The 106,036-nt window shown below is 45.4% G+C and overlaps 1 protein-coding gene across 3 annotated transcripts; it reads right to left on the bottom strand.

The window, feature by feature from the left end:
- Positions 1–1,586: 1,586 nt before the first annotated feature.
- TP63 (tumor protein p63) lies at positions 1,587–83,421 on the bottom strand. Of its 3 annotated transcripts, none has more exons than XM_053952036.1 (12): positions 83,342–83,421; positions 50,868–51,122; positions 23,514–23,700; positions 21,691–21,806; positions 21,252–21,361; positions 20,869–21,005; positions 19,785–19,867; positions 18,705–18,841; positions 7,825–7,982; positions 6,790–6,934; positions 5,891–5,984; positions 1,587–4,644 (listed from the first exon to the last, which is right to left on the bottom strand). In XM_053952036.1, exons 1-12 carry the CDS (start codon positions 83,387–83,389, stop codon positions 4,348–4,350), a joined length of 1,767 nt encoding a protein of 588 aa, XP_053808011.1. In that variant the 5' UTR covers positions 83,390–83,421; the 3' UTR covers positions 1,587–4,347. The 3 variants fall into 3 exon arrangements, with proteins under 3 accessions (XP_053808011.1, XP_053808009.1, XP_053808008.1); XM_053952034.1 differs by having other exon boundaries at positions 20,881–21,005; positions 83,342–83,402; XM_053952033.1 differs by lacking the exon at positions 83,342–83,421 and adding an exon at positions 69,285–69,387.
- Positions 83,422–106,036: the final 22,615 nt, after the last annotated feature.

Raw genomic sequence — 106,036 nt, 5'->3', positions numbered from 1 at the left:
GCCATGGGAAGAGGCAGAGTGGGAGGCCAGGTCCCGCAATCCTTCCACCATGGCACAGGCTTTGCCATCAGGAAGGGGGTTTGCTAAGGCACACAGGACAGGAAGAACATGATGAGCAAGACACCCTCCACAGGCTCCACTCAAACACTTGCCAAGTTTTGTTGTTTCTGGGTAAGCTTCATTCCAGGGCACTGCTAGCTTCAGCACACTTAGGACTAGCAGCAGAGAAGGGCACGCACGTCTTCAGAGGTCCACCCAGCCTTGGCAAAGCACAGCTGGAAGCTCGTAATGGATCCCTGCCCTGAAAACTTCATGCTTGCCTACAAAGCATCCCAATATCCAAAGACAAAATTCCAGTGGGTATGGGTGGAGGGCAAAAGGTAGAGCAGCAGCTTGGGATTCCTCAGCACTGAAACCCTTGCTGTAACCTAAGCAATGTAGAGGTTCCCCACTTCAGCAGTGGATCACAGCAGTCAGAAATGACAACCATATTTGAAGCCTACCTGTTCAATGGAAACTGAAATCTTGTTTTAGATGATCCAATCCCCTCATCTAGAAGCAGAATCCATCAGCTGAAACAGCAAATTCTCACAGCTGTTCTAATAGCAATTCTCTTTTTTGAGACCAACATACTAATTTTTAATACCACATTCAGGCAGTTCCTGACTGCCAGAGTGCAACCAGGGTGCTGTTACCTCTGAATATTGGTATCTGGAGTCAACTGCTTCGCTAATAATTTGGGAAAAGGAAAAAGCAACAGCAATCAGAACCAAGGAAATCAGGCAGGCATTCCCTACCCCAATTAAACCAGCTCCCAAGGGAAGTTGGGGCAGCCTCTTCTTTTAAGACCTTTGTGGGATTTTCTTTCCACTCTCCCCCATTCCTAAGCATCCTCCCCCAACTGTAATCCATAAAAACTCTAAGCTGTGGGGCCCCTGTCAAAAATCACTGATGTTTGTTAAAACATCAAAAATTACTGTTGTTTGGGCTGTTAATGTGGTGGTCCATGGACAGAATGAAGCCCCAGCTGATGGAGGGGACTCCACTCCCATCCCCTTCAGGACAACCATCCCCACCAGTTCTGACCTGTTTCTTCAAATCCTTGGAATTAAAAATGAGATGCAAAGGAGAAGGAAATGGCTTTGCTAGGATGCTTAGGGTGATGGCCAAAGCCTTTGGTGCAAGGCTGTTTCCCAAGTGTGGACATCAAAGGACAGCACTGATCTTGCCTGCTCCAAGCACACACACCCTCCCTCCAGCAGGACATGGAATGTGGGGCACTAACTGGTGCCCTGCTCAGAAAAAAAAAAGTATGGAAATCTGATGAAAGGCCAAAAAAGAGCCAAGCCAAAGGCTGAAAACCTCACAGTTCAGCAAGAGGCTTACGGAGCTGACCTGCTGCATCTGTCAGAAGGGCAGCAGATGGATGTGTGATGGCACTTTGGACCACAGCCTCAAGACATAGATTCTGTGGGGACAGAAAACTGCACCCATGGGCAAAGGTGACACTAAGCCCCAGCTGCCCAGAGAAGGACATTTCCAAGAAGGCACACAGGGAGGAAAAGAAGTTGCTTGGGAATTCAGTGTCATTTTCAGTTCTGGCTTTTATTTTCATTCACTTCAACAACAAGGTGTCGAACACGCAGAGGCGCCTTGGTCCAGGTAACATGGTCATTGCTACAAGCATTGGCAGATTCTCAGCTCCATTAAGCCATAACACTTTGATGCATCAAAACAAAACAAAATCACAGCTCTACAAGGGAGGGCAAAAGCTACAGCAGTTCAAAGTCACTTGAAGATTCCAGTTATACAGAAGTGGGCTCCATAGTGGCATACAGTGGAAAGAAGGTTTTCACAGCATATATTTTAATCATTAGTGATGCAGCAGAAAAGCTCCATCTCACTGCTGAGTTGAAAAGCAGATACTGAAGTTCTTGTATTCATTCTGGGCACAGCATTAACTGCATTAACCTTTATATTCAGAAGCTCCCTAGATCCTAAAAGTGACAGTGTCTTTTGTATCAGTGTATGTACAATACTGAAGCAGCTCAGAAGGACTACACAATGGAGATGCAAAACCTTGGAGGTGAGAAGGGCACAGCCTAATTCACCTCCAGGGATTTGTAAAGTATCTGCTCTCTTTCCCCATGCTAACACTGCCCTGCTGAATTAATCATTGCATCAAGTCAAGAGCAGAACGACACTTGTGTTTTGTACCATATAGAAAAAAATAAAGAGCTATAGCAAGTTCTCACACTGAGCATGTTAAATACTTTGAAATCTAGGACACTGCTCTTTGAAGTGTTACAAAATAAAATGATACCACAGGCTTTCAGTAGGTGCTTGCTCCCCCTCAACTGCAAAGTAACACAGTAATCTCAGTATGAAAAATACAAATATATTTCTCCAGTGACTGGCTGTTTGTTACATGATTTGTAACTGCACACCTTCTGCATAAAAATAATAATTAAAAAACAGAAAAACAAACAACAACATTTAATTGTGGTTCTGTCAGACCCAGTCGCCCAAGAAGAAATAAAACTGATCATGTCGCACTGTAGGAAAACAAAAAATTACACATACAAAAAAATATTTATATACAAACTCGACAGTGTAACCATCTGGCATTAGCATTTATGGCTAACCAAAACAGGCTTGCAGAGCCACCAAAAGGCAGTCTTTGGATGCAACACAGATCTGGCACAACAGACAGATGGAGGGTACTAACCATATCGGACTTAAATGAAATATGTGACACAGAGCAGGGCCCACAAACAGCCACTGCATTGACACAGGAATATTCAGCTGTAGTAAGGTAGTATAACAAGTCATACAAGCTGCTTTTTTAATCCTTCCCCCACCAAAAAAAAAAAAAAAAGAAAAAAGGAAAAAAGAAAAAAAAAAGTCAAGCTTACTGTTAAAAAGAGCAAGCCAACTTGAAAGCAGCTGTGCAGAGCCTTGCTCCTCAGCCTAGGTTGTATACCTTAAGAGTCTCACTCAGTACTTTGGCTAATAAAAATGTGAAAACACACATTGTTCAGTTATTTGTCCACAGGACCACTGACAGTCAGAGGAAATGCCTCAGAGCATAACTATGGTAGAACGAGTAAAGAAAAAAAAACAGAGGAAAAAATCAGTTTCTCATGTAAACATGGCTTATTGCAGTAACAACACTCATAATTCCCAGAAATGCTCTTTGTTTTAAGGCAGCTTATGGTTATTCTTCTAGCTGCTTGTCACTTAACCTATAGCAACAAACACAACAGATTCCAACCCATTGCAGATATATCTAAAGACAAGTCTGGCTTCCTCCCAAGTAATCTAGCATGGTCCAAACAAAAGGCTTTCTGAATTTAGGAGAGCTGAAGTCCTACAAACCAGAGTGCAGCTCTCACTCCTCCATTTGACTGAGGCTAGGTGGACAGATCCTTATGCTAAACTAGCCAGGCTGCGTGTGGCAAAGCCTAATTCTATAGCTTAAATGTCAGTAGTATCACGGCATGGTTAAAGGTCAGGTGGGGACAGAATTCAAGAGTGAACAGTAGCTTTATTTACACTTCCAAGCCTGAAAGATGCCGACCAGGACATACATATGAATGTATACCCAAAACAAGGAGAGACAGCTGGCTTGGTTTTTCCAGAGAAGGCGAGGCAAAAGGAGGATGGATGCAGGTACTGTAAGCGCTGGCCTGCCCAGCAAAGTGCATGTGCTGTCTCCGCTGGAGAATATTACACATGAACAGAGCACTCAGCTCCATGGGAAGAGGCTGTTTAAGTGCAGCGTTCAGCAGACCGACTCCCATTTATTTTTCAGATAAACTGTCAGTTCAATGTTAGGTTGCTTTGGGTTTTTTGCATTTGGTTTTGTTGTTGCAGTGCATTTGGCTGCTTGGGTTTTTTTTTTTTTTCCCCCCAGAGTTTTGGGGTTTTTTGGGGCTTTTTAGAATTTTATTTCAACCTTCCTGCTTTACAAAGTGGGATAGCTGGGTGAGAGAAACATGTTTCAGGTCAGGGCACCCACAAGGTGTGTGAGGATTCAAAAGTGAAGAAAAGAAGCCCTCTCCCCAAAGGAAAACACAAAACAAGTTGGCCTTCTCAAGAAGGTCAATGGTAGTCAAAGAAATACCACCCACCTTCCCCCTTTGCTCAGCTCTTCCCTTGCAAGAGCTGGGGTGGAGGTTGCAGTCCAGGAGCACAACCTAGACAGCACCCAGGGCATGACCTAGCAGGAGTGAGCAAGGAGGCTCCCTCTGCCCTCTGTCCGGGATGCAGTACCAAGCAGAAGGAAGACAAATGAAGGGCTGAGCAGTTCGTGGCTGGGGCGGGGTGGAGGGGGGCCCGCGGGTCTCACTCCCCCTCCTCTTTGATGCGTTGCTGTTTGTTGCGCCGGGCATCCATGTCGAAGTTGAAGTCGTTCCACTCGTCGCGGGGCGGGAAGGAGATGGTTTGGCGCAGCGTGAAGCGCACGGCGTCGATGACCCGCTCCCCGCGCGTCTCGCTCGAGCCCACGCTCACCGTGGAGGCGCCGCTGGGGGTGCGCAGCAGGTGGGGAGGGGAGGAGAAGTCATGGAGCTGCCGGTGGTCCAGGATGCCCTTCCAGATGGCATGGCGGAACTGCTCCGGGATCTTGAGGCTCACCAGATCCTGCAAGGCAAAGTGCAGGGCTTAGCAGGGGAATCCCAGGGCAAGCTGGGCTCCAGGAGTGAACACAGCCTCTGGGCCACCAAGAGCCACCAAAGCTGCTAAAACCCAGGTGGCCACGATGAGCAGCAGAAGACAAACCACTACTCCTGGAAGTGGTGGTTCACTCCGGAGCAGGCATGTGTGGCCACGAGGTAGCAACAGCCTGTTTTGAAGGCACAAAGTTTAAGTCGCACAAAACACTTGTTCATGCATAAGATGTGGTGATCTAAAGCTAGAAGCCTAACTGGAACTGCAAGGCCTCCAAGACAACCTCGGGGAGATCTGCTGGCTGTCAGTGGTGGGGGATGCTGGGCTGCTGAAGGTCAATGGCCTTGAAAATTTCCATGTTAATTACAAAGACTGCGAAAGGATTTTAGAATCCAAGCCTGAGCTCTAGTATCCAGAGCTCTGGTTGTGACTCTACAGGAACTGTCTTAATTACTTTAACAAAACCAAATTTAGTAACAGACACATAGCCTTAGAAAACCTGTACTTTGGGGCCCCATAATTTCTGGTGCAAAACCTGAGGGTTGCATTACCTAAACTCTGGGATACACGGTATCAGCTTCTGAAAAAATTAGTGACCAACTTCAGTTAATTTGGGTCAGTTTTTCTAATTAGAGCAGCAGCAGAAGGAAGGCAGCCCATGCTAGGGAGAAAAAGCACCACAGTCTCCCAAAGTCTTGGGGGAAAAAAACAGGACAGCCAGCTCAGAAGAGAGCAATGGCCCTGGAAAGGAAGCAGCAGCCCTGCAGCAAAAGCCATGCAAGAGTAAAAAAGTGAAAACAACAAAGAGGGATGAGATGCCAGTGGCAAGGGAAGACGATTAAGGTAAGGCCAGAAAACAGAGGCAGGGAGGGAAAATTGCAGACCACTTCTGGAGAGCCTACTTGTCTGCAGGCGAGTGAGGTGTAAACTGAAACCGAGCCTTGCAGAATTAACAGGCGCGTGGGCTGGGGCCACTTCAGGGGCTCAGACAGACAGAGCTGGGCAAGGGGAAACACTCCTCCTCTGTGCCAGGCAAGGCAGTTACAGTGCTGGCCCCAAGTCCAGCCTCTCTTCACCTCACAACATCTCTACTCTATGCGCAACAGCCTTAAATCAAACTAATAATGTAAAAATAAAAGTATACTCAGTCTGGATTCCTGACCTGTTCCTAAAGCAGGGCCAAGAGCGCAAACAAAGGAAATGGTGAGGAGTTACTTACATCCATGGAGTAATGCTCAATCTGATAGATGGTGGTCAGCCCCTGGGTCGTGAAATAATCCACACAGGATGAGCAGCCCAACCTCGCTAAGAAGCTGCAGAGGAGGAAGGAAGGAAGGAGAGAGAAAATAGGATCACCCTGGCTGCAACAGCCCAAACCACAGAAAAACCAAACACTCAGCCAATCTGCAGCAACAGAAAACAAAGCTTTCACCCTTGGCTTGACCTCCTCCAAGACATCCCAGGCCAGCAAGCCACATCACTGCCACATCAAACAAACGAGGGAGTCCTTCAGCTCAGCACCCAGCAGACAGCCCTCATGGCAGCATCTTGCCTAAGTCAAGAGCCGGTGCTGCACAGCCTGGGTCTTGAGGCAGGAGGGCTCACACAGACCCTCCTGCCAGGTCACATCACCCAGAACGTGGCTGAGCCCACAGCAGCCTGGTGCATGCACAGAGGGCTTTAGCAAGGCATGGGGTCTAGGGCTCAGACACATCATGCACTGCCAATCAGCACATTCTTCCCTAAGGATTCCTCATTTATGGGCAGCATCTTTCAACTGGTTTGACCTCACAAAGGGCAGAGGGGCTTCTGACCCCAGCCATGGCTCGTCAAGGGGCCAGAGGGGAAAAAAAGAAAAACAGAAAAGAAAAAAAAAAAAAGAAAGACAGCCTGGCACCCTCAAACTCCACAAGTTCAACACATGCTGCATCCCTCAGCTTTCTAGGAGTCCTAACATCCCTGTTTCTCTCATCTGCTCAGAGGTGGGGATTTGAGGCTTGGTGCCCAGAGGGTGCCAGCCTCAGGACAGCCAAGAGCCCAGTGGGATCCAGTGCTCCAGACCCAAGGGCTCTGCTGCCTTCGTGTGGGCAGTGTGCTGGGCAGCCTGCTCCCGCTCACCTGACGATGCTGCAGTCTGAGGGGTATGGAGGAGGGGGGGTGCAGTGGGACGTTGAAGGCATGGAGAGGGGAGGAGGCAGCGCCTGCGTGGGGCTGAGGCCATTCATGTCACCGGTCATGGCCATGTGGGTGCCCATCATGGGAACTGGAGGAGAGAAGAAGGAGGAGCACATTGTTACCCAGGCATGCCCAGACCCTGGCTTTGCCCCCAGCATGGCACCCAAGGACAGCACCCACAGCTGAAGCAGCCTGAAATCCCCTGTAAAACCCTGCACAGGGCGAGCTGATGAGAAGTTTCAGGCAGGGCCAAGGACCAGATGACAGAGGGTCCTTCTGGAGCTCTCCCCTCACAGGAGAAAGTGCCACTGTCACGTCACCTTCCCTCCCAGACAGGCTGGATAGAAAGCCTGGCTTGCCCTGCCACAGGAGAGGAGCAGGACAGAGCCAGCAGAGTAACCTAATACAGCAGCCAAACAGCTTTGTTTTCAGAGACAGCAAGAGCACCAGAAGGGGCTCAGCAACAGGTGTGGGCAAGCGTCCAGCTGTTTTGAAATAAATTAAAAAACAAAACACCAACCAAAAAAGCCTCAACAAAACTCAGCCCCAAAACCATGTCTGTCATCCTGGATTTACAGGGCTGCTGAGCACACAGCAGCAGCCAAGAGGAACAGAACTGCGAGATGTTTCCTTTAAAATTAAGAACTGTCTTAATTGAACTGAGGGAAAAAAATGCTGCCAACGTTTGCATCTCCTCTGCTGGGAAAGGATGAAGAAACAAGTCTCGAAAGCCAGAGGACAGTGCAGCCAGCTAGATCTGCAGCAAGCAGCAGCTCTGATCACCCCGTGAGGCTCTGAGCAGGATGCTGAAGCCTTGCCCCGTGGCACACCAGCGAGCAATATTTATTTGGTAGGTTTACAGCGAATGACTCCAGGCTCTCCAGCTTAACACTAGCCATGTGGAGATGCCAAGTTTCCTTGTCCAGACTAGCAGGGAGCACGCAGGCAACAGGAGAAGAAGGAGTAAGAGTTTCTTACTGTTGGTTCCCATGCTGTCGGGGATGGTGGTTGGGGTCAGGGCGTTGCGCTGCTGGGGGTTGATGAGCTGGCTGACCGAGGGCAGCTTGTTCATGCTGTTCATTTTGCTGAGTGGTGGAGAGTTGGAGCCATAGGAGGACTGTGACTGCATGGAGGTCCTGCAAACCAAGGAGATGTTAGGACAGGGATCACAGCAGCTGGTTGTTGAGAGTGTGCACCCAAGGGGCTACCTGGCCAGTGAAATCACTGATACCATAGGATCATCACAGGTAAAGGTCCTTGGAGAATGAGTCAACAGGAAATAAGAGGTTTCCCAGATATTCTCAGCACTTTAAAAAAGTGAAATACCAAAATAAGGAAAGCTAATTTTTTTGTTGAAACTTTCTATTTAAGGAGAAGTGTCTATGCAAGTTTTTCAGTTGAAAAGAATATATGGAATGCCAGCAAACGTGCCAAGATTTGAAGAGTATTTTTAAGTTAAACTCTCCTTGTAGTCAAAAACTTTTTCATAGGAACAAGAATCGAGGAAACCATCTCAAACCATCCTAAACACCCCTGAAACCTGACTGCAGAAACAGTTTTCAGATTGGCTCATGCTTATCACCTTGTTTTCCCCAAAATTCCTAGTTATAACAGCCAGAGGCTCCTTGCTCAAGGCAGATTCCATGCACTTTAGGGACCACTACTGAGATGGTCAGCTGCCTGGGATGCCAACAGGCAGCTTCTGCTGGTGTTAAGGCAAACCTGGTATCCAAACCATGTAAGGCTGCTTGCAAAGATGATCAGGTTCCTGCTGCCACCTGACAACAGCACTAGCCTCCCCCAAACTCCATCCAGCATATTCATGGAGTGGGTCAGAGAGGCTTGCCAGAGGTCCCCGCTGCCCAGCCCTGAGGGTCCCAGCTGCAATCCTGCCACATAAGTGATCCAGACTGCCAAGACTGGGCTGCTTCTGAACAGCAGCCCAGCTCCCTGATCGAGTTACGGCTGTGGCATCCCATCTGGAGTGGGGTCTTATGTGGGACATGCAGAAAATTATCATTAAAGCTGGTCCAACAGCACAATTGGCATAGCACTGCCATGCCACAAGGGAGCAGGTTTATCTCTCTCTGACACCATGGGCATTTGTAGGACTGGGCAAAGGTTTGGGAAACATGCCTGCTTCCCAGGCACAAGTACCCTCATCAAGCTGTGGTCACCCTGCAGAGCAGAGGTCACCCAGCTCACCACAGAGCCCAGCACTCCTATCACACTGACCCCATGGTGAATGTCCAAGGGCACATTCCCATCTTATTTCCCATTGGGAAACTTGTTCCCATCTGGGTTTAACTGGTTACACCAATTCCTGGGAACTGGCTTTTCTTCTATGCAAATAAAATAATTATTACTCCAAATAAGCAAAGTGTAAAAGGAAAGAAAAGGCTTATTCCTAGACAATTTATTAAAACCTTCAGCATTCAAGGTCAAGTTCCATACAATTATATTGTCTCCAGCTTCCTGCACTTTCAAGACTTGCAGTGTTGGGTGGGGAAAACATCTATGCTAACAGGCTAGAGTATCTAAGGCCCTGAAGAAATGTTACCTAATTACACAATTACAGGAGGTACAGAAGGGTGTGAACTGTCCTTTGGCAGTGAAGATGCAGGACAAGATCCAGCAAACTTCACAGACTCAAGGAAGTGGAAAGCACAAGAAGCTTCACAAATTAATATTAACAATGGCAGCAGCTCCCAAGGGGAAGTGAAACCGAGCCATGAAGTTCAGACCTAACTTTTCAGAGTGAAGGGAAAGATTCAGATCTGACATTTCAATTCCCCAATTATGAAAGTTGAGGCCAGCCATGAAATTCAAGTCAAGTTGACACCGCCTTTAGCCTAAAACACTTCTGGATTTAGGACTAGTGAGTATTTCGTCTTCATGGGTTCAGGCACTTATCTTAACTAAGCTTCAGCTGAAATTAATACACACCTGAAGAGTCTCTTACAGCAAAATCTGCATTATCTGCAAGGTCATGAGGAGGTCAGTGAACACAGCAAAATTCCAAATCAAACCAACAAAGGCTTCCCAAAGGACAGAGTTGCACTGTTTGAGGTCAGCAGTGGGCCTATCTTTGCCCTCTCCACCACCAAAGCTAATTACGAGACTACAGAATACTTTGGGGGCAAAAGAAAAACAAAAAGCAATCAAACACAAGCCAGCCAAAAACTTCAGAAAACACTTTAGAAAACAAAGGCATACTTTAACATATAGCTTAGGGACTCTGTGCTTATCTCATTCATACTCCTAAGAGTCAAGGTTAACATCATCAAGTTCAAGGGAATAAAACAGAAAACAAAAGCATTTTTCTTTGTACCCACACTAGTTTCAACTAAGCAATTCCATCACATGAGCAGATGTTTAAAAGGCCTACAGAAAGCCATCTAGCCAAAGAGAAATATCAAGATAAACCAAGATGCAAAATTTTATTGAAAATTAATGTCACACATCAATATAGCAAGAGCCTTAGAAACACAAGAAAATGGTTTTGGTATTAAGCACAAGGACTACATGGTGTTTGAAGACCCATTTAAAATATATTGCTTTTTTTCCTCGATTTTTACAAACAGATATAAGAATGTCATGCACAGTGATTTTCATTAAAATTTTACTTACTAAGTCTCAAGAAAGATTAGAAGTCAGAGCATTAACATTTCTTTGATATCAATGCCAATGAAATGCATTTTAATATCAAGGTATAAGGACTTCAATTAAGAGACTATTATAATTCTTGGAACAGACTGATACAAAAGGCACTGAGTCACATTCTGCAACTGAGTTTTCTCTCTTCAAGAGGCTATGTAATTATTTAGCAAATAACATTTGTAGTTATGCAAGCTCATATGAGGGCAATCAGTCTCTCATGCTTCAAGGCATATACTGATCATCTCAAGAGGTCAGGAAGGAACTTTCTTGTCCCATATATGAACAAAGTTCAGTTCACAGTCTTGTACAACTCTACATTTTCCCAGCTCACTGGATACCAGCCCTTCACCAGAGGCAGCAAACTGCTGGGACAGACCAACTACCTGACTGAGCAGACCAGAGTCCTCGTTGGCTAGAGGAGCACACAGCCATGTAAGCAGCCTTAAATGACATCAAAGGTTCATTAAATGCAATTGGGCAGATCAGGCTCAGAGTTTAAGATTCCACCCAAACCCCTGTGCCCACAGTTTGCTCTCCCTGCAGACCCAGAGCCAGTCAGTGCAGAGACAGACAAGTAGAATCAGAGCTGTCCAGTTCTGTGTCTGCCCTTTCTTTCAGCAGCCACACCAAAGATCACATCCCAGGTTCACACAAGGCCAGTGTGCTCAGGGACAACAGTCTTTAAAGCAAGGTTTCCCACAGGGCTGTGTAGCACTAGGGTGTCACTGATGTAGTCCAATAATGGCACACGAGTGACACAGATGTGCTCAGTTTCATTCATCTGCTTTGAAGGGCCATGAAGCAGCAGGACACTGAAAAGCAGAGAGAAGCCCTTACTCCCCCCATCCCAAACTGCTTCTATGCTAAAGCAAACAACAGTGCATCTTTTCAATCACTCCAGTGGTTTGAAGGCTTGGTACCTCACTGGGAGCATGGAAAGGAGGAGCTCCAGTAGTTACTGGGCAGACAGGAGCTACAGCACAGGGCCAGGGCTGGCAATAATGACTCCCCTTAGATTTCAGGTACGGGAATTTCTCAAGGCAGGCCATGAATGCAATCTGCTCTTCAGGGAATGGAGCTGTAATACAGGGAGTGGATCTATATCAAGTAGCTGACACAGACTGATATAACCTGAGTACCTGATAAGGCTCAATTAGTCCACTTGGTTATTCCTTGAAAGGAAAAGACTTATTTTCCTGAAGACACACAGATGGCAAAGAAGCAACGAAAAGATAGCTGGGATAAAGTTTTCATTTTATCTGCAGAGGACAGACTACAAAGCAACTCAAATTGCTTTCAGCTCCAGGTATTTGATAAAAGAAAACAAGAATAGCACCTTCTAATATAACCACCTGGTAGTTGGAAAGCAAATCAAGTCACCACTAAGATCAGCATCACAATCATCACCCTCTTATAGCCAAGTGGGACAAATAAGAAAGGCATTCCAGAAAACAATAGGATCCAAATAATTTACATTCTTGTTTAGTGAAAGTCTGAGATGTTGTATTGCTCATTACAGTACAAGGCATTTCCTAGAGGCCACACCAAATGATGAACTGGAATCTTCCAGTGCAGGCTGTGGATGCCTCCTCAAACTTGCTGGTGAACAGGTCCAGGAGCAGTGCTCTAAATACAGATCAGTATTTTCCTGTCCCAGTACTTCCATATTGCCATCCAGAAGCAGAAAATGCAAAAATCTAGGAACAAACCTTCACTGGAAGAACAGAAAACAGTGCCAAACATAATCCTATGTCTGGGCTGCATTTACAGTTCAGGTTCCCACCTCTCACAGGGAAAGGTATCAATCATACTGCCTTTCTTTTCCCAAATAAAATGGCACAGAACAATAGTGACCTGCTTTGTGATCTCAAAGAACTTCCTGGAATTTCCAGGCAAGGTAACAAGGCACTTGATTTTGATTACCTTTACACAAGGAACGACTGTAGAGCTGCAACTGTATGAAATAGGCACTGCTAGTGCTTAATTAGCTGTTATTTATATATTTAACCCCAGTTTTGGGGGCTCTTTTCCATCAGCCCTCCTCCACTACTGCTATGGTAGAGCAAGTCTTGCTAAGACATTGGAGACAGTCAGAGATGGTATATGGCTCCCAAAGGGGATGTCAGTAGGAGTCATTACCTGCTGAGATCCCTGCTCTGCTGCCTAGAAGCAGATGATGTGATGGTCAGAGATAAGAGTCTTCTCCAACTGCATCAGGCTTTTTTTCCTTGGTGGGTGGCCAGGCGGCCTGCTCTGCCTTTGGGAGGCACCTTCTCTTCACACTGCCTAACCTCAAGTTTGTCAGAGCCATGTCTGCCCCAAATAAATCCAGCAGACTGCACTGCAGGGCACACAGGTCCCCAGCAGGATTTATACAGCCTCTTGAGTTTCTCCGGAGCTGCTGATCACTGGCGTTTGCAACCAAGCTCTGCTCCCCAGCCATTGTTCCTGGCGTACCTTCCTCACATTTCCATGTCTTGCTGCTGTGAAGACTGGAGGGCTCCTCAGAAGCAATGCCTAAGAGCATGGGTTGAAGAACCCTTCTCTCCCAGCATCAGGGGCTGCTCTTCATGTAAAGATGTTTGAGCACCTCTCAGTAAGCAAAATGCCCACCCTCAAATCCCTCCTCCCTCACTGGAACTATGCACATCCAGATTGTTCCTCTTTTGTGACAGTCTGGCTTGGCACAGACCCCTCCTAGCCAAGCCCCATACGAATGGCTTTTAGAGAAAGAGTTTGATAAAAGCAGTGTGAGAATTTACAAGTCCTTGCTGAGAAAAAGTCTTCTGTGCAGGGATTGCTAAACCCAGAAACACTTCAGGCACAATTAGCAAGACCCTCTGGTTGCAGGATTAATGGGCAAGGTGGACATGGCCTGAGGCCACTTGGCTGAGCCTACTGCAACATGTGATGACTCTGCTTTCCTTTGAACTATGAGGCTTGGAGAGATGGGGCAAAAGATAGTAGGGTTGATGGAAATGCTCAGGCAACATCTAAACTTCTGAACATCTGTAAGGAAAGCGGCTAGCTCCAGCCCCTTTTCACAGCTAGGGAGCTTTGGACACTTTACCCTTTATACCCTGGGCTGCAAAGGGACAGGGACACTGGGCACACATGGATATCATTACAACTCTACCACACATTCAACTTGTGCAGTTCAGCCCACCACTTGGATCGAGCCCACAGAGTCAGGAGGAACTCCCTAAGCTCAGTAAAGCTGGATCAATGTCAGCAGAGCTGGTGCAAAGTCAAAGTCACACAGCCTTCCTTACAATTTTGATGTACTTTACATCAGACCCTTTAAGGTTGGAAATAAGTGGAAACAACTCATGATGCCAAAGTCGAGGGCTTTTCTGCAGAAAAAAAAAAAAAGGTTTCTTAGCAGTGCCACTTCATATAATTATTACCTCTCCCTGCCCAGCAGTACAAATACACCAGCTACTTATACTAGTGCATGACCAGCACTGAAACAGGCCAAATTGACTATCACAGACCATTTAAACACATATCCTCTGCTTCCATCCCCCCAGTCCATGGACACATTTTTTAACTTAAACAAGACAAAAGCCATTTTAAAATTGAGACCTGCTCAGAGAAACTCTGCTGAGTTCCACAAATACAGAAGAAGAAAGAGTATTAACACATTACAAAAACAGGGGAACAAAAGTTACACCAAGACAGACAACATCATGGTTCCCGACCTCATAATGCTATTGGCTACAGCTAAGAGGTCTGTAGAAGTGTCTGTTGTTTTTGCAAAGTTTGAGTCCCTTCAGAAGTTTACTCTCACTAGTCACTCTGCTGCTACCAGGCTGTGTATTTGCCCCACTGTTCCTAGTCCTGCCAGCTGGGCAAAGTGGCCCTGCCAGCTCGGTTTATGGATAAACTGATGGGTTTGGGGGGCTGGAATGTTTTAGGATAGCATCAGTCTGTTTGGGAGGGTCTCTCCTTGAGTCCACGAGTTCACTCCTGAAGCAGGCCGAAAGGAGACTGTAAAGAAGGAACCAGAGAAAAGAAAAATATGAATGTACAGGACCCTTTGCTAGTCACCATGAGAGAAACAGTTACTTTCCACCTTCATGATCACAGTATGGGTTTTCAAAGAGGGAAAAAGCAGATGTCTTAGCACCTACAGTGAGGGTATGTAACAGGGAGATTTAGGAAGCTGGAAAGCCCCAGGCACAAGCAAGTGCTTGGCAAGGAAGGGAAAACAACCAGTTGATAGAGAAATCTGATGCTGTCCTAGTCTCATGGGTACAAATAAGGCCCTGATTATGTTTCCAGTGACAAATCCAGGAGGAAGAAAAGCACTCAAAGAGGAAAAGGAGTAGCAGCTTCCATTGAGTCTACTTCTAACTACAATCACTTCAAAACCAGAAGCTGGTGCTAGAGAGGGAGAACAGTGCCTCTTGGTCATACTGATTACAGCTCCATTATTCTCCTTTGGAAAGCTGAGGGGTCCCTGGGGCCACCAGCTGATGCAGAGGGCACTGTATCCTCAGAGCCCATAAAGCACTTCTACCTGGCTTTCATCTTGGCCATGCTGTAGTGAGAACACTATCCAGGTGCCTGGAGTTCACATGCAAGCACAGCACTACAAAACCAAGCAAAATCATGCAAGAATCCACTGTTAGCTTTCACACCAAAAGTGAGATTAATGAGGGGAAGATACAAAGAATGCCTTCCCCACCAGCCCCCTTCCCACAACAGCAAGCACTGGGATCATCGCAGCTCAGCTGGAGCACTCCAGGCATGGATAGCTCAGTTCTGTCACAGCTCATTAATGAGGTTAATTCCTTCTCATTTGGATAGTGAGTTGTGCTGCTCACTAGACTGAAGGGCAGCCAGTGGGCTCATAGCTGCAGCCCTGCTGATAGGAAAGAAATATTTGCTGGGGTACAAGATCCCACTTGGATGTAAGAGCCCCCTTCTTGGCAGCCATTGGAAGACTTTGTAAAAACCCTTCAGTCACAGGAGTTGGGCTTGGTGTTCCTTATGAACTTTACGTGTCTCTTCCAACTTGAAATATTCTGTGATTCTCTGCTGCAGGAAACTGAAATACATATAGTTTTGAAAACAGTGCTCAGCAGAGTGAAACCCACTACATGAAAAAGTGTTTTGTAGTGAAACCCTTAAAGACTATGCAGGTAGCTCTGTGGGAATATTGATGGCAAATATATTTCACAGCAGGACAATGAGGAAACATTCCCTCCCCAAAGCATGAGCCACCTCTGATATCTCTTGCAGCAGTAATCATCTGGCAAATCTGTTTTACACAAATGGTAGAAGACTATGAACTCTTCTAAATAAACATGTGTGCTGCAGTTCAAGTATGGGCCCCAGGATTTGACAGTGAAAAAGGAAGAATAGAAATGGAAAGAAAAAAACCCAACAACTTCCCACCTATGATCATGAAGGTATTTGGCATAACAGTAAATAGGAGAAAACCATGCACAAAGGAGCAAGCAGAGAGAGGAGATGAGACAGAGAAATATTGTGGTCTGGCACAATGTGAAGCATTGCAGTATTTTAGTCATCTAGTGAGACACAAGAATTCTGATTGTCACCAGATTTGTCCTTCCTATTCCAGAACAGTCAGACAGCTGCATGTGCTGGCCTGTCAAATGCAGTGCTGGTCTGTATGTGCACGAGAGCCATTACACAGTTGTTTTCCAAAATGGCAGATTTATATTTTTAAAACTACCTTTCACCATGATCATCTTAACCTTACTTTTCCTACTCTTCAAAAGAGATGAAGCTTTCCATGTTGTAGGAGTGACAGGGAAAACTCTTTCCACACACCTAGATAGCTTTTCTATGTTAACTACTGCCCCAAAAAGCAAACTGAAAAATCCACAGTTTCTGCACCAAGGTGTGACTCTAGAGCACATGTGGATGCTGCTCCATTTTGAGAAGGACGAACCGAAGGCAACTTTCAAACATTCCATTCCCACAGAGACCTGCTAGGACCCACAGCTTCCAATACATTCCACCTTGGTCACTGCATACACACTTTCCAGTTCCCACTTTTCACATGTGCATTGAACTAAAGGTAAACCGGGACCAAAATTTTAAAGTACATCCCTGCATACAAAGTGAAAGGCCAGAACAGACTCAAAAAGGAGTCTCTGTGCTCCTGAGTTTGGCCAGTCTGACAAGGAAGCAGTGGCAAGACATCTCCCAGCAACCTGCTCACATGCAAGGCTGCTCTTATCCAAACCATTCCCTACAAAGCAGCTGCTCTCCCTATTCTTACATTGAGACCTAATGTTCCTTTTTTGGGGTGCAATTGCATCTTAAGAGTCTTTTCAGCCTAAACATCTCTTTGCCCTGAACACATTCCTTCAGATATTAAGTCATACCATGGATTACTGAGGAAAAAGCACCAAAACCCAAAGTGCACCTAAGAAACTTGCCTGAATATGCATTTCAGCACAGAGGACAATGCTTGATGGCAGGCTGTGGACAGAGACAACTGCAGCAGCTCTGGACAAATACTGAAAGTTATTTTTCTCCATGCTCCTGGCACCCTTTAAAGCTCTTAATCTTTCTCCCCTGCATGAGCACACTCAGCAACTGAGAAAAATGAGTCTGTAACTGGACAAGTGCCAGGAGACATGCCAAAAGAAGTTCCATTAAATTAAATGGCTGAACTTCTACATGCTGGTCTTAAAGGTAACAAAAATACCAACCTCATTTGCCAGGAACCTATTCTACTGATATAGAAAGAATGAAAAAAGTAATTATGGCAAAGCCAACTGTCAGCACCAAGGGAAAGCTGTCATCTGTTGCTGTCCATTTCTGCTTCCAAAACCATTTCTCAGCTGAAAAGGCTGTGGTTCAGGTGAAGCTTTGAAGACAAGCAGTAAAGCACACAAATGCCACAGTGCCTAGGAGCTAGTAAATACAAGCTATAGTATATACAAACAGTGCAGATGACTGATAAAAGTAAATAACAATAATGAGATTTTTAAGAATCCAGAGCCCCTGGATGCTCCAGACATTTTGGCAGAAGGCTTTTCTCACACCTCCACAGGACTCCAGCTGACACTAAAAACACACAGGTCGAAATGTGAACACATGCAGAGATCTGGCAGAAAGCTGTGGTATTGCAGAAGTCCTGAGACAAGGCCAAGGCACTGAAATAAATCCCTACAGGCTCAAGTGGGACTTATGTGGTGCCTTGGCCCCATGCTAACCTCTGCAGAGGAATGAGTTATACCCACAGCCTCCAGGAATGCACGAGATCCCAAGCACTGCCACTGGCAGCCACCTACAGCCTGGGGGCTATTTTCTGTCACCCAAGACAGCAGGTGAAGCAATGCCCATGAATGACACTGCTTACTGCCTGTCTGGGAAGTCATTCTCTGCCCAAGCCTCTGACTGCAAAGCTTTGGGAACCAAGACACCTATTTGGCCTTTCTTTTCTCCATCCTCCTCACAGCATCCAGAGCAATCCCTGTTAGCTGAGTTCAGAAAGGATGGAAAATTTCTCATGAGCAATGTGAAGAGTCATCTGGCAAAGGACAGTTTTTGACAATACTTCAAAAGTGTGTATAGAATCTTTTTTTGAAGTGCCCAATAGCCGCAAAGGAATTTTTTTTTGTGTTTCAGCTTTGCTCTTGACTTTCAGCTGCCTGAACAACCTGAAGTGCTGTTGTACCACTGAAACACCAGCCCTCCAATGCACGAGAGATGCACTGCAGTGGGGTGCAAGCACTTGGCTGAGCTCGTGCTCACAGTCCCAGCTCTACACACTCTTAGCAAGGTGGTCAGATGGATACCCTGGAGAAGACACTGGAGATGGTTCCATGTCTGCTGCTATTTCCATGGAGTGATGGGACAGGAGTGCACCCAGGCTGTGCTGCCCAGCAGGGATGGGCACATGCAGCAGGTTTCTGACCACAGGCTGTCTGTCAATGGCTCTGCTGTGTCTTGGGCTCTGGCTGGAAGTCAAATGAGGCACTGAGCCCATCCTCATTCACCCTCTAAGGCCAAAAGTTGAAATATGTGGGATGAAAGAATAGAGAGGGACCTTGCCAGCAGTCAGGTCATGCGCTGGGGGAAGCAGGACCGCTTTGTCCCATTGCTCAGCCCTCAACTGAGCACCGTGTCCCTGTGAACACCTGTGCAGAAGCCTTCTGTGTCTCTCTCCTCTCTCCCCACTGCACTGACACTGCAAGCACGCTGGTACTCACTGCTTCTGGAGCAAGTGCTGGTGCTGCTGCTGCTGCTGCTGCCGGTAGGTCTCAATCGTGTGCTGGGGAAGGAACTGCATCAGCTCCAGGGACTCTTTGATCTTCAGTAGCATTTCGTATGTCTCCCGTCCCCTCACCTGGGTCACAGGAAAAGGACAGGGGGTTGGGGGGAAAGAAAAGCTTTAAAGGACGGCATTTATAGACCTTATTGATAGCCACCTTAGAAAGTCTTTGAGAATGTCAAGTAAACAACCAGAGCAGGATGCAAATAGTCTGTTTATACAGTATGCTCACACAAAAATGCTAGCTTTGTTCTAGAGGTGCAGCAAATACTGAAGAGTGATAATCTCACACTGCAGGCTGATGAACATCTTGGGGTTGTCATATGGCTCAGTGTGGATCTATGCCAGCCAAAAGCAACATCCTGATCCAACCTATTTAGACAGAAAATGTCTTTACTTGTCTCAGATGTAAGCAGATCTGGTGCTGAATATTACATGCCCTCAGAAAAGACAGCACATGAATTTGGGAGCTGGGTTTGGCTCTCCCTTCTTCTCCAAGCACACCATGATTTGTGATTTAAACAATTAAACATGGCTCATGGGAAGGAGCTAAATGGCCAATTAGAGATATTTCTTGCCCTTTCCAAGTCTGCACTTAATACTGCATATTTCAATTCTATCACTGCATTACAACTGCAATAAACATAAAAGCCACAGAAGCATCCACCTATCAGTAAGAAAACACCCAGCTTTCTAGAGAAATGTCATGTGCCACAGACCCAGAAAGGAAAGAGGAGGAAACCTTGTTAGATCTCAAAGACAGTGTTTCCACCAGGACAGAGAGATCCCTTGGGATATTCTCATATGCCTTGCATAAGCCATTCTTAGCACCTAGTGGGATTTTTAATATTTTTATTTGGAATATGTATTTAAAATTTGCAGTTCATGGAGTTAAAGAAAATAAAAATAATTCTTTCACACCCCAGCCCCATCCTCAGCTCTTTCTGAAGTCTAGGTGAGCCTTGAGTCACCATTAAAGATATTAAACATAGGGTAAATAAAAAGAGAGAGAACTCACTGGCAAGTACAAGAGCTCATCATCTGGGGAGCGTCTTTTTTTGATAGATGTCATCTGTATGCCATGAGTTCCTTGTCGAAAAGCTGGAAAAGAAACCCCAAAGGCATCCCATTAAAAAAAGAAAAGGGGGGAAGAGAGAGGGGAGGAGCACACAAAGAAGAAAAAGGCAAAAAGAGAGATACAAAAGAGATATGAAGTGCACGACCAGCTCAGATCTGTAGTGCTCTGAAGGGATCTCTGCCTGAGCCACTCCAGAACTGTCCTTGAAGCTCCTGGCTCCTTAAGGCAGACACGACTGCAGATGCTGGCTGGCCATGTCACTTGGGGAAACACGTCAGCCAAGGAGTGCTGGCAGAACCCTGGCAAGTCACACTCCAGACAAGCACTGGCTCTTTACAGGAAAGTTACAGAAAATTTTGGTATTATAAGGCTCACAAGCTGCTGGTGAAATCAGTGATCCATAAAGGTGAGACCATTGGCAGGGAGCAGAACTCACTGACAAAAAGTCCCTCTCTAGTCTGCCTCCTGTCATAACCTGCGCCCTGCTGTTCAGCCTGCTTCCTTCACTGAGTACAGGGGAAACCAAAGGTGGATTTCCACATCCTGCATGTCCAGTGAGGACTTGGCTCTCTTCAGAGCACAGAGAGGCTGCTTGCCAGGACGTCGGCGATGCACAGCAGGGTTTGTGTGCAGCCTCAGTCTAGATCCCTGTGGTTGGAAGACACCTGCCACAGCACAGAACACTGGCTAGATGAAGCAAAGAATAACAGCATGACCCCAAACAAGCAGCAAAGGTTCAAAAGGTTCAGAGTTCCAGACATACAATTGGAAGGTGGCAAATAAACACCCCCTCCAGTCACCACTGGCAGGGCTAATCTAACACCAGCAATGCTGCAAGGGAGCCCACACACCCAGACTGTCAAACACTGCTTTGTGAACACCAGCTCAATTTTTAGGCTGATTCACCCTAGGAGAATAGACATCTAATGCCCCCCTGCCTGCAAGCCCATGCACAGCACCACTCTGTCCCTGTGGCACAAGCACTCGGAGACAGCCCCATCTGCCCAGCTCTGCAGCTACTTACGGCGCTTCGTACCATCACCATTCTTTGTGCTGTCAGACACTTGCTGCTTGCGGATGCTGTCCTCGTCTGCCTTGCGGTCTCTGCCTGGGCAAGCACAAATACGGGCTTCGAAACATCGGCGGCCCAAGACTTGCCCACTGGGAAGAGAGGTGAGGAGAAACATCAGCTGGCATCTTGGACACAAGCCAGCAGCTCTCAGCTTCACACCACACTCTGCACCTTCCATTTCCCAGTCTAGATTTCTCAGGTGCTGGGCAACTCCCAGCTGCAAAGATCTAAAAAATATCCTATAGCCCCTTGAATTAAGCTGTTCCTAAGGATGTAGAATGCTACCCTAAGTGGAAGAGAAGCCAGAAGGGTTACACTCATGATGCACAACTTACTCTCTGGTTTCCAGGGTCACAATGATAAGGATTGGGCGGCGGTTCATCCCTCCAACGCAGCTGCTGTTGCACATGAAGTTGTACAAGACTGTGGTGAACTCAGTACCAACCTGGTTGAGACAAAGGTGGAGAGGAAGAGATCGTGGATGGAAAGCTCTGCTTTTCCCAAGCTCTCCTCTTGCATTTCCTAAGCTGGGCTGCAAATGGACCAGCATGAAATAGGCCCCCAATACAAAGCTTCCTTAAAAGAAATGAAGAATTCCTGCTCTCAAGGGATAAGGAGGGTGTTGGGTGTTTCACAGCTCATTTCTGACAGAAAGGAAGAAGGGATTCATTGTGATGAGGACAGGGAAAGCCCAAGACCCCATCTCCTTTGACCAGGGTTACAACCCCCAACCCTTGTGTGCCAGGATGACACCAGCTCGAGCTCACAGCATACCTGCGGTGGCTCGTAGGGGACCAGCACACTCTGCCTCCCAGTGATGGGGTCTTCTACATACTGGGCATGGCTGTTCCCTTCCACTCTGATCAGGTGGCTGGGAGGTGCAATCTGTCCTGCAAAGGCAAAGAGGAAAAAAAACAAGAGACTGTTTAGTGAAGTAAGGTCATGCACAGGGTGGCAAGATCTGCCATCAAGGGAGATGCACGTGGCCCCAGAGGTCCATCAGAGCACACAGAGGTGCCTCTCAGCCCTTGAAGCATCCCTTCCCAAGATCCCTGCTGCCAGGCACCAAAGGCAACACAGGCTTTCTCAAGCTCATTCTGGATGCCTGTGGCCAAATTTGAACAAGGGCTTCCCACGGTCCCAGAAGAAGTGAGCCAAAATGTGAACTGAATGGCAGCTCACAGCAGTTCTTCCAGCAGATAACTCCTGCTGGATTTTCACACCAGCTGAAAGTCTTTATTTTCCTCCCTCTAATGCATATACAAAGGAAATTCCTTCAAGTCTCAATTTCTACTCTTTTTTCCCATCAATTGCTAGCCCTCTTCTGCCTCCTTCCATCAGTCTTGATCCTTAAAAAAAAGATTCAAGAAGCAGTAGAACTATGCATTTAATTAATGGTCAGCTTGAAAAATCATGCTTGCTTACAGCAGCAGCAGAAGGGAACATGATCTTCTCGGTTCCTAGTCCACTTTCCAATAATTAAAAGCTTCCTGCCTACAAATTTTCTTCAGTGTTTCTACAACATATAACTAAATGCTGAGGAGAGGAGCCTGCTATGGATTCATCTCAAGAATTTGTTTTGTTTATTAACTGTTAATTACTTACTCAAAATACAGCCTATTTCTACAGAAATAATTATTTCAGAATAAGAATTTATAGTTTTTTCATTTCTTAAAACTCCATTACTGAATGGTGTCAAACCTCAATAAATCCAGTCCTCTCAGAAAAGCACTTTTTAATATAAAAAACTGTTTTGAGGAACTGTCTTGCTCCACTCTGATTTTACACTCCCAAGTCCTTGCTTATTTCTGGGGCTTGTCTAGCTGGCTGCACTGTAACCAGCAATGGGATCCAGACTCCTAAGACATTCTGCTAACTGACACCAACTGGGTTTTTTTACAGTAGGAGATAAATAATGTATGTAGAATAAAACAGATGCTCATCTGAACTTATGTGAACTTAAATGACCAAGGGAAAATGGAGCCCAGCCCATGAGCTTGCAGAAAACCAAAGGACATTTTAAAAACAGCTGCTACTTCACTAACATGAGGAGAAGCAAGTAAAAGATTAAAACATTAGTACTGAACTGAGAGTGTTACATGTAGAAGAACATTGCCTACAGTTGATGTTGGCACTTAGCATTACCCTGCCAGAGACAAACAGCCCCTCCGTCTTTGAGGCGTGGATTAGGGCTGGAGATGATATTGCATCCTGTTACTAGATCCCTGTCCCAGCCACATGGAAGCTCATTCCTGAGCAAAAGAACAGCTGCTTCTCATTGCAGGGGCAAAAGCAGAGCAGAGAAAGGCTAGCAGAGGGGCAGTGCCTGCCATGGGGACAGACATCCATCCGACCTGGGCAGGCACGAGGTTTATTTCAGTGCTTTCCTCCCAAGGACGAGCATGCACAGGGACAGCTAAAGCACTGATTGCATGATCCTTCCTGCCAAGCACAGGAAATAAAAAGCTGCACAAGGTGTCACAGGGAGGTCTGTTTCCAGAAGGCTTGCTCTGAAGCTGCTGTCACATCCCTCAGTGGCCGCTCATCAGCCAAGCAGCTCTGGAGAGGGACTGCCAGCACAGCACTGCCCTCCTTACCCTCGTTGAACTCCCGGCTCAGCTCGTGGTTCGGGCAGCGTTTGACCACTTCAGTGACGTGTTCAGCTTTCTTGTAGACTGGCATAGCCCTGATGACAGCTCCCTGAGGTGGTGGGGTCATCACTTTGATCTGGATGGGACACGTCTTGGCGATCTGGCAGTACAGCTTTTTCAGTTCGGTGGAATACTGAACGGGGAACAGACCAAAAGAGAGTCAGAAGTTCAGCTAGGGATAAAGGTAGACCAGGAACATGGAGATGGCTTTGTACATGTAATTGAAAGCACCAGCCACTGCACAGGCACTGCATTTGTTTGTACAACAGCCACACTTCCAGAAAAGTGACAAAACCCCTAGACCTTTACCCGCTGTAAAATAGCAGAGCATAAATCTACATCCTAACTTCCCCAAAGGCAAAAATCTTCAGATAAAGAGCACTTCATTTACTCGAACAAATAAAGCCTTTATTTCTCTTGGGCACACACTCCCTTCTTGCAAAGGACACCCACCACCCACCTAACAAAACAGATGCTATTCTTTTCACAGCATCCTGTAATCCTGGAAGCACTCAAAACCACAGACATAAAAGTGCTTCATCCTGTTTTCTAAGAAATCTTCCTACTCTTGCAGAGGGATTAAATCAAAACATCAACCTTGTAACTGAGCAGTACTTGAAAACAAGACCTTGATCAATTTGGGAGTTATACGAAATCTGACATTTCATCAATTTTTTTGAAATCATCTCCTACATCTACTGAACATCTCTGTAGCAGTCCCCTCACTTCTGAACTCAAATCATTACATCCAAAAATAAGGTAAATGGAATCCAGTATTTTATTTTTCAAAGGCCAGAAGAGTTGAAGAGCCCAAAGACCAGCCCACAGTGACCATAACCTAGAGCATAACCCAGCAGCTGGCTCCAAAAGGGAGGCTGTGACCATGCAATGAGCACTTGGAACAGAACAAGATGCTCTTATTCACTGTGCTAATTTGGAGCATATTAGATTTCTCTTAAGATGCTCCCCACTACAACAGTAAACTAACACAGCATTTCCACGGAGTGTGTTCACATCTGGAAACCTTAACTCAGCAAAATATCAAGGCTGAAGTTGGTGGTTTCTTTTCAAAATCCCTCACCAAAATAAAGGCATCTGCTTAGCAGGGAGGATGGCAAGGAAAGTCCCAAGTGGTTCAGTATTGTACAACCTAAACCCATTTTCCTGGATATCTTCCATGAAGGAGACTCTCCAGTCTCCCCTCCTGTGTAAGGCTGCTCCAAAACACAGCAGGTTTTTCAGAACCCTACACCAGAGGCATTCAGTTTTCTCCTGGTATTCCGACATTTATGACTGCAGAGCTCTCCCTATAACAACCTAACCCACAAGAACTGCTGGCATTTCCCCATCTCCTGTGTCCTCAGTTCTTGCAGATAAAGAGAAGTGAAAGCCCCAGGGTGTTTGTTTCCTCACAGGAAAAGGTCTCTAGCAGCCATGGGCCAACAGAGCCCCGTTCCCAGCTGTTCAAACACAGCAGTGACAGGTTCATACTGGTCAGGAGCACCCTGTGGCCATGTACCCCACTGGGACGGGGAGAGCCAGCGCGTGCAAGGGCGGGTGGCAGATGATGTGATGCAGCAGGAAAAGGATTAGCTAGTGATAGTCAGGGATTATTTGCATTCCAGAGTGTACACACTTCTAATATAGGAAAAATCAAACTTGCAAGAGACACTGGGTAGGAGAGAGGGATTAAACATAAGCCAAGCAAGTTCCTTCCCTCCTCACTCAACACCATCCTGCCATGTGGCAGAGAAGATGCTACACGTATTTAAGATACAAAAAAAGAGATTTCTTTAAAATGCAAAGGCCAAATTGTGCAATGTATTTTATGTGCCTTCAGGCTAGAGATTAAACCCACAAAGGATTTACCCAGCCCGCGGAAACGGGGAACATGCCAAACAATTACAAAAAAAAAAGTTGCGAAACACATCTAGATGGTGATTTGTATCATACATCTTTTAAGCCTGAAATTCCTTATTGTTTTTTAATTAAAAAGCAATTCCTTACTGAAGGTAAGAGTGAGCTCACCATGTTGTCTTTCCATCTCAAGAGGAAGAAAAATAATCACTTGTATTTAAAAAGGAAGAAAACCTGTAAAGCATTGTTTCCTTCAACACATCAGTTTGCTCATAGCACTGTGAAGGTTTCAAGGACAGAAAGCCTAAAAAAAAAATCTCAAAAAGCCAACTAATCACCTGGATGCCTTGACATCATTGAAGCATAAAGAATTGGGCACCCAAAGGTGATGGGCTGAAATGCAAGTATAAATATTGAAGAGCAGTGGTGCACAGAAGGCATGGCATATGTGTCCAGTGTCTGCAGGCATCCAGAGAATTGAACAAATGGAAGGAGATACACACCCTCAGTTACCGATCAGGACTCCTGGTGCTGACTGTAATTTTATGTATAGGATCTTCAAAGACAGAAAGCTGGGGTTACAAGAAAGCGGAAAACCAAAAATCACTGCTTTCAGAAGGACTGAGATGTACCCAAAACCAGCACGAATGCTGAGGCTCGTGATCGAAGAGCACAGCCCCTCAGTGAGCAGAGAAAGGGATCTGCTTTTCACCCACCCTTTAGGACCCCAACTGTTGGACCCCTTGGGCTACAACTAGCAAGGAAGGCATTAGACCTACACTCTAAATTCACAGAAAGCAAACAGCCAAGAGCTAATGAGTTATGATGAACAAGCCCATCCAACAAAGAAACACAGGGCAGACTCAAGAGCTGCAGGTTCCAGCCAACAACTTGAACTTGGCATGTCAGGAAAGGAGGGTAACCAGGAGCCCACCTCTGCCTTGGAGCACAGTTAGGACGTGAGAAAATTTAGTGACAGTGCCCAGCAGAGTCAAAAGAGGCAACAGGGGCTGAGCTGCCTTTTTGTCACCTGACTGCAAGAGGAGTTCAAGCCTCACAGGCATTGCACAGGCTTGGGGACATGGCACAGAGCCATGATTTCACATCTACCCCAGGCAGAGCCGCCTGTGAGTGTGTAATCACTGAAGGGACAGTCATTTAACACCGGTGTAAATCTGTCCATGGGCTACCTGCTGTCAGACAGAGACGGGCTTGAGTTTCCCACCCCGCCAACTTTGCTGCAACCAGGAGTAACCTGATGCACAGCCATTTACTGGCATAAATAGATGCCAACAACTAGGTCATAGTGACTTCGTCCTGGATCAGTGATAATCGCTATATCCACAGAGCAAGACAGGATATTGTATATAGATTTCAAAGCAAAGGCACTTCAGAAAGAAAACCCGAGGCAGAAGCTGTTTGTGCGCTCAGATAGTGCCTGAAAGCAAGGATCACCCTCTTGGCACAGGTGCTGCTCCTCAGTGGTCCCACACCACTGCACCCTGCAGGAGGTGACAGTCCCCCCACTCACCATTTTGCTGCGAACTGACACTTGCTGTAATGAGGGGTAAGATTGTGAGCAATTCCCAGAATTCCAAAGCATGACTATTAATCAACATACTTGAGCAGAAAAACTAAATTAATTAGGAGTACCAATATAAAAAATGAGTTTGACTAAACAAACAAGTCTATCAGTTAACAAGATGAGAACAACCATTATCTAGCAGTAGGAACAAAGGTTGTGCCAACAGCTTGAGGAATGCAACACCACTTCCACCAGAGTACAGACCTGAAAGCAAAAGAGCTGAGCCTGGAAATGTGTTATCTACTCAAGAGGGAGAGGAAAGAGCTTTGGCTAGGACTTTTCTTTGGAGTTCAACTGCTGCCTGTCAGGAATTTAGCTTTTTGCTTAATACATTTTAAAATGAAAGATACAAACGTTGCAGTGCCTGCAGCTCTGCTCTCCCCACCTGCCTGTGAAGACATACTGTATTACCCACTCTAGGCACCCTGGCTGGTAATTCAGTATCACAATACACACGCCAGCTACCATCAAGCAACACCTGTCTGATTTCTCAGTAAGCCCCTTCTACTGAAGGTGTGTCAACAAAGGGTTGAAAGGCAAAAACAAAACACTTCTTGACTCTCAAATGGAGAATTTTTGCTAGAAAGGACTGTTGTCTCCTGAAAGGAAGTGCTCAATGCAATACAAGCCACAATGGCTTTTTACAGAGTACTCAATTCCTCTGCAAAACTCTGATGCAGTGAAATCCCCCAAACACTACTTTTGAAATCTACCTCTAATATCTGTTTTACCATCTGATCCAGCAGAGGGATTATGGCTCCTAAATCTTTAAAAGGAGTGGGGTTCAGTCAGCTCTACAAATGCTGACGGATGTCAGCTTGAAGGTGATCCCAGAGGTTGGCTTAAGGCATTACAGCTCCCTGAGCCCCTCCTGCTCAGATCAACAGGTCTTTCAAATCTTTAGCAAGCTTCTTTCAAGCAGTCATGTTTTAGTTCAACTCAGTTAACTAGATTCATTTTACCTGATGTTTTCAAAGCTGTCAATCAGCTATGCTTTCTCCCCTACCAAACTAACTCCCTAAGAAGGGAAAAAAAAAAAAAAAACACATTAGAAGAGTGGGAATGCAATAGCAACCTGCAGCAAAGTATTCAAAGGTGAAAACAAGGAGAGTCACAAAGAAATAGAAAATAATTTGAACATGTTTTAATTATTTAGGAGAAAAAAAGGCAGTGTTTTGTTCTCCTAAAGAAAGGAGAAAGAAAGGAGAAAGAAAGGAAGAAAGGAAGCTACCAACTAAGAACAAAAAGTGAAATTTACACAACCACCTTAAACACTTTTGCTATGCTTGACCATGATTTAACTTTTAATTTACAAAACACTGCTGGGAGCGTGTGGGGGCACATCAGAAACACACATGTGCACATGCACACACACTCTAGGAACCAACTTGTATCCAGAGGACACTCAGTGAAGAGGAGCTGTACCAGGAGTGCTGCACACATGGACATCTCCTTCCAGATTTAACCTTCAGCTCAGCATAACCTTAACCACATGGCTTGTGAACTGACTTGTTGCAGCTTCTGTTTGAAGTCCTCTGTCCCACCAGGCTCCAGAAAAAAGGGGACAGCTTGCTGCTAGTGGACATAGCTGGCATTCAAACCATGGATGGGCACGGCCAATAGGTCCAGTGACACAGATCCACCAAGTGTGGCAACAACCCCCAGCCACACAGCCCCGGGCACCAGGGAGACAGGCATGCCTGTGAGCGTCCCCCATCGTGCGGTGCCCCGGAGCATGGGAGCAGGAGGGGATGCTGATGCAGCCCCACCAGTGCTTTGCAGGCATTTACCAAATTTCTCCACCCCGGGGCAAAGGAAAAACCATGCCACACTCTTTTCCCTCTCGAAGAAGAGCAATGAATCACCCAAGGGTGTTTGCCTTTGCAAAGACTTAAACTTCATTTTCCCCTGGGGCTCTTCTGCCCCCTCCCCGTCCCCACCGCCTCGCCAGACGCGCACGAACGGTGCCGATGAGTTATTAAAATCCTTCCTCCGAGCGCTTTTCCCCGGGAGCCGCAGCCAAAGGCCGCCTGTTGCCACCTGTCAGTCGCGGGGATTAATTACCTGCGCCGGGCGGGGAGCGGCACATTCCTGCTGGCCTCGCCCGCCGGGATGTTGACATCAGGCAGGTGGGCCCCGCGTCCCCCCGGCCGCCCGCGCCGAGGGGGGACGCGAGCCCCGGCGGCGGCGCGCACAGCGCAGGGCAGCGCTGCGGGGCAGCGGCACACGGGGCTCGAGCGCGGGGTGCCCCGCGGCGGGCGGCACTCCCCGCGCCGGCAGCTGCTGCGCCTTGCAAGCCTTAGCGAAAAAATAAATATATGGGTGCGTGCGTGTGTGCTGACCTGCTTAGGTAAACGGGGAAGGGGAGGGGTGGCAGGGAGGAGAGCGCAGAAACGTAGCCTGCGGACAGGGATTCAGGGCCCGGGCCCGCCGCGGAGCCGCTCCCCGGCCGCGGGCACCGCGGGGCGCGGCCCCCCGGGCTCCCCGCGCTGTGCCACCGCAGGGCAACGAGCGGGGGAACAGCAGCTCTGCCCCTCTGGCAGCGGCACAGCCGCCTCTCGCCTTGGCAGACGGACAGCTCCGCGCTCCCCCTCCCCGCAGGAGCGCCCTGCCCTGTGAGCAGCACTCCCGCCCCGGCCCCCACCGCCCGCAAACACACTGTGACTCGGAGGGCAGGATGAAAAGGGGACACGCACACCTGGCCATGGTATAGAAGACCCCCTGAAATTCCCAAAAAACACCAAATTGAGAGCATCTGCTAGATTCTTGCATCTTTAGGATAATAAAGATAATTCCTTCATATGACAATATTCAGCCTCTCACTGAGGGGTTTTATTTCCAAACTACCTCTACCTAACACTGTCAGCAAAGCCACGATAATAACAGAAGTAAAACTGATAATTTCCCATATTGCTTTTGCACTATGAAACCATTGTAACTGTGAAAACTTTACATATGTGGCCTTTTACATTTCAGTTTCATATCTACAGACTTACTTCATCAACGAACAAAAACCTCTTGAGGTTCAGCTTGGAAATCATTTTAAAAACAAACAACAACAACAAAGAATCAACTAAGTATCCTGTATCAAGAGAAAAAAACCCAAATGGAAAACTTCGGAGGCAAGCTTTACACATTTTTTGATACAAAGTGATGGGTGTAAAGGAAGGCTTTACTCTTTGGTTTTGTGAGTTCTCTTCCTCTGCTAGTCTATTACTTAAATATTTTTGAAATTAATTTATTTAAAAACCAAAATCATGAGACTTCTGCAGTAAAATGACCTTAGCTTGTGCAGCCAGCTCACACACTGCTTGTGTATTGTGTCCAGTTTCTCTGCCAGTTTCTAAACTTTAGCAGTAGCAAACAAGTTTCAGATGCTATCAATGTCGAGTAATTTATATTTCCAACAGATTGCTTTGCAGCAGAAATTTTGTGAGGTAGAAGTATGAAATGAGAGCAAATCTGGTAAAAGGCAAGCTGATCTGCTGCTGAACATCTTTCTCAACAATACATCTGCCAGCAACTGCTCCACTATGAGTGCACAACAAATAAGCAACCTATTTGCCTACCACAGAAAATACAACGTTAAGAAACATACATATTGGAGGTTCACTCTCATTCTACCCAAACTCACCTACACTCACCTATGTGTTAAATTCCAGCAGAATAGTGAGGGGTGATCAGCATTAGTCTAAATAATTACTTAAAACTGGATCTGGAAAACATTCATTTCAATTATTAATTAGTAAGCCAACAAAATTCAACAGCAAAATTTTTAATCCTTACAGTGATTGCCAAAGCAGCTTTGTGGATAACTCCACTGCATTTCTTCCCTCCTTCTACAGGCCTGCTACTCTCAAAGACACGTGGCTACTTCACATCCTCCTAGCATGAGGGTAACCCACTGCTAACAAAGCACTACACTGGACTAACAAATATTTGCATCTCTATAAAATACACACACCTGCTTGCAGGTAATGCAAGTGAGTGGACAGTACACATATGACCACGTTTGCCTACATGAAACTAAGTTGATTGTATGACCTCAAGCATCAGAGCAGCTGAACACTGCAACAATGACATAACCAGCAATAGTCCTTCCAGGCAATTCTACTCATTACACCAGAATGCATACTCCAATGCTGAAGGCAAAAACCTCCAGGACTTGATTTAGTAAAAAAATCTTCAGCATACGCTTAACTTTTGGTAGCACTGTTGACCAGTGCCTGCTCAAGTCAGTGTGCCTCTGTGTAAGGGAATTTGTGAGCTCAAACCTGAATTTAAGACCTGATTCAACCTGTATTTTACTGAAAATCTTATTTCTGTTAAAAAGGACTCCAGAAATGAACTGAAAAGAACATATTCAGGCTCCCAACAACAAACCCACCCCACCACATATTGCTCCTGACTCACGTGCCTTGGCCTCTGATACTGAGCACCAGAACCTGTTCTGCTCATGGACTACTTTAAGTAAAGTCCAGGTTGGCCATTTCAAACCTCCTCCTAGCTTGCTGTGGGGGATTCAACTTTCTTACAGTCATCTGTCCCAGGCTCAGCCAAAGAGGAAAGCTGTTGTGTGTTTCCTCTTAGCCTCCCAGATCTCATTTGTTTCAAGTTCTCATGTTGCAGCATGCTCCATCCTACCAGCCAAACTCCAAAAACTCTCATCAGCTAGAGGAAACATCATCTGGAGTAACCAGACACCAATTTTTAATGCATCTCCCTGTCACTTTTGTCCCCTGCTGAAAGTCAGAGGGTGATGAACTCAACCATGAGGGAAGAAGCATAGCAATACATAAAGGTTGCTCAATTAAGACAAAGTAAACAGCAAAGCAAAAATCCCAAAGCTCTCCAAAATTAGTCTGCTCCCACCAATTCTAACCTGGTTTCAAAAACATGAGTCAGCAGTGGAAGTCCCAGACAAGAAGGTCAGATCCTGCAGCCCCATAGAGGCTTTGGGTCCTCTGCAGTTTGTGACAGCCACAGATTCAGGTAGCTCCACACCAGCTAAAGATCAGGGGAAGAAGCAGAGTACAAGCAAATGCCCAATATAAGACATTAGTACAAAATTCCTTTTAGTTCCTTCATCTGCAAATAAGGCGATTTCATTAATAACTCAGAGGAAAGTGAATGAGTCACTCATACAGTATCTGTTACACCAGAGGGAAGCCAAGCTGGACAAGAGAACTCATAAAAAAAAAAAAAAAAAAAACAAACAAAAAAAAAACCAAAAAAAAAACAACAACAACAAAGTTGGTCTGGCAATATAGTCTTTTCAATCAGCAACATCCTAAGCCTGCACATTAGTGTCAGAGTCAGTCCCAGCACTATCAGGCACACTGCCACAGATTGCACCAGCCATTCAACACCCTGGAAAGCAGGACACTTTACTAGATGGTGACAGATTTCCACCCAAATTCTGGCTCATGCCAAAGGACTAGCCTACTTGTAAAATACCACAGTGTCAGCATGTTGTGAGGGTAAGAGTATTTACGTCAAATACTGGCCCATCTTCCTAGCTGGGACACGGACAGGGTCACAGGAGATGCAAACCAGTCTTTGCACATTCATTCTGGTACAGGAAAGAAAGTTCAAGCAATTCCAAGCTAAAAACAGGTTTAATGTCTTATGACCTCTCATACTAAACACCTTTGCCCAGATGCATTTTCTATCCTATTTGTTCTTTCTTGACTTAGGTTTCAGATTCAATGTACTTTACAAAAAGGGCAAATAATCCCTGAAGAACTTCACATACAAATAATTTGTATTTTTTTCCTTGCCTTCCTACAGTGCTACAGCTATTGTGCTGTGACCAAATTCAGGACTGCTCCCTGACTGTTTCTGGAGTGGGGAACTGGCCAATGCACCCCATGGAGCAGGACTGGTAGCTAACTGGGAGGCCAAGGGGCGACCAACCAAGTCAGTAAATGAGTGCTCTTCTGGATGTGCCCTCTCAACAAAGACCAAATGGCTCAGATGGACAAAGATGATCCCCTTTCTCCTACTCACTTTGCTTCCCCTCCTATTTATTCCACCTGAGGGAAGGTGTGGATACCTCTCCACTTCATCCTTCTAATAGACTATTAATCACACCGATGGGAGGTGATGGAAGGGAAGACAGAAAGTATTAAATCTGACAGGCTCTCAAAGTGGCAATGCCAGTGAAATGCATCATTAAGGTGAGTAATTTTCCTGTTTACTTCATAGGCTCTGAGCCCCCCCGCTCCTTCCTCCCTGCCTAGATGTGGGCAGGACCCATCAAGGCAAAGCTTTGGAAGCAAGCAGCAGCGTCCCCAGTTTCTACATAAATGCTGCAGGCCAAAGAGCAAAGGCAAGTTCCAACTGAGTCCTTGACAGTAATCAAGCACTGCGGCGCCTCTGGTCTTGTCTTGTGCATACCTTGCAAGTAGCATCATGTCTTCCCAGGGAGATTTCACTGGCACAGCACGCAAGCGCCTTGTTCCTTGGCTTCTATCTCAGAAAAAAAGTCCTGAAAACACACACACGCCCCTGCTTTTCTGCTCCAAGGGAGACCATTTCCCTCTAAATTGTCAGTGTACTGTTAGAAGCCCTTTCAGAACAAATTTATGAATTTGCCAGAAATCTCTTTTGTTCCTGTGCAGAAAGGATAGTGCCAGACCCTTGCCAAAATGGCATTGAGTCTTCTCTGTTAACGTCCAGGAAACTATCCTGAGTCAGATCTTATTACATTTTAAACTAAGTGCAAGTACCAGCAAGTCTCTTCCATGATAACAGCCAGGGCCTGTCCCATTTCCTGATCACATTACGCTCAACTTCCAGAATTACATCTATGCAAATATTGTTCTCCTGCTTGTTGAGCATTTCATTGATAATTAAACTGAAAAGCCAGCAAAGCTTTTCTGGCCAGGATGGTGAGCAAGGCAACAAACTCACACAGAGACACCAAGCAGGAACAAATGTTCTTCCTATGTATGAAGACCAGCAGAAAAGGGCCCTCTCCTTCTCCTAGACAATAGAGAATCCAGACTGAAGCAAACCATTTCTGCAAACATCCCTCTGTTTTCTGGAATTACTGACCCAATGAGGCCACACTCTAGATCTGAGTCACAGTGAAAACATAAGGATTAGGAAAGACAAAAATTACACCTAACTGAGCAAGTCATAGTTTTACTGAGAACATAAAGATGCAGTAACTCAGAACTTAGGTCAATAAAGCATGACAGCAGCTCCAGAATATTTAGGATGAATGGTGACTAAGTCAAACCTTTAAACCTTTTATTCATGCAATTAAGCTTTGGGGATAAATAGCAAGAAAGTCAACTATTACCCGCATTTGCAGAGTTCTGGGATCTGTATTTTACCCAGATCCTCCTCCTTCTCAGCCTTCTCCTTCCATCCTCAATGACCTAGCTAAGCACAGTCCTTGAGTCAACTCATGTGGTTTCTCCTCAGCCTACTTTCAAAGTCAAGACATGATTCAGCAAGGTGTTTAAGCAGATGCCTACCTTTAAGGTTGGGAGCAGCCTTGCTGACTCCAACAGAACCCAAGAGATTTCACTGGGAATATTCACGTGCTAGAGGTTATGCACTCACTCAAGTGCCTTACTGAACTGAGACCTTGATTTTCCTACATACCGTGGGAAACAATTCATCAAGTTCCATGCTGAGGAACACAGCAGAGCTGCTGCAGCAGCCATCAGGACATTCCCTGCTCAAAAACACAGCACCTTGCCTCCAAGCCAGCCAGTGAGGTCAATGCTGTGGCATCTTCTCTGCTAGGAAGATCAACAAGCCCATATCAGGTTTGGGGTACTCCTTCATTTTGCCTCATACTCCCTGGAGCTGTACAACTGCAGCAATGGGAAGAAAGCTGTTCCATAGAGCAGCATTTATAAAGGGAGGAGGGCTTGCAACAAGTTCAGGTAGTGTTAGCAGCAGTCCACCATACCCCTCAGAGAAATAACTAATCTTCAGTTTTTCATCTCCTGCCCCCTAAGAGTAGAATGTAAAACCACATCCCAGTGAGTATGCAAGCCAAAGGGAATTGTGCAGGAACATGCCACAGAAGAAATGGAAGGCTTGAACACAGCAAAGTCCAGATCTCTGATTTTTAGGCTGCTTTGAAATTTCAGCAAGAAAGCACAAGTGTATAAAGCGAGCTTGCATGGACCTGGATGCACTTCACAGGCAGATCTACAAAAGCCTGCTAGGTAAACTCCAAAGGAATGACTACCCAGATACGCCATGACATAGTAACAGATCTATAAATTATTGAAAGTAGATTACATCAAGTCTCTCAATACCTAGCAATTGATTTATTTCACTTGGTAGCAAAGATAATAATGCCATCTGCATGATCTAACTGGAAATATAACAGGAATTAATGTGGATTTTAGATGCAAATCCTTGCAACCACAACCTGAAGATAGCTTTCCAAGGAAAACACCAAACAGCCCTTTGTCCCTGCAGACCTCACTACTCTGCACTACTTCATTTGCAAACTGCAAGCTCTGAAGACCCCAAGCAACAGATGCTTTGTGAGAAGACCTAGCCCATTCAAAGCAAGACTGCTTTCCCAACCAAAAAGCAGTCTTTGTTACTGGATAACAATGAGAACAGGAATAGTTCCCTGGGAAACATAATTTTAAAGTCAGATTTCCCAACTAACCACACCCAATTAGTAAGTAATGCCATGTTTTTGAGTGATTGTGGAATCCCAGCAGATTTTTTTACCAGTTTCAATTTTGTGATTTTCTCTACTGCCACAACAACAACAAAAAAAAAGGAAATAAAACCCTCTCATGGTCTTATATAGGTGGCAGGTAACAAACAGCAAGCCCCTTCCTCACTAAAAAGGAGTCAAACAAAATGGAACAAAACAAGACAGAGTTGCAACATCAGAAGTTATTCACTCGCACTGTCTGGCACTCCCATTTTCCTTACAGCTCACATGTGGTGCAGAGAAAGGTGCAAAGTCTCCATGGGCAGAACAGGCTGTTGCCCTGTACCATGCTGTGCAGATGAATTCCTGCCCTAGCAGAAAGCAAGCTTTATTCTGAGATAGCTACCATGAATCTCATAAGCCTGCACTACTGCAAGTACTATCAAGGGTAACACGTCAAAGCATCCCTTTAGCAGCTCTGAATGTAATGCTGTCCAAATGAAAAGGCAAGAGAAGGGCTGGGACTAACACTAGCAAGCCATTTGCAAGTGTAGCCCATTGAAGACAATCAACTGGAATCAAAGAAGTCAAGGACTTGGAACCTGCACAAGTTCACTGCCTCTCTAGAATTTTACCAGCCACTATATAGAGGAAGACACCATTAAACAATCAAGTCTTTCTGTCCACCAGCTTTTCAACTGAACAACAGAAAAAAAGTCACAGTGGAGTAAACATTTAGCTCTCCAGGTGCAGACAGCGAAGCACCAGGATGCAGAAAGACCCTAAATAGGATCTGAGATACTACAAAACACACAACAAGCATGTGACCATGCTACTGCTATGACAGACACCAGTTCACTATTGTGTATTGCAAGGCTCCTTTGCACAAAAAGCACTGGGCTAGAAGAAAAAAAAAAAAAAAACAATTTTACAAAATGTAGAGACAACAGATTGAAACACTCCAGAGGGAGGCATGTGGGAAGAAGGAAGCTGGTTAGGGAGGAGAAGCCCTAGCCACAGCACACCATCTACCTGACCCTGAAGGACACCAAGGAACAGAGAGGCCCAGATAGACTGTAACTGTTGCCATGTATTTCTTATTTAAATGCAATTTGTTTAATCTCAAGTTGGATTCAACCATCAAAGGCTCTCTCCTGTAGCACACTGACAGTTCGCTCTAAATCTCTGCACCTTTAATCCTTTAATTAGCCAAGAAAAATGTGATCTCAACTCTTCTACCAACCTAAGCTAATTTTCTGCATGAAGCTTCCAACTCCTGTAGGTTACAGGTTTTAGCTGCTCTTGTAGCCAAGGGGAAAAATACTAAACAAAACACACACCCCCAACACCCCATTCCCACACAGGCTGATGTGTGCTTCTCCGAGGAGCAAGCTTCTTGAAAATTCCAACAAGAGGAACCCATTTTCCCATTGCAATAGTGGGCTGGGAGGCATAATTACATCACCCAACTCGGATAAGGAGCCAACAGAGGTTTCTGGGAACAAGGCAATGTTTGCACATGGCGGGGATAAAACTGGTGTGTTAAGCCAATGCTTGGCTAAGAGTGCCATTAGTGGCTTCAGTCAAACAGAACCCCAGACAGTCAATCACTTTGGAAACTCCCTCTAAAAGAGGATTTCTCCAGAGATGACCCCTGCTGTTTCTCAAAAGTGTCACAGCAACCCAGCTCTGAAGAAAGAGATGGAAGACTGCATAAGCCACCAGAGCATCAGGACAGAGACCCATTTGGGCCTTGAAATACATACCAGGCATTTCATGCAGCCCCAGCAAGAGCAAACTCATGGACAAGAGGGCTACCTAAATTCTTCTTGCCTGAAGCCCTAAACACACTGGAGTGAGGTATAATCTGCACCTGAACACAACCCTGACCGTCTCTCCAGGTCAGGATGAGTCTTGCAGGGCAAGGCAAAAGCAAGCAGTGTTCCTGCTCAAGGCATGGTCCTGGTGCAGCTACAGGGACTCATGGCTGGTCGCATGCTGACCCCCATGTGTGACATGCAGGAGAAGAAGTTCAGGCACAGCAAGCCATCCCTGCACAGCCCCTAAACCATCCTATTGGCTCTGGCACATTGCAGCTGGAATGACCCTGCCCATTGCTGCAGCACTACACAGACACAGCACATCTTTCTAGGCACAGCCTGCACGTCCACACAGCACTGCATGGAGCCCAAGGCTGTGCCTCCCATGTGTGTTTATCTGCCAAGTGTGGACAAGATGTAGGAGGCCTTCCTGGTAGCTGGCCAGGTAACACATCTAAACAGCAGCACCAAGAGTCAGCAGGGATTTGACAAGGGCATGAAGACTTGGGAGAAAGAATAACCTCCCTCTGAAGAGCCAGTGCAAAGTGGAAGAGCCCTATTGACATCAAAGGCAGAGGACAGGCATATGTGCATCTTGCTGTCCTTTAATTTGCTTCTGTGTTGAGGTCTTGTCAAGGATGACCAGGGCTGCCCCACTTACACAAGCACTTTTGGTGAAGTCACAGCAAGATTTGGTTTGACAAAAGGGGAGAAAAAACAAACCTCAACAGTGTGCTGGTTTTAAGCACTAGCAAAATACTACCCAGGTAGTACTACGACCCCGTCTCCACCTAGAAGAGACCACTTGAAATGCATGCCCCTTTCCTCTGAAAGGATTTCAGGACACTGTGTTCACACTGTCCACCTGAATCTGCCCAAATCAGTTCTCTCATCTCCTCAGCAAGAAATTCAGCCTATTAGACAAGCAAAAAGATCTGACTAACAATTGCTACATTCCACTGACAACAAATCCCAGTCACACACAGTCCGCACCTTCAACACCCACATGAGCTACACGTGCAAACCAGAAATACAGCTGCATGTACATCTCTGGGGTTGTCTTACAAAAAAAAAAAAAAAAAGACCAAAACAATGCAGAGTTCAATATGATGATGAGAACCATCAGTGCAATGATAAGAGAACCTCAGCATGAGAGCCTCTATTGCCAGCCTCACCACTCCAGCCACTCCTGAGTCATGTAACAGTTCTCCACTGCCACAGGCCTTCAGAGGCATTTCAAATGCACAATTAAAGGCAGGCAAATGAGCTCCGCAAGCTGCCGTTGCAAGATGCTCATGCTACATTCAGTTCTGACAGGACAAAGAGGATGGGAGTAGCTGGCAAGGAGCTTTGGACTGGGAAGCTGAATTCCAGGGTCCAGGCAGGCAGCCTGGTAACAATCTCTGCACTGTCTTTGATCAAATGTATTACAGAACATCCTTCCACCGACAGTCCTCAGGGTGAGTACAGAAAAGTAGCAGACAGTTAGCGGATTTGCTCCAGGTCACAAAGCAAGCTCATCTCACAGCACCAAGATGAGTAGAGATTTTTCTCTTTTAAGAAAGAAAGAAAAAAAAAAAAAAAGGAAAAACTGTTCCATGCAAGAAAGCAGCTAATCAGATTATTAAAGTGCTTTAAAAGTTTAATGAAGAAATCAAGGCTATTAAGCAAACATTCAGCTTGATGTCTCTTTTCCTTCCTACCCACCCTTCCTCAATGCATTCAAAACCTCTTTTTGCTATGGTATAACATGTTTGAACAGGTACTGAGATACAAACAAGTCTTGGCCCCATCTCATACAGAATGGATTGGTTGCAGATGTTCTCCTGCAAGCTACATCTTGCCTCCTGCAAGAGCATTCATCTCCAAAACACATCATTTCACCTAGTTTGCCTGAAGCCAAAACTCAAAGGTTATTTAATTTTTAATATTTTTTTTTATTAACTCTAACATACCTACAGCTGTGCAAGCAAAACCCCATCTGGTTTTTCAAGGCGCAAAGAGGCGAGCAACTAAGTTTAGATAAAAGTAACGAAGTTGGGGCAGTCATCTTTCTGCTCACCTCTGCAGGAGCCAACAGCAGTGTCAAGGGTGCAATAAAACAAAAAACCTGCTATATTTCAGAGAAGCCTGACATATTTCACTATCTTCATAGGACAAGTCAGACATGAGCTCATACGGTGGCAGGTGAGTCAGTGACGAGTCAGACGAGCTCCTTAATTAAGCTTTAGGGGCAGATGATCTCTTGAAGGTGTAATCAGATTGGTATGGCCAATGGAAAAAGGGGAAAAAATAAAAAGAAAAACATTTTAAAAGGCTGAGTAAACTGCTACACCCTTGCTGAGCCATGCTGGAAAGGCTGAAGGCAGCAAGCTGCCCCGAGACCCCAGCATGCAGGAAATACCTGGCCATCCTGCACCACCCCCTGGCAGCCAGCACCTGCCTGCGTGCTCAGTTCTGCTCCTCCAGGGAGCAGAGAAATGCCGACTTCCCCAGCAAGCAGGTCACTCTGGGGTCACACTGGACACAGTGCCGTCCCAGGGGGTCCAGTGTTAGGGGCACCCCAGGAGCTCCTTGTTCAGAGGCAAGGGTTGCCAACAGCTCTGACCCATGTGGTGGAGAGGGAAGAGGTCACAAGGCAGTCATTCCCAATCACTAACAGAATCAAACTTGGCCAGGTGATTCACCAACATTTAACATGCTACCCAAGCCATCTTCCTTAAGAGAAAGGTCCCCATGAATTCTGTGTTTCAGAAGCTTCTCTGAAATAAGCTGCAAAACACACATTGGAATATCAGTGCACTGAAACAAAATAGCGCCATTAAACAGATTGAGATCAGCAGGGTGACTAACAGCATCAGAGCATTTTTGTTTCTTGACACCAGACATGCAGCATGGAAATTGTTTTCTTCCAGCACGTGTCCCAGCAAATTCATCCTGGAACTTGTCTCACCTATGTAGCTGCTCTTCCTGTGCTGCAGCGCTCCTTCTGAATGCCAGCAGCATCAGCACAACCCAGCTCTCCCCATCTTTATCTTGCACAGATCAGTCTGCTGAAAAACAAGCCCAGAAAGACAGACTCCAACCTCAAGAGGCATGGCAAAGGAAATGGGCAAAAATGACTCATCAGAGAAGTCAGCACACAAAGGGAATGCCAAATAAAGGTCAAATTTATGAATTCCTTGTAGAAGCTGATTGCAAAGCAGTCAGTCCACATGCTTTGTCTTCGTCAAACCTTACAGAACTAATGATAACACTTCTGAAGATTTTCCTAGGGCCTCACCACTTTCTTTGTGAGTGCCAATACCATAAGAGGTTTTAGTAGGATATCTAGAAGCACACAGACTCCTTTTTGTTGAAGTCCTGCTTGCTCATATGCCTACAAGAACTCACCAAGTATGGGTCTAAAAAAATGACTAAGAATGAGTTGCATGAGAGGTTTGCAGGAGAAGAGATGGGAGACAAGGAACTCATTGCAAAACCAGCCACCACCCTGCTGATTAACGAAGAGGGATCATTCAGTGCTCAGACACTGGACAAACATCTCATGGGAAGAGTCTTTCTCTCCCACCCATGGCAATGCTGATGCTCAAATGCAGACAGAGCAGATGCACTGCCTGCCCTGCTGCTGGCTCTGCAAACACCCTTCAGGCTGGGCACCAAGCCCAGTGGCACCGCTCACATCCCTTCCCCATGGGAATCCCTTCCAGCCCTGCCTTCCAAGGGGGTGTCCAAGGAGCTCTAGGTGAAGGTCAGACAGTAAACCTGGGCTCATTTTCTCCCACTGTCAGGTCAGGAGGGAGGCAGCTCCCAGCCACAGCTCACACAGTTGAGCTAATGAGCCCCGACAAGTGGCAGGGCGAGTTTGTTAAGGCTCAGCACCACAGCTAACACAGCACTGGTACAGCCCTGTGCTCTGCCTACAGAATAGGAACAGGCTTTCCCTCTAGCCACAGCCCCCAAATGGCCTGTGTGTCAGGAATTCTCACACCTGGCAGGCCCAGTGCTGGTAAAGCTCAGTATCTCAAGCAGGGGAAGCAATAACCCAAGCAGTTTTAGCCTGAAGACACGTTTCAGTTGCCTCAAAAGTTAGTCTGTAGAAAGACTCTGATGTCCTGTAAACAAAGCAAAATAAGAGGCCTGAAAGCTAAAGCTAGTGATAAGGCACACACAGCAAGCAGCAGTGTCTAGTTGCCCCCCTTGGGCATCTCACATCAGGGGTCTAAGTGTTTTACAGCATGGGATCACAGTTCTGTATTTGAGGGTGGGTATGTGGAAAGGGGGAGGAGGGGGAATGACTTGCACGATGTTACCCAGATCACATCTAAATCACAGGGCAGGAGCAGCTCCTGACCTGGGCATCTCCTCTCCCAGGAGGAGAGCACGGTGCACCCCAGGGCACAAAACATGCAGGGAGGAGAGCCCCGGGGTAGCGTGGACATCGTGGCTAAGGGGGAAAACAACAGGGCCATAAAATGTAGACCCAAGTCCTGTCATTTGTTTAGGAAAGCCAGGTCAGCCTTCAGGTGCTGTTTTCCTGTTTCCTCTAGCACATTTTTCACCTTTCCACAAAGCTGAATTTAGATGGACTTTCAGCAGCTAACACATATCAGCAGACCATAAAACACTGCTTCCTATCAGACATGTAATATTTTGGTCTGTTAAGAAAACTCTCACAGAATACATTTAAAAAGAAATAAAACAAAATGAGGGAGAAATAGCACTCTCCTCCTGCAGCTCCACCAAGTTTTGTTCCAATGTTTAAGTGTTATCTCGAACAACTGGAAATGGTAACATTTGAATCAATACTCAGGTCTATTTGCAAGAGGATGTAAGCTCTTACTTGGGTAGCTATCCTGCTGTGTTTACAATAAGAAATCTGACACACCTGCACACAGCAAAACCTCATGAAAAGACTTCCATTGCATAATAAAGTTCATGCTCTTTCTATATAGAAGCCATTCCTACTCAGGACACTTCTTTTTAAAACAAAGTAGGAATTTCTTCACAGTATATGGCTTGCCAAGCACTGCAGCTAAACCCTCAGCACACAGAGCATCACCAATGCAACACAGAATTATTCTCCCTCCAGCACACCTCCAAACTGCTGTGTGCTCTGTATAGAGTTGGCAAGGACACAATATCTATGACAAATGCAGTATTTCAGCTGACCTAAAGAAAGGAATGACCATCTCCAAGGGCAGTCTTTGCTATATGGTGAGCAATACCTCTTGCATCAGCCTCCCTGAAAAAATTTACCCAAAAGCAACTTATTCAACAGCCACTCAAATAGTTTTTGCACAACTTTTTTTTTTTTTTTTTTTTTTTTGGTAGGGTTGAAATATCTTCTAACAGTGCTCAGTTAGAAGTTTAGAAGTTTAAGTTACAGAGATCAATGGTGTGGGGGAAACTGGCGACCTATTAGGAAACCCTCCTTGCCCTGGAGCTGCTGCCTCCCTTCTGGGCCAGCAGCCGTGACCTTTGGAAAGGTAAGGAGGCAACTGTGCTGATGCCTCTCGCAGCTCTGCCAGGCTGCTTTGCATGCCTAGCACTTGTGAAATCCAGGAGAGCTCAGCAGCTTTTACATACCAGCCCAGAGGCAGTCCCAGTGTTGAATGCTACAAAAAAACAAAACCTCAAAAAACCAACAACAAAAACAACAACAACAAAATCCCAAAAAAACAATCAAACAAAAGCAAAATACCAAAAAAACAAAGCATAAAAAAAATTCTACTCCAAAAGCTGCTGGTTTGGGAATTTTGGCACTTCTGGTGCATTGGTTTCCCTTCTCTAAAATGGCGACTCCACTCCTGATTTGCCTACCAAGCAAAGGTGTTTGCTGATTAGGGAAGTAATGTTTGTGCAGCACTTTGAAGATTTAAAGTACTACATTAATCCTACATGTTGTTCTCAGAACAAGCCAATTTTTAACTAAGAGGAGGGAAAAAAAAAAAAAGAAAAGCTGATTTAAATAGTGACCCTCCCCTACTTCAAGATACTCACTCATCTCCCAACATCAGCTATTCTTATCTGTAGATGTTTTTTTAACCCTTCCTTCTCACAGTTCTCAGAAACCACAGGTCTCATTCAGCTTTTATTTGAAAAATGGCTTCTTTCCAGGCTGTGGCTGTTTCTTGTAAAGTTAATTCCTTTGGTAATACTGCTGGAGGCACATTGGTATGTTTGGTGTGTGTATGTACACATATATATTTTCCCTCTTTTCACACGGTGTTGTTTTTATATATGTGTAGTGAAAGATACCTAATCCAGGATTATGATTCTCTTTATTCCTTTCTCATGAAAGTAGGTGGGGCTTTTTTTGTGCAAGTTGCACTGATGAAAATTATGTTTAATTATGCTTTTTCCTCTCCACATAGACAAAAAAAAGTCTCCTTAAAAACCAAAAAGTTTCTTGCAGCTAATTTTTCCCCTCTGAGTTTTCCTTCAAAAATAGCTAAAACCTTAAAACGAATTTTATGAAGATGAAAAGATTTATGATGCCAGTGAAACTAGAAATTGCTTGCACAAAACAGCAGAGGGATCTTCTGCCCCAGTGGGGGACACAACCCCTCCCCATCCTGTGTTCTAATGCCTCATGGTTTTTCACTTGCAGATCCCAGGAGTAGTGTAGTAGTAGTGAGCTCTAACTCATCTCCAGTTACAGTGGGAGGGAATCAGCCACAAACATTGCAACCAAGAAGCTAAATCCTAGTGGGGAGAGGAGGTCATTTACACCACCTGATGCTTTCTCCCAGCAGGACAGGCATGCTGGGTGCCCCACACTGACTGTGCTGTTTGAAGATCACGCTCAAACGCAGGAAACCCAAATTTTCAGTTCCCAGTGCTGACAAATACCAGTTCATACAGTAAGTAAATAACTTCCCTTCTCATCTTTCCTGGGCACCACTAGGTTGCACGGGGTACAGACCGTCCCTTACAGCATGGTCCTGCACCACAGTTCAGCTCTGTCACCATGGAGGACACTGGGCTCTCAGAGCATAGAGCAAAACTCCTGCTCACACACAGAGGCTATACTGCCTTAGTAGGATTTACAAAACAATCTGGGACATAAAAAAGTAGGAAAAAAAGCAAGATGGCTCACATCACAAGGCATTTTCTAGAAACTGCTCCACAGGTCTGTACAGCTGCTTGTAAAGAGTAACAGAAGATGGTAACTGGTAATAAAAACAAAATATACATGACAAAGATATTATGGGGAAAAAACACAATTACATTCTAATGGGAACCTAATGCACTGAGATCTCATTTTACTCAAGCATAAAAACCCAAACAGAAGCCAGCAGTCCCCTCCTGACTGGTTCTCACAGGTGAACTGGTTCTTCCCAGCTTTGTGAGCTTGAAAACACCTCTCTGCCGTGAGAAAGGCACCTCCTTCAAAGACAATAAGCCTGGCTCCTCTCTTTCCAGGTAGATGACCTAGGAAAAGTTACTTATGCCTGAACAGCTTTGGTGTTAGGTCCTGTAATGTCACACAGAGGGAAACACCTCAGAAGCTCCTCAAGCAAGAATACACAAACGCCACCTCTCCCTGCATGAGGGCGACGGTGGCAACTGACACCCGCCCTGTGCCAAGAGCCCACGCATGCTGCAAGCAGCCTCTTGAGGCAGGCACAGCTGCCAAGGGCTCAAGGAAGCCAAAACTGAGCCACTTTTCACCTGAGACAAATGGCCAAGTACTCACAGCACTTCATCAGCCTGTAGCACCTGCATCCCAAACTGCAACCCCATCATCTCCTCCACTGCCTTCTCCTTCCAGGTCGCTTCTCCCCCTTTGGATTGCACCATCTTTTCCCTTCCTCTCTGCCTTAACAAGTTTAGTTCATTATCACCAATGAACTAAACTTTGCTGGGGAACCGGCTGGGCTGAAGACATTTCCTCCCAGAGCAGCCCACAGGTGCCCAATTTGTCTGCTTGGGGAGGGCTGCAAACCCCCTGTATAAATGAGTTTCTCACAAGGACCCTTCTCAGCTGCCCTGTGCAAACACGCAAAGCCTACACCCCTGCTGACTAGGAGCCTCTGAGGAGAAGAAAACCCAAAATCCTGTAACAAGGCCACATTCAATCCCTCTCTCCTGACAGCTTTAAATGCAACATTAAAGGGTGAAACCAGAATGCTCAAATGACACAGACCAACACCACCATGGAACCACAAAGTGAAGATTCCACAGGAACACTCAGCACAACCTTCCACGTGTATGCACCAACAGGGTCACCAGCCTTTAAAAAAAGTTTTCACTTATGATACTGAGAGAGGGTCAGCAGTCAGGACTTACTGGACATGACCAGAGGTACTGAAATGATGCACTTTTTGAACAGATTATTTAAGAGAATACTGAACACATAATTAGGAACTGTTGAGTCAAGGCAATGTACACATCTAATTGCCTTCTCACTGCTTCACTGTGTTTATGCACAGTCCTCTAATTCATTTTATAGAGATTGGCAAAAAAATGTCCCAAATTTTCTATGTGGATCAGAACACAGAATGTATTTAAGATAAAAATGGAATGAGTCAATCTGAAACAGAAATACTGAGATAGCCCAGCCAAGGAATCTGTTCTCTCAACCACAAAAACCTGTTATTGCTTGTGTGGACTAATTTAAGTGCATTCTTTTCAGCTTCCTTAAAATGCAGCTTTTCCAAATTCACTAACCCCAGCCAGCACAATCCACTTAGTTGCTTTCATGCATGTCACACACACAATTATCCAGCTTTGCTAGCAAAGAGAGTCTGAAATCTGAGCATTTTCTGATGGCTGAAGGTACAGCTGAGTTTACTGAGAACAGGAAAACCAGTGAGCCTGCCTGGAACATGGATTGCAGCTTTGGAGAGCTCCATGTTTCATAACAAACCCTGAAAGGACCAACCCAGCTCAGCTCCAGCCTACTGCAGGGCATGAGAATAAACTGCTAAACTCAGGTATTGCCAACACCCAAATTATGCAAGTCTCACAGGGCTTGGTGTCTTTCTTCAGCAGAAACAAAAATTTGCAAATAAACTTCAGTTTTCATTTTAAAAAAACTTACTTAAAGCAATTTCTGCCTTCTTGTGATTATCAAGAAAAGTTTTAAAATATTTAGCAGATGCACCCTAAAGGCTCAAAAACCTGGGAGAGAATAAGAAGAACCTGTTTGTCTTTTAAAAAAGAGTCTCATGACTTTTAAGGTGGTATCTTGCTTTTGGGGATGGGCGGATCAGATTCATTTTTTGATAGCTTGCATTTGGCAGTAATGTTAACTTTTACTTACCTTGACATACAATTCTAATTTTTACTTCCCTACTGCAACCATGCTTTCCCCTATTTAACAGGTTCTGCTAGTGGCAGGTGATTGCCAAATATTTTTTAGGGGTAAAAGGGAGTGCAGCTGTTTATTTATTTATTTGAGCTCCAGGTGGCAAAGGCCAGCATGCAGCGTCCACAAAGAACAAAAAAATCTGAGGTGGCACACTTTTGAAATGCATTGTTTTCTTCTGCTGCAGAAACGGGAGAAGATACTGCGATGCATGGGCATATGGGAATTCTCCCACAATAAATGAGACGCTATTCTGCTCTAGTTCTTACTTCACCCAATTCAGAGGGCTTCTCCCTCAACCTCAACAACCTACTCTGTCTCATCATTACAAACAATAACTGCTTGTTCCTTTGCAGCATGGTTTTGAAGGAGGTTTTATTGTATGAGAGTACATGCGAGCAACTTTGTTCAACTTAGACTATAAAAGCTTTTGTTTTCAAACACTTCAATATTTTCAATTGTTAAAGATTTTCCTTCTGAAAAGGCTGATTAACCTGCTTATAGCCTTACTCATATTCTGAGGTCATTAATTAAAAAAATAATCAAGGATGCTTATAAAGTCCTCTGCAATCCAATCTCAATTTGTCATCATTAATTAGATCAACATTGCATACAAATGAGACCTAACCTGATTAGACAGCATGTTTTACTGGAATTCCAACTTACGGTCATGAAAGACTTCAGATAGAAAACCTGCGATATTTTCAAAGTGAACTGCTTATACATATGGAATCACCCTGTCACCTAGCATCAGCTAGTGTTTCTCTTTGTAATTTTGACCTTTTTTTCTTGCTCTGCCCACCTCCCCCCTTAATTAGAAGCCCATCTCAACCCTGAGCAGAGAAGCTGTCACACTCATCTCCCTCCCAGCCTATATTACACAAATACTGTTGATTTTGCAAAGGGTGTCCACTGTGCTAGGACAATAAACCTCCCCCTCTGCAGAATTTGGAGGAGAAAAAACAATACCAAAAAGTTTTAAGAAAAAAATGATTCCAGGTCTGTTTTCAGAAATATAGCATCTAAGTAACCAGCAAGTACGCTCTCTACTTTCCCCCACCTCCAACAGAAGTAACGTTGGGATCTAAATGCACAAAGTGGCTTAGAAACCTGAAGCACCTTCACAGATCTCCAATCACTCCAGGAAAGCAGCTCTTGCTTTTTGGAGAAATAATCCATTCCTCTTACCCAGCTCACTGCCTTCACTCCCATGACCTAATCTAACATGACTCAGCCCAGAAGATCAGAGGAGCTCTGGTGAAGCACATTGCTAGCCAGGACAGCAGATCCTCTGCCAGGCACCACCAACCCCTCCCCAGAAGGACAAGGTGGGTCAGACTGGCTCACCCCCTCCAGAAAGGGGGAAAGTGCAACACAATGGATTTCCTTACATAATATTGGTTTCTGGGGAACTGCAAGAGGAAAAGCAGTGAAAATAAATAGAAAACTAAACCAAACAAACTAAGAAACAAAGCTTTCAAGTTTTGGACTCTTAATAAGGGTGGGGCCATCAAGTAATTACACTTTTAATAGGTCACTGCAGTGGAAGAAACTCTTCCAGTTGGGTAAGTTCCTAATCCATCATTAAAAAAAGACGACAGGCATTAATCAAAGCGTATGAAGTCACATGGCGGGGAGGGGGGGAGCAACTCCAAGAACTTGCTCTTGCTGAGAGGATGGGGCAATCACTCCTGCTTTCATCAACATTTCATGCGTGTTTCCACACTTCTCAGGACGACAGTGGGAAGCAGAGCCTTCACGTCCTTCCCCACCCACCCCACTGATAAAGCTGTCGAACACAGATTACCAACTGCTCAAGAGCTCATGTGAAATGAGTTGGTGGATTAATTAGCAGAAGGGCAGAGCTCTGAAGATGGATAGATGCTCCACTTCGCAAGGCCTATTGATTGAAGGTCCCCAGCCAGCACCACAGGACTGTCATAATCCACTGGGAACGTACAGCACACTGCCAGCTCCTGCACGAGCAGCTAAATCTGGGTCACTTGGCTCAGTGCAGGGACACCTGGACCACACTCCCTCCTCCCTAATCAGACAGCTGTTTAAGAGCCCATTCTTTTAGTAAAATACATGGACTTAGACCTGAACAGACTTGCAACATGCATGGGGAATACACCTTCATCTGCTGGTCCACTTCAGGACAATGAAAAAGTAGGGAAGGCTAATTGAGCCTTTCCCCAGGCTGCACACATCTGATGACTGCAGTCACCAAACAGTAATTTTATTTCTTTTTCAAAATCAGCATGTAATCTGAGCTTTGACCACTACCTAGATCCACACTGAAATTCAGCCCTCACTTTTACCCCAAAAAGCCACTATCACTGAGGTGAAACATCTCATTTAAGCTTGCTAGTAGCTCTCTTGCCTTCATCTCTGCTGGAGCAACCTACTACATACGTTCTAACCACATTTCAAAAGACTGCTTTTCGTAGTTGAAAGGACAGCATCAAACACTCCAGCTCCTTGCAGCTGTGTTAGATAATTCTTTGTACCATACGTATCAAAAGAGAATGTCTTTTCATATCTCCTTCAAAGGACACTCTCCAGAACAGTTAGCAAAAATCCAAGCCAGCATTTTCTTGCCCTAAGAAATGCAAAGAAGAACTGACCAAGAGTTTCCTTACCTAAAGGGAATTGAAAATAAATATTGTGTGTAGTGTAAGAGAAGAAACAAGGACATAAAAACAAGTGCGAAGTACAGCAGAGCATCACTCCCCAGGCTGATGAGTAAAAAATGCAATTTCAACCTCCCTTAGAATACCTCACCCTTTTATGCATAAACAAATGGAAATCTGGTTGTGACTGGACCGATCACATTTTTATCCCACTTAACACAATTTTCTGAACAAAGTTATTAATGTCAGTTCTAGACAAATTTTACCAGAAAAGGCTTTTAAAATATAAGGGACATAACTTTATAGTGATCTGTGGTTATATGGCATCTTTTTCCAGATGAGAGCACAAGGGCTCTGTTGCTTTGCTGGCAGTAGTAGCTGGGAGATTTTTTTTTTTAGTTGCATTTGCAGCTAGATTTTATCTGAGATCAAAGCAGTTCCTCAGATTAAAAAGAAAAATAAAAAAAACCCACACTATTTTAATGCTCTTAGCTTTTGGTAAGAAGTATCTTTTTTTTTTTTGCTTAAAAAAAAATAAAATTAAGTCCTTGCTTTTCTTCGGGTAGCGTGGGGCAGGACATTATTCACTGCACCTACTCCAAGTGCCAGCAGGCAAGGAAGGCAAATATTGACCATCTTTAAGATAGCAATATTCATGGTAAACATCTCTACTCTAGAGCCCTAAACCACAACAGCTGGACTTGCAGCTCCAGCAGTGCTGTGTCCTGAGCTATGAAGTCTCTAGAGCTGGAAAAATTAAGCCAGTGCCACCAAGGATCAAGAGCTGGGCTTCAGGCTTCAAGCTTCTGCCTTTTTTTGCTAAGAAGTGTTCTGACAGCAAAGTGTTAAATAAAAAACCCAAAACACCAAACCAACAAAACTCTACACTAAAACAACCCCACACCCTTGAAGGAAACCCCAAACAACACACAGGGCTGACCCGAGCTGGTGACACGCTGGGCTTCCCACACCAGCTGCAAGAGAAGGACACAAAATGACAGGCTCACACTCCCTGGGTCTGAGCAAGGAGCACCATCTCCACCCCTGCTGGCACGGCCCTGCGTGCCAAACCTCATACAAACCCACAGATGTTGGGGAAAGCCAAGGGAAGCGCTGAGGCAGTGCTAATGCCCACCTCAGGTTTTACTCCAGTGCTCCTGCTAGGCCCAAAAAGAGAACCACTTGTTCATCATGCATGATCTCTACGTGACTGGTTTTTTGCAAGGCATTTTAGTCTCCTGGGATTTAGTGGTATTACTGAGGGTTAAATTCCCACCACACCCTCTCAGAGCAACCAAGATAAATGTCTCCCTTCTGTGTGACACATCACGCCCTGCAGAGGACTCGGGTCACTTTGCTCTTGCACAAGCCTGCATATGTATTACATGAATAAAGTCACTACAGGCAGGGGGACCAAAGGCAGTAAAGGGATGCTGTGTCCTTACCGTCCATGTTGCTGACTTTGCTGTGCTGGACTGTTGAAATGATACATCGAAGCTGTGAGGGCCTGGGTAGTCTGTGTTGGAAGGGATGGCTGGGGAGGGAGAGAGGGCGTCAAAAGTCGAGCTGGGCTGGGCGTAGGGCGAGGGGGCCGTGACGCTGTTCTGCGCGTGCTCCGTGTTGTAAGGGCTGGTGGAGGAAGAGCCATTCTGGATCTGCTGGTCCATGCTGTTCAGGAGCCCCAGGTTCGTGTACTGTGGCTGCAGGCAAAGAGATGCACAGGAGTGTTAGAGGAGCAGCATCAGCACAGGCTGGCCAGACGTGGCACAGCCTCCACCATAGAGGATGCACAGCATCATCTCAGCACCACTGTTCGTGTCACACCAGGAGGGAGATTTGCAAAGGATATCCCCCTCTTTACATTGGTGACTGAAACAGAAAGGAGTACAGCTTCTCAGTCACACACTGGACCAACAGCAGAGCTGGGAAAACAGCCTGTACATAACCAGGAGGTGATTTGCAAGGTAGAAAGCCACCACAGAGAGACAGGCTCGCTATGTCTAGCAACACACAGTCAGACCTTTTCAAAGGTACTGCTGAAACCTGATGGAAGTCAGCAAGTTCACTACAGTGCAACTGGCTCTAATTTGTACAAGGCTACACCATCTTCAACAGCCTGATGCTCTACACAAAGGCTATGGATCTGATCCCACTAGGCAAGATGACATCAGGACCTCTAACTCAGGTGGTAACTGTGCTGAAATATGACTCACCAGCCTATCTGCACCTTGCATTCGACTCCCCCTGACCAGTCACAGATGGTGGTGGAGAATTAAAGTTCTATCAAGCAGAATGGAAACAGACTGCATAGAAGGCTTCTTCTCTTAAGAAGTATCGGTTGTACAGTTAAGTGTAGTTAACTACTAGTAGTAAAGTGCTACTTAGCACTTTAAAAGCCTTCAAGTGCAAACAATATATGAAACAACTGGAAGACATCAAAACCACAAACCTCTTAGAATAGAGTACAGAAAGGGCAAAGGTTGGATTAAGGAGAGGTGAACAGAAAAAAATACATCTAATACCTAAATTCAATGTGTAGCCATGGTCCCCCACCTCAAAGAGAGGGGAACGCAGTTTACAGGGAGGTGACCAGAATAAGCAAATCCTTTTAATGCCCTCCTGTAATGTGACAGCCGATGACAACTTTTCAGCCTGGGAAAAAGACCATGAGAAGAAAGGTGCAACTCAGCATGACAGAAGGTGAAAAATTCCTAGATAACACGGAAAAAGAGCAAATACAAAATTAATTTTCATGTTCTCTTAAAAGAGGAGTTGGGGAATAAGCAAACATCTTGAGGAGAATTTTGGCTTAAACACACAGTTATTCTTCACAAAAGACTTGTACTTCACAAAACCCACAAATAAACATGGATTGTTTTTTGCCATAAAATGTCACAATACTAAAAGCCTAAGTTCAAAAAGGCAGGAGACAAGTTCTGCTTGAGAAAAATCCATCAAAACAAGTGTATCTGATTTTAATATTCTGAAGTACCAACACTTGGAAGCTGGGAAAGTATTCTGGAGAAAGTTACACAACTGCCACACGTTTTTAATCCTTTGAAGGACATGGCACTGGCCAGAGTAACAGGGCAGCAGGTGGGATTCAGTCAGGTACATTGGGTTCACAGCCTCATCCTTGTGTGTGTCCAAAGGGCACTAACTGTGCCCATCTCAGGGCAAGCAGCATCACAAAGGTTTGTGGTGCCCATTCCCAACAGCTCTGGGCTCAGCCAAGAACATGCAGCAATAAAGGCACCTGGTTCTGCCATCTCAGCAGAAGGGACTCAGGCTCTTTCTCTCATCCGAGGCTCCAAGCAGCTGATGTCCCTCAACATCCTGTAGCTCCAGTCCCACCCAGAGTGATCAAGCTCATCTGTCAGTATTTCAGCTACTCTGCTCACAACTTCCCTCATCTTTCCAACAGTTATTCCTCTTCTTATCAGCCATGAAGCAAAGGCTCCCTGAGTCAGAACACCAACCACAAGATCCATAACAAAAAGCTTTCTCAATACTGGGAATCCCAGTAGCCCTATTGAAGCTTCAAGTAGCACATCACTCCTCCAAAGACCTGAAAGGGAAGGACACAACCTAGCTGTTGAGCTCTCCTGGGAACTTTGGATTAGCCATTTAACACCCAGCTTTACCAGTCTCTTCAGCCACAGAGGAAAACAGGATGGTCCCTTTGCAAAGTTGAAGTGTCTTCCATGTGCCCAAAGACCTCACATTCTCAGCTGTACTTCCAGAATGGAAGTAGAGAAATTCAAACCACCCACTGCAGCTCTTCCTTAGGTTTCTGTTTCACTAGAAGAAGCTAATATTTTCTGGGGGTTTTATTAAACACTCAAGGTGAGGCTGGTGCTCTGGGATCTTCAGTGAGGCACATGGGACCATAGAGAGATGGATCAGCTTGCTACTAGGAGCTGTGCTGTGAAGGTGTGGGCACAGGGGAACAGCACAGAAAATTGCATTTTGGAAGCTGGGATAGGCTGCAGAGAGCAGGGAGAGTTGGTTCCCTCCCTGGCTCTGTCAGCGACTCGCTGTGTCCTTGGGCAAGGCAACTCTCCTCCCCCTCCACCCTACTGCAGGCAGCAAGGTCTGCAGGGCAGGGATTGCTCCTCACCCTGTAAAAAGCCCTGCACTTAATGGGCCTCCTTTGTCTCAGGCCTGCAGGCAGAAGAGTAATAAAAGCAATTACATATTGAGTCCTAATCCTGGGTGAACCAGTGACTCAGGTTAGTCATTTGCCCTCCTTGCCTCAGTTTCCTCCTCTGGAGCAGTGTGGATGTTATTAGTGCCCAGCACCCCTGTTAGATGGGAGATCTTGTATTTAATTGGACTCAAAGCTAAACAGTTGATGGGGGAAGAGAGTGATCCAGACTGGTTCTTCTTCTCCAAAAGGAGATTGCAGCTTTGGCAACACAGATGACAGTTATGTCTCATCTCCTGCAGGCTATTCACTCAACCAAGACCTATTTAACGGACTTTTGGTACACATCTTCCCTTGAGGCTAATTTCATATGGAAAGAGCCAGAATTCTGACATGCTGTACCAGGAAGAGTTTTTTACCTGATCAATAATTTTGCATTTCATCAAAAAACAACCCTCCTGCCCCAGAATACCCTAGTGAGACCTGAAGACTTCCCAAAAATGTAGAAGTACCATTCAATTGTTTCATTCCTCACAGAGATTATAATCAGACACACTCCCTAACCAGCAAATGATGAGAAGACAGCTGTGATGAAAACAGTCTCCTACACCAGCTCAGACACACAGACAGCAAAACAATAGTGTTTCAGCTTTCACTTAAAAACTATTTCTCTAATCCCAGGCCACTTAAGCTAATAGGGAAAGATGGCCAAACAAGCGGTCAGTGTTAACAAGACAGCGCAGCCTGGAAATGCTGAAGGTGCTGCCTGGGATCCAATTAAACAAAAATAATAAAATAAGTGCCCCATTAAAATGTAAGATATCCTTCAGATATTCCAAGATCCTTTTCATTCCTTTCAGTCCAGGGACCATCTGTCTAAATGTTATCGGCGGAGCAGCCATTCCAGTGCATTTATACACTCACATGCCACAGCCGAATGCCGTGTCCCCATTTGCTCTTTAAATAACTATTAATCTCCTTGCACTTATCCTCATGCTGACACAAGCAGCTGTTGGACTCCCCTTCTGCTGCTTCGAGTCCCGCCAGCCTTTCACCTTCCCTGGCCCCTGGGTCCCCTCCCCAGGCAGGTGCTCCATCCCTGTGACAAAGCCACCAGGTTTGCACACACCCCTGCACTAAGCCCGGTCTCCAAGCTATGCCCCAAGGCAGGCGCGGAGTTGTTTGTGCTCAAGGGGTCAACACCTGAACTGCTTGCAAGGTTTTGGAGGAATCTGATAAGGCTCGGGGAGGCACACGCCTTCTGACAACAGGACAATTAGAGGGGCAGCAGGCCCGGGGAAGGCACACGCAGGAATTCACCCCCTTGGCCCCTTGGATGGGGAGAACAAAGAGAGGCTGCAGACTGTCTGCAAGGTATTGCCCCTCAGGAGGGGCTGCAGGGCGTGCGTTTGCACACACACCGCTTCCTTTCACCATTCACAGAAAGGAATACAACAGCGTTTCTTCCAGAAGAAATTAATTCTTGGCAGGTTGGGAGCCCAGAATTTAACACATGCTCATATTTTGCTGTGGGGTTGTTTTAAATGACTGAAATGTAGCCCGACCACTGATTCCTGATATAAAGAGAAAGCTATTTGGTGGAAAGAAATGAATTGCATATAAAGCTGAAAGAACAGATTATCTATTTTTCAGTGCCTTTGTTTGCTATTTTGTTCCCTCCACCGAGTTTCTGAAACTATTAATATCATTGAACCATTATAAAAACCTTCAGGCAGTCGAACAGCAAATAATTAGAGAACTACAATTAGATCTTAGACTATGTATTTCAGAACATACTTTCAACAATGCATCTTGAACTATCAGTTTCGCTTCCTATATCCCATCAGCTTCACTTTCAGGTTCTCATGCTAACTCATGCTTGTGGGTCATGGCTCTGCTAGAGGGGTTGCTGAATTAAAACCAGACTGAAAACCGGCGATGGTTTAAGCACGGTTCTGCCACCGGGAGGGTGGATCTCCCCCGGGAACACGGGGGACAGGTACAGCAGAGCCTGTAGCCAGCGGCTCCGGGGCACTTGCCACCAGAGGGCAATGCAAATGCTCCGGCAGAGCCGGAGCAAGGGAAGATGCCCCAGCCCACCCAAACCTGGGCCCTTCTCACCCTGCCCTGCAGCAAGAACCCAACCCTGCCTCTCCGGCTTAAAGCCCATTGTGTAAATTAATAAGGTTATGAGAAAGACCTGCAAAAAGACCATCCGTTGGAAAGGAAGTAACTAATGCAAGTCATGAAAAGCTCTGAAGGGGACTTCCACACCAAAAAAATCCCCTAAAATACAGAGCTCCAGCTATTAACTGCCCAGTTAGCAGCATTTCAGAGAGTTTTGAGAATTTCTCCACTTGAGAAAATTGACCAAAGTTACCATCTTCAGGTCTAGAACACCTAGATGCCTCCACCCCTATCAACACCCTTCTCCCAATACCAAAAGAACAGGCATTACCATACACACCTACTGACTACATTTTAATTCTCACCACCAGGTCTACGCAGCTCAAGAGCAGTGTCCAACTACTCAAAAGCCTTGCAAAAACACGTGGTCCTTATTCTCCAAAGATATGAGAGGATGAAACTAATAAACTACCATAGTTATTAGCAACAAGACGATTTGCACAGCACTTTGGAAATCCTGTGCTTTGTCCTTAACTGCAGCACAATGATACACTAGGGCTAACTCTTGTAGGACTAGTAAACAACTTACAGCAATATTTCAGTGCTGGCCCAGGGAAACACTCAGATTCCTGTTGAAGAAAAGCTATCTTAAAAGCAGCAGGATAAATGCTTCCTATCCAAATCAGATGACAGACACCTCAAATATGCCCAGAAATATTTAAATCCACTTAAGTTTTCAAACCTTCCAAGCAAAGGATTTTAAGTAGGTGGAAATAAGTCCCTTAAGCTCAACAGAAGGGCTTCTATCACAATTATTAACCAAGATATTGCTGACTGCCAGTTCCTCTGATGGCAGCTGATACAATACCCCCTGTCAGCGCTCTGCTTGTGCCATGATAGAGCAGTGCCAAGAAATAAAGGGCTCCACCCATGGCCCTCAGCTAAGATCAGGGCTGAAGCATAGACAGCTCATTCACTGCAATGAAAGCTGTGATTTGGTTTGCCTCTCTAGTCTGTTTTCTCACATAAAAACCTCAAACAAAAAAAAAAAAAAAAAAAAAAAAAAACAAATTAAAAAAAAAAGGGAGAGAAAGCCTGAAAGATTTGTTTATGAGAAACAAACTCAGTTTGGACACTGCTCTGGTCCCCGTCAAGCTATGAGGGGAAGTGCACACAGCTCATTTCAACACCAGCTCAGCCACACTCCCTCCAGCTCCAGTTAATGGAAATAAATCCTGTGGGTCTGTTTTGCAGAGGCTTTTCCACAGAACTAGTGTGCAGCTGAATACACCAAGCACTTGGAAACCCTCAGATAAAATGATAATGTGCACCATATACTCAATGTGAAAAGCAAGGGAACAAGTAACTTTGGTTGAACCAAAGATACCAACAGTTATCAAGATTGATTTGTTCTAGTATAGTGCCTGGAAACCTATCTGATTTGAGTAATCCCTCTCTTGGGTCATTGCTTTTTCCAGGAAGAGAGGAGGCTATTTCTCATCCCAGTGGTATAACAGGTTCCCAGTGCCATGGAAGGCATTGGATCAAAAGAAGCCCTGGAGTCAGTCACTCCTGTTCTGGATATTAGACCTGCTGCAGCACAACCAAACAGCATCTCCTCAGCTCAATCCCACCTGTAAGCAGGGAGCACATATTTCTGCACATTTCCTCCTGTACTATTAAGAAGAGAATCTATTTGAGGTCTACAGGGCTGTATGTACAACCAACATAATTTTAAGAAACTAAATTCAAGACTAATGAAGAAAAAAAACATTGTTCCTCTAAGAAGAACAAAAACCAAAACCCCGTGAGTGACACAATCCTCCTGCACAGGTATTTCATGTTAAGTAGTTAGATAAACCCAGGAGTTGCCTGGACCACTTCCAGCACCACCTAAACACATAAGGAAAGCCTAAGGAAGACACTATTTCAATCAGCTAGGGAGGAGAAAAAAACCAAACCAAACCCCCACAACTACTCTCTTCCCCTCAAAAAACTCCACCATTAAATGACCTACTCAAATGACACCACTATGCTTCAAGCTTAAAAACTTGACTGCTCTGCCCACTTCACCAGAGCATCCCTTCCATCCCAAACAGCCCAATGGCCCATTTGGTGAACAGTACACCACAGAAGCTGAACAGGAGAAATCAGTGCACATCAGTAATCTGCAAACACACACAGGCTCACACTTGAAAAACAATCTGCCTTGTACACTGGAGGAGCCAGAGGAGTCTGTGCCATTTTCACTGGGATGAGCTATTCCAGCAGGCACGCAGTGCCACATCTACACCCTTTAGGTTCACAGAAGCAGCACAATTTTAAGAGCCATACCCTGTACAGCTGCAGGTCACATTTCACTGAGCCACAGCACTGTTGAACACAGCAGAACTTAAGCATGAAGTTAGAGACCACATATGCAAGTATTTGTGGGCTCAGAGAATGAGACAAATTAACAAAAAGCAACGTGAGGGCGAGCTCCTGTCCACCCACAAGGGCTGTAAGCTTTGGATTTGTCTTGTTCCCCCCCCAGCTGTAATAGTTTTTCTGTTTTAGCTAAACTTTGAGTTTTGCCCCTTGGTTAATTCATTTAACTCAGCAAGAAGTGTTTTTCAGCCAGGAGCAGCATGTCTTTTAAAACAAGTACAGCCCAAAGCAGGAATGCCTGTAATTCCTGACTCCTACCACCTGCCACAGGTTCACGTAAAAGACCTTGTCTAATTCAAGGATTATCAGAATGACAGTGCATCCCACTTCACAGAAGTATTAAGGCTGGACACCCTACACTGTGTAAGTACTTCTAAATATTTTCCAGTGCATATAAAAATAATACCCCTGATTTCCCTAGAGCAGCATTTTAGGCTCTTAAAAAAAATCTAAACTGGGCTCTTGAAAAAAGTTCTACTTGCGTAGAAAGCAACGATGTTTCTGAAAGTCAGATAATTTTAGAGTTTTTAGACTATAAAGCTTTCATAAAACAAAAATCCCTTTCCTAAACATAAACCACTTTCATTAGAGTATCTTGGCTATGCTCAGTTATTTTGAAAATTCAGACAGTTTAAAACAGGAAAGTCCAAGATGCTCCCCCACTGCACACAGTCATTTCTTGACCCTGTGCTTGTGCTCAGCAATTTATTTGACACATAATTTGAAAACATACAAAAAAAAAAAAAGGCAGCAAAAAAAAAGTAAATCATACAATATAATCTCTATGAAATGCATGAAATCACAAGACATTACAACTCCATGATCTTAAAAGAAATTGATTAATAACCCAAACACTCAGCTTCCTAAAACTGAAAGAGAAGCCAAGAGTTTCCTACGTTCTCCTATTACCAGCTGGACAACACAACATCAAAAATCTGAAGAGCTATAAAGCACAGACAAATAGGAAAAGCACCCCCTCACGATCCCAGGAGATGTAAACATAACTGAAGACAAAGACCTGCATCAGAAAAAACAGAAAAAGACTCCAAGATCTCAGCAAGGCTTTTTTTGCCTGATTTCAGTGGCTGAGAACAACTGTCAGCTCAGCCAGCTGCCCAGAAATTCTACGTGCTGAGTTTGTACAACAGTGCTGAAAAGTTGGATAAAAAAATAAAAATAGAACTTGAAACATTAAAAGGAACCAATTAAAATACAAATGGGGAGCTGGGGAGGAGAAACAGGGGCTAGAGAGGAAGACTCCAGTAGTTGATGAAAGCTGCCTTGTTTCTTAAACTCTTTACTGGACAGTAACCATTGATGTTATCAGTCATCTCAGACATGCAGCATTTTATTGTGTTGAGAGGGCAGCTTAGGCTGGACAGGATATCTGTGTGTCATCCATAGTGAAAGGCTGCAGGCACAGTAACCACCAAAGTATGGCCAAAGGGCACAAGGACAGTGAATAACCAGGGTCAGAATAGAACAGGAATTGAAGTTAGCTCATAAGTTCATCATTACGCTCAATAAAATCCAAATGCATCACCTCTTAGACATGAAAGTAAGGTACTCCAGCTAGGTAGCCTTTTAGTCAGAACAAGAAATTCAGATCATCTGCAAGTTAAATAAGTCAAGCAGTTAAACACACAGGAAGAAAAAAAAAGAGAAAAAGAAAAAGAAAAAAAAAAGCCACACACATAAACCCCCCACGCCCACTCTTTGAAGCATGGTGCAACTATGGAATATAAGAATTCATAAGAAGAGTTATAGGAGGGCAAAGGGCAGATTAAAACAAGTTAGAGCAAGCAGAGGAAAAGGGTTACACGGCAGCATTAGAGTCCTTATAGATTAAAAGGAAGATCTATTGGATTTTCTAATGTATTTAGCCATTCCTTCTGTCCAAATCAAGCAAGAAAACTCCTGGATGGTGTTCCCAAAAGCCTGGACACCAAACAGCAGACTGAAAAGCTTTCAAGGTTGAGGGGGAGTCAAGAGGACTGGATGCCAAATTCTGATTAGATCCCAACTGCAGAGAACAAAAGGAGGCAGGGCTTTGCCTTCCAACACTATTTTTTGTATGAAGGCAGCTCCTGGCCTGCACCAAGCTGGCATTGCCTGAGCCCAAGGATCTGTTGGGGTTCAGTATAGCAGGATACACACAGCCAGGGGACCTTTCTACCCACCCTGCCTCTGTACTTCACATCACAAACAGCTTCACTCCACTACTGCAGCCTACTCAGAGGTGAGCAGGAACTTTATGTGGTGTTTTCCAAAGATGCCAGGCTGTGCGTACACAAAACACAACAGCTGGTCTTTGAGAGAGGGGGGGTGTGAGTGTACACAGACACAGGATGCATGCAAAGGCACTGCTTCTTCCACAGTGACTTCACTCCATCAGCTTTACAAACATCAAGAATATTTTTCCCAACTATTTAAATCACTTTGCCACATATGTTGCACATACAGGATTTCCAGTGGGCTCTCTGGCATGGGGCTTCCAATGTCTAACAGCAAAACTAAACTCAGTTTTCAGTACTTCCCTCCCTGTCCAATACTACTGACTTCAGCAAACACCAGGACACATGGTCCGTAAGTGCCATGGTCACTTATGCAAGGCACAGCTTCAGAGATTTACATTTGAGTTAGTCAGCTGCACAGACCTTTCCCTGTGCAGACAGAAAGGTGTTCCAGATTTCTGAGTAACAATATACCAACTAATTTCCATCTGACACCACATTAAACTCCCTACCCCTCCAACTTGAACATTCACAATTCCTTTCAGACACAAAACGCAGTGGACTGACCAAGGCTCATCTCAACAACTTTCCAACTTTAGTATCAAGCAGTAGTTTCCTGTTTCCAAAGTATTGGTGACATCTAGCCAGGGCACATTCTAGTTTCCTTTCAAAGAACTTCTTGCATACTTTTCTGCTGCTGAAAGAAGGTGGAGGGAGATTTACTCATCTATTCAGTTCTAGTCAATCACCACCAGTACTCCTGAGGGAGCCAACTCTTCGACTACGGATGAAATACAGAATAAAACTGCAGCAGTGAGAAATCACAGTAGAGGCTTGCAGAGGCTACTGAGAATCTCACAGACATAACTTAAATCTGCAGGATCCAAATTTTACAGAGCACTTAGTCAGAAATTTTTTTCTGAGCTATCGCTCTCCAAAAAAGACTTTTGTGATTCCCAAAGACTCCATGACACTATCTAAAAAAGCCAAAACAAACAAGCAAAATTATTAAATACACTTTTCAGTCATTTCCCATAGAGCAGAAATCCAGTTGCTGACTCAACACTTCTGTTGGCATCCACCTATTCCTATTGTTCTGTTCCCCTTGGCTCCTGAGGCTCCAGCCCTGTGCATCATCCCCTGACACAGCTGGACCACAGCTCTGCAGCACAGGGATTTCTGCCTCAGCAGCACAGCCCAAAAGCCCAGCACCTCCTCCCCTCTCCCCAAAGTTGACAAGATTCTTTGTATTTACTTCCTAGATGTGGATTAAAACTGAAAGATTCATATCTACTGAGACACAATCCATCCCTTTCATTCCCAGACACTACCCCACCATAAAATATTTCCCCTTCCCTCCCTAAACTGGGCGTTTCCTCCCACTTTCTTGCCCTTGGTAAAAACATTCATCTTCTTGCCATCTTGAGGAAGTTGGACTCATCTCAAATTTCACCAGGTCCCCTTGTATACCACTTCCCAAAGTCCTTGGGGGGAAGTTTAATCCGGATCCAAACTCTGGAATCAATCCCAAGAGGCTGCTGGGCTCCAATCAATGCATTAATTTTCAAGCATGCTCAGCCTTGCCACTTGGGTCCACTTCCAAAGTGAGCGGATGACTGAGCACAAGCCCAGAAATACATCACACCTCAAGCCATCCACTCAAGATATTAACACACACGTCCTGGTTAAAACACTGCTCCTTTAGTTGCTCCACTAAGACCCCAGGTGAAACAGCAGTGGCAAGGGATTTGCAAAAATACAAGATATCACTGAACATTCTTGGATCAACTCCCAGGTGATTCAATTCTAGTACAAATCAAAAAATAAAACCCAACAGGCATAAAAAAAAAAAAAAAAGGCAATCATCAGAAAGCTCCCCCACCCATCTCCCATGTTTTTGTCTCTTGCTTGTGCGTGGAGCTGATAACAATGGTCAGTAATTTCAAATAAAACCACCAAATTGAGATTCAAGTTCCCAAAGAGTATCCAAGTTTACTTTGCCAATGCCAAAGACCTAAACCTTTCCTGCATCTTATCTGAGACTTCCTGAACAGCTGTTTCTTACGGGTTTGCTCCTTATATTAGCAGCCTTACAGAAGTAAAACCCCAATCACCTTAAATGTTATCCTGCTCTCTGTTCCTTGCTCAAGCAGCTAAGCTAACCCTGGACAGCCTCTCACAGGCTCTCCTTTAGCAGAGAGCCAAGACTTGCCCAGGACCCAGTGTGTTTATATGAAATAATGCAGAGAAGCATAGGGGTGAACCTTTCTGAATTCTTACTGACTTGTAAAGCCAAATCATCACTTGCAAAGCCTTGTATGGTCTGGGCTGCTATGAAAAAAAGTTTTATGCCATGATCTGCTCCTACTGAGAAGCAGCTCTTTAATCCATCTGACAATTACAGCCTCTTCTCCCAGCACAGCAAAGTTCTGATGGGAAACTCTGGGAGACTGAAAACTGGAAGATTTCTCAGGAATCATTTACTACTGTAACTGAAGAAGATAAAACAAAACAGGGAGATTTTTAAGAACAGCAAGTTTATTCATTGGAAAGACCCACCCACATGCCTGACCATGGCTGGGCTCATATGTCACTCTAAAGATCAAGCTGAAAGAGCTTGGAGAGCTGACATGGGACTGCAAGGATCATGGCACTGAAACAGCAGAGAATCCAGAAAACACGTGCAAGGGGAAAAAAAAGTCAAACCTTAACACCCTTAGTGAGAAATTATTTTCCTCTTAATTCTACTTGATACCAAAAGTGACTTAATACTAATCCAGGCCAAGTGGCACAAAGAGCTTTGAGCTCACTTCTCTGCTAGAGAGGATGGAGTGAGTGCTGCTCTTAGAGTACAAGAAGCTCCTCTCCTTTCTGATGATTTATGCAACCTAGCTTTAAAAGAGTTGCATTCATTTTATTGCCTACTCTGCACATTCTCAAGAGGCGTTGGAGGCAGTGCCAGAAAAATAACAGGGTTTAACAATGTCTAGCACAAATCCATCGGTGCAAGAGCTCCTTTCTGAAGCGTTTCCAGATTTTTTTTTTCAGTGGGAACATTTTGTAAATAGAATTTAAAATTTGCCTTGAGCCAGGCAACACCCGCTTTTATTCAACCCTTCACGATAATGAAATAAGTAGTTTCTCCACTAGTTACAACTAATGCCTTCCAGAGGAAAAAGTGCAAAGCAAATGGTTTACACCCTCTCACATCCCACATCCACAACTTTCCTGTTGCAGATGCCACGTCTTCTTCATAGATCTACTGAAGCTTCTGTCTCACAGTAAAAAGAGCTGCAACTGGAAATAAACCCTTCCACAGAGTTTATGCCTTCCACAAGGCATAACTTGACAAATGCAAACCAAAAGGTTGCCACCAGATGGGCTGAAACACAAGGTGGAAAAAGTTCCTTTCTGGTGTTCTCTATGCACAGGGAGAAAAAATGAAAGCAATTTCACTCAACTTAAAGCCATTAGTTTGTTATTTAAAACAAAGCAGGTAAAAAGAAATAAAAATAGCTCCTGAGGGAGCTAGGCAATAGCATAACTGGGCTCATGTTGGAAGAAATCAGAGAAATCGGGTGTTGGTGACACTGTTGAAGATTCAAATCAGACCGATAAAAATAACTATTCAAAACAGCAATTCTAGTCCCCAAGGAAAGAACATTACCAGACTATGGAGATATATACACACACACACACATATATATATATGGATAATTTAATCCTGTCTCAACCATGGTCAACTTACAGCAAACAAAATAGATCATCTGTTGCAACCACTTCAAGATGTAAAACATCCTGACCACACTTCAGTGGCAGCTCTTTTTCATGTCTCACACTGAAAAACTGTATTTTCATACTAGAAAATATTTAGTATTTTTTTTTTTTGGCAAATTAAACAAGAAACTGAGAAGATCATCTGTTCCTGATTTCATACTGCTTACTAACCTTTCTTTTGACCATGGAAAATTGTAAAACGGAGCTGCCATTTCCAATCTGATGTCAAGTGTAATTACATGACTGCACAAACCCCAGAGCATGTATGTAACTGAGCAGTGCCCACACTTCACACACAGCCAGACTGTCCTGATTTCTGCACAAGTACTGCACAGTTAAAGCAGTGCAGATGGTCAAATGTCAGCAGGTTTCATTTTTGTGTGATAAAGCATGCGTTTTATTCTTTCCATCCACATGCAGGTTGCAATCACTTTTTTCTGGGCTACGCTCATAGCCTTAGACTGCTGAGGTCCCATCCCTCCACCTAAACAAGGAGAGGATTTCTCCAGGCAAAATCCCCAATTCACTGCTCAACATGGGGGTCACATTACCTGTACAACCACAAAAAAATTTTGGTACCCTATGAAAGAATGAAAGGCCATCCATGGCATGACAAGCCCGCTGCAGTGAGGGGCTGGATCTTTACTGGAAGCATACTCAACTCTTGCCCTTCCCTGTGTTTCTCCTGCAGCAGGATCCCCTTGTTTCAGCCGGGAGGGAGGTGGGCACACGGCAAGAGGCAGGTCTCAGCTTCCCACTACCCATCTCTCTGGTCTACTTAACCCTCTTCCCTGGCAAACCCAAACAGGGCATTAGCATCCACTTAGTCTCTCCAAACAAAAGATCAACTTATTTCCAACCTTAGGCTTTTCTACCACAGATTAAACCTTTGCAACTGGAATGCAGTTTGAAAACCTCTTGGAAAAAAAAAAAAAGAACCTGGTTATATAGCACTTCTACAATCTTGCAGAAGACCTTTGCAGCTCAAGGATAAGACATATGCCTCTCAAGCCTGCACAGATGTCATCACATCACAAAAACTTTAATCCCGTAAGCGCAATTACAGCAAAATTGAAGGATGAATGCACAAGAAGCTGGAATTGCAGGGATACCACTAAGAAACACAACTTCCAATGCATCTCCCAACTTCTTGCTCCTAATAACAGGCTGTGCCCAAATATGTGGGGTGTTGATACCATTTAAATAAAGAGAGGCCACTGGAAGGCATGGAACTCGCATCTGAATCCTGCACAGCTCAGGAAGAGATTTCTTTCCCCAGGGATTGGGAATTGTTTGCCTGCTCAGAGCCAGCAGAATGCCAAGATAGCATCACAAATAGGAAAGCAGGAGAGAGGTTCAGGTTTAGCCAAAGCCTTCTTCGTTGAGAAAAAAAAAGTTAGGCTTTATACAGCATCTATCCAAGTGTTTTTATCTTGGGGTAGGACAAGATGTGGGGTTCAGAGGGTAATGCACAGATAATCCTTTCTTCCTGGTACTTCTGGGAAGGAAGCAGGTGGGCTGCTCTTCTGGGCAGTGACCAGGCAGCATCCCTCAGTTCTCTTCCTTTACCCCAGGTTTGGCTGAGGGCCACAGAGAAGGGGCCACAAGAGGGAAAGAGCCTTTGTCAAATGCAATCATAACTATGCCATGCGACAAAATCAGCCAAGGAAAGCACGGCTTTGTCCTCTGGTAGTTCTCAGCCAAATCCAAGCTGACAACAAGGATGATAAACCCTGGACACACAAAATGAACTGCACACAAAATGAAGCAGATGCTCAAAATATCAGTTATATCTCAACCCCCAGACTCTTTCACCTTAAGCTACGGTTTGCTGAACCAAGATCCCAGATAGGCACAAGAAATGTTTCTCTCACTGAGGAGGTCTGGCTCTCTCAGGACATCCTTCCAGGCCACCCCAGAGCCCCACACGCTGGCTCCTACAAAGAAAGGACTCACACCCAGGGCACTGTAGCTCAAACACACACATATGCATTATTACTTAAAATCTAAGAGGGAAAAGAAAAACAAAACCATAATGCACCCTTCTGAAGAGGTTATTCTAACCCTCAAAGATATTTGCAGTCATATGTATATAGCTCTTCTTAATTTTCAGCATGAAGGTATGCTGCCAAAAACCCATAAAGCAGTGCATAAGCTCTTTTAGTATAAAACTAGTTCCCCCCCACCCCTCCCAAAACCATGATAAAAATCTTAACGGAAAGCGATTCTTTAAGTTGTCTCCCACAAAGAGCAGGAAGATATTTGGGAAGGATGACAGATATAATCAAAAGTCATGGCACATATTTCTTATCGGTGTTTGAACAAGATTTGTTTATTCTTTTGGCAATGATTTAATTTGATTTTAGCAAGCACTCCAACCTCTGCATCATCACTAAGCCAAACTGCAGAGGAACTCAGAGTCCCTAAAGGGAATTTCTATTGCTCTCATCTCCCCTCACAAGGACACAGGAAACTTGGACAAGACCAGACAAACTTGCAGGTTCTCTCCTTCACACCCAATTTTGTGCATGCTTCCTCACAAACGTTGTACACAACACAACATTCCACATGTGGAGATGAGGCAGGAAGACACAATAACATTCAAAGGGTTCCTATTCATCAGTACCTCATCATCCTATTAATAACCACCCAAAGTCTCTCTCCTTTTCACATCTCCTACTCATAAGCTCACAAGAGCAGATCTCCAGGGTCATCAAGTCCAGTGCTCTACCAACAAAGAACTTAATTGTTCTTACAGCTGACCCAGATCAAATGCTGGGTTAGATTAAGCTGAAAAAGTGGTTCAAACAGGTTCCACCTCCAGCCTCTCAGGGCTGTGATTCACATTAACACCCATCTCCCCTCTCTCAGCTTTTCCCAAGCAGATTTGACCCATTTGGAAGGAACCCATCTGATCACAGGCACGGGCGGCCCAGGGCCATGGGCGATGGCACGAGCTCACCGCCCTGACCACACAGCCTGCACTGGGGCTTGTGCAATGGCCCGTTCCCAGGCTGGGAATACATTCCTGGGGCCGAAGGCACCACGCAGCCAACGTGTGAGGACGCCAGAGCTCAGCATCTGCCAGCACACAGCCAACATCTGGGGTGGCTGGGCACAGCACCCCAATAAATGGGCTTGGGATGAGAGGGGAATCCCTGCTCTTCATCTTGAAACTTGATTTTAATATGGGGGGAATTACTTTCTCCCCTTAAATAAGGTCCATTTCTAAACCCAGAAGCTAGTTGATACTAAGTTTTTCATGACTGCCTTGTGACCAACCCAGCAACAGCTCTAAAATCTAAACTGCAATTACCAGTGCCAACAAAGTGCTGCTTCTATTTGCACATTGAGAAATTTTTTTTCTTCTTTTCTAAGGAAATCATGCCAAAGTCTACTTCTTGTTTGTGAGCTTAAGATGGCTGAGGTTCATCATCACCAATATATTTTAATTGATCATTAACAAGTCTCCCTCTCTTTTGAGACAAGTCATTAGTGAGGCTGCTCTTCCTCAGAAACGAAGCCAAGTCAATGCTAATCGTGTTTTCCTTCCCCAAAGTACAATGCTTTGCTGGATGAACAAAGTCAGTGCACCTTGTTCAAATCCAAGGAGGTAAGAGGGAGAGTGAGGGGAGGGGGGGAAAGAAAAATAAAATCAGAGCTAAAGCCTTTTAAAAACCTCCCCTGACAGCAACAGTGATGAGTGGCATTTAAGCAGAGTGAGAACGCTCCTGAGCGCATCGCTTCTGACAGATGAGCCCAGCCAGTCAACCATAGGGACTCCACAGCCGCACCGCTGCTATTCAGCGAAAGTTGATCAGATAGCAGCAGACAAATAACACCAAGCAAACACCCCAAGAAGTGCTCTCTCCAGATTTAAGAGTTTATAATTAACCTAGGAAAAAACCAAAAGTCACCCGTTTGGGTCTCCTGCATGGAGGCAGCAGAGGAACCAGGCGCACACGGGGGTTTGGGCTCCCTGCAGACAGGGACGGGCAGAGCACACTGGTTTCAGTTTACCTCTCGCTCTCCCCGAGTCACAGACCTGCCATCCCAGGCGTGCAAGCCTCGAGTAAAACTTCTACAGACTTCTCCTCACCACCTGTCTCATCTCCTAGCTATGCTCTCAGCCTTTCAATCTCTATTTTGTTTTCTCTTCCAGGTGGCTGAGGTTCTGTCTGCTTTGGGGCTCGTACCCCGTGCCCTCCACTTGAAGCTTTTTATTCAGGAATACACACGCGCACACACACAGAGCTTTGGCTGCTTTGCCACTCTGGCAAGTGTCAACACAGCTGCTGTCTCCGCTGGAATGTAAACCAATATTGTCGTTAGATCTCCCTCAACCCCTGGTAACTTCCTCCAAGATTTGCACAGCGTGTGGCAATCCTCTCCACTACCACCTTACAAAGCATCGACCCAAGCTGGTTAAAAGCAATTCAATAAATAATTTTAAAAAAAATGAAATCAAAGCTGCACCTGAAGTTTGCGTCCCACTCATGCCCATGAAGTGCAAAGGGCTGTAGAAAGCAAAATGCATCTATTGTACATGCATTTATCCTAATATACTTCTACAAACACCCTGTGTAAAATACCTTGGTGCTGTAAGTTATGAGGCAAGGTATTAACGCACTGAGTAAAAGAGGTGTTGGTGTGGACGCTAATGCAGTATTTGCAGCAGAAAACCTTTGCATATTACTTTGCTTTAAAAAGTAACCTAAGAAGGGATTTATAACACGTTTTTAGTTATTTCCTAGATACCATCCACTTGAAACCACAAGCAGCAATTTTGGCAATAAAAGACTCATAAAAGAGTTATAATGCAGACAACACAGCTAGTATTCAGACTGCTACAGGAATGCAATCTGTGTGCATTGCCCACCATAAAAACTGCCTTGCTTCTCCAATGAAAGAAAATTATGTTGGCTGATCAAGCTTCCCAAAACAAATTTGCTGTCCCAAACGCAAAGATTTGAAGCTCACTCTCATTCAGGTACTTAGCCCAACAAACTCTGTTTCCCACTATAAAATGCAAAAGTCTCACAAAAACAAGTGTATATTCCACACCTAACTTCAGGGGTGAAGAAATTGCACGTATTCACTAAAAATAAAAATACATTAGAGATATCACAACTGAAACCTAGAGTCCTTACCTCGCTATACTGGGACTGGGCATTGTTTTCCAGGTACAACATGTTAGCAGTCAAATTGATCAACGCTGCTGTTCTTTCTTCTGGCTCCAGGATTTTGACAAACACCTCCCACCCCCTAGAAGACCCTAAAAATATGTGATGCTACTGTGGAGATAACAGGACTCGGAGTGTGCCTCTCTGCATAATTGAAGTTTCCTTTATATACCTAACTATAGGCAAGGAGGAGGAGGTGGGGCTCTCCTGCCTTACCTGTCCAATCTGTCAAAGTGCCACCTGGAGTCCTCCACTCCAATGGAGAGAGGCCTCTCCCAGCTCATTAAGTAGTTAGAATTCCTTATCACCAATCTCTAAAAAGCAAAGGGAAGGGGGGGGGGGTGGAAATGGCCAAAAAAAAAGAGAAAAGAAAAAAGAAAGAGACAGGCAGGGAAAAGAAAGGAAGAAAGGAAACAATAACTTTCCCTTGTCACTTTTTTGAGTTTGGGAACTCAAAAGAGAGCCATGAAATTGTGCTAAAAGAGCTGCTCCAAGAAACTTCTCCTATTTATTTTCTACAAAGATTCCAGGGCTGTTTTTTCACAGGCACTGGCTTTGCTGCTACCAAGAACCAAAACGTTCACAAAGGGATCGAGATGCAATGCTCGACACTAGTAATACAGTAATGCAGCCAAGTGTTTGGCTGCTGCTGTGTGCAGATCTGGGACAAAACCCCCAAGGAGCTTTCTGAGAATCAATCACTGCTTCCATGCACCACATAATCCAGCTACATTCTCCGTCACCTGTGTGCTCCCGTCCACACACACAGCCAAGAGGTCCTGTGTTTGCAGGGCATCACTCCAGCTATATTTTTCCCCCTCCTTTACAGTTGCTTCGAACTTGCATCATGATTAAAAATCAAGTAAAAAATCCCAACTCGTCCAAAGGGACTCACGATGTTGAGTTAATATATGGGAGAAGTTTTTGGGTGCCAGTCAGTAAAAGCCACCTGGACACGATGCCCACGGCAACCTTTTCAAAAGATAGAAAGAGCACTTAGCCGTGATCTGCAGGAGAGATCCCCACTGTGATTTTACTCTGGACAAGCCCCCTGTCCTGTCCTTGTGTCCCCCAAGGAGCCCCCGGAGCGTGCCGGGGGTGCGAGGTCAGCACTGCGCCGGCGGCAGCCCGAGCCCCCGGCGAGATCCGCCGGGCGAGCGGGATGCACGGCAGAACAAAAGGCAGCTGCTCCCGAAGGGCCACCGCGCCTGGAGAAACAGAACACCTTTCCAAAGGGCTGGGAAGGGGGGGAGAGAGGAAACCAAACATCCAGATCAGAGCGCGGCCCAGCCCGCGCAGCCTAATGACAGCGCTCCGAACTTTATTTGAGGACCCGTCCTCAAGCAGGGCTCTGCCGAAATGCAGAGCACGGACTGCCAGCGCTGCCAGGGAACACCGAGCCTCCCGCTGCGGGCGGCGAGCGACCGACCACAGGGGCCTTGCAGGGAAGGACAAGGGTCCTGGGCAGGGCTGCCACCCACACACAGCCTCAGCACCTCCCCGCTTCTGCCCCGGAGCGACTCCTGCTCCTGCCACGCCTGGCCCCGGGCATCATTTAACCCCAGCTTCTCCGGGCATGCAGGGAGGGACTCGGGCTCACGGGGAGATGGGAGCGAGCAGGCTGTGCTGCTCACGGGGCTGGCGGCTCCTGGGCTGCCTTCCCGGCATATGGATCAGCTCTGCAAATTAAAGGACACTACAAGCTCACCAGCCTGTTCCAGGCTGGAGCAGGCTGCACATTCCTAAGCCTGCCACTAATAAGACGGGGCAAAACCATTTTCAGGCAGGAAGAGAGACAAGAACACAGAGCAGAGGATTACAATGTCCCCCTCCACTGCAGCAGCTGCCTGCCACAAGAACCAGGGGTCTGATGTAGCTCTCACTCTGCAAACACAGCTCACCGGAGCTGCTGGGTGCAAGCAAAAGGTTGGAAGCATTTCCAGTGCACCTTCCCAACTGCTCCTCACTGAGCACAGTGCAAGGAGGCACTTCAGAGAACAGGCTGCAGAGAGGAGCACTGAGCCCTCCCCACCTACCACGGCCAGCAATATCCCAGCTCAGGTCAGGGCCACCTGAGCTTCACACATACCTTCAGTGCTGAGCTACCAGCAAGAGCTGCTGAGCACACAGCCAGTTTCCCACAGCACAGGAACAACTCAATAGACCACTGCCACGGCCCCTTGCCCTCCTCTCCATCTTCCCCAGCATCACCTTAGACCAGGGACTGTGCCTGATGTACTTATCTGACCTCACCTGAGATGGGCACAAGCCAAAAAGCCACACCAGTGCTAATCTGGAGATCCAGGTAAAGTTTGCAGGGAGCAGCCATGGCTCCGTTAGCTGAACGGGGCACTTTGCAGCACCACCACCACAAAGTTTACACAGAGCTGGACATGAAGCAAGAATTTATGTCACCCATGGATCTTCTGTTGTCTAACAGAAGAGGAAAACAGTGTCTAACAGTGAGGAAAAGTTATGCTGTGCTCAGATGACCATTTTGATCCCTAAATATTGTCAAGTTTTTCATACTGGCCCATGAGTTCAAAAACTATGGAGGGGAAGGAGACAGCAGGAGAAAGTACATAGAAAAATCTTCCAGTCTCAGCAGGTGATTGTAAAATCCTCTTTCATAGCTATGCTCTGAAACTCAGAAGATCCTCCTTTTCGAGGTCATTAATGCAGCATTGTTGTGTGAGGTATGTGCCATGTTCTGCCCCACAGGTGGCTGGAGGTGGCTGTGGGTGAAGCAACACCCAGATACAGAGAGATACGTGGAAGTTTATCCAAAGAGATCTGCATGTCAAACACGAGGAGATGTGTATATAGCATGAATAAATTGACATGTCAGCACAAATCCCTGCCCTCTGTACACACAACCCCAGACCTGGCTCAGTGTTTCAGATGCATTACCCTGTGTGGTCACCCTGAATCAAATGCTGAACAAGTGGCTTTTTGCAAATCTGTCATCCACAAGGGACACAAGAGAGGACACCACCATGCCAGCAGGGGTGGTAGGAGGTTACAGAGCAGGCACCAGACACTGCACCCACTAACACTGCTGCAGCCCAGGCACAGGTCATCTGTCCCTCTCATCACCCCAGGGACCCAAACTTTGATTCAGTGGCTTCAGATCTAAATACACTCTCCTCCTAAGATGCCCTCCTGTCTGACAGGCTGGTGCCATGCTTCAGATATTCACACTGGCACCAGTGAAAAGTAAAGGCTTGAACCTTTCTACCTTATCACAAAGAAGAAAAGCCCCCAGACCCTCATTTGATTCTCTCTTTTGCAGATACAAATTTTTTATATAGATGAGACAACAACCTAATGGCAGCCAGGCAGCATCTCTTTGTGGTTCTCAGAGGAAAACTTGAAATATCATATGCTTAAATGGCTGAGTCATAAAAGCAAAAGGACACCCCCACCCTCCTCACACTGCACACTCACTTTTCAGCTGTGGGACAGTGATAGTCATAGTTTGTCTGAGCCTTCTGGACAGGTCTGCAAGGGAATCACCAACTGTAATGGTCTGAAGTCATGGCAAAACAATCTTTGTAAACAGAGATTATGCTTTACCATACCAATTAGCCTAATCAGAAAAAGCAAACAGATTCAGGCAAAGGGCCTCCTTTCACACATTCATAAGAATGACTTCACACTGAGGGCAGATGAACAAGGTTTAACTCTGTCTTTAGAGTCCAACGAGCTCTTCCTCACCCCAAATAGAAAAAGAATAAAGTAGAAGAGAAAGAAAACAAAGTGTCAAGAGAAAAGCCTGGCACTTATGCTCTGGATGATTAGTTGGATTGAAATTAAAAAAGTAGCTCAGCCTCAGGAAAGGAAGCCTTCCTAAAGTAATTTACCTCCAATACTGTCAGAAACTAAAAATAATAATTGCTAGTTAGATTTGAAAGTTTCAGCTGCAACTCTCCCAGGTCTGACTCAGATATTCTAGAAAGCTTCTGGCAATGCTTTGTGGCTCCTGCTGGTATGCCGAAGAACAAAATTAAATGTAAACAAGACCCCTAAGTTTCCAAAAGGAGCTGTCGGCCAAGTTAAACTGCTGATTCAGTCTTTGTTTGAATGCTCTTACACGGCTCATCCCAGCTCCTCTTGCCAGTACCATGGGCAAGTTCTCAATAACCCTCTCTGGTTGCCAAAGTAAGTGCAAAAAATTGTGACAATTAAAAATGTCATTACCACAGCGGCAGTGTTTATTGGAGATTGTGTAATTTCTTATAGAAGGGGGGTGTGTGCATGCACACCTGCCTGTGTGTTAGGCAGTTCATGCAGAATTTCCTGCAGATCAAATTTTAAAAATCTGCTCAGACCTCTCCACTAGTATAAAAATAGCATCTGGATCGACTGCGTCACCACAGACTGTGACATTCACTTAACTCATGAATGTTTACAAATTAGGACTGAGATAACAGGAGGAGGAGGGAAAAAATAGAACATAGTTTTTTGTGGATTTTTTTTTCTGTTACCTCTGAATAACTGCTGAATGCTTGAAAAACAAGCCTCTGCCAATTGGCTTTGATAGTCTTTCCAGTGCAGATCTTACAGGGACAGAGGTGTACTCTGCAATAGCACGAAGCCAGGTTAAACAGCAAAAAGAAAATACTTTAAAAAAAACAAAACAAAAACCAAAAATCAACCTGCCTTCTTGAAAACTCATGCAGAGCTGATCTTCATTGCTCAAACCACAAGGAAGAGAGGGAGAAACAATGTGGTCCCTGAAACAGGGACTTTCCTCTTTTTTGTTTTTTATCCAACCATTTATGGCAAGACAGAACAAATAAAAAAGAGATGAGGTATAAAAGGCAGCATCCTACTTGCTAGTGACTGGCTACAGCCTTGTGTGCATCCCAGCACCGCATGGAACTGCAGCTGATCCATACACAAGAGAGGGACCAGGCACCCCCAGCTCCCAGAGAAACCTCTCTGCTGCACTTGGGAGAACAAATTCGAACCTCCTGGTTTCTCACCCAGGGACAGGTCTGAAGCCCAGAAATTTCTTTGAAATGCACTCAAATGTACAAACCTTCACATTAGAAACATGCCCTGTCTGCAAGTTTTTAGCACTGAGGTTGAATCCCTTCTTCCAAGGACTTCTAACTGCATTTTTTTCCACATTTTAAAAGGGCAGAGTAAATAGCTGGACTTGCCAAAGGCAGGAGGTGAGCCCAACTTCTAGCTCTGCCCACGGTGCAGGTCAGCTTCTCCTTCCCAAGGAACATGCCCTCCCCAAGGCAAACGCCTGTCACAACAGCCCTGCCCTCCGACCCTGGGTAAACATCTGCACACGCTGCTTATTTGAGCTCCTACAGTCTCGTTATCTCCCCCAGAACACCCCTAGGGCTAATTAGAGAGTTAATGGCATCATGTCAAGAGATAACGCTACATGGTGGGGGAGCAGGGAGAGGAAAGGTGGAAAGGAATTGTGAAACAAAACCAGTTCCCTTCACAACCGCTGTGCAATATTGGTTTAGGAAAGGCGCACGCAGCCCCCGGGCCTCTGCCCTCCAGCTGCTGAGCTTCATTTAATGAGAGAGAGCAAGACACTCCTCCGGAGAGATTCAGCTCTCCAGCCAAGGTGATGCAAGGTACCCACACCTTCCCCATTGTCTGCACAACCAAAAACCCTGTGACCCCATCAAGGGTCATTCCCACCAAAGTGCCAGCAGTGACTGACCTCCCACAGTTGGTGTATGATGTAGGAGGCAGACAAAGCATAGAGATCATTTATCAAAAAGTGCTTCTGCTTCCTGGCACACCTTTTATCTAATTTTTCCACTTTTACTGTACCCTAGTGATTCTTTTTAAAGGAATTTGCTTTCACTATGAAAGCTTAGAGGTAAAACGACATGGACACATATCTTGGCAAGGCAGCACATAAGCCTACAAAACTACCAGGCAGCAGACAATTTCACACTGATGAATGCAAACCCACATGTCAGTAGACACTCATGCATGTAGATGTGTCCAGGGGACTCTGGGGCCTTAAAGCCAGGGCAGCTCTTTGGTTGGAGTAACAACCCTCAACACTCAAACTGCATTTTTGCCTTATGAGGATCTTTTGGATGCTCAGCACAGCATGATTGACCACCCGGAACCCCCCATATGTATAAAACATTTTTCAAAAGTTAAGAGAGAATAAGTTACACAAGAAAATTCAAGAAAATTGCTCCTAATTGGCATAAACAGTCCCATCCCTCCAGCTGGAGACAGGACAGGGTCATGGCACAAACCTACATCCCCCAAGACCAAGCACTTTAGCCAGGGAAAGGGAGAAGGAGATAGCAACAGATTACAGAGATTTTGTTTTCACTTAGAGAAAGGAGCAACTGTTGACAGACCAGGGCTGTTCTTGCACAAGCAGATGAGGGGAAAGTCCCTTATCTTATATAAACTACAGACTGGTCTCGTGAAATGCACAACTGTTTCTAAACGCACAACCACGGCAGCTCTTTCTAACCAGCCTCTGCTCTGCTGCCAACTCCCTCCACCCAAGCCCTTTTAAAATAATCCAGTATTTAAAAGAAAGTTACCACTTCACAATAATTCAAGAAGAGCCTTCCGAATGTGTGGTTGCACCCTGACCCTGCAACCCATGGCCATTCAGGCTTCTATTAAAACTTCACTGTTATCCCATATTGCCCAGGCACTTTGGAGTACAGCACACTTCCCAAGGCAGGAAGTCTGGAAACCTGTTTATGCCTTTTTTCCTATGAAGAAATGCTGCACTTTGCAGTGCTGGTCTTCCCTAGAAGATTGATCACTTCTGCTTCAGACTTGTTTAATTTTAATCCAGTCTGGACTTCAGCATGAGGTCCACTATACCCATCCATGCTCTCAAGGAGGAATAGAAGTGCTTCAGAGTACCTTTTCCTTCTACTTAAACAGACTGGAGATAGAAGTTCACGCTTTTAGAGTGACAGTTGTACTTGTTACTGAAAACTCCTTTGATCTTTCATTAATCTCTGCAAATTCAGCTGCTGATTAGGGAAGAGTTCAGTCAGCAGTGAGCAAACGAACCCAGGCCACAAACCACTCCTTAAATCTACGCTTCACAGAGACAGATGTAATTTTTTGTGACTGCTTGACAATTCACTCCCTCATTAATTTCAGTGCTATCAAATCAGTGACAGGTGGAAAGCAGATGGTAGAGACATTCAGTAGAAAACATTACCTATTCCAGAAGTCTCCTCGTGAAATATTGGAGGGAAAAAATAATAGTCATTAAGAGGACTGTGGGCAGGATCTGCAGAACCACAAAGCAACATATATAGTGAGACTCTGGATGCCTGAGACTCTCTTCAAAGCAAGAATCCCAATTAACGCAAGAGAGAACTTTTAAAACAAAAGCTACACCCCATAGCTGGCTGCAGCACAGACACTTTGCTGTGCTGGACAAGGAAGGGGAGCAGAATACTCCCAGGGCTGAGCTCCAAGTTTGTCTTAGCCTGGAAGGAGAAACCCCTCCCTGGCATGGTCAGCTCTGTGAGGTGCTTCCCATCCTCTACTCACCTCACCCCACAAAGGGGGGTACCATAAAGCTCCACAGAGTTTTCATTTGGCTGGATATGGACAGCTCAATTCATCACCCTTCTAGCTAACAAGAGAAAAGGACCTTATTTTCCTTCTTCACACAATTTAGTTTAGAATTAAAAAAAAAAAAAACACAAAAAACAACACGAAACAAAGCGTCCAGAGGCAGGTGAATTTTGGGGAAAAAAGAGGATCCTATCAACTAGATAGAAACAATGAGTGAAGTTCCCATCAAGACAGCATAAACCTTAAACTTGCTCCAGAGGAAGAAGTGCCTACCATCTATTGTTTCAAGATCAAGATGCCTTTTAATTAGGTGTTTGTGTAGACTTTTTAAAGATGTAAAATAAGCACTAATGCATTATTGCTCCATACTTGCTCAAGGAGCACATGTAGCACCATGGAAACTTTTGGAGGCAGGCCTAGCTGTTTGAGGAAGATGTTTTCTGAAGTGACTGCTTCTTTTGTTTAGAGGCATTTGCATATAGGCAGAGGACTCCAATTACCACACTCTTCACATCACGTGCTCATAGCAATAGAGTTGGGGAGTTCAAGCCATGCCTCCTGAAACACCCCATTTCACTGTCACTCTCCTGTAGGTTCGTGTTTTTCAGCTTAAAATTAGTTTATTCCTTCCCAAGTTGAATGTACAGCAAGATGCTGAAAGGGAAGAAATATTTAAAGGAATTCTAAATATGCTTCCAAAATTATCACACAGCATACAGATCACCCATTAGTTTTCTTCAGTACCACTGAGAATCCTGGGAAGTGACATTAAAAACAAAACACTTGGTGTAAGGATACTCATCAACTGGCTGCATTCCTACAAGAAGGAATGTACCCATCCCTGGTCTGCAGCCAGAACTAGGACCAAATAGCAGAGGAAAGGGAAATAGGGAAAAATTATTTTAAAGAAACCTAAATATGTCTTTAGAGCCCTGCCACACACAAGGGAAGTCTTCAGACTTTGATTAAACTGAACATACAGATACCTTTTTTTCTTATCTGAAAGAAGTGACAATTTCTGGATCTGGATCAGCAGCCCTAAATGTAATGATCAGATCATTTGGAGGGACCTGCACAGCAGATTAAACATTGGGCAGGCTTACAAAGCCAAGCTTAAATTAGGAGAGCTTCTGAGTTCAACTGCAAACAGGAGAGGTGCTGGAGGGAAGCTTCCAATGGAATAATGCCTTTGCTCATTATGGAAATGTCTCTGCATAATCTCAACTTTCTTCACACAGCTATGGAACGAATAAATAACCACAAAGAAGAGAAACTTGGCAAGCCTCAAACTCTCTCAAACAAAAACCAGACAGTAATAAAAGCTTTGATCACATCCCTGTGCTGTACAAAGTCCTTCCTTCCTCCTCTGCTATGGTCAGTCCTGGAATACTTAGGCACGGAAACGGATGGCCACACAAGCCACTTTGCTGCATCTCCTTATCAAATCGGCCTCATCCTCCAGGTGCAAAACCATTTTCCAACAAAATGCAGGGCTGTGGCAGCTGCCAGAGCCCGTGGCAGCACACATCACATGTTAGTCAGTCCCTGCACGGAAGCACCATTCCTGCAGTGCTCACCACATCAGCTCCCCGCCCCACTGTGGGCACACAGGGACATCCATCCCACAGTTCCACCACCCCGTAACCAGCTTTCATCTGCTTCTTCAGCCATTACCTTGCAACAAGTGGAGTTCTCTTCTCCTGACCCAGAAAAACACTTTCAAGAAGCAATTAAAATTAACAGAGTTCAGAGCCTGCACTTTAATATTAAAGCATTGGCTAGAATGCAGCAGTCGTACAGGACGGGAGGGGGGAGCTTTTTATGTCTGTCCATCAGATGCACAGCTGGTCCTGACCACAGCTCCCACGTGATGGAGACCAGGAATTTGTGCATGGCCATCAAATATGAATTACTGATTTACATGGTGCTAAGGCTGAGAGCATGCACAAGAGAGCCAGCAGCCACCTTGGGCCAAAACAGCTCCTCTACAGCTTGCTGGGCTGCAGCCTGGGAATGTATCCTGTACTAGGTGGTTTGGTGGCACTTTCATGAGCCTATAGCAGATTAAATATGGGAAAGGTTGCTTGTTTCCATTGGGAAGCATCATATTCCAACTCTGAGATGTGTCATTGGTAAAAGGACTGAGGTTGAGAGCCTCAACACTTCCATTTCCTACACAAGATGCATCTGGTCTATCTACCCTACAGCCTACTGTTACCTCCACCTCTATGCATAAGGGAGAACAGCAGAGCCACAGAGTTGAAGCTCTCAGTTTTAAAACTATGAAACACACACATTGCACTTCCAAAATTTCTGTAGCTACCAGGCTTTGGATACCAACAGCCCATAAAGCTGTACACCTAAATCCAAAACCAGCCCTACACACACCACCATCCCCAGGGTAGAAACCCAGTCCACAGGCTGCTCAGCACTGCCTAATCAAGCCACACACAGCAAATCCCCACCATTATTTGCAGAAGATGAAGGAGAACAAATAAATTAAAAAAAAAAAAAAAAAGGCAAGGAATTCTCTCTGCCTTTTATGGGGAGGGATGGATCCAGGTTAAGAAAACTCTGACCGCGGCGCTGTCTGGGGAGCAGGCATTCCGCTGAACTGGTTAGGCAAGGGGCTGCTGGAGGAGGGCTCGCTCAGGGGCATGACAGGAAGGTATTTACAGGGGGAGGGGGATGAGCTGCTCCATCCCTGGGGACAGCACTCCAGCTCCTGCCAACAGGGTCCCCGCAGCCCTGGCCACACTGCTGGGATGGTGGAGGCAGAAGACTCACAGACTCCCCAAAGCCCTCAAATTACACTTTTACCAGGATGCTCTTGCCAAAATCCTTAGCCCAAAGCAGCTTTGGGTCCAGACCAGCATCTCTTAGCATCAGTGAGTTTACAGGACTTCTGAGACATGGTAAGAGAAAGCAATTTTGCACCTGGTAGAGCAGGCTGACAGCACTAAGGCAGCTCCAGGACAATGCAGGGGTTATTGCAGTGCCACACACCCACTCCTACAGAGAGATCTCCAGAACCCTCCTCCCTGATGCCCCAGGGCATTTAACCAGTCAGACACAAATATAAAATTGCTGTAGCATTACCTGATTTCCAGCACTGCAGGATACAGGCTTTGCAATCAGTGTTCATCCTGAATGCAGGGAACTAGACATCACCCCACCACACCCCACAGCTGCTGGCTACATCCCTGACCAGAGGAGAGGCTGGGGACCACTGTCCTTGGTGCACTTAATGAATGGCAGGAGGCCCACAAGGACATGCATGCACCTTACCTTCCTGGCCATCTGCAGATCCTTCCCACACCAGGGCCATGGCACAAAGTAAGTGTTCTCCACACCCACGGGGACCACCAGCCCTTCACTCCAGATATGCAAAAAAGGCAGATCTTTGCTGGGGTTTCCCACTCTGCCTGTGGTTCACACCAGGGGAAAGGAAAGGCCACAGCTGACAGCCAGGATGGGCCACCCAGGACATTGTGAAAGAGCTGGTCACAAGGCACACGGCTGGGGAAGGTTGCTGACTGTCTAATGTTATACCAGACCCAGAAACCTCTTCCTGCCCCCTTCAGATCTTTTCATCCCAAGGTAGTATAGATCACCAGTTTCTCTTACCCCTTTCTTACACAGGCACAGAAGTTTATTTCTTTCTCAAAACAAGTACATGAGAACTGCAAGGTCTCAGCAGGAGACAGGGCTACAGCCCAGATGAGAGGGGTTTCTCTGTCACCCAACCTTCTTCCCTAGGTTTTTCCCCAAAGAGCTGCACTTTCAAGGCAATGAACACAACTGATGGGTGCTCAGCAGGGCAGGACTCGTGCTCATTTTCTAGACCACCTGTGGGACAGTTTCTTCGGGCCCTGCAGCTCCTTCCCCACTACTAGTTCTGTTGTGAACAAGCACTTGTACTCCCAAAAGTCAAATAATAATTTAAAAAAAAATTAAAATCACAGGTTCCACCAACACAACTCTTCGGCTCAAGGGTGGACACCTTTTAAGACTGCAAGTTTCATTTTTCAGTCATAAATTGCAAGAAGGTGCAAATCTTATTTTAAAAGCTGATTGGAATTGCTTTAAAGTCCACACAAGGACAATTGCTTTAAATAAACCACTCTTAATTGCTCTACATCCATTTAAATCTCACATGGTGATGCATTTTGGAGAAAAACTGGCCTTTTCCTAAGACAAATGTAATACTGTAAAGCACTCTGCCTTGATCTCAGTGCTCATCTCCCAGGGCCCCTCTGTTTCTGCTGCATTCCTTTGTGTTTATCTGCCCTCTTCAACCCTTTGCTGCAATCAGCTGCGTGCAGCACCTCGTGTCTAGAAGTGACATGGCAGAGGTTACAGGAGAGACAGGTGCAAGGGAAGCTCGTGCCCCGAAGCCATCCAAAGGAAAAGAGAAGCTGGAGGGGAAGAGAGTTGTAAGGTATTTCAGATTAAAGCAAACACCTTGCCCCAGGCTACACATTCTCTGCCAATGAAAGCTGCAGCCGCTTCGAGCCCCAGAAACAGCAAAGCAAACACAGACTTCTCTGCAAGGGGAGTTGTCACCTGTCAGGGATGTTTGCAAATTTATAGGGAGGTGGTGGTGGTGGTAAGGGGAGTAAAAAGAGCTTTCCTCATTTTAAAAGACAGGCTGTTTGCACAGGTTTGCAGTGCATATTTTGCTTTGTGAAGGCTTTTGTCCAGCATTCAACTGAGAGAAGGTGCTGTCTTCCACCGAAGACAAACTGGAACATTTATTAATGTACATACATTAATGTACTCCGAGCTGCTGCCTTTACAGTAAGGGTGAAGATGGGATGGAATTTTCCCGCTCCCCCTTCAGCTTGTCATGTCAGTGAAAAACACTTCTTAAAAAGAAGTCACCCTGCAGCCTGGCCTCTCCAGAAATGCCTCCTGCAAGGTTGGGCTCAAACTCATTGTCAGCAAGAAATAATTGCATAGAGAAAGCTTCTTGTCCCCTTCCCAGGCAGCAGTGCTCAGAGAGAAAAAGGGGAAGGGACTTTCCATTCATGTTTCACTGCACCACTGAGGGAGAGGGAGACTGAACAGGCCTTTAGTGAGCCCAACAGCCACCACAGGGCTCTGCAGACAGTTTGGAGGAACAGGAGATGGGGAGGCGAGCTTGTGCTCAATGCCACAAATTCAGATTTGAGCATGGAAGGAAAAAAGTTACTGCAAATGACCTTTAAACTATTGGGAATTGTTTTTTAGGAGGACATAGTTCAAACAGACCCTTATAGTCCATTTTGAAAATCTGAATCCCCTGTAAACATGGAGAATCTTTTGGACTATTGAGGAGACACTGTTTCACTGGAGTTGTGCTGTAATGGTGGAAAAAGACAAGATCTAGATGCTGATGGAAGGCTTGCACCCCTCATGCCCCACCAAATGTTGAATCAAAAGATAACCAGATGTGATGTAGGTCTCCTCTCCTTGTGCACATGGATTAGTTCACCACATTATCCAGGTACATACCCAACCTCAAAGCAGCTTTTTAACCCTTTGCAACTGCATGGAAAGGGAAGAGCACTGCAGCCTCCCCAGCACAGCACTGACAGGTCAAACCTCCTGTCACCAGGGACTGCGTCCAGAATGACCCAGGAGCTCCTTCCTTGCAGACACAATCCCCCAGGCCACAAACACTACCAGGATACAGACTGCCACCACACCATCACTGGGCACATCAAAAATTGTGGCTGATTAGCCAGGGAATTAAACGACAACAGTTTCTCAGGACAGAAACAGTACAACAAGAAAATTTACAGATACCAACACAAATTTCAAACTACACTTCATTACACCCCAAAGTATACAAAACCCAGGAAGAACAGAAATAGGACATGAGCAACTCAAACTCCTGAAATATCTCCTCCTCCAGCCTGCAAGAAAAGCACCTGGCTTCTTCAGAAGAGCTATTCCTAAGAAAGAGCCAGTCTGTTCGTGCCAAAGGCAATGAACCAGCAAGCACCAGTGCCTCATCTGCATTCCAGTCTTGAGCCATATCCCTGAGACACCCATGGCCAAGACTCATTACAAACACTCTCTAGTCTGAAGAAACTGGAGGGGAAAAGAACCCAACCACGGTCTGAGAACATGTTTTTATTCATATATGACCCTCAAGAGCAGAAAAACCAGTGAAGAACCTCTGGCCTTGGTCAGCAAAATTGCAACTGTGCCCAGAATCCAAATTATTTTAACCCTGAGGTCAAACTAGCCCTAAGCAGGGAGAGTGCAGGGATGGTTGAGTAGCCTGTGTAAGAGGCTCCTCAGCTCTCCTGCCAGTTCAGCTGCCTCATCCCTCTCTCCTGCCATTGCTGCTGCAGGAGAAGAGCAGGTGAGGAGCCAGCCAAGGTGGGAAAATTGGCCCTGAAGCAATGCAGCTGGAATAGCTCCTGCAAAAAGTCCCCTTCTGCCCCCAAAGGTTAAGGAAGTTTCTCATTACTCACCCACATTGGGTCGTTGAGCTCAGTGTCCTGCACCCGGACACAATCCATGCTGATCTCAATTTTGTTTGTGGAGCCATCTTCAGATGGGCCATCAATGAAGTTTAAATCAATTGGCTGAACCGAGCATATTGGCCTGGAAAGAACACAGTAATCGAGTTAAAACTGGCCAAGTTCTGTTTTCCACCACCCCACCTTCCCTCCCTTCCCCTGTACCCAGAACTTCGGCACTACTACGAGCCAGTCTCATGACAAAGTCAGGAATTACTGAGGAACAGCCACCTCCTCACCACTGTACTACAGCGGCCCCTGAACAGGACAGGGCCCTGAGGGACACGTCACTTGCCCTGAGGCAAGAGCAGAGGAGTCAAATCACTCAAAGACAGAACTCATGGAGGATGTACAGCAGTGATTGTTTCAGCATCAGCCATGGCAAGTCAGGAATTGGGAAGAGAGTCAGTTTTCTTTCAGCCAATGGACCTGACAGGGTGAACTCTGCACCATCTTCACCTCCTCTCCCTCCTTGGCATTAGCAAGGGGAAAACATGCAGCCCAGGCAGAGTGATGAGCCCATTTCCTGAGGGGGAATGCCAGCCACCAGCCATAGGAAGCAGCCAGCTCAGCCACCAGAGGCCTGGCAGAGAATCAGTGTCACTGCTGACTGCTGCACTTGGTCCCCACAGCCTGGGTGTAGGACCTCTGGAGAGCTCCAGAGCTGTCAGTCACCACAGACTGACACATCCAATCATCACGTCCATATCTAATCAACAAGTACAGAAGCTTCCAAACTCCCCAGCATCAGTCCCTGAGCAGCCTAATTATAGAGGCATCCTGTCCTAAAACACCTTCCATATGTTCCACGTAAGGGCTACTTACTGTTCCAGGAAGTCCCAGATATGCTGGATTACCTCTGGGCTGAGGAATTCCCTGGGCTGAGAGCTTTGGGACATGGTTGATCGGTAGTAACTCTCCTTCCAGGAGAAGGGGCTCGGAGTTTCTACAAACCTTAAAAAACAAAAGCAAAAAAAAAAAAAAAAAAAGAACAAAAAAAAAAACAAAAACAAAAAAAAAAAAAAAAAAAAAAAAAAAAACAAAACAAAAACACACACAAAGACATGTTGAATTCATGAGTCCAGCTTGATGAAAACCCATAAATAGAAGCTATTGTGTGAAAAAGGAGACATGCTGAATGTCTGAGACATTCACAGCTGTACAGCACACATTCCACACTGCTGCAGATGCTGCATGTAGATGGGAGAGAATCTGGCCACCCTTCCTTGTAAGTTAAATTCCCATCAGAGTCCAGTGGGATGCTGTGTCATAAGAATCCCTGAGTGGCAGGGAAAAAAAAAAAAAACACAACAAATAAAGCATTTTCCCTTTTCCCCCAAATAATCAACTTCCCATATGAAGCAGGTAGTCTTTGTGGTGGGTGAAGCAGCTAAGCAATGTGGGATTCCACTGTCCCAGGCTGTTGCCTGTCTAAATGGCATGCCCTTGAATGGTTTAGGTGACTTCCACACCCAGCCACTGCAGCTGAAGTAGTGAACCAAGAGTTGGATTATGTTTTTGCTTGGTTTGGTTTTTTTTTTTTGGTCGTTTTTCTCTTTTTATTTTGAAAAATAATAAAAAAATATTTTTGTCTTATTTTCTATGGAAATAAGTAAAACCATGTCAGATTTTATCTGCTTATCTACTGCCTTCTCACCTCCACCAATTTCTGAGCCAGACCAACTGATTTCCACCAGATCTGCTAATTATCTTGGCCATTTTTATCCCCTTAAGCTCCCACAAGCCTCACAGAAATAGGTGGGCCCAAGAGGAGCAGTGACAGAGCTGGAGCACTCATGCCTTCCACAGCTGCACATTCTCATCCCACTGGCCAATTTCTAAATTCAAACACAGCAGCTTTTATACCCATGTCAAAATACTTGACGGCTGTAGGGATGTAAAGGCAGTGGGAGGAATTTCTCCTGTATATTTGCAGTTGACAAAAACTCTCAGTTCAACTTCAGAGTATGAGGCAGGTGACCACCTTTCCTGCTACAGGGTTGGGGGTGTCCTGCAAAATTTCCATATGAGAGTTATTTCAGCACAATGCAAGTGAGCAACCACATTCTCTGCCAGGGGAATGGCCATGGCAGGAGCCAAGATTACAACTGGATTCCAAAGAGAATTGAACTAATATTTGGTTTGGCACATATTAGTCCTGATTAACACAATGGTCTAAACAAATTGCATGGAAGACCCTAATTTATTAAGCTGCCAAAATTAAGAAAGAATGTTTCAGAGGGAGGGTCACACTATAGTGCTTTTACTCCACTTTTCCTGAAGTATTTACTTCTGGCTGCTGTCAAGAGGTATCTAGCTCTCTTTACTGAATTTTTATAGCCTCTTTCATTTTGAGGATGATTCTGGTCTGCAAAAAGCTGGGCTTTCCTCAACTCTGCATGCTCTTAGAAAAGAGCAGATTGTCATTCTAAGCTAAAGGAAATCAAAGTGGCTTAAAAACCCCCCTGGAGCCAGTGTGGGCATACCTCAAAATAGGTGAAAGCATCACTTCAGTTCCTCATCCTTTTTGTGATTAGGGAAAAGCCTCCAGCATAATTGAAAAGTTCATGAACAGCCAGAAACAAAAATGAAATGCAGAAGTGCATGGGTAATAGCTCTGCCTCACAGATGGGAGTACATGCCCCCACTACATGTGAAAAAATAATCACAAATTCTCTGAGAAGAGCAGTTATCCCACAAAGTACCCAAAATTACTCCTTTCCGGCTTTCAGTGAGGTAAGACACTTTCAAGAATGCCATATTGAAACCCAGAAGAACAGATCTGGCCTAAAGCCTGTCATATAAACTGCAGGTCAATGCCACCACAAGCCTTGGAGGAGCACAGTGGGAAACTCTGCAATCTCCTCTGCTGCTAAACCCTGAGAGACCACAGGCATTGCTCAATACCCTGCATCCAGTCCTGACCACCAGGAACAGGCAGAGAAACTCCACAATGGGCTCTCTCAAGCCATCAAAGTGCTCATTATTTGCCACTTATAACAACCACTTTTGACTTGTACACTAAAAATCACATTTCATTACTACACAGACAGGAACTGATTTCAATGAAAAGAGAGTTATAACAAACTAGGCCTCTCTCAGATACCTTCCCTTCAAAAAGTCTCAGTACAACAAGGTTCCTGCATGCCACGACACGCCCCAGCTTTGATTCACTGCTGGACAAATTCTGTCTCAAAAAGGCAAAGTGTCCCAGGTTACTCTGCCTGCTCTGGTCCTGGTGGTGTTGTTCAGATGCAGTTCCACAAACCTGCACCAAGCAAGCAGTGTAGAAAATATCAGCTGCACAAACTGATGCAGCCAGGTTTGTTCCTCTACACCTTTGCAGCTAACAGAGCTGTTGGAAAGCATTGCACCAATGCTTTTGTTAAGGACATTGTTACGGACACAGCTGGTGCTTCCCTCTACTAAACACAACTCTAAATTTCTCCAGAGAGGGACTGGAGCATCATCTTTATCCCTGTAGCCAGACAAGCTCCTGGCTTACTATTTCTAGGAAAAGCACTGTCAGATTTTACCTGAGGGCCAAAAAGGCACGTTTCCCTGCACAAGGAGTCTCCTGGTTAAAGTTTTCAGAGACTCCTTCAACACCTTTACTACCTGTACAGTTCTACTTCCAAAGGAGGCAGCAGGATTAGTCAGTCAGCCTTGGCAAGGCAGCTGTGACAAGGCCACAGCACTACAGTGAACTCAGTCTGGTGCACCCTGTTCTCAGGCAGGAAAGAGCTGTCAAAAAGCAAGAAAACCAACTTCAGCTCAGCACAAAGCTGCATGCAAGATAAACTGTATCCTTCCCTGTGGTCTCAACAGAATTTAAACCTAGTGCTATTCTCTTGAACTAACAGCCGTCAACATAGAGGAGAAGATTCTGTCTACCAAACACATACTTAAGTGTCTGAATTTCCACTGGAAAATAACAGCTAAAGCCTATGTAAAATCTGTGCATAAATTTCACTACTTTAGTTAATTGCCTTTTCCCACATCAGCAAATGCTCTACTTTCAGTAAAATAATTGTTGAGCGCCTAAAGTTAATCACAAGATTGCATTGCTTCAATTGCTTCTATGAACCTGATGCTTTTTTTATTAACAAGCATCTTTTACCTACATCTGATCATCCCAAAGGCCCATGGCACTACTGAACACAGCCTCTTATACCAAAATACTGACTACAACAGAACAAAGCATAGCAGTAAGTCTTGTCTAGGTTGTCTCTGCACCAAGTGCTGAACTATCTGGCAGGATGCTTTTTACAGAGAGCACTAACTGCACCAGGAACTACAGAGGGATTTACAGCCCCCATCAAACTGCAAGCTGAATAGGACATTGCATCCACAAGCCCCTCCTTTAAAAACCACCAGGGGATTATTAAGAGCAAGTCAAGTCTTCTCACAGAAGCAGCACCTCACCAAGAGCAGCGTTCCTTTGTGTAGCACTGGGGCACTGCTCCTGAACCGGTGAATCCCAGGACAGGTTTCAGGCAGCCCTACCCTCCCACTGAGGTCCTATTTATCTGCTGAAACAAGAGCAGCCCAGAGTCCAGGTGAAAGCACTTCTCCAAATTCACTAGGTGGGCTGGAGCCCCAGGCACACTGATTGTTGTGCTGCCTCCTGAGCACTCCCCCAGAAGAGCTGTGTTAGAGCCCCGTGAGTGGGGATGTGTCCCAGCTGATCCCCCTTGCCACCCCACTGATGAGTGACATCTCTGCAAAACACAGCAATGACAGCAACATGCACCTGTAGCTGTGTCCACACAGTGCTCCATTTCAGAGTTTACAGAAAAACACCCAAACCAAAACCAACTCACCCTTCCAAAAAAGGAAAAGCACAGCATTTGTCTCTCATAATCTGTGGCCACACTGCTATCGCCTTTCCCTGGAGCTGAGTGTCCCATCACGGGAGAAAATGAAGCCCTGACGGCTTGGCTCCACAAGACATAAAAGTGGTGGCGAAGTGGAGAGAAAACAAGAAAATTTCTGCTCCTAGTGCTCTGTCTAAGCACATCCTTCCATTCTTCACCACATTACCCCCTTTCCTACTTTCATAGTTAAGAGATAAAGCAAACAAGCCACTCTCCACCCCAGGAAACAATGACAGAAAGCCATTAAACTCAGTTATTGCAATACAGCAACACTTCTCACCCAAAATACCACCTTCCACTGCAACCAATCTTTCTTAGAAAGGGCTTAAACCAAAACACCCAGGTTTGACTTACCACTGGGGAAAAGCCACGAGCTCCCGAGGAAAGCAAGATCCAGGCTTGATAGTGAGCATGCAAAGCCCAGCCCCTCCTCTGTAGCTTTGGACCTTAAAGGCAGATGCCACCTGCTTGCACTGATAGAGGGTCTGACACAGGGTGCAGCCCAAGCACCGCTGGTGCAAGTGTGAGTCCAGCAATCTCCTTCCAAAAATAAAGGCTGTCACAACCAAGAGGTAGCTGGTTTCATCCAAAATGGGCTTGGTGCTTCAACACTACACTACTCCGGGGTAAGAGCATGGTTTGTGAGGAAGCCACAAATGAATAAGGTATTTCAGTGAAGCTGCTGTGTTGGGTTTCAAGATGTCCAAGCACCTCTATTTCTCCATAGCTTCCCTCAAAAAACTGGAGCTCTGGTTTGGTTTGTGTTTCTCCAGCAGTATGCAAGTTCTCAGAAATTATCAGTATGGTTTATGGGTGCAGAACTTTGTGGCTTGATGTTGGTGTAAAGCCACAGTGTAAAATTTTGTAAAATAAAATGTTTCACAGCAGGGATGAGCAAAATTATTTGGAACTTTCTTTCTGCTTGTTCCCAAACTACAGAGTGTTGCTTTCTGCTTCTCCCTATGAAATGTCTACCAATGATGTACAATTTTCTATCACTGAGCCTGTAGCTCTCAGTCAGTGGACATGCAGATGGGGCCAGCGAAGTCTTTGTCCATAAGCTACAAATTTCACTCTTTTTTCACAACTTACAGTCCCCTAAAGAATATATGAGTGGAGTACTCAGGAAACCTTGATGCAGAGAGAAGAACATCTGTTCTTATGAAGACAGCACTTCCACATTATACAAATGTACCCAACAAATGATTAATAAGGTCTAAATAATGATATCTAATATGCCTCATTTTATTCATTGTTCTCAAAGTGCTCTACAAAGGAAGATCGTGTGATTACTCCCATATTACCTGTGAGAAAACGAAGACACCAGGAGGTTATAGAATTACTCACCATTAGTCAGCAAGCCATAAATACAACCTTGGTCACCCAAGTCGCAATGTGGGACTTGCTCTATAAGGAACTAGTGATTTTGGGTGTTTAGACAGAGAAATTCAGAAAGGCCTTAATGTCTTCAGGTAGAGTATACACTGTACCTCCTGCACTAAGAAACTCTCACCCTTCATTTATCTTCAGACACTAAAATGCCGATGCCCAGGAATGAAAATCAAGGGGCTGCAGAAATGCTGTGACCAGTTTTAAGACACACACAGAGTTCAGGGTGGAAGGAGAATTCCAATCCAGACTAAAACCTGAATTTATACAGCATTTAACCCCTTAAAATCCCTTAATTTGTGTGCATATTAATATATTAGCCCTCAGCCACAATAGGGTGTGAGCTGGATAGAGATTTAAGTCACAGAGGAGTCGGCAGCTTCAGCTCCAGCAATCCCAATCCACATGCTCATCCCTGCCTTCTCCAGTTACACCTTGAAGCGCATCAAAAGCAGTGGTAAATGATTTAAAGTTCATGAGCATTATGTCTAAATGCCTGAATCTTGGAGTCAGTTGTATTTTTAGTTTTTGCGTGGGGAGGGGGCTCCTTTTCAGATCACGCCGTTAAAACTGTAGGAACTTGGCAGCCCTCGTCCTGCTGGAATTCCCCCTGCTCTGCATTGTAACACTGCAGTGATTTGTAGACATCGGTACCTAATGAAGCTCACAGCTGTGCAAGAGGAGAAGGATGCTGGGTCTGGCAGCACGGGACAAGCGTACGCCTGGCAGGCGATGTCATCTGGAATTCCCCGACTTGCGGAGCGCTCTTGTCCCCCTGCCTGGAACAGCCACCCTCAGCCAGCAGAGCACACCCTGGAAGCACCCCCTTGTAGCCCTTTTCCTTGTAACCCTTTTGGAAATCAAACAGGTTTGTTGCTACCCCCCTAAACAGGGGGGCAAAATGAAAGCCAAATGGGAGACAGGCAGGCTCTCCACCCCCTCGGAGAAGATTGCAGTTGAATTTCATCTACCTCTATTGAACCTCTTTCTATGTCTACTTCATCAACAAGCAGCCTCTCTTTGCAGCAGGAATTGCACTGTAAAATGCATTTTCCTGCTTCTTTCTTTGCCTGATGCCATATTCCAAGGTCTTAACTCACACGAGCCCAAAAGAGATTGGGCAGAGGTAGGTTGTGCTGAACTAAGCTCACAAGTCATTATTCTCCTTTCGATTTCAAGCCGAGCTTTCAGGTTTAGCATTTTAAAATTTAGGCTCCCACCAAGTTCTTTAAACCCTTCAGATTGTCTTTCACATAATGCTGCTCCTATGTGTCAGTCCTAAAAAATAACTCCAAGAGAATACTGACAGATGCATGGGTTAGAAAGGACAAATGTAAGGAACAACAAACACCAACACAGGATTCATTTGAGACAGAATAGAACTTCCACCTGTGGTTCAGTTTTTTTCCCAGTTCCCACATTTGTCAGATGTTTCACTGATCTGGTCTCTCACAAAAAAAATGTGGACAGCAGCACAGGTTATGGAGAGGGGCAGCAGTGAGAAAAGTGGTCGAGTCACACAGGGATATGCATTAGAAAATGAAAGAAGCTGACTGCCAGAAGGGTGAACCCTGATCTTGGAAGTGGCCAACAGCCAAGGAGATGTGGGGAACACATGAAGGAACAGGGAGTGGCAGCAGCAAAGGGCTCTGTGACACTGCTGGTGTCCTATGGCATCTGTCAAGGACAGACCAGGGAGGACTGTTAGCTTCTCCTCTTCTGTAGGCAAAGGGTGCTTGTCCTGCACACACCCTGTTTCAACTGTGAGCTGTATGGTATTTGGGGGAAATAAAGCAGTTCTGTCTCACAGGAATGCTGAGTGTTCTGCTAGGGTCTACTCTTAACAGTGCCTCCTGATCTCCCTGTGACTTGGATTTGTCTTTTGGAAGCATATGTGTGGGAGATGAATGGAAAGTGGTAGGAAGGGATTCAGCTTCCTGATTACTCTTTACTCAAGTCTTCAGTGCACAGGCAACACTGACCTAATCAAAGAAAGTGAAACTGGCTGTACAGAGTAATCCTCCTAATTCACCATGCTGCAAAACACAAGGGGGATTTTTCTCCTTTCATCATCTCCTTTCATCTTGAGTAAGACTGCCTGCAGTGAATGCCACATTTGCAGCTTTGTGGCAGCCCCTCAAAGTGCATTATATCACTGCAGCCCTGTGCCCCACACCAGTGCCCTGCTCCAGTGCTGGCTGCAGAGCTCCTCTAGGAGGAGAAGACTGCATTCCCACTGGGGTTCCCAGAATGAGCACTGTATGGCCTGCTCTCTGCAAACTGCTGGGAGTGGCTCCTTGCTGAGCAATTTCAGTACCTCCACAGCCCAGGAACCCACTACATTTTCCTATCAACAGCTCATCTAATCAGCTATCTACATATCATCATTGTCAACCTGACAACAGGGACCACTTTTGCATAACAGAGATTTCATCCTCAGGTCTTCAGGCAGCTCAGCACTCCACCAGCACTTGAGACACTCTCCCCTAACTGTAAACCCTATTTTTTTTTTTTTTTCCTTTCAGGATTTCCTTCAACATCTTGTGAACTTTCCCAGACATCTCTTATCTCCCACTCAACTTTTGACACCCCCTTCTTATACATCCTCAGAAGCTCAGCCATGGACATCCCCTCCTTTCTGCTCAGCCCTGACACCCACTCTCTTTCTCAGCCCTGGCCAAGGTGAAGCACTGCCACAGCAATTTCTCCACCTGCCCACTGCAATTGGTGCTTTCTCATCTGGCGTACAAACTATTCATAACCCAAAGACTGCCCAGCCTGTGTGGAGAAGCCCAGTTAGAATGCAAACCTGGAGCTCAGGACACCCAAGCTCAACCCCCCATCCCTGGGTGACCTTCCACCTTTGTTCTTCCATTCCTAAGGTATCTCCAAATTGGTAAAGCACATAGAGACTTATTAAGAATCAGTGCATCTCCAGGGAAACATGGTCCCAAGACTTTCCAAATTTAGATAATAAAAGAAAATATAAATAATCAATTTTAAGGAAGCCTTGAACCCAGAACCAATTAAAAGCATTTTAACATTATTTTGTAACTCACTTTTCCAGTCAATCACTTTCCCAAACCTATTGTAGTGGTGGTGAGAAGCAGTGCCCATCTGGAGAAGGAAGAGTCTGAGCTGCTGGACAGAGATAAGATCTTTTACTGCAGTAAGTGAGAAAGTCTTCTCAAAAGCAGCACAAGTGGAAAATCCAGGCCCAGCCCTCAAAATTCTGAGGTATTTTTGGTCCAAGTCCAAAAATAAGTGGTGTAAGAAAAACTTTACAGGCAAACTGTCCGGAAGCCACAAAACATTTGTGAGTCCCTTAAAAAAATAATAAATATCTTTGGTCTAAGTAATAGATATCATTTGCTCTATTTGAAATACCCAGCTGAGAACATGCATTTGGGTCTAACTTTCAAAGTTTATACAGGAGTTTTGCAGCCAGACAGCCCTGGTAGTTTCACAGCAGAGGAGGAGAGGACAAGCACAGCTCTCTGCTGAGGCATCTCTTGATGGGTCAGTGCTGCCTCCAGCCCTGCTGCCACATACCAACCTCTGCTGTCCAGCTGCAGCTACAACTGGACAACAGAGACCATTTTTTGTCTTTCTGGGGTCAGTGCCTAACTCAAAATCACTCCATGGCCCACTCGTCCACCATCAATAATCTGCAGCAGGTGCCTGGGGGCATGTGGGGAAGTAGGAGCTCAGACACCTCTGCTATTGCATTCTCCTGCACAGATGGGGAGACCCCTCATCTTTCCTGGAGGAGCAGTGTTAAATGCCCAAAGGAGCCTAAAACAGTTAACCATATCCTTTCAGATACTCAGATCTCTGCAGTGCCAGGGAATATGAAAAGAAATAAAACAACAGACCCAGAAATAAAAGCAGGCAAGGTCATTTTCTAAGTTTTCACTGGTCTACCTCCATCACACCAATACAGAGACCACAGCATAGAACAAAAAATTGCTTTATTTATTACAGATGGTAAAATAATTCAGCCAAGCAGATCAGAGCTTCAGGAAGGCAGTCAGGGTGTCAGAAACTGGTTCTGGTTCTACAAGGCTCTGAAAGAGGCCAGAGCCAAGGGGAAAAAAATATCCAAACCTAACAGAAAATTCCACCTGCAGCAGGGGTAGAGTGGCAAGGAAAGACCTCAGCTACATCCGCACTGCTGCTCTGGCCAGAGTTCAAGGTCCTGTTTGTGTACTGTCCGTTACCTACATGCAAGCATGTTTTTGAGACATGGCCATGGCCTGAGCTCTGGGCTGACTGGAGAAGAAATGCCCATGGACACTGTTAACCCAAACTTCTCAGTGTAGGCAAGTTAGGCACAGTGTCAGTCCAGTCCAGTCCACCCCCAAATGTTCTGAGCTCATCTCTTCCTAAGGACTGTGCACCCTCAGAGCAAGGGCCAGCTGCAGGCAGTACCTGACCACCAGAGCCTGAGAGAAACCCCCAGATGAAGGGTCCATCACAAGTATGGCTGGGCCCCAAACCAGGGGCCCTGCAAGGGAGATCTCTTTGAGTTCCTGGCTGCCCTGCTTGGCAACACAAGTGGAGACTGTGTGGTGCAAAGAGCAAAAGCCCGCGGCCCTGATGGCTCATGATGGGGTCGTAGCCCTGCAACATGCTCTGAGCTCTGTTCAAAGTCTGGCATGTTGCCTGCAGCCTCTTCCCTGCTTGCACCATATCACTATCAGTAGTATTAAGGGCACATGGTCCCAAGGACAGTAACACACTCTGCCAAGAGTGGAGCTTTTAAACTTGCTGAGATTTGAACTTTTTTGATATGTCAAGGAGTCAGACCGTGCCTCTGCCAGGGTTGCCCCAACAGCTCCTGGGTTTTTTTTTTTTGGCTGAGTGCTTAATGTGCTGCAGCTGCAACCTCCAGGAAGGCACTGGGCACCCCTGCATGCTGAGCAGCAGGTGCTGAGCTGCTGCTGTCCCAGTGCACAAGGGACAGGCATTTCCCAAATTTGGCCATTGTGAGGAGGCAGCAGGGAGAGGACATCCCACACGGGCTATCTCAGCATGGTCCCCCCCACCAAGAGGAAGCAAAGCAAGAGAAATCATGCAGCCCACGCTGATTTTCAGCCCTGGGAAACTATGCATTGCAGGGCATTTAGTTGTATAAATATAGTGAGAGAAGAGAGGGACAGACAGGGGGCATGAAATATGTGCTTCTTTTTTAGAACACGAGGCTTCTCAGACTGACTACTGCAAAAGGCTTGTAACATTTTGTGTTGAGCCAGGTAAGACACTTGGCTCCCTAAGGTACCTACTCTTACAAAAACTGCTTCTATCTTTAGTCACACAAACTCCTTATGAACTGCTCGGGGGACTTATAAAGTCCTTCTCACAAACTTTCTCTCACAAGTTGAATTTTTAAAAAATATCAAATAAATCATCATGATAATACAGAAAGTCCCCAGAACTCTTTAGAAGCAGGAAACTGTAAACAGCAACATCCTGAGTTTCAGTAAATAATTAAAATGCAAAACAGAAACACCAGCAAAGCAGATGTTAGTGCAGATTCCTGTAATATGAATTTGGTTGAAGCTCCCCAAACTTATTACCCCCTCAGCCAACCGGTGAAATCTGGTGTGTTTTGGATACTAAGCATTAACTTCCACTCCTCACCCTTGCCACCAGTGGTACTACTACAGGAAAAGGAGCTCTGCTAAATACCATGCGGGCTGCATTTGTCAGCGCGTAGCAACTCTGTGGCAGGGCAGCTATTCCTAAGCCCAAGGGCAGAGAATCCTTCTCTCAAAAATAAGAGCACTTACAAAAACCTTTCTGTGTGTCACAAAATAGCTCGAAGACAGGGCAGATGAAGGACAAAGAATTAAGAGCAGATTATAGTCCTGGAAGGCAAGAACAAATGAACTGTTTGTCAGGAACCCTGCTGGTGTGTAAGGGAATGCTACCTGGAGCGCTCACAGGATCTTTGCTTTTGTAACTACGCCGGGTGCTAAGAAATTACAGGGTTGGCTCCCTATAATTTTATCAATACATTGCCACACCTAATGTGATTTATGATTTTTGCTTGTGATAATCTTAAAGCTGTAGCTGCTGTAGTGCTATGAATACATATAGCATCACCCTTTTCATCAAAACCAAGAATGATGTTTCCAGCCTGTATATTTTAAGATGAAAATTCACAAATATGAACAGCCAAACTTGGAAAACTGTGTAAAGAAATTTTGTTCTTTTACGTGGAGAGTTTTAACCCTGCAATATTTGACCACCTAATGCCCACGTTAACTCTCGAAGCCAGCTGAACTACAGTTTCACACTTGTTACCACCACCTCATATACCCTACTGACAGCAATTCCAGCCATCCCACTGATCTTTCCCTCCAGCTCCTACTCCCCAGACACTGCTGGCAATATAAGCTGAGCCACTGCTGTTTGCAACATCCAGCTCACCAGCACAATTCAAGCTTCTTTCCATGCATTTGTTAAGCTGGCAGTGACTTTTGTGCCTATCAACATTACTAAACCACACAGGCACTGAACCTCCCAGGGCAAGGTTTTGTAAGCAGGCTTATTTTTATGTTGCAAAGAACCTACTGAAGCCCTGATCACTTACTGCAGGGTTTCCCCCTTCTCATTTGGGGAGGTGGCTGTTCTCTTTATAGCTCCATGCACTAACTGAATTCCCCTTGCTTGGGTGTACTGGTATTTATCACATCAGACCACCTGTGGCATTTAAACACCTGATTGGAAATGACTCAGCAGCAAAAGCCTGTGGGGAGGTGATCTGCTACACAGGAGTGATTGTAAACAGGCACCAAAAACTCCCAAGTACAGCCTAAGAACAGATACAGATGTTTTCATGAAGCCATCTGACCCGAGGTTATCTACTATCAGCAGAGCTAGTCAAACCTCAGAAATCTAATACAGCAAAACATTTTCCTTCTGATTATTTCAGTGTTGATCATGGGCTACAAAATTTTAAGGTAAAAAGAGGTCAAAATTTGTATGGCATTATAACCATTGGCTCCCACCACCATGTCCATGTTCCCAGGAAGGTTTTCACAAGCTGGCACCAAACTGAAAGCCAAGTTTCCTTGATTTCTTCCTCATCCAAGCCCCTCCTTCCTCCCCCATACTTTATTACTCCTATTGAAATGTTTTTATGGGAAGGCTTCAATACTGTTTTGGACACGTGTTGAATGACAGAGGATAAACCCCTTCCCCAAATCGAAGCTGAGTCCTTTTGCTTTGTATCAGACCAGAAATCCTGGTGTTTGTTTAGAGGAACTTCTGCAAATTAGCTTGTAGCAGAAGGTGCAATGTAAATCAGCATGGAATTGTAACTTATAACATGCACCATGAACATCCTAAACACCTCTGAACAGATGAGCTATTAGGAACTTGCTTCTCTAATTTCTTCAGGATTTTTGGAAGTTGGGCAAGGCACTATGAATCAGATATTATCTCCTTACAGTACAAAGGACCCCATAAAAGATTTCACATATTCTCCTTGCAGTCCTTTGGGATCTGAGAAAAAAAAAATTGTTGGTTTGCTTTCACTTTAATCCTTTAAGCAGCACTAAAAGCACCTCCAAGCAGACAAGTATTTTCTTGAGAAGTCTATACTGTCTTGAAGAGAAAAAAGTGCTGTCCTTGTCACTGACTGTGGAGTAAAGAGGTCCAGCAGAGACAGAATGGAGGAGGGCAGCAGGGATAAGCAGACTTCAGGGGCTCTGCCAGGAAAAGAGAACTGAAGAGGGTTTAATGTGCAACTCTTGAGTGCTGTTTTGCAAAGATTCTATATTTTAAACCCATCTTCTGATGAGATTGCAGTACAAGAACAGGACAGTGACCAAAAAACAGACCTCAAAGATGAGATAAATACCCTCCCCTCCTCACCACGAGCAGCACACATGCCTGATGAGGTGCTGGAGGGAGCTGAGAGGTCCCATGCTGGCATCCACTGTAGAGCTGCTCTGCAAAGCCCTCCTGCCAAGGAGGCCACTCTGCAAGAGTTGCTTTGGCACATGGAATGCTGTCCTCTCATGTGAATCTGCCTCCAGCTTTGGTCCTTCCCCCATGGAATTTTTACTAGTAGTTGCAGCATAGCTCTGAATGTGACCACAGGAGAGCTCACAAAGGCCGGAAACAAAAGCACCTTCTCACCTCTCCTTCCTGCATTGAGCCAATTCTGTTCCTTCAGGAGTCACCAGCTGCCCTGAGCACACCACAAGCTGCTCAGAACAATTTCTGGGTCCTCTCTGAGTCTCTGGAAAGTACCTGCACTATCACTGGCTGTTTCTGCAAACAGATCTATACCGAGTCATGTGTCTTTCTTTACTTGACTTCAGGTCTTTCTGCAAACACAGCAAATTTGGGCTCCCATTGCATAGGTGAAGGCAACTGAAATTTGTCCACTCTGTCATAGCAGGAGTTCAGCTATTCCTCAGCAAAGGATAGCATGAGGAAAGAGAAAAAATGTGCAGTTGCCCAAATGCAAGGATTCTGCAGAGCCTGCATGTGGGATGAGATGCTCCTGTGGGACACGACCCTGTGACAACTTTAGCAAATCTCTGTCACAATGTCACCCAGCTGATACCTGAGTGAAAGGAGGGCTGATTACTCCAGCACTGATTCACAACCATGAGGGGCACAGCACTCTGCTGCCTGCAGCCAGCATGTTTTGCCTGATCTGTCCCCTCCCAGCCCAAGGGACAGAAGCCTGCAGTCTCACTGGTGCCTGTTGGCAGTGCTGAGCATGGGGTGCAGTGAGTTTCCACCTTTGTGCTGTATTGCAGCATTGACCTTGGCCAGACTCTGATCTGATAATTGCAGTCCGTTCACCAGCCCTGTTTGATATGTGTGGGAACCAGTGAGGGAAGGTGAAGTGACACATGCAATGCTCCTGATGAAAGATCTCTTTGAACCCTGGAGCTCTGGCTGGCTGGAACTAGGCCCTGCTCACCAAAATTCATCCATATACAGCACCCAATAGATGATGTTTCCATGGCCCAAACACTAATTTCTAATACTCTTCTTAAGTAATTTCTTACAGTTTTCCTTGTTGTTTTCTAAAAATAGATTTTTTTCCCTACATACCTGGTTGGGGGTTTTTGTTTGATTTTTTGGTTCTAGCAACCTCCTCAAAACCCAGGACTATGTCTGAGAAATCAGGTTTCCAGCACAGATGCTGCAGAGAGCAGTGATTTTCAGGGCTATTCCTCTGTTATTAGTGAGAATTTGGAGGCTGGACTGTATCACATTGTGCTGAGAATACAAAGTGAGAAATGAAAGGAGAAAGAGCAGCTTGTGTGAGAGCTCTTTCATTCAAAAGGGAAGAGTGAGCCACAGTGAACACCTTCAACACAGCACCGATGTGAAATCCTGAGGCCACCAATTAACCTGGGCATGGGGAGGGGAGGACCAGAGCAGGCAGGACTAGAGTCCAGTGCACCAGCAGGTGCATTCCCAACAGCCCCCAAAGAAGAGGGCTCCTGGGTAAAACACAGCCTAATGACCATTATTTCCAAGAACACAAGTAACTTATCTGTAAACATCACTCCCCCAACCAGGCATTAGCTGAAAAAAAAAAGCAGCTTTGGGGAGAGATACTAATTACATAGCACTCAACAGCTGGACTTTGATCATAATTACAGTGCCTTTTTCATCTTACATTAGTGGCTTTCAGCTGTAGCTAGGTGGGCACTTCACTTCTTAGAAGGTGGAAATCCCGCCTGTTTCAGATAATCAGCTCTTTTTATGACTCAGAGCTGACCTGGGTTTTCTGCAGCACAGGGTGAGCTCCCACGGTACCATCCAAGGCAGTAATTCATGGGGGTCAGTGGCCTGGCACTTCAGTGCAGGTGTTTCTGTCATTACAGCAGCACTTCCCAGAGCCAGAGCACTGAGTGTGCATATTCCTGATTTCAAGTATTTCCCTTTACAAGGGAAGTAGAAGGAGAAAGACTTTGAGGTCTGCTGAATTTTAGCATCTCTCAGCTCTTTCTGTTTAAGAGGAAGAAAGATGGGCAGACTCAGGATACACCTGTCCAAACAACCTCACTTCAGTCACAGCCTACATTTGCATCCTTCACTTCTGCTAAAGGATGTACATCCCTGTCAGCACCCACTATTCCTCTGCCCCTCTGTCAGCTGGGGTGCAGCTCCAGCACAGAGCAATGAGTGGGGTTGTGAAGGAGGAGGCTGCTGCCCTGTGACCCATCTGAGTTCCCTATGATTTTTTGTGATGCTTTGCTTTGATTTACACATTTACAAAGCATTTGCTTTGCTTTACCCACATTTACAAAGAATTTAATAGCCTAAATGAGGGAGCTGGGCTGTTGAGACAGAGGCTGAAGTGGCCTAAACAATCGCTCATGGCACAGAGTCTGGGCACTCAGCAATTTTTCCTCATCTATGGCACTGAATTACTGTGTTCTTTGGATATATCATTTCACAGTGGCATGTGAAATGACAGGCATAAGGCACATGAGCATCATAAAGGTACATTAGCTAATGCTCCTCAGTGTGCTCTGTGTTCACCTCTTGACAGAGGAAATGTTTTCGCTGGCTCCCACGTGTCCTCCTGCTGGACACCCCCAAACTGAAGAGAGAACTAGATGAAGCAACAGCAGAGGGTAAATCAAAGCCACAAATCTTAGAGTTAACTGGGATTCATAACTGCTTTGCCCTCCACACTGAACTATAGGGAAATCAGTGTGGCATGCATACCCTCCCACCAGTTTAACAGAGTTTAAAACACTTTTCACTCTTGGTTTTTGCCAGCATACCTCAACGTTATCAGTTTGCTGGTTAGATAATTACTAGATGTAATTTTAAAGTTGCAAAGAAGCACACTGGTATCAGCTAAATAAAGTATTTTGGCCACATCAAAGCAGAAGTGTTTCAAACTGTGTAAAATAAATGCAATTCTGAAACTATTGAATTTTGTTAAAGCAGTCAGAGAAATGTCACATAACACATCATGAATAGGCAACCAGTGGAGCTTAAAGATGAAGATCATCTATGTCTCAGACTGAGAAAAGTATCTTTGGGATTAGCTTTGAGGTGATTTTGACCTGTGGCAGAGCACAGTCACTAATAATCGAACAAATGCCACTTCTGGCTCATCTAAACAGACATGCATAACAGCTGAGAAATGTTGTTACTCTAAGCTGTATCTCAAATAGGTTTTATGACTGAGGGGTGCCACAAATTCTGCCTGTCCTGAGGCTTCCCACACTGCAATGGTCACTTAAAACTCATGCTAAGGCATGAGGTGAGGAGCAGCATTCCTACTGTAAGGCCTGACTTTCTGGATGAGGCAAATTTGCAGGGGTTGAAAGGCTTATTTAAAAAGTTCCACCAAATAGAGCCACTGGATTATTTTTCTCTTTAATTCATTCTCCAACCGAATTTTTTGCCTGAGCCACAGCACCAATTTTCAGGACCTGTTATTGGGATACAAACTGTCAGGAGTTGACGGGCTGGGAAGCTGTCCCAGAGCTCAGGTACACATCCCAGTGCATCTTCTCGCTTTCCAGTGCCAGGGTTTTCCCTTTTTTTCCTTTTTCTTCATTTTCAGTTTTGGAATTTGCCTGGCTGGTGCTTCCAGCCATGGAAACATTAATGTGCTAAAGACTCCACTGCTGCCAGCCCAAATCCACCTTTCTGTGTGGGCACTGCTCTGGTACTGCTTTCTCCTGGCCACAGGCACATCCCCGCCAGGGTCAGCGGGGCTGGGTACATTTGCAGGAGGTCAGAGCGTGGCTGCATGTGCCTGGCCAGTCCTGGGCTCGTGTTGTGGAAGGTTTCCCTGGGGAATCCAATACCCCCGGCTTCATTCCATCTTCCTGTGCCACGCAGCGCGGCCAAGGACCGTGCGCTATTTCCCAGCCTCTCTCCTTTCCCTCTGCTGGCCCCAAATGCGGCCCCTCCTCGCTGCCAGATCTCCACTCTCCTCCCCAGGACCTTCACACAGCAGTGGCACCAAGCACCCAGATTGGGGGGGATAAAAGCCCCCACAAACCTTGTAACAAAGCACAACAGTGGGGAAAGAACCCAGAGATCACAAAGCTGCCTGCAATGCCATGGGCTGGGTGATGGTGGCCAAGCCCTTTCTCCAACACAGAGCTATGCAGCAGGGTAGCCTTCCCCAGCAGCCTGTGGAGGATGCAGAGTTAATATTTAGCTCTTCCAGGGATTAATGCCTCCGTGCAACACCAGCCAGGGCTTTTACAAAACACACACAGAAACCAGTCTTATAAAGGAGCTCAACAAGTGACCGTGCCCAGAGGATTTCACCTCTCCGAACTTTATGACTGGAAAAATACCATCTACATGTCATTTGCATGCTTAAATATAGTACCTTCTATTGGGAGAAACAAACAAACCGACAATGTGATACTGTGACACCTCGTGTGGACATGCTCTTTTATCTGCTGGAAAGTTATAAAACTTGGTGTAACAACAAAGCTAAAATAAGAGTGGTTGTCAGGCTCTGACACTGGCTATTGGACAGAAGGAAAAAATATTCCTGGAAAAATGCTCTCTCTTAGAAGGCACTTTTTTTCTTCTCTCAATCTTTTAAATTAATTATTTATCCTTTAAATTCCAAAATCTCAGGGCTCAATCGTTCAGCTCATATTATTCCCAGGAGTATTTTCACTTAAAGAAACAAAGAAACACACAACAGAAACCTAAAGCCATTCCTGTATTACCCAAAGCACAATGTAACCTTCTGCTCCAAAACACCAGGGAAAGATACTATCAGCTTTTGTCTTATTTATCATATATTTCTTTTCCCTCCAATGCCAAAGAGGAAAAGGGGATATCTTAAACGGATGCCTATAATTAAACAGTAACCTGTTAGAAAGCCAAAAATAATAATAAGCTCCACTGAGCGTGAAGAGAGCGGCACATTTTTTCCGCGTGCAGCCCAGCTGCCGCCGGCCGATAGCAGGAAAGTTAACAATTACACAGGAGACTCCGATCAAACCTGCGATAGCAGAGTTACGTCACGCTCACACTCACCGCTGGATGCAGGGATCAGGGTAGTACGGCAAGGTGGTGAAAGGTGCTGCTTCAAAATTCATTTCCTTCCAGCCCCTCCTTGGGGACAAACGGAAATAAAATAAATAAATAGATATAAAGCCAGCAGGCTAAAAGCAATAAGGTCAAGTGGTACACGAGGTACAACTTTAGAGATTTATTTTACACTTGCAGATGGGTGGGATCTGCCAGGGACTTGGCCAATGGGATTCATCCAGTTACCCGAGCATCACCACCACTCCCTCCTCGCCAGCTGGGCATCTTCTGCACAGATATTTTCCCCTCCTCTCAACATCCTTAATAAACTTTGGTGTACGCTGGCCACACTTGTTGTTGGGAGCTCATCTGGGGCTTCTCTGAACTTCTGATCTCGCCGGTCATTGGTTGCCTTCCCGCCTGACTTCACAGTTTAATTTTGGCAGCTCTTGCAATTTTACAAACTGCTGTGGCCGCTGGTCATCCTCGTCTCCAGATGGCCGGAGTTTCCTCTGCTGGGTGCAGCACCCGTGCTGAATTTCATCCTACTTTAAAAGCTTCCCTTGTCGGCTCTGGGGTTAGTACCTGCTTATAGTTGCCTGGGGAAATTTTCAGTCTCCCTCCCACCATACACAGTTCACACAGCCTGTTGTGGTCACAGTTTCAAAACTGAATGACAAAATATGGGGAAATTCCTCAATTAAAAATAACTTTTTTTAAAACTTTTTTTTAAACTTTTGTTTCTCTGCCTCCCCTTCCTGCCCTCCTCCCTGCAAGAAAGCTATCAGATATATTTGTTAATCTTTCCCTTTATAACCTTTCACTTTTTCAAAAAAAAAGTGAGATTATACAGAAATCTTGCATTGTTCTGGTGTTCTGTAAATAACATACACATTTTCCACATTAAAAAACCCCAATATTTTCAATTATTTTGAGGAGAAAGTAAAAGCAAGAAAATAGAAATCACATTTTTGTCAGACATTAAAGTTTAGAGAAACAAGAGTGAAGTCCACCAAAACAAACTACCAAAGATGAAAAGCAGATCTCATTTTCCTGAAGAAGCATGAAAGCAAAAAAGGATAGCTTTAATCCTCTCCCCACCACCTATTTTTCCTTTTTTCTTCTCTTTTGAGTCACACAGAAAATCATTCAGGAAAGCAACCTGTTTTGTCCCCCTGTTTTTTTCCCCGCCATGATTTATCCAAATAGTACAGGCTGTAAACCTATCCTGGTTTTGTGGGTTTGGAGAATGAATGAAATATGAATCAGGAGCTAAATTAAAATGGATTCCAGCAGGAAAAAAATAGCACCCACATATCTGTGCACCAGAGGGATTGCATCTTCAAGCAGACCTATACGTTTGTGTTGACGAGGAGAAGTGTAAGGAACTGCCCTATGGCTCACCTTTAGTGCGTATTTTGTGCCAGTGTCAGCACTAATTCCAGCCATCCCTGAAGCAAAAGTCAGGAACCCTCCGAGATGGCAGCAGTTGCCTCTTATTTTTCCCCTCTGTGTTTTCCTTGTAGGAAATGTTGGTTTGAAGAATGTCACGTGGAAACATTTTCTTTGCTGCCTGTGCCAGGGTGGCAGGAGAGCTATTTCAGACTTGACATTCTCCACCCACACTCAGCCTGATAGTTTCTAACATCTGTGAATTGTGAATCCTGTAAACTCGCAGGGCTGATCCCTGGCCAAGTCCAAGCAGCTTTCACTAAGTGGCACTCACCAAGGAAGAGAGGCTGGAAGTGAAGGATATGTTTATTAACTGGAGTTAAGGGTTCCCTACTGCTGAACGCTGCTTTCCCTGCCTGGCCCAGGGAAGAACTGTAATATCAAACACCTTTTCTGTCTTAGGCTGAACCCTGGAATAAACATCAAACCTTTTAGCTTGTGTTATTGAGGAAGAGATATGGGAATTTCCAAATCTGCTGGCGAGGAGAGAGAAAGATTCACAGCAGGGTTTGCACACACATAAAGCAGCCCAGGGAGAGCTTCAGAGTGGCTGCATCCTCTTCTGCTGCTGAAATCAGGGCTGTGGGCAAATACCTCCAGGGAATGGGCAAGAAGGGTCATACCAACTCATGGTCCACACTGCCAGCCTGTCTCTGTTCTAGGCCTTGAGCATCCACCCTTAACCACAGACACAGAAAGGAAGTGCTCTCCCTGCCCAGGACATTTGAGCCAGAGCTTGGGTTTGTGCTCTCTTATTCCAGGACATGGTTTCAATCTGCACCCATGGATAACCAACTGTGCACACAGGCAGCAGGCTGGGCTCTGGACACACTGCTGAGACCTCATGCTTACTCCTGGAGAAACACCAGCAGCCGGTTGGATTTTGTCTACCATGCCCACGGTGGGATTAGCTGTTACCTCCTCAAACCTGACTTCATGGAAGAGTGGTCATGCATTGTGTGCTCTCCAAACAGCCTCAAAAAGTTTGTCTTTCCTCATAGGTTTCACCTAAAAGGCAAAAGAAATGTCATGAGAAAAGTGCTGTTCTTGTGAAACCCTGCTCTACCTACTTCTTCATGGGAGCTGGAGAAGAGTATTTCCCAGAATGGCCTGGGTGCAATGGCCAATGCATTGGGAGCAGGGAATAACTCCCAGCTGGAGACACCCTCTTCTGATTTTGGCCAGTCTCCTCACCCAACACGCGCCCATATCACACATCCCAAGGGCTTTGTGAAGTAAAACTGGCAGCTCCTGACATTGCTGCTGCTGGGCTGGCCCCCGTCTCCAAGAATGAGCCTGCCCTCTGGTTTTACACTGCCTTAGCTCTGCACAGCCTTGGTACCCCAGGCACGGTAAATACAAGTCTGTTACAGCCCAAACCCAAAATCCTGTGGTTCCTGTTTGCAGTGCTGAACACGTCTTGCAGTGCCGCAGTTAAGGGGTAGTCTCCAGCTAGCAATTCACACCAAAAGAATAACTTCTCCTGAAAAAAAAATAATTTAAAAAAGCAGCACCACATAACTATGATGAGAAATAGTGGCTTGTAGCAGGGCTCTCTTCTCACTTACAAGGCACTGATGAGAGACATTTCTAGCAAGGACATTTCCACAAAAACTTCAAAAGGGGCCACCAACCCCCTAAGACCTGTACCACCCCTCACGCCAGGGGTTCGGTAAATGCAAATTGCTCATGATTTAGCTTGCTTTGGCAGTGCACACAGTAGCTGCCTGCTTTTCCCAGAGAACTGGACATTTTCAGCCTCCCACAGAGATCTGGACATGTTCTGAGGTAGCTCATAATGTCTATCTTTGGCTTTACCCAGCTGGAAAAGAAGAGACATGGAAACCCAGTGGCAGTAATGTACAAAAGCCCCCTGCAAAAGCCAGCAAGTGTCCTGATTTCTCTCCTGCAACCCAAA

This window comes from Vidua chalybeata, chromosome 10, assembly GCF_026979565.1.
Source record: "Vidua chalybeata isolate OUT-0048 chromosome 10, bVidCha1 merged haplotype, whole genome shotgun sequence".
In the NCBI taxonomy this organism is placed as follows: Eukaryota; Metazoa; Chordata; class Aves; order Passeriformes; family Viduidae; genus Vidua; species Vidua chalybeata.
The sequence above is the reverse complement of the archived record's forward strand: the minus strand, read 5'-3'. Positions and strand labels throughout refer to the sequence as shown.

Bases quoted from the DNA above. Each gene is read 5' to 3' on its own strand.
- TP63 (XM_053952036.1), bottom strand. From the start codon at position 83,389: ATGGATTGTGTCCGGGTGCAGGACACTGAGCTCAACGACCCAATGTGG. The intron at 21,006-21,251 runs GTAAGTTGTGCA...CTCTCTTCCCAG, and splicing joins GTGACCCTGGAAACCAGAGA to TGGGCAAGTCTTGGGCCGCC. The intron at 5,985-6,789 runs GTGAGCGGGAGC...CCTCCTCTGCAG, and splicing joins TCAGACTGCAGCATCGTCAG to CTTCTTAGCGAGGTTGGGCT.